At 38.1% G+C, this 141,930-nt stretch overlaps 17 protein-coding genes and 1 pseudogene across 19 annotated transcripts; 10 read left to right on the forward strand and 8 right to left on the reverse strand.

Moving 5' to 3' along the window:
- Window positions 1-11,216: 11,216 nt before the first annotated feature.
- Window positions 11,217-13,705, reverse strand: LOC126793195 (subtilisin-like protease). The gene has a single exon (XM_050519648.1). It carries the CDS (start codon window positions 13,614-13,616, stop codon window positions 11,319-11,321), a length of 2,298 nt encoding a protein of 765 aa, XP_050375605.1. The 5' UTR covers window positions 13,617-13,705; the 3' UTR covers window positions 11,217-11,318.
- Window positions 13,706-14,606: 901 nt separating this feature from the next.
- LOC126795446 (copper chaperone for superoxide dismutase, chloroplastic/cytosolic) lies at window positions 14,607-16,112 on the forward strand. Its single transcript, XM_050522284.1, is given in 5 exon segments — window positions 14,607-14,654; window positions 15,043-15,276; window positions 15,422-15,448; window positions 15,675-15,744; window positions 15,746-16,112. Coding segments are annotated over 5 exon segments (609 nt in total). The 3' UTR covers window positions 15,976-16,112.
- A 442-nt stretch (window positions 16,113-16,554) lies between these two features.
- On the reverse strand, window positions 16,555-18,976 carry LOC126793196 (nudix hydrolase 14, chloroplastic). The gene is made up of 7 exons (XM_050519649.1): window positions 18,733-18,976; window positions 18,498-18,603; window positions 18,315-18,392; window positions 18,084-18,176; window positions 17,831-17,923; window positions 17,062-17,160; window positions 16,555-16,945 (listed from the first exon to the last, which is right to left on the reverse strand). The coding sequence occupies exons 1-7, from the start codon at window positions 18,936-18,938 to the stop codon at window positions 16,703-16,705; spliced, it is 918 nt and encodes a 305-aa protein (XP_050375606.1). The 5' UTR covers window positions 18,939-18,976; the 3' UTR covers window positions 16,555-16,702.
- A 1,652-nt stretch (window positions 18,977-20,628) lies between these two features.
- On the forward strand, window positions 20,629-22,399 carry LOC126794473 (geraniol 8-hydroxylase-like; annotated as a pseudogene).
- Window positions 22,400-24,866: 2,467 nt separating this feature from the next.
- Window positions 24,867-28,666, forward strand: LOC126794542 (cinnamoyl-CoA reductase 1-like). Its single transcript, XM_050521291.1, has 2 exons — window positions 24,867-25,048; window positions 28,310-28,666. The coding sequence occupies exons 1-2, from the start codon at window positions 24,869-24,871 to the stop codon at window positions 28,664-28,666; spliced, it is 537 nt and encodes a 178-aa protein (XP_050377248.1). The 5' UTR covers window positions 24,867-24,868.
- A 5,045-nt stretch (window positions 28,667-33,711) lies between these two features.
- Window positions 33,712-35,264, forward strand: LOC126794139 (probable sugar phosphate/phosphate translocator At1g12500). Its single transcript, XM_050520802.1, has one exon. It carries the CDS (start codon window positions 33,772-33,774, stop codon window positions 34,852-34,854), a length of 1,083 nt encoding a protein of 360 aa, XP_050376759.1. The 5' UTR covers window positions 33,712-33,771; the 3' UTR covers window positions 34,855-35,264.
- A 2,669-nt stretch (window positions 35,265-37,933) lies between these two features.
- On the reverse strand, window positions 37,934-38,529 carry LOC126795447 (blue copper protein 1b-like). Its single transcript, XM_050522286.1, has 2 exons — window positions 38,346-38,529; window positions 37,934-38,241 (listed from the first exon to the last, which is right to left on the reverse strand). Exons 1-2 carry the CDS (start codon window positions 38,506-38,508, stop codon window positions 37,934-37,936), a joined length of 471 nt encoding a protein of 156 aa, XP_050378243.1. The 5' UTR covers window positions 38,509-38,529.
- A 6,493-nt stretch (window positions 38,530-45,022) lies between these two features.
- LOC126795272 (blue copper protein 1b-like) lies at window positions 45,023-45,688 on the reverse strand. Its single transcript, XM_050522115.1, has 2 exons — window positions 45,467-45,688; window positions 45,023-45,349 (listed from the first exon to the last, which is right to left on the reverse strand). Exons 1-2 carry the CDS (start codon window positions 45,627-45,629, stop codon window positions 45,024-45,026), a joined length of 489 nt encoding a protein of 162 aa, XP_050378072.1. The 5' UTR covers window positions 45,630-45,688; the 3' UTR covers window position 45,023.
- Window positions 45,689-58,513: 12,825 nt separating this feature from the next.
- Window positions 58,514-59,066, forward strand: LOC126795448 (blue copper protein 1b-like). The gene is made up of 2 exons (XM_050522287.1): window positions 58,514-58,625; window positions 58,738-59,066. The coding sequence occupies exons 1-2, from the start codon at window positions 58,514-58,516 to the stop codon at window positions 59,064-59,066; spliced, it is 441 nt and encodes a 146-aa protein (XP_050378244.1).
- A 19,715-nt stretch (window positions 59,067-78,781) lies between these two features.
- LOC126795449 (blue copper protein 1b-like) lies at window positions 78,782-79,392 on the forward strand. Its single transcript, XM_050522288.1, has 2 exons — window positions 78,782-78,944; window positions 79,070-79,392. Exons 1-2 carry the CDS (start codon window positions 78,782-78,784, stop codon window positions 79,390-79,392), a joined length of 486 nt encoding a protein of 161 aa, XP_050378245.1.
- Window positions 79,393-81,957: 2,565 nt separating this feature from the next.
- Window positions 81,958-82,676, reverse strand: LOC126795450 (blue copper protein 1b-like). The gene is made up of 2 exons (XM_050522289.1): window positions 82,514-82,676; window positions 81,958-82,427 (listed from the first exon to the last, which is right to left on the reverse strand). Exons 1-2 carry the CDS (start codon window positions 82,674-82,676, stop codon window positions 81,958-81,960), a joined length of 633 nt encoding a protein of 210 aa, XP_050378246.1.
- Window positions 82,677-84,789: 2,113 nt separating this feature from the next.
- On the forward strand, window positions 84,790-87,160 carry LOC126793157 (guard cell S-type anion channel SLAC1). Its single transcript, XM_050519599.1, has 3 exons — window positions 84,790-85,296; window positions 85,763-86,568; window positions 86,787-87,160. Exons 1-3 carry the CDS (start codon window positions 84,790-84,792, stop codon window positions 87,139-87,141), a joined length of 1,668 nt encoding a protein of 555 aa, XP_050375556.1. The 3' UTR covers window positions 87,142-87,160.
- Window positions 87,161-87,195: 35 nt separating this feature from the next.
- Window positions 87,196-92,281, reverse strand: LOC126793158 (protein TPX2). 2 transcript variants are annotated; one of them, XR_007672032.1, is made up of 19 exons: window positions 91,862-92,281; window positions 91,302-91,451; window positions 91,141-91,188; window positions 90,711-90,846; window positions 90,258-90,366; window positions 89,896-89,949; window positions 89,686-89,783; window positions 89,539-89,614; window positions 89,389-89,451; window positions 89,166-89,252; window positions 89,002-89,060; window positions 88,718-88,796; window positions 88,578-88,643; window positions 88,417-88,479; window positions 88,186-88,263; window positions 88,027-88,071; window positions 87,802-87,899; window positions 87,415-87,689; window positions 87,196-87,254 (listed from the first exon to the last, which is right to left on the reverse strand). XR_007672032.1 is itself a non-coding variant. In XM_050519600.1 (18 exons), exons 1-18 carry the CDS (start codon window positions 92,049-92,051, stop codon window positions 87,671-87,673), a joined length of 1,518 nt encoding a protein of 505 aa, XP_050375557.1. In that variant the 5' UTR covers window positions 92,052-92,281; the 3' UTR covers window positions 87,196-87,670. The 2 variants fall into 2 exon arrangements, 1 of the variants encoding a protein (XP_050375557.1); XM_050519600.1 differs by having other exon boundaries at window positions 87,196-87,689.
- A 9,585-nt stretch (window positions 92,282-101,866) lies between these two features.
- LOC126793804 (probable aminotransferase ACS10) lies at window positions 101,867-104,534 on the forward strand. Its single transcript, XM_050520430.1, has 4 exons — window positions 101,867-102,426; window positions 102,531-102,659; window positions 103,427-103,587; window positions 103,664-104,534. Exons 1-4 carry the CDS (start codon window positions 101,989-101,991, stop codon window positions 104,517-104,519), a joined length of 1,584 nt encoding a protein of 527 aa, XP_050376387.1. The 5' UTR covers window positions 101,867-101,988; the 3' UTR covers window positions 104,520-104,534.
- A 223-nt stretch (window positions 104,535-104,757) lies between these two features.
- Window positions 104,758-108,453, reverse strand: LOC126794435 (probable LRR receptor-like serine/threonine-protein kinase At1g12460). The gene is made up of 2 exons (XM_050521149.1): window positions 106,702-108,453; window positions 104,758-106,613 (listed from the first exon to the last, which is right to left on the reverse strand). Exons 1-2 carry the CDS (start codon window positions 107,868-107,870, stop codon window positions 105,134-105,136), a joined length of 2,649 nt encoding a protein of 882 aa, XP_050377106.1. The 5' UTR covers window positions 107,871-108,453; the 3' UTR covers window positions 104,758-105,133.
- Window positions 108,454-111,379: 2,926 nt separating this feature from the next.
- Window positions 111,380-114,030, reverse strand: LOC126794495 (uncharacterized). Its single transcript, XM_050521227.1, has 4 exons — window positions 113,660-114,030; window positions 112,754-112,990; window positions 112,458-112,675; window positions 111,380-111,897 (listed from the first exon to the last, which is right to left on the reverse strand). Exons 1-4 carry the CDS (start codon window positions 113,909-113,911, stop codon window positions 111,717-111,719), a joined length of 888 nt encoding a protein of 295 aa, XP_050377184.1. The 5' UTR covers window positions 113,912-114,030; the 3' UTR covers window positions 111,380-111,716.
- A 16,791-nt stretch (window positions 114,031-130,821) lies between these two features.
- On the forward strand, window positions 130,822-136,522 carry LOC126793984 (probable sodium/metabolite cotransporter BASS6, chloroplastic). Of its 2 annotated transcripts, none has more exons than XM_050520624.1 (10): window positions 130,822-131,000; window positions 131,164-131,243; window positions 131,614-131,744; window positions 132,498-132,691; window positions 132,765-133,017; window positions 133,101-133,354; window positions 133,465-133,547; window positions 134,076-134,940; window positions 135,036-135,106; window positions 135,991-136,522. In XM_050520624.1, exons 1-8 carry the CDS (start codon window positions 130,832-130,834, stop codon window positions 134,136-134,138), a joined length of 1,227 nt encoding a protein of 408 aa, XP_050376581.1. In that variant the 5' UTR covers window positions 130,822-130,831; the 3' UTR covers window positions 134,139-134,940; window positions 135,036-135,106; window positions 135,991-136,522. The 2 variants fall into 2 exon arrangements, with proteins under 2 accessions (XP_050376581.1, XP_050376580.1); XM_050520623.1 differs by lacking the exon at window positions 135,991-136,522 and adding an exon at window positions 135,625-135,685.
- Window positions 134,780-136,095, forward strand: LOC126795451 (uncharacterized). Its single transcript, XM_050522290.1, has 4 exons — window positions 134,780-134,940; window positions 135,028-135,106; window positions 135,625-135,693; window positions 135,991-136,095. The coding sequence occupies exons 1-4, from the start codon at window positions 134,780-134,782 to the stop codon at window positions 136,093-136,095; spliced, it is 414 nt and encodes a 137-aa protein (XP_050378247.1).
- Window positions 136,523-141,930: the final 5,408 nt, after the last annotated feature.

A 141,930-nucleotide genomic window follows, 5' to 3' on the forward strand; every position in this document is an offset into this window, starting at 1 on the left:
TATATGATAGAGGCATAGAGCAATCGGTAAACTTTGTCAATTCTGCTCTTCTTTGGTGCTATATCTGCTTTGATAGTACATTGATGATGTCAAAATGAATAGCCAACAACAAGATGACCTGAAATTGCTGGAGCTTAGCACTGCAAAATCAGCATACAGTACTCGAGTTTGATTATGCTCAACTCTTGCTTGGCTCATTTTAACTCGCACCTCAGAAAGAAGTGGAACTCCAATCAGTCTAATGAGATATCTGGCTCCTTGGGAGATCCTATTCTTTAGGAAGTAAATAAGTCATGCAAAGCTTGGTTCGAACTGTGACAATTCTGAGAGAACACTGAGGGGTAAAATTGTCCTTTTTTCTATAAACTCGATCATCTCCGGCAATTTTTTGAGCTTTTTTATATGTATTTGACAAGTCTTTCAGCAATAATATCTCTGCACTAAAGGAAACGTTAGGAAACGCGACGTAAAAAGTTCAATTTGCGCTCAATATAACCAAACACGATATCAAAAAATTGAAAAAGACAGTTATACCTCTACGTATAAAACTCGCCCATTTACTGATTCACTGGAGGGCTATTTAGTTTGGAACACTATTAATAAATAAATAAAATACATCGTTGGCAAAAGCTTTCAAACATTAACCATTTGGCTGCGTATTTGAAGCAACTGAAACAAGCTTCTTCTACAGTTGAGGAGATTGGTGGCCAAAGCTTCCATCTTTAACAATTTGTATTGACATTGGAGTGATGGGTATGCCCAAAAGTCCTTTCCTTTTTACATCATCGCTCGATTTTTTCAGTCTGACAATTCCCTTTTTACTTGGATGCCTGAGAATTTGGGAAAGCTATGTTCTTTGTCTTGTTTCTAGTTTCACCAGTTTTACTGCTTTGGGTGTCATAATATGATGAGCTTTATTGTACTGTTGTCTTAGATTTTGTTTGTTTGTTTTTGTCAGTATGTTTGAAAGTTTACTGTTTGACTGTGAATCTGTGAAGAAGACTCGACTACAAAAGTTTGTCTTTTTGGAACTGGTAGTTCGATATGGTGAAATTTTATAGGAAAAATGCTACATAAAGACTATTGATTTGAAGGGGTTCAAAGTGTTGAAATATATAATCTGAGTACTACTTAATTTGGAGCTGAATTCTCTGTAAGTTTTCAATAACTTGCTCAAATTAAATTTGGATAAAAATTCAATCAATGTGCCTAAAAGCCATGGAGCTAGTAACAGAATGACGATAGAAACCCATGTTAGATATCCCTGATGGAATGGTCCATCCTTTCCCATGCCATTTTGTGGGATAAACTTGACATGGTATGTGATATTCTGGCCAACATCTGTGAATGTGAGCACTGAAGGACTCTCTTTGGTACCAGAAGATTCAACTTGTAAGTGGAATTAGCTCGACCTACATTTGTCACATGTTTAGTAAGGAATTTGCAAAAAGTAAATTCATTGTTTATGTCACTTCAACCTCATTACCAGCAATAGAAGAGAAAGAAACCTTTCGTTTATATTTAATTCTTTGTTTAATACTTGAATTCAAGTATGATCGATAGGGTAAGAAAGAGACAAAGCTGATGGTTGTTCATGTTCAATTTCATTATGGTCTCTAACTAGCTACATTAATCCTTTGTTATCTCTGTATTGATCTGCTTGATGGTACACAAATTTTATGCCAAAATGAGCATCGAACTATCTGGACCTGTAGTTGGCTAAATTGATAGGTCTAGGAGTTTGATTTCAGTAACTCTGTTTATGCTCTTGATCCCCAGTTTGTTTGGCTAGATGAAAAAGAAAAAATGAGTCAGGCATGTTGAGTTCAAGCTTTAGTGTATTTGGATTTTGGACTGTAAAACTCATCTAAATCTGCTATAAAGATTAAATTATTGTTTACACTTAATAACAAACAAATAAAAATCCAAAACGAGAAGAAACTTTTTAATGAGATAGAATAAACATGTATTGAGTTGGCAGTATTCCATCGATAGATTACAGTAAACATGGAATTATCAGCAGGTGTTGATTTATGAAGACATCATATGCAATGAGTTATCTTATTTGAGGTTGAATGCACGTTGGTGATATATGTGGTAAAAGGAACTTTATGTTATTGAACAAAAGCTATTTAAAAATACTTGTAATCGTTATTTTGAATGCTTTGAGCTTCTTGGATTCAGATTTTATTGTATTAAATCTTAAAACCTAAAACAGTTTTTCTGATTCATTTATTTTTCAAAGATAAGAATCAGATGATAGCTTTTGCTCAAGCCGCATCACCTCCGTGGCTCCGTGCTCCTGATGCATCACAAGCTAAGCTATGTCCAAGTTGTTGTTTCACTGGGTGTTGAATATCACTGATATTTGGCTTCTAACAGAATGCTGATCAGAGATCCAACTCAGATATCCCTGTGATGTTACGCCATCCTTTCCAGCATTATATTGTGCAGTAAACACCACATGGTATGTCATTGTCTGATTAACCTCTGTGAATTTGAGCTTGTCAGGTTGCACACTGATGTCTATCTTATGTGGACTTACAACAGCTAATTCATAAGTTGACTTAGCTGGACCAACATTGGTCACCGTTCTTGTGTAATTTTGATGCTTCCCTGCAGGATCTATAAAGAGAGAAAATGAGGGATAATTTAGCTGTGCTTCTGGTATGGCTCCTACTTCAAGGCATTTCACTGATTTCTAGGTGATTACAGCTATTTGTCTGTCTGTGTAGTTTAAATCACATGTTGGCATAGGCTTATGCCCGCCATAATCAGCGCAACTATCAGCACACTAAGGCTAATAAATAGCCTAGCCTCGCAATACCAGTAGTGAGCCAGCCGCACTAGATGTGCAATGGGCCGCCCCGTGGCCCAAACCAACTACGGACGCGCCCTCACGCGCATTCCAAAGAAGACTCTAGAGAACACCTTAATCAGACCTTGTCCCACACCGGAAGATAAGTAAATGATCTACCTCAACTCAACAATAAAATGTCAAACCCTTGACCTCATAAGGTAAATGCACTTAACTACCCACTGTTACTCTGCATGAATTATTACCAACATGACTTAAGCATCAGAGAGTTGAAGACCACGCCATCGTGGTCTTCACTTTGATGACTCGTGCTACTTGTTACAGGAAATGAACACGGAGCATGCCGTATCGCATCAACAAAGAGTGTAGCGTATTGCATCAATACAATTCACTACGTTAACATTGGCGCCGTCTGTGGGAAACGCAACAAAAAAATTCATGTAAAACATATGCAGCATTTAGCGAAGCAACTGCACTTCGACATGAGCACTCTCAATCCTACCCCCCTCCCATTCCGGCGGACGGTCATGTAGAAGACGTAACGGACCTCAGCCTCAACAATCCCCTACCCTCCACAAACGACCCTATCATTCTCACCCCTACACCCAGAACAGTCGCCAGCACTAGCACGACTCCTGATTCGGCGATCGCCGCAAGAATGGCAAACATGGCCAACGACCTAGCCGAGTGCCAGCAGCGTGAAGCACTTGAACGTGAGAAGGCCGCAGCTTTGCAAGCCGAGCTCGACATGATGCGAGCGCAGCTTGAGCGGACCGAACGCAGTCATCAACACGGCGAATCGCAGCACGCAAACGAAAGGACGGGAACAAGCTAACCTGAGCATAAGCTTGACCCCCTCCGAACTCGCTAGGAAACGGCCACCATCGCCACGGCGTATCTGCAACCGTGAAGAGGGAAGCACGAGCGTAACCTCCCACTCAAGACCCCACACAACTGACCACAGCACGGATCTCACACTGGCTCTGATAGTACAGCGGGTAAGCGCAATGGAGCAGTGGGACGCCAATCTGCGGTGACAGCCAGTGTTCGCAGCCAGACCGGGCCCCTTCATTATGCAAATAATGAATATTGTACGGCTTTCACAATCCAAAAGTTTGAAAATTACGCCATACACGGGCGATGGCGACCCATTCCGGCACATAGATAACTTCAAAAAAGTTATTGCCAGTAGAGAATTCGAAGACGCCACACTCTGCCACCTGTTTAGCGAAACACTAGACGGGGATGCCATGACCTGGTTCTTCGAACAGCCGGCGAACTCCATGGATTCTTTCGGCAGTTGACTACGGCGTTCCTCAATCGGTTCATCCTCATGGCTGGAGCAACACACACAACTGACGGTCTATTCCAAGTAAAGCAAGAAAGCAGGGAAACGCTGGGCGCCTTTGTCATACGATGGCAGACAGCTGCATCCAAATGTCAGAACATGAACAAAACACTCGCCTTGGCCGCATCCAAGGAAGGATTGCGGTCGGAAACTTCATGTTCCATATCAACGTGGACCCTCGAATGCGCGACGCCACCTACAATGAAATTATGACTGAGGCGGTGCGGTACCTCAGACAGAATATGTCACATACGGGGAAAATCGAACTCTGGTACCATCAGACAAAAGCACTGCGCCGCAGTCATCTGTACCTACAAACACAATCCCCTTACAACACGAGCTCTTCCCTGGCATAGAAGACCGCGGCAAAAGAAGGAAAAGAGAGTGGCATCAGTCAAACCGCCATGACGAGCGTAATATGATCGACACAGAGGCCGAGATAAGAGCAGGAGACTTGGTGATGTAGTTCCTGCAAGTATACAGGGTAGATGTAATATAGTATATGGAAGAGAGGGGTTGTCATTCCCACGAGGATATTAGCCTAATTCAAAGTATGAAAACCTAAATTACTCACTACTAAAAACACTTAAATCAAGAAACACGCAAGAACTAAAACAAACAAAGCGACTCTAAATAAAATTGTCCTTATGATTTTTAGATTTTGAGAGACTTGAATATAACAAGAAATTAACTAGAAACAAAGTTACCAAGTGTGAAAACAAACTAAGTCTAAAGATCATAAGTGATTATATGATGATGATGAGCCTAGGGTGTTGGAATCAACCATAAACAATCTTATCTATTGTCTGACATAACTAACGGATTCTTTCGATTCTAAAGATAATAATTCATGTATCTAAGTCCGGGTACGACACTTAGACCAAGTTTTCCTTACGTATGATATTCTCCAGGTACGGCAGAGGTCGTATATCTTAACATGCAATCTATCCAGGTACAGCATAAATTTAACACATAGGACTCATTAAGTTTAGAAAACAAGGGAATCATGCAAACCACTACTCCAGTTACGGCAATAATGTAATTCACAATACTTAATCTCAAGAAGCTAAATAGAATTATATTGCAAGTACGCCTCAAATTCTTCTTCTAATAGCTAGATGCAAAGTCTAAAGGTCGCGAATCAATAGAACTTTAACATAAGCAAAAAATCATGTAGAGATTAAGAATTTATTTAAAAGAAACTAGCAATCCATCAATTGAATATCAAAACATGTAGACAGTCATGCTAGGGCCTCATCCTAGCCCTAGAAAAGGAGTTTACCTACTCATGCTTTTTAGAAAACATAGCAAATATATTAAAAACATAAGAAAACTGAATGAATGAGTAAGGAAGGGTTGTGATGGAAGCAACACTTTTTCTCCCTCTGTTATGGAATGGTCTTCCTCCCCCTCCCTATCCTTGTCACAATCTTATATATATAAGCACATCTTTTCCTTCTTGCACAAGGTTTTGATGATTTTGACTCCAATAGGGTATTGCAGTACGGGTTGGACTCCAAAAAAATATGAATTGGGCTCTTAGATAGTCCTTAATGATGTATTAATTATCCTGGAATTTTGCCGAGTCATCCAGGCCTTCAAAACTCGAGCTAATATAACACATAGCAGATTCGCGCGTAACCTAAACTGCTCGTACTCAAATTGCCATATCTTCCTCTAGGAATATCGGAATCACGAGCCGTAAAGTAGACATCCAGGGCTTTCTTTTGATATAAGACACATCCTCTAGTTCTTTCTGGATCGGTATAGTTTAATCCTCAAAGTTGGCAGTTCTGCAGGGGCTTCTACTGTTTCAGCATCAAGAATTCTTCTTTAATGTCTTTCCTCTGGTTTTGCTCCTTTTTTCTTATATTTGCTCTTCACACCTACATGACATCAAGTTAAGTAAAAGAACCAAAAACATGAAGAACTAGACATAGATATCACGATTACGAGGCCTAAAAGTATAACACATTGTGAACATATCACTTGGCGGCGAACGTCGCGACAACAAAGATCCTCGCCAAGTTAACGCGATGGGTCGCCGCGGTGACCACACACCACCGAGGGAAGAAACCCTAGAAGAATTTTTTCACAAACATCAGGGGACGTTGAGGAAGCCAGCAAGGCCACTACGCCCTCAAATCGAAGCGGAGACTGGTAAGTGGTGCAGGTTTCATGAAAATGGAAGTCACAATACGAATGATTGCAGAACCCTCCGCACACTGAGAGCCAACGGCGATACAGGGGTCCGGGCAACGCAGCCAAGGGCACAACAGAACGTGGTTGCCGCAGTAGAGAACCTATGCCGCATCAACATGATTAAGGGCAGAGCTCCAATGACAAGCATGTCCAACCGTGCAAAAAATCGCTTCACATGCAGCAACTACCGAAGGCAAGTGTACGCTATCACATGGGGAACGCCAAAAGACAGAAAGAATGATAGAAGCAGATCACCTTCACTGAAGAGGAGGAAATCGGCATTTCCTTACCCAATGACGACGCTTTCCTCATTGACGTGGTCTTGGGTGGACAATGGGACGTAGGGAAGATAATGATCGATACGGGATCCGCAGTTAACGTCATATTCAAAGGATGCTACGAGAAGATGGAGCGTAATGGTAAGAAATTAGTGCAGGACCACGAACCGTTGATTAGCTTCTCCGGTGACGTAACCCAACCTCTAGGCTCAGACTACATGACGGTACGCATTGGGACTGCACCGTGCACAGTCTGCGTCGAAGCTGAGTTCATCGTAGTTGACGCCTACAGTTCTTACAACGAGATCCTCGGTTGGCCTACTCTCAACCGAATGCGAGTCTTCATTGCTGGATACATGATGCTTATCAAATTGCCTACTCCAAATGGGACATGACAGGTCCGGGGATCACAGTCTGTAGCGAAAGATTGCCAAGCACACGCAATTAGGTGCATGCGCAACCGACACGAAATCTTGGCGGTACATGCTGCAACAAACTTAACCGACAAGGTCATCAACGCGCGAGACGGCAAAGTAACAAAAGGTAAGAGCAAGCAAAAGACTACACCTTACAAAGGCAAAACTTCGGCGAATCCCTAATCTTCCTTGAAAAGCATCACACCGTTCCCGCATTACCCGGAGTGAAAGATCAAGATCGGCGCTACTCTTAGCCCCACAATGTATAGGGACCTAACAAACTTCTTGGGAGAAAGCATGGAAGTCTTTGTATGGTCCTACGAGGATATGCCTGACATTTCGCCTGACATCATCATGCACGAGCTACACATCAAACATTCCGCATATCCAGTAAAACAAAAGCGCCGTAGCTTCGACGACAAGAAAAGCATGGCAATACGCCAGGAGGTCGACAAATTGAAAGGCATGAAGTTCATTAGGGAAATCCAGTACCCTTAGTGGATTTCAAACTGTGTCATGGTCCGTAAAGCTAACGGCAAATGGCGGATGTGTGTGGATTACAATAACATAAATAAAACATGCCCTAAAGATAGTTTCCCTCTACCCAGAATCGACCAATTAATCGACGCAACAGCAGGTCATGAGTTGCTAAGCATGATGAACGCCTACTCTGGGTACAATCAGATACGCATGAACCCCACGGATCAGGAGGCTACGACATTCGTTACTGACAGAGGCCTTTATTGCTATAATGTCATGCCTTTCGGATTAAAGAACGCATGGGCTACATATGTGCGTTGCGTCACGCAAATGTTAGATAAACACATCGGTCGCGAGATTGAGGTATACGTGGATGACAAACGCCAAGAGCGTCAAAGCCGAGGACCACGTAGCCAACCTCCGAACCATAGTCAACGTGCTCAAAAAATACAAGATGCGATTGAACCCATAAAAGTGTTTTTTTTTTGGCGTGACAACAAGCAAGTTCTTAGGCTACATCGTCAGTCAACGTGGCATAGAGGCAAACCCGAAAAAGGTACAGACGATTCTAGATATGGCGCAGCCGGTATTTAAGAAGGATGTGGAAGCCCTTTAAGGCAAACTCATGGCGTTATCTCGATTCATCTCGAGGCTGACCGACAAATGTGAACCATCTTTTGCATCACTACACACTTTTTGTTCTCCATCTTTTGCATAAGTTTAAAGTGAAAGTAGTAGTGTCAGTTTACAATTTCAAGCTCCTATATATAGAGATCGAGCAAAAGATTTTGGTGGACTTTAAGGATTTGAAAGCTCAGTTGCAGCATTTCTTGTGCAGCCGATGGTGCTTCAAGGTCTTAAAAGCTGGCTTTTGTTGCAACAGTTGAACAGGTTACTAAATGGGAATCAGAATCGAAGTGTGCGAGGTTTGGAATCCATGGATTCTTATCAGACATTAATAAAAAGGTGGCGATGGACTCTGCCAAAATATGCCAAACTAGTTCTTGAATCTTGAGTATGTCTCTTATCTGCTCCTGGGTTTATTGATAATGTCGAAGTTGATAAAAGATCGAGCTTCTCTGCCTTTAACACTTGGTGCACTTCTCTAAATGTTAAGTATCCTTGTCCTTTATTTGTTTTCGGACAACTATTTAGTTTTTATCAATTTTTAAAGTCTAATGGAGTTGGTAACTCCAATGCTACACAGTTTCCAAAGTCCCAATTCTTGTTGCAAACCCAAGAAGTCAGGATAATGAGTTGTGTACAAAGGCAGAAAGAATCCTCTCTAGAAACAAATCCTTCTTTCTTCATTTCTTTCTTCATTTCTTTCAACTTCATCCAGTGTCAGTTTTGCTACAAATGAACTGGCCACATGTTGGTGTGAATCATTTGCGCTGTTATTAGCTGCTCTGAGTCTGCAAGAGGTTTTGGCAAAAACATCTGGTACCAACTCTCTGCATCTTCAATTCCTACCAGGCTATTTACCTAAACTAATTAGGTTTGCATGCTGCTTTTTTCCTCTGCTACTGGTTTAGTGATACCATTTAATAATAATATCCAACAAGCTCGATCCTTTTGTTTAAGTTGCTGGTCATGAACTTGATCCATGACTTCATGTTCAGTTTTTTTTTTCTTTTTCAATTTTAAAGCCGAGTTCCAAAGGAAATCTTTATTGAGCCTAATACCCCGGCAAAGTTTTTTAAAAAAAAATTAGTTGACCATGAGCTTTAAGTTAAGCTTAAGCATATTGACCTGTAAAACTCATCTACAACAGCCAGAAAGGATCAAATTAGCTTTCATCCTAGATAACAGACAGAGGCTAAACCTAGTAGGAATTTCATTTGATAGAATATTTATAAACATGCTACAAGTATCGATCTGTAATCAATTATGTAATTTTGCAGTTAAAGGCACATTGTTGATGATGTTGTATACTTAATGAAGTTAGCTAAATATACTTTGAGTTTTTTTCACCAACAGTCCCTTAATTATGGTGTACCTACCAATGTGATACCTCAACTCTTGATCGTACCAATGTGATACCCAGACTCTAATATTGCTATCATCGAAGTACTTCCGTCAGTTTTTTTCAACTTCTCCGTCATCTTGGTGACGTGGCAAGTACGCGAGGCCCACAAAGAGGGTTAAAAGACAAAATTAACCTCATCTGAGAGGAGCAATGTTTTTTCCGCCCTTTACCTTGAGAAAGACACCCAACAATTCCAATTTTGGCGCCAATTTTCCCTCTCTACTCCTTAATTTGTGTCTCTTATCTAAACTAAAGAACTACCGCCAACCAGTCGACCACAATCTGATAAAACCTAGATCAATCTCATTTTCTATTTGTACCCTAGCACTTGTTAAACTAACAAAATAAATATAGAAATTTATATGGAACATCTCATTTCCACAATCTCATAAGAATATAAAAACGCATAACTTAACGAAATTCAAATACATGTTTAAGTACCATTAGTTGTCACCTTTTATGTTGATCTGCCATGATTTTTGCTTGTAAGAACTAATGGTACTTAAACATGTATTTGAATTTCGTTAAGTTATGCGTTTCTATATTCTTATGAGATTGTGGAAATGAGATGTTCCATATAAATTTCTATATTTATTCTGTTTGTTTAACAAGTGCTAGGGTAAAAATAGAAAATGAGATTGATCTAGGTTTTATCAGATTGTGGTCGACTGGTTGGCGGTAGTTCTTTAGTTTAGATAAGAGACACAAATTAAGGAGTATGGAGAGAAAATTGGTGCCAAAATTGGAATTGTTGGGTGTCTTTCTCAAGGTAAAAGGCGGGAAAAACATTGCTCCTCTCAGATGAGGTTGATTTTGTCTTTTAACCCTCTTTGTGGGCCTCACGTACTTGCCACGTCACCAAGATAACGGAGAAGTTGAAAAAAACTGACGGAAGTACTTCAATGATAGCAATACTAGAGTCTGGGTATCACATTGATACGATTAAGAGTTGAGGTATCACATTGGTAGGTACACCAGAGTTGAGGGACTGTTAGTGAAAAAAACTCATATACTTTTAATGTTTCTCTTTAATATTTTATTTTGAATGTGAATGCTTATTCTTAGCTACTGAATTACATGAGTAACTTGACCATTTAGTGATATTAGGACTTGGTGTTCAAAATTTTTACTGAACTTTCAATAGAGAACTAGTTATGGTCCATTCTCCTTTTATCATAATTTTTTAATCAAATGAAATTTCCGTAATAGTTCTGATTAGTTACATTCTAGCTTTGTGTATTGTAAAAAAATTTCAATTTGCTTTTTCCTGCTGGTAGCAGGAGGAAGATATATGAAGATTTTCTCTCCATATTATGTCCACAGGATTAGATCACGTTTAAGAAATACAGTGGCGGCTAAAGTATGATGTGATTGAATCATTGATGTAAGTTGTCCGCATGATTTTCTATTATGTTTTGATCTCAACCAAGAAATGCATGTGCTGAGGCTTTGATTCATGGTTGCACACAAACATGCAGTGCACAATCATAGTTTCCTGGTTTGTTCATTGCCTACCTTCGCCTTCTTTCTTTTTCTATAATTAGTGAATTTATTGTTATTCTTAAATTGCACTTCAAATTAAGAAAATATAATACTAATACATTTTATTATATTGAAGCCTTGAGAATAATTCTGGTGATTCAGTTGATTACAATGGAAATAAATACAGATGGCATGATAGCTTTGAGCTGTGCTGCTTCACCTTCATGCTTCTGATCCGCATCAGAAGCCAAGCTATTTCAAAGTTTTACTCAAAGTCAAATACCACAGATATTGGGGTGTTAACGGTATGCTGATCAGACACCCAACTCAAATATCCCTGAGAAAATGGCATACCATCACCCCCAGCACCGTCTTGTGCTGCAAATACCACTTGGTATGTCAATTTCTGGTTAACCTCTGTAAATGTAAGTACCTCAGGTAGCACAGTGATGTCCATTTTATGTAGGCTCAGGGGAGCCAATTTGTAACTTGAACTAGCTGGGCCAACATTCGTCAAGGTTCTTGTGTAATTCTGAGGCTTACCACCAGGCAAGATAAAGATAGAAAATGTGGGATAGTTTAGTTGTGCTTCTGGTATTGCTCCTACGTCAGAGCACTTCACTTTTTGTTGGGTGATTGCCCCTATCTGTCTGCTTGTGTAATTCAAACCACACAAGTAAGGAATGTAATCCTGTGGTTGTATGTCGTAGATTAACCCAGGGTCATTTGCTTTTGAAGGGTTGACATGACCTGCACCAATGGCAAAGAGGTCTGCTGCTAAAAGTGTTTGATCAAGAATGGCCGAGCCAGCAAGGTTGTTTACTTCAGCAGTTGTCATCATTGCAGACCTAATAGCAGCTGGTGACCAATCAGGGTGTGAGCTCTTGAGCAACGCTGCAATGCCGCTTAGGTGAGGGCATGACATTGAAGTACCTGAAATAATGTTGAATGTGGCCTTAGAGTCAGTGGCATTATCCACTGAAAATGGCCATGCAGCTAGAATGCTCACACCAGGACCGATAATGTCAGGTTTCAAAATTGCAGGGCTTGCCAAGCTTGGTCCTCTTGATGAGAAAAAAGCAACTTTGGGAGCCAGCTGATCACCAATGACAGTGCCGTTGAATAATATTGTAGCTGTTGGTGTGGAGGTTAAGTTAATGTAGGCTTTGATGCTCGCCCCTGCAGCGTAACTCACATGTGATGCCGGAAGCACATGCGCCTCTGCTAAGGTGGTATAGCCACCTGATTCTGGGTTGACAAGAATCATGGCAACACCACCAGCTCTTTTTACTTCTACCCCTTTTGAAATTCTTTTGACTCCTCCACCCAGCTCACACACCACTACTTTCCCTCCAACATTTGTAAGGGACCCTGCATCACAAAACGCTGATGAATCATTGCTATATGCACCTGCATAAACAAGAGGGAATAGTTTTGAACCGAAATCTTCAGGCTGGAACAGTGATTCCCCTTCATATTCTTGCCCATTTCCAAGCTTTACTGTTGTTCTTATGCTTCTGTCAATGGTGCTTGCACCAACTGTGAGAATCCATGGAGCTTCATTGGATAAAGTCTGATAATCAGGGCCCTCATTTCCAGCTGAACAGCTAACAAAGATTCCCTTCTGCATTGCTCCAAATGCACCGACTGCAATTCCATCAGCATAGAAAAAAGCTGAGCCACCACCGAGTGAGAGGGATAGCACATCAACTCCATCATCAACTGCAGTGTCCATAGCAGCTAAAATGTCTGCTTCAGAACAACCATCATCAGAGCAGACCTTGTACATCGCCAAGTGAGCATGAGGTGCCATGCCAGTTGCTGTGCCATTCGCCATTCCAAACACGCCGGCACCTTTCACAAAATTTCCTGCAGCTGTGCTTGCAGTGTGAGTGCCATGGCCTTCATCGTCAACTGGAGGGGCTCCTGTAGTTTTCCCACCATTGAAACTTCTTGCACCAATGAGCTTGTTGTTACAAACTGTCCCGTTGAAATCACACTTGCCTTTCCATTTAGCAGGAGGAGGGGGTACTCCTTCATCCCCAAATGAAGGATGGTCTGGAAATATTCCAGAATCCAAAAGTCCAATAATCACACCTTCACCATTATTAGACCCTTTACTAAGTCCCACTCCTTGCTGCAGCCCCAAGAAGTTGGGACTGTGAGTTGTGTGCAACTGCAGATTTCGTTCTGGATGAGCGGAGATAAACCCATCTTTCTTCTCCATCTCTTCAACTTCCTCCGCTGTCAGCTTCGCTGCGAAGCCAGTTGCCACATTGCGGTATGCATAAACCATTCGTGGTTTCTCGAGCTGGTCTGAGTTTGCAATACTTTGGGGCATATATGTCTGGTACCAACTCTCCAAATCTTTATGATCAGATTGCTCAAGGAAATTGCCAACTGGCTTTTCTAACCAAACTATATAAGTTTGCAAGCTTTTTGTCTCGGCTAGCGGCTGTGCTACTGCCACTTTCTTATCAGCAACTGCTAGTGACAAGTAAAACATGAAACTAAAGCCAACAATGTACATGATCTGCATCACTACACACTTTTTATTCTCCATCTGGTGACTAAGAAATAGTGGGATTGAGCAAATGCTTCGTTTTTGTTTACCATTTCAGGCTCCTATATATAGATGGTAAGGGACTGGTGAATTTAAGTCTCTGGAATCACATTCGCCGGCTTTTTTCTTGTTTTTTTTGCAGATGATGATGATTCCATGTTAGGAAAGTTACTTTGTTGTGACATAGTTAACAGGTTGCCAAATGGTAATGGGAAACAGAAGGGTATGTAGGACGTTTGAATAGGAAGGCCAGCTGATTCAGACAATTATATCAAACTGGCGATTAGTCTTATGTTATAGTATGTTAATCTTTATGAGGCCGCTCTGTTAGTCTGTTTCCAACTGGCTGTCATTGAGCAATAGTTAAGATCTCCTTCTGGAATCTTGACGTCGTCTCTTGATTTGGTTTCTGCTATGGTGCTGTGTTCATTTATATATATTTTCTTTAGGGTTAATTCATCTTATGGTACCTAAAGTATGGTTATTTGGACAATTTGGTACCTGATATATGAAAACGGACAATTTGGTACCTGAAGTTCTCATTTGTAAGCCATTTTAGTACCTCTATCGATTTTGATCATATTTTTAGGGTTATTTTCGTCATTAGCCATAAACTCATTAAATTCACATTTTTTTCATTTCTTTGATATATTTACTTCACTTAGTATCTACTTCGCATATATCAAAAATAATTTTTTTTAATATACTTATTTTATCCTAATTATTTTCTGCAAATGAAATAAATTGCTTTTATGAAATTATAATTTTTTATTAAAATATATTTTATAATTACTTATAATTAAAATTAATTTACATTGATAGTTACATTGAAAAATTATTTACGTAAATCATCACAGATACTAAGTGGATGAGTTATTAAATTTTTAGTGATAATTTAGATGCAATTTTGAGGTATTATGAAAAAATGAAGTAAAGTAGAGATATGATCACAAAAACACCAACCAAAACCAAAATGCAAAACAAGCTGAAATGGCATTTCTGAGATCAGTTGCCACCAGTGGCGGAACTACGTTGCAGGCTGGTCTGACTATAGCCTACCCGAAAACAGCTTAATATTTAATCAATTACATATTCTAGTCCCACAGAAACTGAAGTCAGTTCAGTTGGCCAAGTTACCCAACTCGTTAGGCTTGTGATCCAAGTTCAAATCTGAACTTATCCTTCTTTTTTTCATTTTCTCTTATTTTTTCTTTTCTTTTATACACACTTTTCTTTACTTACTCTTCTTTTATATCACATATTTTCTCAGTATTCAAAAAAAATCTTATAATATTTTTTACAAATAAAAAATAGATCTCATCTTTTCTCATTTTCTCTTCCTTTTATTTTGGTCATAGCATTTTATAGCATAATTTCTTTAGCTATTTAGTTATCTGTTAAAAAAATTTGATGTCTTCAAAACCAGCCGTACCAATTCGGATTCCTGATTCCGCCCCTGGTTGCCACCACAACTGCCATCGCTGCCTCTCTTTTACCAGCCGCCATTTCCCTCTCCTCATCCTCTTCTTCCCAAAACTTGTCCTTTCTCTTTTCTTCATCTCCAATCTCAAATCCTATGTTCCTCTCTACAAGCCTCACCAATTCTCCCTCAGCTCTACGCATGGACGAACCCACATCCGAACAGAAGCCCTCCTTCCAGGTTTGAATGATATTCTCACACCCTTCTTTGTTTTCTATTCATTCTTTGATGGGTGTGATGACTGTGATCTGAATCGTCAATTTGGTTAAAAATATTTCATTGATGGCTTCTGCTGCAACTCTTGAAGTTCATAACTTTTTTGCAGGGTGATGCTGTATTGCCTGAGCTAATGGTAGGTTCCATCCCCCTCAAAAATTTACTGTCTTTAGGTTTGACTATATCGAATTGCATATGTTTCTATTGAGAAGCTTTGTTTAGGCTATGACTTTCCTGAGCCGGAGTAAATTTGAAGTTTGTATAAAATAGAAAAAAAATTGCCTATGTTGATTTATTATGTAATTTAAGGGGTTGTGCTGAGTTTACTGAAAATCTGAACTGTTGGTTTTGGTTGGTAACAGACAGAGTACATGGTAGATATGAATTGTGAGGGATGTGTTAAGGCTGTCAAGAATAAGATACAAGTTGTTGAGGGTGAGACTTTTGAGCTACTGGATTATACTAGAGAAGCTTAGAGTTTCTGATCTTATTGGGCGATCAGTAGCAGTATATGGAACTGCTGAAGAGTCAGATTCTGGTGTCGCAGCTGCTGTAATTGCAAGAAGTGCTGGAGTAGGTGAGAATTACAAGAAGCTTTGCACTTTTGATGGGACCACAATAAGGGAATCAAGTGACAATGACTTCGTCATGAGCAAGGTCTAATACATAGAGCAACTGTAGTTGGGAGTCGTAGGTTAAGTTAAGGCACCTTGTACAACCAAAAAGGTCATATGTATTTGTCATGCTCGGTAAATCCTTTGTGCAAAGTAAAGAAGACTTATTCATCTAATAAAGGGCATCATTTGTGGACTAGTTTTGATCTGTTGAAGTTTTACTATCTAATAATATTCTTTTCTTTTTTTAAAAGTAAAATACTAAAATACTTTTTTTTTGGGTGAGTCCGGCAGCCTAGGCCACGATACATGTTCCTTTATATTTATCTTTTTTTTTAATAGGATAAATTGTTCTTAATTTATTGAAATCAAACTAATAAAGAACCTAACTTCTTTTGTCTAATACACTCCAATAAAGAGCATAAATAAAAACTCAATCAGGTATATATACACCCACCCATGCAAAACTATTGACCTCCTATCTAATAATATTCTACTTGGACAAGGAATTATTTCACCTGATAAAAGGAATTGTTTGGACGGATCTTCATGTTGTCAAATTGACAAATTCACAGGTAGTCTTTGTTTTCTTCCTTCTTTTTTTAACACTCAAAACTGTTTATTTATCCTGGTACTACCATTTTCTTTATGGGAGGGCTGCGAAGACTTCATGATTTTGGTTTCTCCAGACAAAAGTAAAATTTACAGAAATTAGAAACAGCTCTATACACTTTACTTCATCGACTCAGGTTCTAGTACCAATTTTACTATGATAATTAGCTCTTCATGTTCAGGGGAGGCAAGAGTCCTTCTCTTTTTGCCATTTCATAGAGTGCAACAGCTGTTAAAACCTTTGCATCCGCTGTCATGCGCCATAGCTTTTCATAAGGAAGCATACAGACCTTAATCAGCTCGCCATGTTCACGAAGTCCTGTTTCTTTACCTTGCAGCTGCTCAATAATCTCTTTATCCACCTGTCCTCGATAGAGAAAGAGGCTGAGTTCTTCATCACACCCTCCCTGACAATGAAAAAAAATCAAAATAGTGACTTTTACTTGATAGCTGCAACACAAAAGAGATCATCTGTATTTCATGATTTGACTGTTAATCCAAAAAAGGATTAAGAGCAACTTACAGGAGAAGGAAACACTCTGCATCCAGTAGATTGATCAAGGAAGGCTGTGAGGTCCACCATGTCTTCTTGTTTTAGGCATATGCCAGTTTCCTCTTCCACCTGGAGTGTTGTGATAAGAATAATTCTTATTAGCTTTATGTTAGTGTTGAAAGACTTGCATCTTACACTTAGTACTCGACACTCAATTATCAAAAGAAGCTGAAAACACAACCAAATAAAATTTCAAGATTCTGCAAAGCTGTGTTCAGGATTGATAGTAAATACAAAGACAAGTTGAAACAAAATAAAGGTACGAACAAGATTGAAGCGCTAATGAAATCGTAGGGTACCTTGAAAAGAAATCAGACTGAGGAAAGGACAATACAATAATGAGAAAACAAGTACCAAGTGAAAGATACAATAAATAAATAAACAGGTAAAAAACTCTCCAAGACGCAAGGCAGGAGGTAGGCATAATGTAGATCAATACAAAGTTATGATCTTGTGGTGATGATGGAGTTGGCTATCAACTGAATTTTGACTGACCACCTTCTTTTGTTCCAATTCCAATAATCTTCTCAGTAAACAAAAACTATAGCTTGAGGTTTGGCAAAAATCTAACTTAATATTCAGGTGATTACATGACCTTCTCAAATACAATCAGAAAGGTATACAAGCGTTGACACAGCAATATACATGACTTTATACATATAAAAACATATATATGTCTACATACGTAGAGAGAGAGAGAGAGAGAGAGAGAGAGAGAGAGAGAGAGAGAGAGAGAGACCTCACGGATTGCAGTACCGAGAAAGTCACCCTTGTCATCATCCAACATCCCAGCAGGCAGCTCCAGTATCATCCTTCCAACAGGGACTCTAACCTTTGATTATACAACCATTTTTAATCAGATCAAGTACATGAAAGTATAATGCCGCTATTCCTTTATGTGTGTATTTAATTTGATGCATATATATGAATTTGAATAAATGATATGTCATGAGATCATAACAGATGCTCAGAAGAAACAAATGAAGACACACCTGTTCAGTAAGAACAGCATAAGTCTTGCCCTCCGATTCCAAAAGAATAAGCACGGCTACAGCCGGACCGCGTGCAAACACAATACCTGGAACCTAAGTAAGTTTTAGTTTCACAACAAACAAATCAACTTCTAATGGCCACCATGGAAGCAAAAACAAGAACAAATGCAGCACACTCAATTCAAACTCCATTACATTATATAACAAAAACAGAGGTGTATAACTAGATACCTTCTTTCCTGTCTCTTTATCAATCACATCTGCTTCAAACTTCAGAAACCCTATCCTCTTCCCAAACATATCCACACCCTATCATTATCCAAATAATCAGTTTTAACTTCTAAGCTCTAACAATGTGAAGTATGAACTAAACAAAATCATAATAAAATCAACTACTTTAAAGTACATAATCACCTGAATTAGAACTCGTTTCAGAGACAAAGAACCATCACATAGAATCCCAGTTTTACTCTCCATGTTCTTCAGCCACTGCTTAAACAGAGACGAATCAATAGCACTCCTGCCACAATTTACCAATCATAATGAGTAACTTGGTTTCAATCCACATCAAAAGTTTCGACCTTCTTTTATGGGGTCGATAAAGTTTCGACCTTTATTGAAGAACAAGAACGGAAAAGGCGTGACTTGCCTGAACTGGGAGGAGGAGATGTTGGGGGCGGCGACGATCTGGACGGGCTCGGCGGCGAGTTGACTCGGGAGGGTGAGGGAGTGAGTTAACGGTGGAGATTCGGATGACATTTTGCAGGAGAAGGATCGAAGGGTGAGGAGTGTTTTGGGGAGTGTCAGGGGGTTTTTGGTTCTCAGAGACATGGAAGCTTGAACGAGGCGCGTCATATGACACGTCGTGCTTAGAGCAAATGATTGAAAAATTATAATACGATCTTCGTTATGAGTTTGGTCTCTGCTTGAATCTTTTGTTTTTGTTTTTGCTTTGAAATGTTTTATAATCATTGACTTGTAATGTGACAATGACAAATGTGGTGAGAATAAGAAATTGTGACATCAAGCTTCTCTCCAGTCACTTCCGATCCATCTCCTTCCATCATATCCTTCGTGAAGCTCATGCAGCCACTAATCTTGGTCACAACCTGCCAGTTGACTCTTGGTCTCCTTTCCGACTACGGTCTCTCGTGCTCTCCGTTTTGATGTTTCCGGTTTAGGCTGCTTGAGAGGTTTTAGTTTGTAGTTGTTGTTTTCTTTCTATTGTGTTTCGAAAAAAAAAGATTGAAGGGATCGTGGCAGGTTTTTTTCACGTGAGTCGGATTACTAATTTATATATTCAGATTCCGAGTGCAGATCGAGTGATGGATGTAACCCTCTGGTATAAACTTACAATCGAGAAGGTTTTAATACATAATTTTTTACGAATGAATTATATTGTTTTGGTCTTTGTCTCTTTTTTAAAATAAGAATTTTTTGTCTCTTTAACCGAAGAGATATTTTAAAAAAAAAATTGTCTCGACTACTGCCGCCCACATCTATACGAAAGCGTCCAAATCCCTCACCATTGTTTGAGCAAGAAACGAGTGATCAGAAAGAAATGAAAGGATAACATAACAAACAAGGATAACAAAAGGAAAAATGGATGTGTCTGCAAAAAAAAAAAACTTGCGTACAAACTAGTATGTACGCGTGCGTTCAAACTCTCATTTAATTGCACACTTTGGGAATATAAATACATGATTTTAACTGTTCAAAAGTTTAGTTTATTACTAAAGATTATTTATGTAAAAGATCAACATAAACAAAAATCGTTTGCTTTGTCGATTGCATCAAACCAATTAACGGTTATGGTGAAAGTTAGTAGTCTCATGATAAACCGTCAATTTATTTGATGCAATCGACAAAGCAAACGATTTTTGTTTATGTTGATCTTTTACAGAAATGATCTTTAGTAATAAACTAAAGGGAAAAACTTGCGTACAAACTAGTATGTATGTGTGCGTCCGAACTTTCATTTATTTGTACACTTTGGAAATATAAATATATAATTTTAACCATTCAAAAGTTTAGTTTATTACTAAAGATCATTTCTATCAAATATCAACATAAACAAAAATCATTTGCTTTGTCGATTGCATCAAACAAATGAACGGTTATGGTGAAAGTTAGTAGTCTCATGATCAACCGTCAATTTGTTTGATGCAATCGACTATGAAGACGATTTTTGTTTATATCAATTTTTTGCAAACATGATCTTTAGTAATAAACTAAACTTTTGAACGGTTAAAATCATGTATTTATATTCTCAAAGTGTGCAAATAAATGAAAGTTCGGACGCACGTGTATATACTAGTTTGTACGCAAGTTTTTCTCTAAACTAAATTTTTGAACGGTTAAAATCATGTATTTATATTCTCAAAGTGTGCAAATAAATGAGAGTTTGGACGCACGCGTACATATTAGTTTGAACGCAAGTTTTTTCCGTCTGCAAGTAACCAGGGAGCTTTCCCCTTTTCATTCATTTGCTGAGACGATCGAGAGATTATTTTTTTTCTTTGTCTGAAGGATCAAACAGAGAGAGATGAACATCTGGAGTGGCATCGCTTCCTTATCCTCACCTGGACATTGGTCCGAACCCTCCTCTACTCCATTTCAACAGCCAAAAACAGCTCCAAAAAGCTTCCACCAGGTCCAAAACCTCTTCCCATCCTTAGAAACCTTCTCCAACTTGGTGACAAACCTCACAAATCTCTTGCCAAACTTGCCCAACTCCATGGCCCTTTGATGTCCTTAAAACTTGGACAAGTAACCTCCGTAGTTGTTTCTTCATCAGCCATGGCCAAACAAGTCATGCAAACCCATGATCAGTTCTTCTCCAATCGAACCATCCCTGATTCCCTTCGAGCCCTCGACCACCACACTGTTGGCCTGCCATGGATCCGAGTCTCACCCCTTTGGAGAAACCTTAGAAAAATTTGCAACACTCATCTATTTGCCAACAAGATGCTTGATGCCAACCAAAATTTGAGGCACAAGAAAGTGCAGCAACTCCTTGAATCAGTGCATCAATGCAGCCTCAGGGGTGAAGCAGTCGACTTTGGTACCGCAGCTTTTACCACAACACTTAATTTGCAATTTTTTCGATTGATTTAGCAGACCCGAGTTCTAAAATGGCCAAGGAGTTCAAGGAGATGGTGCATAATATAATGATGGAGCTGGAAAACCAAACTTGGCGGACTGTTTTCCTCTGCTTAGGAAGATTGATCCTAATGGCAGAAGGAGGAGAATGACAAAGTACTTTAGAAGTATAATAGATATGGTTGAAAAAATAGTTCAGCAAAGGTTGGAGCTGAGAAAATCGACTGAATCTGCAACAAAGAACGATCTTTTGGATACCCTTCTCACTATTACAGAGGAAAACAGTGAGGATCTCAACAAAAGTCAACTTTATCATTTAATACTGGTCAGTTTGTTTACCTTCTTCATTTTTTTAAAGGTTCCTGATAATATATATCTGTGTGTGTGTGTGTGAAAGAGCTCAAATTCATTGTAACCAATATATATAAAAAAAACCCTCAAATTCATGGCAACGATATTACATTAGTTCCTAATGCAATGCATTTTTGGTCTAGTCCAGCTCAAAATAATGCTTATTGGTTATGCATGACGTACTGCATGTGGTTGGACAGGTTCTTTTTATTGCAGGGTCAGACACAACTTCATGCACATTTCAATGGGCAATGGCAGAGCTCTTGCACAACCCCGAAGTTCTATCAAAAGAACGATTAGTGCTCAACGAAGTGATTGGCAAAGGAAATCCAGTTGAGGAATCAGACATTACTAGACTACCTTACCTGCAAGCCATTATCAAAGAAACGTTCCGTTTGCACCCTGTAGTACCGTTGTTACTTCCTCGAAAAGCTGAATCAGATGTAGAGCTTGAAGGCATTACAGTCCCAAAAGGTGCACAAGTGCTTGTTAATGCATGGGCCATCGGCAGAGATCCAAGTTTATGGGATGATCCAAACTCATTCAAGCCAGAGAGATTCTTGGGGTCTGAACTGGATGTTAGAGGCCGGAATTTTGAGCTGATTCCGTTTGGTGCTGGACGGAGAATATGTCCTGGATTGCCATTGGTGATGAGAATGTTGCACTTGATGTTGGGTTCTGTTATTCATTCCTTTGTTTGGAAGCTTGAAGATGGAGTTACACCAGAGGACATGAACATGGATGATAAGTTTGGACTCACTCTAGAGTTGGCGAAATCCTTGAGAGCTATTCCTATCCCTGTGTGAAATTGTTTGCACGAGTATTCTGTTCTGTATCAGTAGAAAAGCGTGCTAACAAAAACTAAATAACAGACTCCAGAGTACGCAAGCGGATCAGTGAAAATAAATTGTATGTGTCGAAGGCTTCAACAAAGGTCAGGTTAGGATTTGTATGTGTCGAAGACCTGTATATATACCATGCAAATAAATTGTTTATGAGGTACTATAGGGGCTAATATATTCAGTTACGCATTCAATTTCATTTTTATTTTTGAACTAAACACTCAATGTTCTATTTCATTTCATAATGCATTCAATTTGTCAATTGCAAAAACTATGGCTTCATCATCTAGTCGAGCAATCAGGATCTTGTACGTTAGGACAACAATATTAATGTACGTTATCTATATGGGTTTTTATATATTCTTTTATCGTTTTTCACACAGTGTCTTATAGGTATCCTACGTCCAAATACTAATATGTATCAGATGATCAAGTTAGAAATCTTTCTCCTTCCTAGGCTGGCCGGCCACCAAGCACATAATGCAAGTTCCCTTAAACCGGCATCGAGATTTAACCCTGTGTATGAGGGGCCCCACCTAACTTCTTACCAGTTCAACCATATGCGGTAGTTATATTGTACATGTATTGCAGTTGGAAATGGAATTTATGCGTAGCTCGCTATTCTGTTAGTTATATTTTTCTGGACGTATATCATATTAATTTTATGGAACCCCAATTAACGACACGATAGTTATAGGCTCACATTCATAGCTCATTACAATTTAATCAGCCCGCATAAAGCAAATATAATACAAATTAGTGAAATTACAAAGTCTTAATGCCTAAGACGCACTAGCTAGCATCGAGAGCAAATTTGCTCCCCACCTTATTTCCCCACTTTCATTCTCACATAGTTATTTATGTGACACGTGTCCCCTCTAACCTAACCACACTAACTATGGTTACTCTTATTTATTTTCTGATTTTACCTAATTTTTTTCTTTCTTTTTTCTATTATTTCTTATCTTTTTCTTTTAACAAAACATTAAATCCTAAATTCTATATTAGGCATTGATTGACTACACCAATAAAAATTATACTAGGATTTAATGTTTTGTTAAAAGAAAAAAATATATATATATAAAAAGGAAAAAATTAGGTAAAATCAGAAAATAAATAAGAGTAACTATAGTTAGTGTGGTTAGGTTAGAGGGGACACGTGTCGCATAAATAACTATGTGAAGATGAAAGTGTGGAGCAAATTTGCTCTCGCTAGCATCTATATTTTTACATGTAGATAACAATTAATTGTGGCGACGCTTTCTCTTCGGGCTCGATCGGTTTGCTCACCAACACATCATCTCAAATCAAAAGAGAGTTTTTTTGGTGGCGGTTGTTTTGAACTTTTGATATTTTCATTTCTCTGAGTCTTCACTCACACGGTCACACACTCACACCTGCCCAAGTTTGGAATGAGTGTGGCTCTAGCTAATACACCGTAGTGTGAACCCAATAACGAATTACACTGTTTTTCTCCAGATTAAGATACCAGTTAAGAAGTAGGTAAAGAATTAACTATAAAGGACATCTTAAATAAGGATATTAAGTCACATTTCCGGCTGCGATGGTGTTTTCCTCACAGCATTCCCTGTAATTGATGATGTCCGGGCTTTATTTCCAATTGATATATTTCTTGCTTACGTACCTGCATATCCATTCTAGTTGGTGGATAAATGTTATTAGCCATATCGATCTCTTAATCAAACAAAACCCTCTAAAACAAAATATGCAACATGTATGTTCGTAGTAGTCGACCATCTTTATACATGCAACACTTGCTTCTGTTGATGGCCGTCAATGTGCGATACTACCGTGCAACAATGAAAAGCTATTTCCAAAGATTTTATGCTTTTAAGCCTCTTATCGGATTTGTCAAACCACAACTATGGTCATGAGCCATTTTTTTTCTTACAACCATTTATACTTACAAATGTATATAATATATGAAGTATTATTTTCAATATTTTCTGTTATTTTGAAGCAATTTTTTATAGAACAAAATATTGGTTACTCCTCTAATTTTTAGTAACTCGACAATTTTGTCATTTATGTTTCAATTTCAACTGATCACTCTTATATTTTCAAATTTTAAATAATTTGATCATTCCGTTAAGTCTATGTCCAATTGTATCGTTAAGTTGTTAACTTGGCAAACATCACATAAGAGTGACAAAACCACTTAATTGTATAATTGGACGGAAACTTAACGAAATGACCAAATTGTTTAATATTTGAAAGTATAAAGAGTGATCAGTTGAAATTATGAATGACTAAATTGTCGAGTTACTAAAAATCAGATGAGTGACCATTATTTTGTCCCTTTTTATATTACTATTTTCTAAATTCTTTTCTTCAATTCTTCTTGCATTTTCCAACAGTTTGGGTTTCCAGTAATAATTAATAAGATCATGAGATGAACAAGGAAAATTCATCGTTGTGATTAGAACATCTTACAGTAATATTAGTTGTATCTTGTATGTACAGAAAGAAATGTTGGTGCCGGCGCGGAATGGAACAAAGAATGTGATCGTTGCCACTGCTGAAGCCAAGGTTAAACGCGTAGTCTTCACATCTTCAATCGGTGCCGTCTACATGGACCCCAATAGAGATCCCGATGTGGTTGTGGATGAGTCCTGTTGGAGTGACCTAGAGTTTTGCAAGAACACCAAGGTATATTATAACTTTTGATCTTAATTAGGATTTAGGAGGTATTTAATTAAGAAGGATTTGTAAGTATTTTCACAAGAACTAAATCACTACTAGCAAAAATTGGTCTCACACTGATTTTACTCACACTGACCACTATAAATCAGTGACATATACTAATTCACACTGACATCCGTGTGAGATAAATTCATATGAGCTCATCCGATATTTATACCTTACAATAACTACCAAAATCAGTGTCTATAAAAATACATACTGACATCCGTGTGAAATATCGATTCCACATACATATTTCAGTGAGTATTGATTATTAGCTTATTTTCAATTTATTATTTTCTTTTATTATATTTATATTATGTCACTGTTGTCAGTGCCTATATAACGCACACATTTATCTGTGTGTAATGAAAAATTACACATAGATTTCGGTATGTAATATAGCTTATTTTTTACAGAAATCAGTGGGTAATATTGAAAACCCCCACCTCGCTCTCTTCAATCTCACTCTCCCAGATCCCTCTCCTCCACAACCAAAGCCTCCTTCTTCTACTCTAAACCCTTCTCCTCAAAATTCTCCGACACCCCTCTTTCCCTCAAACACCGCACCCACCTCAAACCCCTAAACTTCTCTACCACCGCCGCAAAGCCCATCTCTGCCGACGACAACGTCCTGACCGTCACCATCTTGGAACTGACCAAGTCGTCTAAGAAGGCCGTCATGCTCTTCGCCGTCCCCGGCACCTTCACACCCACCTGTTCGCATAAACACGTTCCTGGAGAGCCAAGGCCAAGGGGGTCGAAGCTCCGACTCTGACCCGCTACCACATCATGCAATCCTGACCCATTCCCTACCCGCCGCCACCACTACTCAACCCCCACTGGTCTCTACAGTTTCCACCAAAGGCTTCCAACGCTTCGTCGACGACGCCCTCGAAAGGTCTCTACATCTCTACAAACTAAGCTTATCAGCTGCGATTTCAATTGATATTTTAATACTTTACAAGATTTACTTTTACCGATCGCTTTGTAAGAGTGAATGAGCTAATTGCATTGTGTCAATTATTCAATTAGCGGACCATGATCCTCAAATCAACCAATCTGATAATTCTATATTTATTCCCTTTTCTGTAATTTCCAGTTGCTCTAAGTTTTCAGATACTTATCATGTCTTTGCATGTTCACTTGAAAGTACCAATTCTTAAGAGAACTACTATGAATATATTTTTCATAAGTTATAATGATGCTTCTGTAAGCTACTATATAAGTGAACTGTTATGTGTTGTAGTTGGAACTTGAAAACCTTTTCTTTATGTACACCAATTCTGAAGATTATGCAAAGATCAGGAGGAAAGTGGCAGCCCTCTACAAAGAGCATGAGAAAGAACTTGTAGAGGTAGTGCGATCATTTTTTCAAAAGATTTTACATGATGATTTAGAATGATTATTGATTACTATTTTCGAGTGTTATAGAAATTCTCAAGTTGAGCTTTCTAGCATTATGTTACTATTGATGTTTTTCTGGGTTTTTAAACTGGCTCAGAATATGATATGTCACTCTTCTAGTCCTTGTTCAGACCATGATCCTCAAATCGTCATATATACTTGATGTATAGTAGTAGTTACTAGTCCTTGTTTGTTTTATTTTTAATTATGTCATTTACTACGTCTAGGACTTATTCAGGCTGACCATGCTTGATGTTTACTTGCAGCATCTTTAAATCTGTTCTCAAATCTAAAGGTTCAATCAATGAGGTTAATCAATTGCACAAGTTTGTTCTGCTATTTTTCTTTGGCTAAAATATAGATGAGGTCGCTTCATGGTAATTTATATTTCTTTCTTTGACTTATAACTTATATTTATTATTACCAGCTTCGTATTGTTATCGCACCAAAGCCATGCCTTGGCACAAGGCCTCTCTGCACCCCACAGCAGGTATATCCTTGCTCTTGCCATGAGATGGGGAACTCTTTCCTGTTTATTTAGTACCTCATCGGGCTTATCTATTATCAAATTCACTACAGATTTGCTGCCATGTTCTTGGGTTGGTTCATTGATTCTGGACCCCTATTCCTCAAACTGTGAGTTTATTGACTTCAATTACTCTTAAAAGATAGTATGTAATGCATTATCAGAAGAAAGCTGGTAAAATTTACATAATTTGGCTGTGTTTTCTGATAGATGAAAGACTGTATTGCTACTCCCAAACCTAATGGTTATCCGAGTCTCCAGACAACTGTAATTCCTTTCTTGTATGAGAGCATGTTGCGGCTTGAAGTGCATGCGCAACCCCAGACGGCAATGGCGGGTATTGGCCTATAATGTATCAAATGGATGATGATTCGCAACCTTGGTGAAAGATGGTTAGTCTCCCCTCATATAGCTGACCTTATTGCTTTATATGGTCCTTTTTTGTTAATCTTAATGGACTAATTCTTGGACGAGGATTATGTTGTTCAAAGGGGGAAATCTTAGTGATGATCCATCTTGAACAACAATACAAACCAGCCTTGTGCCTTTTGTAATCTAAAAATGAATCTAGTTTGAAAATATGTATTTTGGTAGAAATATGAACTACAAACATTTGGTTTGAATGTTAAATGTAATATTTTGGATGGAGTTATGGATTTGTTTGTTTTGTTGTTAAAATCTTGAATATGTATATATATGGCCAATATTGATTTTTTTTAAATCTATTATAACTACTCACACTGATATCAGTGTGGATAATAGTATCACACACAGATATCAGTGAGGATTGAAGGTGTCACACACTGATATCAATGTAGATAATAGTATCATGCACTGAAAACTTGCTGGACAAATTGAGTATGATTGTGGATATTCATGGGGCCCACGTCAACAATTCACACGAACTATAAAATCCGTGTGTGATAACTATTAGCCCCCCCTCCAAAGCATACCGATATATAATCCGTATGCGCACCGTAGCTAATAGCTTTCACATACTGATATCTGTGTGAAATACCTTCAATTCACACTGATTTAAATCAGTGTGAGATCTCTTTTTGCTAGTAGTGAATATCATGTTTCAAGCATCTGAAATTTTAAACTGTTAGATCTACTTATTCATGATTCTTTTGAGTTGTTATAGGTTTTTATTTGATTTAGTCGTTAGGAAATTTCGAACATACACTACGAATGATGATATATACTTTGCATAATTGCATGTATTGAACGACCGGAACTTTCGAAACCCTATAAACACGTTGAATACTGTACAAGTTGTACAACTGAACTTTCAGAACTGGTATTGCCATGGGAAAACCGTGGCGGAGCAAGCAGCATGGGATGAGGCCAAAGAGAGAGGAATGGACTTGGTTGTGGTGAACCCAGTTCTTGTGCTTGAACCGCTGCTTCAACCAACCATCAACGCCAGCACTGTCCACATCCTCAAGTACTTGAATGGCTCAGCCAAGACTTATGTCAATTCAGCTCAGGCATATGTGCATGTTATGGATGCGGCATTAGCACACATACTGGTGTATGAAACTGCCTCTGCTTCTGGCTGTTATCTTTGCGGCGAGAGCTCCCTTCACCGTCGCGATGTCGTTGAAATCCTTGCCGAGTCCTTCCCTGAATATCCAGTACCCACCAAGTAAGTAGTACGTATAGCACTTCATCATCATCATCATCATGAGACTTTCCTTCACCTATCCTAAGCAGATGGCCGATTATTTTAAGGTCGAGTACCTGAGGAAACGTTCTGTTCTGTTGTTCTGAACACCACTAAAATCGACAGACTTCATCACAAAATGAATCATTTTGGGTCAGCAATATATATCACAAATGATGATATTATTCTTTTTTGTTATAGATCCAGTATGTTAGTTTCATGATGTGAATGACGCGCATTCCACCAGAAACGAAATGGCTAATGTTGATCGATTTCGATCAAGGAGTAGTTTAATTAGCTTATTATACATGGGGATCACCAAAATTTTAAAGGATTATTATGCATGAAGACTATATCTAATTATATATATTTATATCGTGATGCCTGCCCAAATTTCCTATAATGAATTTTTGACCAATCAGTGAATCTAGCTAGCTTGGATATATAAATTACCTAGCTTTTAAATATCATAATATTATGGTGAGACTATATGTACGTCTATATGTTAATGGATTGCAATTGCTGATCGATCGAGTGTGTGATATTCTACTTTTGCAGGATGAAAGATGATGTGATATTGATTCAAAAGTTTTATCTTTGAGAACTGAATTGCAAGCACTTTATGACACATATAAGTAGGGGTGGGCACGGGACGGGATGAGACGGGACGGAGCTCATCCCACGTCTCGTCCCACTCTTTTGAATCGGGACGGGACGAGGGTTTTTAAGAATGCATCTCACTCGGGATTAATCCCGGTTGGGACGGGACAGGATCGGGACGGGACGGGACAAATCCCACCTTCCTATAAAGTTAAATAAAAACCTATATTTTTACTTTTTCATTAACAAAATAACATTTAATAATGAAATTTTAACCAAAAAAATACATATTATGTTCAAAATATTATAATTTACTATTATTATTTGAATTGATATAATTTTGGAATTATTAAGAACATAAATTAGTTTCATTTTGATACAAATATATAAGAATTTTTAAGTTTTCATTAAAGGTGGGACGGGACGGGACGAAGCGGGATATAAATTATTCGTCCCACGTCCCATCCCACTATTATGAAACGGGACGAACGTTTTTAGACCTCCGTCCCGTCCCGTCCCTACGAATTTCGGGACGGGATCGGGACGAGATCGGGATTTCCGTTTTTTATGCCCACCCCTACATATAAGAGGAATTCTACCACTGATTTGACCTCTAAGCAACCTAAAAATTTAACTTTAACCCCGAATATAGCTCGTGGTTCTTTAACATTGCCTGTTGTTGGTAATTTTTCCATGGAAAGTTTGAAAAGAGCAAAGGTGTCATCTTCACTTACTTCCTCTGCTAGTTCTTCTGATTTGCAGATTTATCTTGATTTACCAACTATTGAGGTTGATGATGATAGCCAATTTAGTGTCCTGGCTTGGTGGAAAACAAATCAACAATTATACCCTGTTGTTTCTGTCATGGCAAGAGATTTACTAACTATCTCAGCTTCTACCGTTGCATCTGAATCATGTTTTAGTGCAGGAGAGAGAATTGTATCTTAGAGAAGGGCTTGCTTGAGTCCAAATACGATAGAAGCATTGATTTGCTTAAAAGATTGGGCTTTAGCCATGATAAGGAAACAAGAGGAAATGGTTGAAATGGAGTTAGTTGAAGAAAGGAGGCTTATTAGAGTAGCAAGACCAGATTGGATGGGAAACAGTGAGGATGAAACTGATATTGTTATTGATGATGAAGAGGTACATTGTTCTGCTGAGCAATACATGTTTAATCGGTTGAGTTGAGCAATACATGTTTAATGGGTCTTTAATTGCTGTTTAAATATGTAGGCCTCCGGACATGCTCAATCTCATGAGCTTTCAAGCAATGTCTAGTCTTAGGTTTGCTCAACTGCTCGTATGCAGGTAAATTGATATCGTGATGTAATGATTATGTATGTTCCATTTCATATTGAATCATTTTTCATATTGAATCATTTGAATGGTTGGTGTTAGGTCTGCTCAATTGCTCATATGAAGGTCAATTGATGTATGGACGAGCATTGGCTGGAAGTTGTTTGGAATTGACATGGAAGAGAAAATTTGGAAATTGTTTGTATTAAAACTTTATTAATATGCTGGAAACTTCTTAGTTGCTATTTGAAAGGAATTTGGACTTAGATTTTGTATTAATTCCCTCATTTCCTAATCTTTTGTATTAATTGACATTTTATTTTAATAGATTGAAACAGACGTAGGGATGAGCCTTCCAACTTGGTTGGGTTCCAAACTCTTATATAAGAATATATTTTTTTCTAATACAAGCCCACAAGGCCCGGCCCATAAAAGCCGCAAGGCCCGTTTTAGGTGGGCGGGCTTGGATCTTTATATTTCTGAAAATACCCGGTCCGGGCCCGTCACTCATAGGCCGGGCCGGGCCGAGCTCGGCTCGTTGATGAGGCCTAAATTTAGACACCTAAATGTGGTCATTTTTCAAAATTTCTCCTTTTTATTGGATTGAGAAACTATTATATACCAGCCACATATCTCATGTGGCGTACCCTCTTAATGTTATTAATGTTATTATCCATTTTTTATTATGATTGTTTTTAATTAGTTCTTATATGTAAAAAAAATTTTTTCATTTTCACCGCGTATATGTTAATTTATCATGACATAATATGAGCCACACATGGCAGTACCACGTGGTGTGACAGGTACACATAATAATTACTCGGATTGAGAAATTATTATATATATCTAATACATATATTAGATTATTCAGTACACCTCTTTAGATTATAGAAAGTATAGACCTTGAATTGGAAAAAATACAGTTTTACCCTTAACAAATTTCTTGTTTACGATTGGTTTCGGCTTTGTTACCATTTTCAACTTGATTAGTTGTCTCCGGTTGGAATGGACTTCACTGCTTGCATTTAATATTAAATATTTGATGTCTTCATTAACTTGCGCTCTCCAAGAGTAATTCTCAGTTCATAACTTCATATCCAATTTCTCATTGTGAAATGTGAATCTTGTGAAGGGTCAGGGCCGGTCCAGTGTCAAAAGCAGCCTAGTGCCAAATTTTTCTGGCGGCCTTGACATATATTATGTTTCTAAATTATCCACAAACAACAAATTAGTGTTTAATCTAAATTAATTCATATTGTTCTAATTCTTAAAGTAAAACCTAAGGAGTACACGATTGAAAACAAATAAGATTGCCTTTGAAAATTGAGATCTGGATCAATTTGAAATGATAATTTTGATCGGTCTTTGAGAAAGGTTAGAGGCTTATAGTTGGGGATTATGATTGATTGATTACTCTCCAAACCAACAAGGCAAAACAATCTCTAGATTTGCCGAAGTAATAAAACGATGGACTAGCTAAATAGCCTATTGTAAAACCTAAAAAAATTTGAACAAAAAACGCAGAAAAAAGGAACAGATATCATGATAGTAGCTAATTTTTAGGTTAAAAAAATAAAATAAAAATAAACAGAAGAATTCAACAAGTAATTTTTAGATATCATGAAAGCCAGACTTCTTTTATTTAATTAACATGATTTAATATGTATATATAAATATTATATATATATGTCTTGTTTTTCAGCATAGAGAAAACTCCCTACTCCCTACTACATATATATTGTAAAAACAAAATCTGGCGGCCTCCTCCATTCGGCGACCCTGTGCCGCCGCACAACTGGCACATGCAAAAGGCCGGCCCTGAGCCGGGTGAAAGTGTTCATGCCAAGATCAAAAGCAAGGCCCTGTCCATCCCAAATTTACAATGACCCAGCTGATTACAGTTGAATGAGCCTTGATTGAGGCAAATGACACCATTAGTAATCCACTATATAAAGTAGGGGTGAGCATAAAAAACGGAAATTCCGATCCCGTCCCGTTTCATAATAGTGGGACGGGACGTGAGACAAATAATTTCTATCCCGCTTCGTCCCATCCCGTCCCACCTTTAATGAAAACTTAAAAATTCTTATATATTTGTATCAAAATGAAACTAATTTATGTTCTTAATAACTCCAATTTATATCAACTCAAATAGTAATGGTAAATTATAATATTTTGAACATAATATGCATTTTTTTGTTAAATTTTCATTATTGAATGTTACTTTGTTAATGAAAAAGTAAAAATATAAGTTTTTATTTAACTTCATAGGAAGGTAGGATTTGTCCCGTCCCGTCCCAACCGGGATTAATCCCGAGTCCCGTCCCGTCCCAACCGGGATTAATCCCGAGTGAGATGCATTATTAAAAATCCTCGTTCCGTCCCGATTTAAAAGAGTGGGATGAGCCACATCTCGTCCCGTGCCCACCCCTAACATTATAAAGTTCCATTCTCAAGTTGGGGAGATGAGAATTAGCTTTGTATCTTCTTTTATCAGTGGACTAACTTTCATTTATACTCCTTGATCAATTATTAACTATTAATAAAGTATAAAGTTCAAATCACCGAAGTAACTCAAAAACAAAAGTACATTTTACGGCGAAAAACTTGTGTCTCCAAGCTTCTATTTACCTTCTATTACCTTTTTTTCTCCCTTGCTATTTGTTCAAGTACAATTGTCTTGACTGCTAGTCATTCCTAGTCCTTTGATCACCCTTGACCATAGCAGGTAAGTCTTACAGTTTTTACCATATTGTAACTTCTCGGTAAAGAAGTGGCTGCCTACAATGTACGGCAGTTCCCCTAGTAAAACAGTAAAAAAGACCGGGGTCACTGGTCAGAGCCGCTTCACCAAACTAACCAGTGGGAGAAAACTACAGTACACCAACGAGAAAACAAACACCGACACTCCAACTCACCACCCATATATATATATATATATAAAGCACGCTTCCCAATGATTCCATTAATTCCTTTCCATCTTTATTCCCTCCAATTTCCCCCATCCGACGGCTCCACCCCCTCCTCCTCCCTCCCCAAATCTCAACCTCCGCCGTCCGATCAGATCCACCCCCACCCCCACTCTTCCATTACCCACAAAACTCCTCATCCACTTGTTCAGATCTGAGACCACCCCAAGGGCCTCAGACTCTAGAGACTCTAGAGGTAAATTATTATTCCCGTTCTGCCCCTGAAATGGTGGAAGCCCAGACATGGGCGACGCGTCGTATGAGCAACCCCCGCCTCCTCGACGCCTCCTCCACCCCCGCCGCCGCCGACCTCGCCGTGGACATCCCCGCCACTCCCCCCGGCGACGTCCGCAACGGCACTAGCTACAGCACCTCCTCCCTCCTCTCGCCGGCGCTGTCGACGGCGGCGATCATCGCCTCCTGGTACCTCTCCAACATCGGCGTCCTCCTCCTCAACAAGTACCTCCTCAGCTACCACGGCTACCGCTACCCTATCTTCCTCACCATGCTCCACATGCTCTCCTGCGCCGCCTACAGCTACGTCGCCATCCACTTTCTCGAGCTCGTGCCACGTCAGCACATCGTCTCCCGCCGCCAGTTCTTCAAGATCCTCGCCCTCTCCGCCATCTTCTGCTTCTCCGTCGTCTGCGGCAACACCTCCCTCCGCTACCTCCCCGTGTCCTTCAACCAGGCCATCGGCGCCACCACCCCCTTCTTCACCGCCATCTTCGCCTGCCTCATCACCTGTAAGAAAGAGTCCGCCGAGGTCTACGCCGCCCTCCTCCCCGTGGTTTTCGGCATCGTTCTCGCCAGCAACAGCGAGCCGCTATTCCACCTCTTCGGCTTCCTCGTCTGCGTGGGCTCCACCGCCGGCCGGGCGTTGAAGTCCGTCGTGCAGGGGATTCTGCTGACCAACGACTCGGAGAAGCTCCACTCCATGAACCTCCTGCTCTACATGGCGCCGATGGCGGCCTGCATTCTGCTGCCGTTCACTCTCTACATCGAGGGCAACGTGGCGGCGATCACGGTGGAGAAGGCCAAAGTAGACCCCTACATTGTGTTCTTGTTATCAGGGAACGCCACCGTGGCGTACTTGGTGAATTTGACCAACTTCCTGGTGACCAAGCACACGAGCGCGCTGACGCTTCAGGTGCTGGGGAATGCCAAGGCGGCCGTGGCGGCAGTAGTGTCGGTTTTGATTTTCCGGAACCCGGTGACCCTGATGGGGATGACGGGGTTTGCGGTGACCATTATGGGGGTGGTGCTTTACAGTGAGGCGAAGAAGAGGTCGAAAGTTACCACACATTGATACAGGAAAGAAATAAGGATTTTTCACACACATTCATTTGACTCGACCATCAACAATTCGGGTACGAATTTGTTTTTTTCTTCTTTTTTTTTAATTTCCAAATTGTTGTTCGTTCCGAGATTAATTTGATTTAAGGGATCAAAACTCAAAAGGAAGAGAAATTGGATCACAAAGTAAGATGGGAATGGGGTGTATAGGATATGGTGGAGAAAGAGAAAGAAAAGATATGCTCTTTGTCTGCTTTTTTTCTTTCTTTTCTTTAATTGTTTGTTGATAGGGTATAGCAGAGAATATGTAAGTTTTCTCTTTCACTTTACCCTGTGTGTAACGTTATGAAATATCCCGCAATTAAACACATACAACTCTGATATCAATTTTAGTTCATTGGGGAGGAAAAATTTCTCTTCCAATTCAATCGTTATGGTATTCTATTCTGCCGTCAGGACTGCAATTCTGGTTGATGTGCATTTGCTTGTCCTTTTCGTTATATATGTGTGTGTGCATAGTTTGTATTGCTTCATATTATTACATCATGGTTTTGTGACTATTTGAATTGGTTTATCGGCACCTCTAGAAGCCTTCACCTTGCAGACAAAAGTAAATTAGAATACAAGTGACTGCTATTCATTCATTTTGGGTTCTTAGGACATGAGTGACTAAGTGTAACTAGGAATATATTACTTTTATTAGACAACGTCTAGACTGTTCAATAACTTGTGCTGTTAGGAAACAGACCAGCAATGAATACCTCAGTTGTGTTCGTATATAAGGCAAGATATAGAGCAGTTGAGAATTCTAAACTTGCAACCTTTCCCTCTACGTGGAGAATCGGGATTGATGGTCTGAGAGTATTAGATAGATATAAGGCAAGTGTTTAGACGAGCAGTAACAGTTTTGTATAGCAGATCACTGATTTGGGCGTGATTTGTATTATAGGGTATCATCACATCCGGACTATTTTAAATTTTATGTTTAGAGTAAGTATAGTAGGCCTTTCACCTTGTTCACATTTTTGAAAGTGTCTTTACCCAAATTGCTTATCTGATGTGACTAAATAATTATGTTTTGCTCAATTACTGCTATCCAATAATGCTCCGCTGATGGAATTAGTGTCGCTGTTTACTTATAGAATTTGTTGCTAGTTTTTTTGTTCTCTCCTGTTTTCCTGAATTTTTTTTTTTGGCTTAGGATAATAGGAGTAGATCACATAGTTTAGCTAATAAGTCTAAAGTGAAATTGCTCGATGACTTCTAGCTTGTTGAAGGGCTCAGAGGTCGATTTTAGAATCATTTTTTGGCGAAAATTGAATGAATTCACAATCCAGTTTCTCAGCCCATGTGAAAGAAATTCAGTACAAAAGGTTTACTTTTGGTTGGATTAGGCTTTTAAATTTCTAATCAAAATTAAGGAAGAGGATTATATGCACCTTGGAGTGCAGGCACCGGCCATTAAAATAATACCTAATACCCAATTAGAATGATTTAATCCTTCAGCTTCTCATGACACTTATGCCGAGAGTAGCACTGTTAGCATATTTAAAACCTAAAATAAAGCTAGCCTACACAGTAGAAATAAATGGATGGGTAAATATTCAAACTGGCCTGCAATTAGAGATCGTCGAAATTGGGTGGTAGAGCTAGCACTGGATTAGATTTTGAAGACACAATTAGAGATCGTCGAAATTGGGTGGTAGAGCTAGCACTGGATTAGATTTTGAAGACAAGGGGGAGGTGGGTTCGGGTTCGAGGGGAGGGAGGAGGAGAGGTTGTGGTTGCGCAATGGGCTGTTTTCTCGGGTTGAGTTTCGGGTTGGGTAGAAGGGGGTTATTAAAGGAGGGGACTTTGAGGTAGAAATCAATGGTGGGGAGGATTCAGATTGGGGTTAGGTTTCTATTTTTGAGGTCTTGCCGCATTGCTTATCCGGCAGATTGGGGAGTGGAATTTGGTTGTGGATGATGGTTGGTGGGGTTTATAGGTCGGCGACATCGAGTCGACGACGGTAGCATGGGTTGGACGGATCTTGTTTTGGGTGGATGGGGAGATTAACTGAGTTTGAAAGCAAATCACATCACATACTTAGGCACGTGCTCCTGGTTGTGATCCAGAGCTCTGAATAGGCTCCCTCAAAATTAATTGAGTTCATGGATTGCCACGAAAATTATTAGATTTGGAAGATGTAGTGGAGAAACACCATAGATTTTTTTTATTGCAAACATGTATATATTATTGAAATACTTTTCATGTGGGTTTCAACTTCAATAATGAGTTCGTTTTTCGAATCGTAAAAGAAATTATGAGTTTATATTCGAGATGTGGATTGTGAGTTCCCTGCTGTTCTTGATAGATATAGCTTTCTTGTCCTGTTATACAGCCAGCCACAATTAATCTGGCCCCTCGTTAACTACTTGGTGCTATAAATTATCCCACCCAAGAATTCAAAACCTTCTTCTAATGAATACCCTTTGGTACACCCTAGTTGGGAGGATATAAATGTCTAGATGTCAGTCACAATAAGCATGTGCTATGTTTTATTCCTTGCCTTTGTTCAGATTATCTGGTCTTTTTTTCTCTGGGTAGTGCCCATCGGCTTCATTCTAATTTGCACTAGGTTTGGTTGGTGGTGGTTGAAGCTGCTTCTATCTACTGCTGTTATCCTTGTGCAACTCAAAGGATGAGTTTCAAGTCTGAGATTGAGCTCTAGTATACAACTAAGGTATAGAAACACATGAGCCAAATCTGGGTCGATGTTCTATGACTCCAGTTCTATCATGTTTTCGGCTTATATCTAAAGTGGTGATCGATCCTCAGTTATGGGTGTTACAGTTTTGACGTCTCCCTTTATGTGAAGTGTCATTAGACCAACAACCAATCCTAGATATGTGCCTGTCTACACCCGAGCCTTGCAGTATAGTTTCATATATGCTGTATACATATCAAATTATAAAAAATGTAGAGATCAATTCCAATATTCTGTCTGTAGTACGGAAAAACTGCTGACGCTTATTCTTAGCTAGAAAAAATAAAAATAAAGCTCTTGAACAATATCTGAAAGCCGCCGATACTTTGCTGCATTAGCACTTCTAGTAGCTGCATTCTGCAGTGGGGCTAGGGCTAGGAGCGGCGGATGAGGCAGAGAGGGGACTGGGGCTGGGAGCAGGGAGGGGGCCTGGGATGGGAGCAATTGATGGCTTGACCGTGATGAGGAGCTTCTGCCCAGCAGCACAATGCTTAGCAACACCGCAAATGTACCATTTTCTTCCTGGGGTTGCTAGGTTGATGACGTCATTTCCACTTGTTAATGGCGCAGTGCCGACTGGAGCTGCACACTGTTGAAACCCGGTGCCGTTCACTTTAAGCACGTTGTGGACGCCTTTGGGGTACTTGAATACTGCACAAGATATACGAGCAAGAGAACCGACTTTAGTTCCGGAAACAAAACAAAGATTAGAAGATGATGCATTGGTGCGAGTTTATGCTTGTTAATGTGCATACCAAGGTTATCACCAACAACGAACATCTTTCCCTGAGCCCAGACTTGGTAATCGAAGCCAGTAGTCCAACCTTCATCGTCACCAACAATGTAATTTGTTGCCAGAATCGAAGGGGCAAAAACGGCTAAGATGGCAAGGATGACGAAGAACCGAGAAGGGGCCATTGCGCTAGTAGAGTTAATTGGGGTCTTCTACAAAGTTGGTTGTTCTGCTTGATCGGTTTGATTGTCCAAATGAATTGAACAGCTTGCCATTTATAGGGTGGTTTTGTTGAGCCAGGCATGGCAAAAGTTAGGGTAACATAGGGTGTACACGGACGGCATTGCCTTGCCGAATGACATGAATGGACTGAAGAGTTGAATCCAACACTATGAACAATCAAGGCAGATCACAAGAAAGTTTAGTTTTGTTGGAGTATGCGTGACCAAGTTTAGTTTTCTTTGGCCTGCCTTACGATTTTACTGTTGGAAAAAATAATATATGTTGTGCATAAGTACATTGACACTACCACAAAGAAAATTAGATGAGGATAATGTCAGCAGCTGGTTAAAGTGGTGGTTTTATTTGGTCTGATTGCTCTGCAACTTGAAGTCGGAGAGGCATAGAGATATCTGTTCGAGGTTTTGAATTTTTGAATTTTAATTTATTATACAATAAACAAAACACTTATATGTATGAGAGTATGAGACTTATAAAAGATTTACGTAGATGCGTGATGTGTGGGCATGTAGCACAGATGAGCCTCATTCATGCTCAAATTAGTGAAACGACTATTGTCAATCATACTGACGGAGCAGTTTTCTACTTTGGTATTAAAGGGATAGATGAACTCTAGAAACTCGTAAAAATATGTGTGGTGAAAAGTTTTAATCAAATTTACCCAAAAAAAACAAAACAACGAAATTTTTATATTTGGAAATGATATCTAGCTAATAATACGAACATAATGTGAGGTCATTTTCAAGATTGTATTAAGACAGATTGGGTCACCTAGCTCATATAATGTCAATAAGATGTCACGTTGTGTTGAATTTGTTCGTGACAATATATTCATTATATTGAATGAGTCGAAGTATGTAAATAATTCGACATAGAGAATGAAACTGAACTCCAACTTGTTTGTTAAACGAGTTACCGAACCCAACCCACTCAACTTATTTACTAAAATGTTGTTTCATATACTGTAAGTAAGTAAATAATTACTTACCTGTGATTCTACAGTAATCTCAACAAGGTTATAACTTATAATATTGATTATTGAATCACATTTTGTGTATAATTTACGGTAGAAGTAAAAAACACACCATATATAAGTACATAACCACTTCAAAATAATTAATCTATACATGAGTTAAGAAGTAAATAAATTAAGAACCGTTGGGGACTTGACCGTACGTACACTAAATCACTTTGTTTGTTAGCGTGCAACTGAGGTTGTTCATATTTCTAATCATTCTCAATTAGTTCATATGGTTTGTTTATTCACGTTATCATTTTAAATTTCAGATATTCACCAATTATTAGTAATTCAATGTCGTGAACTTTTACAAAATTAAAATGATGCATAGTCAAAATAATAGATCAGATACTCAAGCGACTGAGACCAGAAAAGTGTCCATAAAGTTTTATTTTGACTCAAAAATATATATATAATGATCAGATAAATAACTAAAATTCTATAACGAGTTTATTGTAAGTTGAACTCACGATCTCTTACTTAATAAATGAAGACTATGTCACTAGACCAAATTACATTGGGCAACCTCCTAGGTAGCACATATACGTCCCTCAGCTACCGTATCGCGTGTCCGACACAGACACTCCCGAACACATCTGAATATGCCAGGACACGAGTATCGGAAATGGACACGGCCCGAACACGCTAGTATCTGCATCTGACACGCTCCATCTCGGCCCGAACACGCGATCTGCATCTGACACGCTCCATTTTTTGGTTCAACAGAACTTGAAATGACCGAGAGAAAGGCTCCATTAGAAGAAGAAACTTTGTTGTAACATACAAAATTCTCTAGTGGATATTTGGAGGAATAAACATTATAACCTTGCAGTTTTAAGTGGAGCTTGCCTAATCCGACTTGGATATCTTCTCTCAGTGGGATTGGCTTGATCTTTATCATCAACAACTTCTTCTGAGTGAATAACACCATCATCAGCAGTCTCATGTGGACTTTCAGGAGTTGAAAAAACATTTTCAGACTCAGCTGCAACATTGTCTAGATCTTCTGAGCCATCAGGAAAATTTCCAGAATTACTTTCATCATATTCATCTTGTTTAGTGTTAGCTGCACCTGTATGGACCAACTGAGATGAATACTTGCTTCCACTTCTTCCACATTGATTGGTAATAAAAGAAAATCAAGGAAGTACTCCCCCTGAGGAGATGAAACTGGTGCACCGTAAAATGGAATGTTTTCAATGAATCTGACATCTCTTGAGACTACCAGTTTCTTGGTGTGAGGGTTATAGACTTTGTAACCCTTTTGATTGAAGAGTAACCAAGAAAGATACATTTAACAGCTTTTGGATTAAGTTTATCCCTGTGAATAGATTGGACATGAACATAGCATATGCATCCAAATATTCTGAGATGAGAGATATTGTTTTTTCTGCCTTTGAGTCCATTTCAAAATCCTACTTTTCAGTCTGTTAATGAGATATGCAGTTGTCTGAACCCCTTGAGACCAAATCTCTTTGGAAAACATTCATTTGAAACATGATTAACCTTGTTTTTTCAAGAAGATCATGATTTTTACGTTCAACAATACCATTCTGCTGTAGTGTTCCTACACAGTTTGTCTAATGTATGATTCCATTTGTACTTAAAAATTGTGACATGATTTTGGACATATATTTAGAGCCATTGTCTGATCTGAGGATTTGAAGTTTAGATGAAGACATGGTTGTAACAAGGTTATAAAAATCTTTGAAGACAGACATGAGATCACTTTTGAATGTTAACAAGTATAACCAAGTTACTCGAGAGAAGTCATCAACAAAAGTCACAAAATATTTATAACCATCGAATGAAACAAGAGGAGCAGGTCCCTAAATGTCAAAGTGAACAATTTTGAAAGGTTTAGTAGCCCTGGATATAGATGAACTAAAAGGTAACCTAGATGACTTGACTAGATGACAAACTTCACACTCAAGTTGCTCTTTACATAAAGTTGGAAAAACATAAGACAAACCACGGTATGACGGATGTGCAAGACGTTGATGCCAAAGTTGGTGTTCTTGAGCTAGGCTAAGATTAGCTTGAGAGATTCTGGGGATCCTAAACTCCTTTGAGAGATAGTACCTCAGGAATTTGAACACTTCCGGTGATAAATCCAAGCTTGGATCTACCACCGAAAGCAAGAGTCATAGATCTAGACCAAGAAAGATAATTAAGCTCATTAAGGAGCATAGAAGACGGGCACTGATTTGAGTTTGGATCAACATCTGGGATTTGTGAGATTCGGAAAGAAGAAATTGTTGAGCTACCACTGGAATCTCATAGATCAGCCATGACTAAAAAGAGCTCAAAGAGACAGGCTTATAAACAGTCATGCTTTGATACCATAAAGATATTTTAAATGAAAATAGATTTGTATATTGTGTATTAAACCATATACAAGAGACCTATATATAGGAAATGCACAAACCACTTTTTCCACTGACTCTAAAGACCCATACCAGGCCATCTATCCGACTTATCACCATGCTTACCACCATTGTATTATACAACAATCCCTATAATCAAGCTTGAATACATCAATAACATCACCATACTCAATTAACTAAACTGGTGGTAATCACCACACAACCAAATACCAATTAGGTATGGTGGCAAGTACCACCAACTCTCAATAAGTTCAGCTTGTTGCATGCCCATCCATGAAGCCACGAAGGTTCGTCGCACAGGGCCGAGTGTCCCAACAGACGGCACTGCATGCCGAATGCACACGAATACTTGAAAGGATTTTCGTATCTGACGAAGTCTGCATTTAGGAATTTAATTAATTTGTTGGAACTATGGGAAATATTGATTCCTTTGTAAGAGTACTAGTGATGTCTAAGCAAAGTCATTTAGTTCATAAATTAAATCTTTTATCACATATATGAATTTTTTTTCTATTTTTTTTTTTGGGTAAGACTGCAGTATGAATATTATCTCTAGACTCTAGCTATTCCACTCATCGTACCTTAAAGCCCACCCCAGCCAATATATATGCTACTCAAGTACTGATAATTATTTTTTAGTAAAACGACAGACCTTTATTAATTAAAACAAAATCAAATAATACAAAGTTCAGCTGTAACTACAGCTTGAAGAAAAAAAGGAGTAGAAAAGAAAAAATTCCTCCCGATCTAAACCAGAAGCATAAGCTGCCATAAGATGAGCAGCTTGATTCCCTTGCCGGTTAACATAACACGTCTTCCAACCCTCTAGTTGTCTAAGTTTCGAGATCACATCCTAGCTCCCTAGATGACTAGTATTAGCAGACTCAGTTTGATCCAGTTGGTGTTGAACAACCTGCGCATCCATCTCAGAAGTAAACCCCTACTCAAGTGGTGATAATTAATCAAACTTATAGCATTTTACGTTGTTCGTAAACATCAAACCAAAGAAACAGGTCATGAAAAGCTTATGAATTTCATATCATTTATTTATATTACCAGTTAATCTAAGAAATAAAATCATTAGTAATTCAAGAAAACAAGTCCTTTCTTAGATAGTTAATTAAGCATGAATGCATGTGCATGATTAGGATTGATCTCTTAAAGTTTTAGAGTAAAGGTGGCAAATGGGCCGAAAAGCCCAAGTTTACGGGCCCGACCCGTTAAAAGTCGGACCGAGCCCGTTATTGTAATGGGCTGGGCCAGGCCGGATATTTTAACACATGGGCTCGGTCCGAGCCTGTTTTGAGCCCGGACACGATAAATTAATGGGCCGGTCCGTTAAACACATAATTTTATATTATTTATATAAATATTTAAACAATTATCATTATTAGACTTGAATATTATAATTTTTAAATTAAAATGTCTTGATTATTTCATTATTTTAACTATAATATTTCACAAATATTATTAAAATAGTGAATAAAACATCATTGTTTTGACATATAACATTTTAAAAATACAATTATATAATATGCTGTAGTATTTTATTTATTTTACTATTCTAAATAGTTACATAAAACAAATATTCTAATTACATAATATTTGTTATTGTACTTGTGTCTTATAATGCTAATGGGCCGGGCCGACCCGCTTTTTGGCCCGGCACGGGCCCGGCCTGACATAGACACGGACCATGGGTCGGGCCGGGCTTGATGTTTAAGCAAATAGGCCGACCCGAATATGGCACAAACACGATTCTAGCCCGCATAAAATGGACCGGGCCGGCCCGGTTCAGCCCGTTTGACACCTCTATTTTAGAGTTGTCAAGTCACCAATAAGCATAAATGCATATGCATGGTACGTGGATTGTAAAATTTCTTTAAATTGATCGAGATATATCACTATATATATATATATATAGTCTCGATCCAGAGTGAAGTTTTAATTTTGACACACTTTTCGGTCAATTTGTTTTCACTATAAGCGATTTAATATTCAGGTATGTTATTCAAGATCATCTCTATAAAATTTCATCCAATTTGACAATAGTTTGAGCTTTCAAAATTGAGATTTACACTAACGGTTCACGATGAACAGTTTTAATTCATTCATTAATTTAATCTAATTTCAATGTCTTAACGAGGTCCGAATTAGATGAGATTTTGTAGAGATTATCTTGAATCGCTTATGGTGGAAAAAAATTGACCGAAAAGTGTGCCAAAATTAGAACTTCACTATGTTATTTCAGAATGAAACTTCACTCTGGAAATGGACTATATATATATATATATATATATATATATATATATAATTGAAGCACCTTTATTATTAGTAAGTACGTCCGATCATGGTGATATCTTCATTAATCTTCGCACAAGAACCTGTCCGTTATATATAGAATCACTCATTAATTATATTTGTATCGTAAAATGATTTATCATACTTACTAGTGTATAAAAAGAATTACAGTACTAATTATCCCGTAATTAATTAAGCCATGACCGTTTTAAGAATTGCAATAACTATAGCTATAAGTTGATCTATAACAATCCATCCTCGATCCGTTCTTATGATGCTCTATGAATGAATACTAGTTGCAGCTAGTTTCACCATCGATCGCGATCCAGGGGTGAGGCTAGGGCTAGAAGTGAAAGCTCATGATCAAGTGCTTAGTGATCATGTTTAATAAAATTTCTTCATGGTCAAGAACTCAAGGAAAGACGTACAAACTCATATGTTCATAAATATATATGTGACATCACCGAGGAATTAGGATATCACATCTAGGACGAACCGATGGACTTAAACAGTCAAAAGTTCCTACGAGTTTTTTAGTGAAGTGGTCTGAGCAATTTGATTTGAATTAATACATAACAGACCCTGTGAATGAAGGCAAAGTAAACAAAATCAAGCAATGTGCAATTTATATAATAATAAATTAAATGGAAAAACTTATACGTACATTCTCATTTCAAACTTCACTTAATACAAGTAAATTAATGAAATACTTAAACCAATAAGTTATGACACTACCTAGTACTAAAGTTCGATTTCAAGCCATGAGTATCCCCATTATGGTACCAATAGCAACGATGATCCACCCATATCTTGCTCCGGTTACACTCGTTGTTGCTGCAGAGGTAGTGGGGCTTGGACTGGGAGCATACGAAGTTGGCATAACAGTTATAAATAGCTTCTGAGGTCCAACTTCACAGTGTCTAGCAACACCACAAATGTACCATTTTCTTCCTGGAGTTGCTAGGTTTATCACATCCTGTCCACTTGTTAATGCCACAGTGCCTGCAGGAGCTGCACATTCTTGAAACCCAGTTCCGTTCACCCTAAGCACATTGTGAGCTCCTTCTGGGTAGTTAAATACTTCATGTCATAGCATAAAATAACAAAATTAGTATTCAGATATCAAAGATTAAAGGAAAGAAGAAACTGAATAAAAGAAAATTACAGAGAGCGCGGAGAGCTTGATAATTTACATACCGAGGTTATCACCAACATAGAAGAGCTTTCCCTGAGCCCAAGCTTGGTAGTCAACAGTATTGGTCCAACCTTTGTCATCACCAACTATAAAATCTGTGGCCAAAATTGAAGGGGTAGCAATTGCTAGAATGGCAAGAATTATGAAGAACTGGGAAGAGGCCATATTGATTGCTAAGCTTCTTTCTGTATATGAAGGTGCGGAAGAAGTTTGTTCCTGTTGAGACTGATTATGAGCTCAATTGATTTGCTTGGTGTAATGAGGTCCAGCATGCTACCAATTTATATTGTGGTTTGGTTCTAGACTTCTAGCATAGGCCCAGGGCGGCAGTACTGCAATGACAATGCCCAAATGGCATGAAAAGATTTGAGAATGTTAAATTAAAACAAGGTCTTAGTCTTAACTCTTAACCTTATTATAATATACATTGATTAGTACATTAATATTCTGTTGTAGCCAGAAATGGAGTTTCTTCTAACGTTAAAAGACAATGTGTTTGGTTTTTCCTTTCAGTTTGACCAGTTCAATGAATTCATCATACTCGTTATTCCTGCCTCTACCCATATATTGAATTAGTCCTACATTATCAAATTTCTTGTTGCATTAGTAGCTATGCGGCGATACTCTTCACAATATTCTGATCGAACTACTAAGGCAGAAAACACACGTCTCATCCAGTTCATTCTCTTTTACCTAGCTAATCCGGCCAAGCTAGTGTGCAAATGATCGACTTACATGTTATACTTTGGGGCGAATACCTTTTTATCTAATACTATTGAAAAATAGTACGTACGGTAGCTAGTGGTAAATGACATAGTACGTTTACCAGACAAGCTGCAAATTGGAATTCAAATATCTTCTCAATTAGCTAGCTAGCTAGCTAGAGTAATTTTAACTAGAGGATTAATAATATATAAACTAAGTTCAAAAACATATTACTTAAACTTTACTTTCCAATGTCTTTCTTGAATAGATTTATAGTGAATAAAACTTACTTGGTACATAGGAAACTTGAAGATCCCTGGGAGTGAACAAACAACACTTATGCAACACAAATAGAATATAGGTTTGTAATTCACAGTGTAAGAATTTTATTCACAGTGCAAAAACCTCTTTGAGGAAAAACGGCATTGTGATTCAATTAACTGAATTTAATCTCAAGGTTTTAGAATCAACCAATTTGATCTCTTAACTCAAACAAAAGAGTTCATCAACCAGCAATGTATCACTGCTGCTGTTCTAGACATCTTAGTTCTATATCACAACTAAGTCTAAGAATAACCTACTCTAACACAGCAGGTTTTAGAACAACTCTATATCATAGTTGCAACCTCTTTTGGAGAGCAAGAACTCTTTGTCACAGTCTTGGCCTCCACACAGATTTTCCTTTCATGATGTTGACTGATGATCAATTATTTCGTTCTATGTACTCAGCTGACGTGTTCTTCACAAATCATGCATACCAAAATGCAAGAGGATTTTGTTTTTACACACTCGGATGTACACGCCACCTGCACCAAGAATACTAATCACATATTTATAAGCATGGTCATTAAAAAAAAAACATTAGCAGCTATTCACTTCAAGGGAGACATATGTATCTGTTACTGAGGTTGAGGCAGAATAGCAGGGAACATGTTTCCAGAAAAGAAGAATTTTTTTTTGCAGAAGTGGAAGAACATGGAGCATGTTTTCAGAAAGTAAAATTCTATTATCACACCGATCCTTCCTCGAAGGTTAAACTCCCCCATAATTAATGACTTCCCAGTATAAACATTTTAACCAAGAATGGACACTGTTAGATAGAGACAGAAAGATCTCACAGTGTTTGAGTTTTGCACATTTCTTGAGTTGACTAGGAAAGCCAATATCTTCATTCTCCCCCATTGGCATTCATATTCAACTTTATTGAAGCATAACTTGCAAAACTCAACTGAACACAACCCAACCATATATGCATATATAAAAATAATGAAGTTGGAGAATATAGGGATCAGTTTCCATCCTTTCCCTTCTCTAAATAACAGAACGAAATTTAAATGCTTAGACCAAGGTATTTTGTGCTTATGCACTTACAAAAAAACAAGAAAATAAACTAAACCGTACTAATAAGCAAGGATGTTTAAAATATAATTTAAACCAAACTAAATCCCCAAGCATCCCACTGTAATGCTTCAAATTCTCCCCCATTGAATATGACTGCCTATGAGTTCCAGCCTGGCCAGGCTTTGGATGGAGCAACATGAGATTTGGCAGCAGCCTCCCATGGATCAATGGCTGAGGCAGTAGGAGCAGTTGTTAAATGATCTGCAGAGGTAGAGGGATCCACGGCCCCTGGAGGAAACACCAAACGAAGAAGAGCTTGAATCGTTGCTCCTGCAGTTGCACCTAAACTTGGGTGAAGGTATCGAGACGTTCCAAGATAGAAGTGACAGAGGTGCGCATGTTTTCCTCCAAAATCATGAGATATGTCCCAAAAGCTTCCATGGTGTTTTCCTCAAGAGGGACTTGAGGGCGCCAGGGTTCTCCTTCAAATCGGCAGGGAGGGATCATACCAATGTACCCCTCCATGTTTGGAGGAGGAGGAACACGAGGCTATACAGGAGGAATCTGGATGCCAGGAGGAAAGATGGGGATATGATATGTCCCATCATGGTGGAGAGGAGGAACAGAGACGCTTAGAGCAGCTAGATGATTCATCAGGAGACAGTCGAGTATTTTTCAGTTTTCTCATTCTTGTAAAACCTACTCGAACAAAACCAAGACCTATAAGGGAGTTAGGGTTAGTAAATACAAATGAAAGAGATAGAGTCCATTTTTTAATTGAGCAGGAGAGTAACTGTAGCGACAAAGTGGGGTGTGGACTGAGAATTGAAAACATCAAGAGCATTAGTCCACCAGCTGTACCCTGTACCATTTAAGGCAATCAAACGTACCAGTACAACAAACTTTTGAAAAACGAAGAGTCCTTGATAAAAACAAGATACCACTCATAACTAAACCATTTTTTCAAGTTGGATACTTAAGAATAGCAACTGAACCTTTATCAAGATACTGGATGGATATGATGAGATAAATGCAGGTCAATTAAGAGGCATGTGAAAGATCACTGGCAAAGCACATTAACAAGAGATGGACATACAAATATTTCCCCTACCATAGAGTCTTTCGATTTAATCGAAGATATGGATTTTATCAACTGAACCAGTCAAAGCATCACTATGATTTCAAGAGCATCAGTAGAGCAAAAACTGTCAATCTGATAATATGGAGAGTAAATCAAGTTGAGTAGTTAACATAAAGTAGCTTCTTAATATACACAACACTCCCCCTTATTCCATCCTATAACAATCTTTTATGGTCTGATTTCACAACCTTTGTAGCAAGCGAAGGGAACACTCCTAAGTCAGATGACTTTAGGGTGCTAGGTATAACAAGGACACCATGAATCCTGAGACTCAAGTTGGAAAACTTTACCTACATCCTCCAATGGACCAAGTCATTCATGTTTCTATTCCACCATCCTGATTAGGGCTTAACCAAGACAATGGTTACTTTGGGAATAACGTGGCCGTATGTCAGTATCAATTTTTTTTATTTGTTGCCCTTGTATCGCCTGTGTATTATTTTTGAATGACCAGCCTTTTCTTTTCTCCACAAAAATCACATTGTAGTTCATCCTACTGATACACAAGATACAAGAGAGATGCACCAATGGTGCAGTCCAAAATAAAAAAAAAATTATTTCTAGAGAAAAAATGGTAGAGAAAAAAATGATCCAAGTACCAAGTCAAGCTAAGTTCCAGTAATTATGCATTACATATAATCGTTTAATGGAACATGAAGTGCAATTATGTGATGGAAAAAATATTAGTCAAGGTTCAGTGCAAATGCCAAGAGCATTTCTTAAGTATTTAAAATGAGCTGTATCAAGTGGTTTAGTTAAAATATCAGCAACTTGTTTTTCTATTTCAACGAAGCACAGTTCAAGGATATCCTTTTCAACTAAGTCTCAAATATAGTGATACCTGAGATCGATGTGTTTGGTTCGAGAGTGTTGTACTTGATTTTTGGCAATGCTGATGGCACTTGTGTTGTCGTAGAATATTGTTAACTTCCCTTGCTGCAAACCATAGTCTTTGAGCATTTGCTTCATCCACACAATTTGTGTGCAACAACTACCAGCTGTAACATATTCAGATTCAGTTGTAGACAGTGAAATACAATTTTGTTTTTTACTATGCCAAGCCACAAGATTGGTTTCCAAGAAGAAACAACCACCCGAGTTGCTTTTTCCATCCTTCATACTTCCTCCCAAGTCTGCATCAGAATATCTTGCAATCTCTGCATTAGATTCACGAGTGTAAAATATGCCATAATTTGTTATACCTGATACATATCGAATTACCCTTTTTACAGCTTCACGATGTGACTCTTTGGAGTTGGCTTGAAACCTTGCGCACACACCAACACTAAATGAGATGTCTGGTCTGCTGGCAGTGAGATAGAGCAAGCTTCCTATTATGCTCCGATAGAGAGTCTGATCTATTGACTTTCCTTCTTTATCTTCATGTAACTTGGCAGTAGTGCTCATTGGATTATTAACCACCTTCTTACTGGTCAAACCGAATTTTTTAACTAAATTTTCTACATAATTTGTTTGAGAAAGAAACATCCCAGAGTTCATTTGTTTCACTTGTAAACCAAGAAATAAGGTTAGTTCACCGAGATTGCTCATCTCAAATTCACTAGTCATGACAGAAGCAAATTCTGTGACTAGTTTGTTTGAGGTGGAGCCAAAAACAATGTCATCTACATAAACTTGTGCCACAATAAATTCTTTTTTTAAGATTTTAACAAACAAGGTTTTTTCAATTGAGCCTCTGACATAATCTTGATTAATTAAATGACGAGAAACGATCATACCATGCCCTTGGAGCCTGCTTGAGTCCATAAAGTGCTTTGTGTAGTTTGTAGACATAATCAGGATGGTGAGGATCAACGAAGCCTTTAGGTTGTTTCACGAATACTTCTTTATCAATGAATCCATTCAGAATTGTTGTCTTGACATCCATCTAGTAGAGCTTGAACTTTAAATAACATGCAACAGCCATCAACAACCTAATAGACTCCATTCTAGCAACATGAGCAAATGTTTCTTCATAGTCTAATCCTTCTTTCTGTGAATATCCATGTGCTACAAGTCTAGCTTTGTTTCTTATTACTGTTCCATGCTTATCTGATTTGTTTCTGAAAATCTATTTTGTTCCAATCACATTTAGATCTCCAGGTCTAGGTACAAGTTCCCATACCTGATTTTTAGCAAATTGATTGAGCTCCTCTTGCATGGCTAAAATCCAGTCTGTGTCCAACAAGGCTTCTTTGACAGTTGTAGGCTTTATTAATGATATAAAACCAAGGCACTTGATTATGCTTGAATCCTTGACATGACTGCTAATAAAGTAGGTTAGAGCCTTCTCTATTTGATCACTTTAAGTGATTTTATTCTTATTTCTTGTCTGAATTCCTTCATCCAGTTTGCCTATCACATCATCTTTGTTGTGATCTTTTTGCACTTGTTTGAACCCAGTTATGTTCTGTGTAACTTGTTTGAGATTCTCATCTTCTTCATCATCCCTTAATTTACTGTCATACATTATTTTGTGCATCCTTTCCTTTCGAGTCACTCATGCCTTCATCAACATGTCTATAAAACAGATCGTCAACTGACACATTAACAGTAACTATGACCCTTTTTGAAATTTTATTGTATATTCTATATGCTGCACTATTTAGATCATAACCAACAAAGATACCTGGATCAGTTCTAGATGCAAACTTGTTTAGGGTCTCACCTTCTCTAAGAATGTAGCTTGGACTTCCAAATACATGAAAATGACCAACACTTGGTTTTTTATCTTTCCAGATTTCATATGTAGTCTGATCACTTCCAGCTCTAATGAAAACTCTATTAGACACATAGCAGGCAGTGTTCATAGCTTCAGCCCAAAAATTTTCACTGAGTGTAGCATTACTCTTCCCATGCCAAGTAATGACCTGCTTTTCCTTTCTACAATTCCATTTTGCTGAGGATTTCTTGGAGCTGAAAATTCATGAAAAACTCCATTCTCATGGCTAAGTTAGTAAAAGACACATTCTTATATTCAGTTCCATTATCTGACCGAATTTCGGCCAACTTCAAATTTGAATGTTGTTTTTGTCTGGTTAATTGTCTACTTAACCCAAGAAAGGAATCAAATTATCAGTTTTGTCAACAAGAAAATCAACCCAGGTAAATATTGAAAAATGATCAACAACCACTAGAATGTAGAATTTACCTGACATGCTTGGTGATTGAGTGGGTCCCATTAGGTCCAAATGCAGTAGTTCCAAGCAGTAACTGGTTGCAGTTGAGTTTACAACCTTGTGTGATGCCTTAGTTTGTTTACCAGATTTGCAGTGACCACACATTTTATGAGTTCTTCCACTTAATTTTGGCATTCCTCTAAGACACTGCTGGTTCGATAATTTTTGAAGATCCTCGTAATTTACATGACCTAGTCTCCTGTGCCACAACTCAAAAGTTTCATCAGTAGTAATAGTTTTAAGATATTTGTTAGAGAATAAAACAGATGAATCTGTTGAAGCATGATAACAATTGCCTTTTGATCTTTTACCTCCTAAAACAATATTACCTTGATCATTGAACACAATGCATTTTTTCTTATTGAACCACACATCTTCAAAGTCATCAGTTAATTGACTTACACTTACCAAGTTTGTAGCCAGTCCTGCCACATATAATATATTCTCAAGTTTTCCCAGATTTTTTGATTCAACAGTTCCCTTACCTAGAATAGTTGCTTTTCTTGCATCTCTAAATGTGACTGTTCAAGTAACTCCTTCCTCCTCAATATCAGTAAAGTAAGTTTTGTTTCCACACATATGTCTTGAGCATCCACTATCAATGTACCAAACATTTTCACTTCTGGAGTTTACAACAGTTAGAGCAACAAGACATGTGGCCTCAATATGCTTCTCAGTAGGATCAACAGTTGCTAACAAACAGTTTCCTTTGAAGACCTCCTTTTTCTTCCAAGTCTTAGCTCCAATGTGATTTCTTATCCTCACATTTTTCTCAATAAACTCATTAGATTCAGGAATACCATTACATTTATTTCCAAAATTTTCAGTCTGAAAAATACTTTATCAAACATATCCCCATCTCTTATGAATTGTCTATCATGTTTTTTACATTGTTCTGAAAGATCACTGAGTGAGCGATTATTTGTTTCCATGGATTTAGAAAAATCAATTTCTAGTTGATTTAATTCCTTTTCCATGGACTCCAATTTTTTGTTAGCATCGATTCTATTGAACAAGAGTTAAACGTTTTTTAGAGTACCTGAATTTTCTCACCTTTTGGTTGTGTGTTTGCTATCATTACTTAATTTGTGAGTATCTTCATTTTTGCTTTCAGAAACAAATTTGAGAACAGATGAACTCTCTCCAACATAACCTAGTCCAAAACTTTTCTTAAATTGTCTCCCGGCTCCAAACATTTTGACAGCAAGATGAGAGCTGTGCTGAAATTGCTTAAATTTATCATTTGCTTTAGTAACCTAATTCTGCAAAAGTTCTTTCTCAAGGGTGAGTTCAATAATAATATTTTGTTGACTATTTACTTGTTTTGATGAATTATCTAATTTATCCATTAATGATTTTCTCTCAAGTTTCCACTCGTCCCCAGTGAGTGTACATGACAATTCTTTCAACTTTTCTTCGAGATCCCTTTTTTTAAGTTCCCACTGACTTTGTTGTTCATGATTGGCAAGTTTCTGTTCATTTCCTGTTCTTTGAATGGAAGATACTTGTAATTCAAGATCAATGTTTCTAGTATGCATTGTTTCTGCAATGTCACATAGTTTTATATATCTTTCATTCATGTCAGAATAATCATAATCGCTGTTTATCTCAAAATTGCCAAGAACTTCTGATTCAGAGTCAGATCTGACTCGGATTGATCAAAACTCAGAGAGGCTACAAGAGCCATATGGACTTAGGGGAATACTCCTCATCTTCACTTTCAACATCACTCCAAGAAGTAGTTAGATCTTTCTTGTTTTCACCACTGTTTTTCCTGTTACCACAGTCAACTGAAATGTGGCCTAAACCACCACATTCATAACATATAGGTTTAAAATTATGATTTCTCCTGAAATTAGTCCTACTTTCTTTTAAGTATTTTCTAGTTTCAGAAAACCTTTTTTTTATACTCATAATTCCCTTTGGAAGTATTGATAGAGCGTTAATTAAAACGTCTATAATAAACCCTGTAAAACATTATCGTTCGTATAGAATAAGCAGGGATCGTTCGGTCCGGGGAATTGAAGGGCACTCTAAACTTTTAGTGTTAACAAATAATGAGGGTTTGAGATTGATTATTAACTACTAAAATAAAACCTAAATTATTATTTACATGATCGACTTCTCTTTAACAAACTTAAACCAAATTTACCATTACACCACATAATTACAAGTTCGAACCTATCATGCATTCTAATTCGATCAATTACATTATTTTTAGACACCAATACAATTAGAGCCTTAGGGGATCATCTAATCATGCAAGATTTCAATTAACATTTAGATAGACTTAGTGCCTAATCTAAATTTGCATGCAATCGAATTCAATAACACTAAGAATAGAAATCAAACAAGATTACATTTAAGCATCAAATCTTTGTTGGAGACATGTTTCATGTGTGGCGTCACTCACTATCGTTTCACTTGCCAATTTTTAGAATTTTTACCACTTTTAATCAACACAAACCGAACCTACTTAGGGCATGATTCGATTTGTGTCAATATGGTTGATGAATCTAGCACTCAAACACAATCTTAGGGACTGCATCCAAGCACTAAATTCATATGCACATATCTGAAAATTATCTAAAAGTATGAGAAAGATGATTAGAACACAACAATAGAAATACAAACTTCAATAATTATAAGAACATAAATTCGGTATAGTCTTAAACAAATATCAAATACAATCTAAAAATTCTAAAACAAATACAAAACCAATATTTCCACATAAACAACAACTTACAATTTTCATAGACAAAGATTATAGATTAACACAAATAGACGAAGCCATGTAGATGAGTTGCGAGAATCACACGTTGTATGAACCTTAGAAGTACGACTGCAATAAGTGAAACTCGGTGGAGATGATGATGGTTTTGGGGTGGACGACTTGGCTAATTTGTGAGGAAGTTTATGGTGGTGTTTTGGTAAAGTTTTGGCTCTTGAATGCTAATGAGAAGTGATCTTATTTGAGAGATGAAGTCATGTATATATAAAGGAAAGAATGAGGGTAGTTGCATCTTTCCTTATATTATAATACCATGCTTTAATCCCTTAAAATATGGCAAATTTTATTCCCTAAATCATGTCATGTTTTAATCCCTTATATCATGTCATGCTTTAATCCCTTAAATCATGCCATGTTTTATTTCCTAAAACATGTCATGTTTTAATCCTTTAAATCATGTCATGTTTTATTCCCTAAACATATGCCATGCTTTAATCCCTAAAACATGTCATGCTTTAATCCCTTAAATCATGTCATGTTTTATTCCCTAAAACATAAAACATGCCATGTTTTAGGCCTTTAATGATCATCTTCTATTTAATTGTTGCATGACTTGGCTCCATCTTTTTTTTTAATTATCTCTTCAATCCAATCTGAAAATAAGAAAATAAAATCATAAGTAAGAGATAATTAGTTTCAAAACCTAACAAGGATTCCTAGTCAAACTAGGACTCTAGATCAATTATGCATTTTTAACTCATGTAAGCACAAAAATGCATTCAATACCGCTCAAGACTCTTACTACGACTCAATGACTCAATAGTACAACAATAAAGATTAAGAAAAGTACAAATTGAGGTAAAAACATGTTAAGAACGTTGCACAAAGTGCTCCTATCAAGTACTAGGATTATTATTTCTATATTTTAGAATTTTCTTAAATTCTTTGGTTAATAACCCTAACTCGGAAAGTTCATCACTTACCTCTCTCTTCTTGGTTGCTTTCAGTGCTAGATTTTTTGACTTCCTTTGATCAGTTTTGTCATCTTCATTTAACTCAGCTTCATAAGTTTTCAGACTTCCAATAAGCTCAGTTAAGGAATAGGTCTCGAGATCTCTTGATTCTGAAATAGCTTCTTATTTCATTGCAAATTTTTTCAGTAGAGATCTCAAGATCTTCATCACAATATCATCTTGAGAGATTGTCTTTTTTTTTTCATTTATGCTCCTTATGCTGCTGGTAATAGAGATCACTCTCTTGTAGAATTGATCAATAATTTCATCCTTGTTCATCTGTAAGTTTTCAAATTCATATAACAATAATTGCAACTTATGAAGTTTAACCTTTTTGTTACCTTCATAGGTGAGTCCAAGAGTATCCCAGATTTCTTTTGAATTTGCACAATGCTTGATCAGTGCTCGATCGTCTTCTGATAAAGCAATAAATAATGCATGTTTTGCTTTATTGTCAGCTTCACTGTAAGAAAGTTCTGAAGCAGTCCATCTGTCAAATTTCTTTTCATTTGCTTCTTCATCTTTGGGAGGTGTCCATCCATGCAGTATACACTGCCATGCCTTAGAGTCTTGCGCAGAAATGAATGATTGCATCATGCCTTTCCAATCATCAAATCCTTCACCTTTAAGAAGAGGCGGCATATTGATTGATGTTCGCTCCACTAGTCCCTGGATCTCACTAAGTATGTCTAGTGGACCAGCTCTGATACCAATTGAAGATACATGGGAGTGAACAAACAACACTTATGCAGCACAAATAGAATATAAGCTTGTAATTCACAGTATAAGAATTTTATTTACAGTGCAAAAACCTCTTTGAGGAAAAAAGGCACTGTGATTCAATTAACTGAATTTAATCTCAAGGTTTTACAATCAACCAATTTGATCTATTAACTCAAATAGAAAAGTTCATGAAGCAGTAATGTATCATTGCTGCTGTTCTAGACATCTTAGTTCTATATCACAACTAAGTCTAAGAACAACCTAGTCTAACACAGCAGGTTTTATAACAACTCTATATCACAGATGCAACCTCTTTTGGAGAGCAAGAACTCTTTGTCACAGTCTTGGTCTCCACACAGGTTTTCCTTTCATGATGTTAACTGATGATCAATTATTTCGTGCTATGTACTCAGCTGATGTGTTTTTCACAAATCACACATGCATACCAAAATGCAAGATGATTTTGTTTTTACACACTCAAATGTACACGCCACCTGCAACAAGAATACCAATCACAGATTTATAAGCATGATCATTTTAAAAAAAACATTAGCAGCTATTTACTTCAAGGGAGACATATGTTTTTAAAAAAGAAGAAAAAGTTTTTGTAGAAGTGGAAGAACATGGAGCATGTTTTCAGAAAGTAAAATTCTATTATCACACCGATCCTTCCTTGAAGGTTAAACTCCCCCATAATTAATGACTTCCAAGTATAAACATTTTAACCAAGAATGGACACTATTAGATAGAGACAGAAAGATCTTACAGTGTTTGAGTTTTGCACATTTCCTGAGTTAACTAGGAAAGCCAATATCTTCAAAACTAGGGCAAGTAAATGCATGTATGTAGTTTAATACGATAAAGCCTAGGGGTGGCAAAAATGAGCCAAACAAAACCGAACCAAGCCTTACCAACCGAACCAAGTAAGTTAGTTACCAAATATTCGATTACCGAAACTTTGGTACGGTAGTACCGAACCGACTTCTCTAAGTTGGGATAGTAATGGTAATAGTTTTGGCGAAAGTTGCTATCACCGTACCAACCGAGTTTTTTATTTTTAATTATTTATTTTTAATTTATTATTACTTATATTTTTCTTAGTCATTGATATATCCCAAATTAGGGCTCGTCAACGAGCCGGGCTTGCGGACTTGTATTTAAAAAACATAATACTCTTATTTAAGGGTTTGAAACAATAAAAGAATTATTAAAAAACATTCTTAAAAAAAAGTCACAAATAAATTCTAGTTTTGAAATATTGTCGATCGACACTGATAGATGTGATTTTGTCCGTAAAAATTATGTTTGTTTTGAACATGGTTTGACCGTCTGTACCTACGGTTAACCAAAAAAGATGTGTTTTGACATACAAAAACATTATTGACTGGGGCTTTGCCAAATGGATTTCCTTGTTGCGACCAAACATGATTAGTGACAAAAATTAGAAATTAAGTGATTTCAAATATGTAAACATCTTTCGACATTCGAATCTTGGTAATGTGTCATCCCTTAGGGCATATTAGTGGTGTTTTTGGTTTACCGAAATTCCGACGATCAAATGAGGTCCGAATCGGATGGAATTTTAAAATGGTCACTAAATATATATACCGATCACATCGAATGATGTTGATCGATTCCGAGAAGTTTCCTTCATATAGTCGCTTCATAATGCGATGGTTCTATTATAAACCTAATATAAATGTTATGATACATTAGTGAACACTTTGGCGATTGACAACTCCAGTTCGAAATATGGTTAATCGACACTAGCAGATGTGGTCGGTATATATATTTAGGGAACCAATGTCTAAAGCTCCAGCTCAGACCAAACTAATGTCTAGCACAAGAGGAGATTGAAGTCATCGATGTTGCTATTCTGTATCAGTCCTTGAATTTGTTAATTTGTTCATGTTATAATGTTGGAGTGTTGGACAATACTATCTAATCGCATTTTTATTTGAGGGATATTGTTGTATTAAGGAGCTCGGTCCAAAATTCAACTATGAACTATGAAGTTTATTTAAATTTCTTTTGTCAGCAAATAAATTGGTTTGGGCCTTAAACTTAATTGGGCCGATATCATATCTTGGTAGAGGCCCATTACCAACCGAACCAACCGAAAATATCGGTATACCGAAGACTTGGTATAAAGGCTTAAGTGGTCGGTAATGGTGCAATTTTTCTCATTACCAATTATAATTGGTTGGTAGATGGTAATGACAATTTTCGCAACAGATTTTCTTGTCGGTGACAACAGAGGTTGGACCATTAATGTTGACTACCAAGCTTGGGCTCAGGGGAAGCAGTTATACGTTGGCGACAACCTTGGTACATAATTACTTATGCATGAACTCTTTCTCTTTCTTAATCTTAATCTTATCTTTATTTGAATCTTTCGTCCGTACGTAAACTTATTCAAGTTCATGTGACTGTTTTTTAGTTTTCAACTATCCAGAAGGAGTTCACAATGTGCTGAAGGTGAACGGAACTGGTTTCCAAGAATGTGCAGCTCCTGCAGGCACTGTGGCATTAACAAGTGGGAAAGACGTGATAAACCTAGAAACTCCGGGGAGGAAATGGTATATCTGTGGTGTGTCGAAGCACTGTGAAGTCGGACCCCAGAAGCTTTTCATAACTGTGATGCCATCTTCCTTTGCTCCAAGCCCTAGCCCTACTACGTCCTCTGCAGCAAGTACAAGTATAATTGGAGCCAGATATGGGTGGATCGTCCTCACTTTTGGCACCATTCTTCGGATGCTCGTGGCTTAATATATATTTGAAATTAGAATTCTAATTCTTTTGTTTATAGCATTTAATTAAGGATCCTGCTAAATGTACATAGAAAATTTCAAAGTATACCCAACATGTATAAAATTGTCATTGTTCCGGGAGAATTATTATTCTACCCTTATGTGTGTCTTAGCCTTATTAGGTTTCATATTAGAGATAAATTTGCATCTCTATAATAGATTAGGACTCCGAATCCTGCGGAATTCAAGTGATGTAATGCCTATATATATGCCCCCATATCATTCAATAATACACAATTTTTCATCCTTAAACACGTTATCACGCATTTTTTCCTAAACCCCTGAACTTTTAGAGCCCTGGAATTTTTTTTTCTCTTCACCGCCGGCCGCCTTCGTCTCCGCGCCTCCGGCATCTTACCGTCGGCGCTCCCCGTCGGCCGCTGCTACAGACCCCCTGCAGAATTTGCCGACCCCTGCAGCCCCCCTGCAGCCACTGCAACCTACTGCCCTGCTGCCACGCAGCCCCTGCACGTAGCCTCCGCAACCCCTGCACGATATCCCTGTACGCAGTCTCCGCAGCCCCTGCACGTAGCCCCGCAGCCCCGCAGGGTCTCCTCCGCAAAAACATCTTTTTGCCCTGCAAGTCCCCGCATCAACGCATTCAAAATTGCTTCCCCCGCATATTCACGCAAGAAACGCAAACTTCATAAGCAAAGTCTTCGCTCAAGAGAAGCTACTCCCGTCTTCTATGAACCTTCAAAGGTAAATTTTTCATAAACGTTCCCGCTTTTGAACATATATATATATAAATTATCGGGCGCTATTAGCCTTCTTCATGTCTCTTTTCCGGCCTTCTTATAACGCCGATAAGACCAAAGAGAGATATGATTCCCCTCTTGGTCGACGTTTTTCGTGTGACGGTCCTGTGGGAGTCACGTTATTATTTAAAGGGAAGAAATCGATTTCGTGTGGTTGTATGAGTAAACCGTTGTTTTGGGTGCGATCATGAGAATCGCCGATATGCATCGATTATTTTGTGACCATATACATCACAACCCTTCTAATTCCGGTTAGATACTTGAATATTTCGATTATTCGAAACCAATACAACCCTCGTTTCTCATGGGTACGTCGCCATCGTGACTGTTATTTGAATGTTTGAGTTTTCTTAAACTCATGTCTATAAACGATAATCCTAAGGTCTACGTACTCATTTATTTGAGTTAAATCATTACTCTGATGCAGCACTATTTGCTCACAAAAGATCCCAAAAATAACACATTCTATGGGACACACTTAAAGTGATTCAATAAACGTCTATGACGTTGTATTACCAGAGTTGACCTTGAACCATACTCCATATCCGAAAAACACATGTCATTTTTGGCACCTGTATCTTTTTCCTGAGAAAGTTTTGGAGATGGAAACGTAACATCCTTCCATTCTCAAGTAAGCACATTTTTTAGCCTCAGGCTACGGCTCCGCCCGATCCGATATGCAAGATTTTGTTGTTACAAACTTTTGATTAGTCAATATATTTTGACTATGTATTCTGCTTACTATTTTTCAAGTATGACATTGGCATTTCCATGATTCTTGCTCGACTTTAGCTTAAGTTGTCTATTGGAATTGGAAGCTTGTTTGTGTTGTATTAAATATTGGTATATTCAATAACATTTCTCGTATTCCTTATTTACAAGATGATCTCGTGAGAATTTTATTTGCCTTGACTTAGCATGAATGGCCAACGTTTGCAACTCACGTGGTTTTTAAATTGGACGCTTTTGGGTTACATGAGACCCCAATAGTACTACATTGTGATTTTGGACCTTGAAATTTGGAAAACGGATCTTGGAACGTTAAAATTGACATCGTTTTGCCCGGTTACTGTTTCGGCATTTCCGAAACGTTTTCCCGCATTTTACCGGCGTTTTGGCTGCCTTTCCGCCACTTGCCAGCATTTCTGGCGCCACCATCCGGTTCCGGCGATTTTTCGACGATTTGTTCGTCGTTTCTCGTCATTTTTCCGGCATATTTCCCGCAGTTTTTACTGCCACGTTTTCCAGTCCAAATTTCACCCGATTTTGAGTTATTTTGACATGGTTTTCCGGTTAATTTTCCGGTTTTTTCCAAATCGTTTCATAGCTCAAACGATTTTATTATTATTGGTGACCACCCGCACCAAATGGATGGTTTTCCACGCTAATTGTTTGGTATTCAACTGCTCCAATACCATGTTTTTCCTACTCTTAAGTTGAAGAATGTAGTTCTATTGCCATGTGATACACTCGATGTGATTGCACATTTATTTCAATCCCCCCTCTTACAATATCCTACGGCGTATTGTCTAGAGAAGTTCACTGCGTCGTTGACTCTTTTAATTTTATTCTGAGCATGTCCCGCCGTAAAATCGAGTCTCTTACTAATTGCGCAACCACCCACACTGTCCTACAGCGCAGTTAGTTGTTTTACGGATCTGATGCGGAGATTATGTTTTATATCTTCGTTTCTTGCTAAGTTTTCAAAGGCCCTACATGCCAATGATGAATTTTCATCTTGATATTTGTGTTAAGAATAGAGAGGAATAAATCTGTCAGATTTCATTGACAGTAGCTTTTTCAAGCTTAGACAGTAGCTCTGTTAGCCTATGAACATAGCTTTGCTTGCCTGCAGCAGTAGCTTTATGTAACTCAAGATTCTTTGAATCATGGGTTCGGTTTTGCTATGTCCTCGGTTTTGACATGATCATTTTTTGGTCATTTTGAACGAGATATGATGATTCGAGTTCTTTGAAATTCACAAGATCATCTATTTTTTATGTTCACAAAGCGATTAGAGGATCACCTCACCCGTGCTCCACACGGTGAGGCTGAGCCTGCCCCTCTCGGCGGCTCCATGGCATTCAGGTCGTCTTGTGATGCCTCCCGTATTTTTTAATGCCTCCATAACAATCTCTGATGCCCATCGCTCATTTTGCAAAGCTTGTTCTTTTGCTAGATTTCAAGGAAGTCCTTATTTGCTAAGTCTCTAACCGAGAACATTCAATTATTACAAAGTATTTAAGGTGACATTAGTGGACCCTATCCAACCGAATGCGGATATTTTTCGGTATTTTTATGGTATAGGTTAAGAGCATCGACGCGTTGGTCACACGTCGCTTTGCTTTCCACAAGGAACGCTGCATTTGCTATTTGCTATGATCATCATACTAAAGGCTCACCATCCTTCCCATCCTCTCAAATCTATTTGATTGGATACCGTTGGAGAGTTCACCTCCATGACTTTGATGATTTCGTTTTGCATATCTACTGGGATCGTCGTTGAACATATTATTCCTCATGTTCATTCATTGCATGATCCAGTAGAGCTCGGACTTGGTTATGGGTACTAACCTGCCGATTTTTGCATGGGGTTATGTTATGATGTTGTATGCAGCGACACTTATTCGTTTTAGACCCACAACTTATCAAACGTTTAGTGCGTACCAGATGGTTACTGGATACGATCCCAACGTTCTTTTCATTAAACGCATATTTGGTTAAAGTTGTTTATGTGCCTCTATTGTAGTTATGTCAATGGGCTACTTGAAACGATTAAGTATTCTGGTTGGTTATGATTTATGAATCACCAACACTTGTCCGCTATTTCCAATCTACAACCGTTGATCTCTATCCTGCGATATTAGCAGACGGTCAATTTGATGAGACATACTTCCCATCGTTAGGGGGAGATATGGAATGCTCTGATTCTGGTTTTAACGCCAGGAATTGACGTGGTATGACACTATGTCTCATTATGATCCCGCACTACTTAAAGTGAGCAAATGTGCAACGCATTATCTACCTCCAGAAAGTCAAAGATTCGATGCTCAATGACTTTACCGATATTGCGAAGGTGACGAGATCACACATAAATGTTGTGATGTGCCGGTAAGGTTGGAACTCTCAGAATATCAGAGAATTTCATATGACCTGGTTCCAGCACCATTGGCACCATTCCTGACAGTGGGAAGGAAGCTGGCGATGGCACCATCGTACGATGTGGTGTTGTCAGTGATTACACCAAAAAACAAGGGCGGCAAACGCAAAGATGGACTAGTAAGGGTCATAGATTCGGTCTTGGCTCCTACCTAGATAAGGGGAAGACCATTATTCTTTGGAATCAAAACCAGATAGAAGTGAAGTGCGTAGGCACAAGTATTTCACCCATCATCAAGAGATATTCTCTAAACATATGTATCAACTAAGTTTCTGTGGGACGCTACAGACTCCTTTTGTTGATGTTAGAGAAAAATAGAAATCTCACGAATTGATCGTATACAGCACGCGCGTGTGTTTAATGGATTGATCTCCCATGATTAATGATGTATTCGCTTATGCTCTTATTCTGTTGTAAAGCATAAACGATGAGCAACTTGACCGAAGTGGAAAGAATCAATACAGGCTGAACTAGACTTGTTATGTTGGTCGTTGTTCGTAAGTGTAATGAGAAAGATGAAGTCATGTGATATATGCAGGACTTACGGCGCAAAGATTGTCTCATTATCCTAATATTGACTATGATGAGTTATATTCTCTCGTTATGGACATAATTGCTTTCCGCTACTTGATCAGTAGTAGTGTCCATGAAAACTGATTTGCAGCATATGACAGTGGTCATAGAATATATGTAAAGGGATCTTGGCGCAGATATGAGAGTGCCTGAGGGACTTTAAATGCCTCCAGATCACGGAGAACTTATGTAATCAGATTGCGACGTTCGAGAGAACATAGTACAATCGGTTGCAAGAACTCATACCCATATGTGTTCATATGAAAGATAATTCTTGATTCTCTATTTCTTCTAAGTAAAGATGATGAAGAGATTCAATGAGCTATAGATTCATAAATGTAAGTGTCATTGGAACACTATTGCTTTCATTATGACGTGATTAACTCTGCGCTTATGCATCGTCATTGGACTTGCATTGCTCGTTTGACATGGGTTTAGTTCTACACTTAGTGAACCACACAAATCCTATCCACACTAACGCCGCCAGCAGCTCCAGCAACATCAACGTACGCCTTGATATAGCAGTCGACACTGGTAGCGTAAAGGATACGTATGGTTCCGCTTCAGACCAAAATCAGTTCTTCATTGGTCGATTCCCCCATTCTTTTTGCGAAAGACACATTGAATGTGACAAATCAGAATCTGTCCAGTTTCGTAGGTCAACTTCAACGAGACCTACAAGCCAACTCGCTCGATGAAATATGGTGAAATTGGTACCGTTGGAAAGGTCTATGTGTCTACTTTTCAGAGACACAAACCATTTGTTCGTAGCTATCATATTGACTGAGTTATGGCCATTTTAGAAAAATAGGACAGTTTTGTCCGCAAATTTGCAAGTCAGTCAACTTCGACAGAGTACTGTAAACTACTCCGATCGAACTAGGTTATGAACCTTATGTCACTTGAAAGCCACGTGTATCTACTTTCCAGAACATTTTACGGTTCGCTGATACCTATTTTAACGAAGAAGTTATGGCCGTTTAAGTAAATAAATGTCATTCTATCTGAGAATCTGATTTTCATTACAAACTCTTATTTTGAGTTGTTATACAATCTTGTTTCCTAAGATCTAAGTTTTGCTAAGTATAGCATGTATGATCTAAGGATGTGTGGCTAGATTAATAATTTAATCATTGGCCCAATACTACGTTTGAGAAGCATGTAATGGACGTTGTATACGTTGTTCTTTGTACTCCATGATTATAACACTAATCATTAGGAGTTGTTTCGTAGACTTCAGGGGGAGTCTACCTCACATGATGCTATCAAATGTAGACGGTGCGTTGTGCACTTTTTCCCTTCGATCAAGTTTTTGTTTTTACCCAAGAGGTTTTTATTTTGCTTGACAAGGTTCTTACCGAGGCAACGATGTGTGCACCATGCAACCTAGGCATGCGACACAAGGGGGAGTGTTCCGGGAGAATTATTATTCTACCCTTGTATGTGTCTTAGCCTTATTAAGTTTCCTATTAGATATAAATTTGCATCTCTGTAATAGATTAGGACTCCGAATCCTGCGGGATTCAGGTAATGTAATGCATATATATATATGCCCACATATCATTCAATAATACACAATTTTTCATCCTGAAACAGTCATCTATTTTTCACAATTACCCTTAATGAATATAGAAATATATAAACTTTAAACAAAGGTTTGAAAAAGTGTTAGGCGGTATGCAGGCGGACAGCTACCTCCTTGCGCATAGACGGTTAGGCGGCTCCTATACGGATTCGAATTATTAAATATTTATTTATTTTTATGCATGTATTTAAACTATTTATATGATTTAAAATATATAATGATGTTTAATATTAAATTTTTAAATTTTTTAAAATCAAAATAACTTAAATCTAAAGTCCATACAAAAATATTATAACATAAAGTAAATTATAAAACAAATGTAGGACTAAATCTCAAGTCTTTCTTCTCCAAATCATTCTCTAACTCTTTTGGTATTAGACTCAAACTCAATATCTATTTCTTCTTCCAAATCTTATGTGTTATCATCCGAAATAAAATATGCTTCATGAATTTTTTTTTATTTCCATTGCGATTTAGTTTTTTTCTTTTTTAAAAGTCCACTGATTTTGATCACCACGGACCACCGAGAACCGCTTAGGAATGTTGTAGACCGCCTAGGTGGTTGTCAAATCTCTTGAACACCACGAATGACCGAATACACAAAAAGCGTGGCGGTGACCCGCCTTTAAACACCTAGGCGGTTTACGCGGCCACTTTTTAGAACATTGTTCTAAACACATACCGAACATCAATTCGGGTGTCACTTCCTCTTTGACTCCATCTCAATCTCATAAGTGTAGTCTTCAATCATTACTCCATACTTGATAAATTTTTTTTGTTCAAATTCATTCAATTCCGAAATCTCTGATCTGTGGTATAGTTAATGAAAATACGCAATGACTTTTTCGGGGAGTTTCAAAGGGAATTCCTTTCACAGCCACAGATTCTCCACCATCTCTGTTAATTTCATACCCAATATTTCTTCAATAAATCTTTCATGTATAAAATTTATATATAATAAGAACCCTAAATGGAACTCATTGACATCAGGGCCATGAGGGGGGGGGGGGAAGTGAATAAATCGATAAGAATTTATTCGTGAATGGATCAGAATCATCACATCAAATGAATAGAATTAATGGAAAGGGATCTCGGCTGGAAATATGTGATATAGAGTTTGTAGGGAAGAAGGGTAAGGTTGGAAATAAATTATAAAATAATGAATGTTGGGTATAATTAGAAGTTTACTATATACATTTAGTAGCACCCTTTAATTAATTCTTTTCTCAGTTTCCTAGTGTTAAAGTTTATGTATTAAGCGTGTGTTTATGAATTGATCGATCGGATGATACTTCAATTTAGGTTCAAATATTTAACAGATTATAAAACACGAATATAATATGACACCCACTTACACCAGCCCTGCAATTGGGACTTTCTTTTTTTAACCATTATGCAATACGCAACGGATTCGATTAGAATATGCGCGACATTGAGACCACTACTTTCTTAAAACCTCAAATTCTTTTTTTACTATTAATAAAGGAGAAGCAGGAAGCTCTTTGAAATAGAGAGGCTAACCAAATTATTAGAACAATAAATAAATATATATATATATATATATCCATTCATTTAACCATGGAGTACGTGACCCCAAATAACTACTGTTAGGGCGCCTTATTGAGACGAAGAATTTGACGCCTCAATCTTATATAGCATGTCATTTTACATTGTCACGTTATTAATTGAAACACACACCATTTCATTGTTAAAGGAAAAGATAATCTTATCTTTATTTGTAATAATCTGAATTTTCAAGTTTAATTTCTAATAACTTCACGTAAATCATTATGCTTGGTAATTCGAGTTCTACACCTTTTCGTCGAGGTCTATACGAAATGAAAGTGATTTCGGAAATTTAAGGTTGAAAAACGTTATGTTTTCAGTGGCTTAAGAGTTGACTTTTATTCTGTCCCTCATCTCTGAAAACTTCCTTCACGAAACTTGTAGAGCTCGTCAATACGAGTTCGTGGACACATGGCACACCTTAATCGGGCGTCCTATGTGAAAGTTGTTAGCAACAGAATTTTGGTTTCCGATTTTGGACGGTTATAAAAGGATTTTTTTGGAAACTTAAAATCAGAAAAACCAAAAGGAAACCCGATCCGGCATAACCCCCATTTTCGCCAAAACCACCTCTGAGCTCCTCTCCGGCGATCTCTCTCCTCCGGCCGTCCTGTTCGACACCAGCGGTGTCGTTGGAACCGCACGGCTGAGCTGCGTCGACCGGTGGTAGTGGCGACCCACCCCGTGCTGCGTCTCAGCCACAACCAAAAGGGCACAACAGTGGCACTGTTGAGCGTGACGTTGTCGGCGAGGTTAGGGCATGAGACGACCGTCGCAGGTCCACCCTCCTTCTTCTGGGCGCGAGTCCACCGGCGGAGAAGCTCGAATCGAGCTGATTCACCCCTGATCTCCAATCTCTGATTTTGGTTGCTTGCGACGGCGTTTTCAGCGGTCTCCGACCGAATTGGAGCTAACTGCAGGTACTGTTACGATCTACTCTTTGTGATCTATGTTTTTTATGTTGAAAGTTTTGTGATTCGATGAAGTTTTGGGTGGAAGAATTTGTAGTGCGCGTGTTGCCGCCTAGGGAGGCGTGTGGGAGGACGTTGGGCGGCGGTGAGTAGGTATTAGGCCTTGGACAGTTGTAGAAAGAGAATTCGTTGGTTTTGGTGGCCGCAAGTAAGGTCACTGCGACTGTGTGGGTGGCGCGTGAGCACCACGCGCGGCTTTCGTAGGGTTGTGCGTGAGCCCCACACGCGGCCGTCTGTTTGGCGCATGAACAATGGTATCAGAGCGTAGGTTGCGTATTTGGTGATTTATCAATATCATCCAAGAGCGATGGCCCGACTGCAGCGGATCCCTATCACATAATCTACGGTATTGATATGTTACTGGGTATGCCTCAGTGTTAGGAGCCTCACCTTAAGGTTTTGTCCTCTAAATAGAAGTGTTGTGATGATACATCAATTATTCTTCTCCCCTCTAAATATCTTGGTTAATATATGTTTGATCTATTTTATTTGGGTCCAAGATTATACATGTATTGACTAAGTGTTTAAAAGTTTCAAGGTGATGAATTTAGAGAAATGGTGGGCTAGAGGCCGAGGCCGAGCTAGGGGTGGAGGCCGAGTCCGCAATGTGGAAAACCTTTATGAGGAGGAGGCACCACCTGTCGAGCAGGTATACTCAGAGGTTGTCGTTAGAGACGAGGTTCGTGTACTTAAGCTGATCAAGGACATCAGTAGTCTGTCAGCGCCATCATTTCATTGGGGTTTGGATCATATGTTGGGGGATCATTGGATCGAGAGTATGGAGACCTAATTTGAGATGGTGATGTGCTCAGAGATTGAGAACAGGATGATAGACACATTCTTCTTAAAAGACGATGTTATGGATTGGTGGAAGAGTACACGACAGACTGTAGATGTGTCCACTCTGACTTGGGAGGGTTTTGTGGAACTCTTTCGAAAGAAGTACTTTCCATCTACGGTGAAGGAGAAATTTGAGCTTGAGTTCCTTGCTCTGTGCATGGAGATATGACCGTCAGGGAGTATGACTCCCATTTTGCACAGTTGTATCGATTTGTTAGGCCGATGGATATGACCTCCTTGGCTCAGAATTTCCTACGGGTAATTAGGCAAGAGTACAAGACCATCATAGCAGCACTTTTTCTGACTACAAAGGAGTTGATGTATGAGAGTACCTTGAATTTGGAACAAGTGAATAAGACTCGAGGAGGCGATGTCGAGTCTAGAGATGCTCGTGGAAAAGGGAAGGCAATCACTTCAGGTGGTGGGTCTGCGGGATCGAAAGGTGGATCTTGGAAGAAGCTGAGGACCTATCACTTGACTCCAGCTAAGGTGGCAACTCCACCTGTTAGGGTTGCACCTGTCAGACAGTTGTCATTAGTGAGGTGTTTTGCTTGCTGCGAAATCGGTCATTATGCATCAGTTTGCCCGAAACAGAGGAAGTAGGGATGTTACAAGTGTGGACAGGCGAGACATATAGCTAAAAATTGCACCTGACCTTAGCAGGGTAGACAAGAACATCAACAAAGGCAATTACATACGGGCCAAGCCAAAGTGTTTGCAGTGGGTCAACAGGACACAGGAGTGAAATGTACCTTATCTATTTTTTACTACCTTGCTAGAGTACTGTTTGATACGAGAGCATCACATTATTTGCTAGTTTGGTAGTGGAGGTGTTAGGTTTGATCCCTACATCTCTTGGAAGTTCTTTATGTGTCACTTCACCTCTTGGAGTGTCTCTTGAGCTTGAGACAAACTGCAAGGCTTGTCCTATTGTGATCGGAGGTAGAGAATTCTCTACTTTCTTGATAGTGATTCCGGACTAAACCTATGACGTGATCTTAAGACTTGATTGGTTGAGGCCACATCATGCTTTGATTGATTTCTTTGACATGGTAGTGTTTTTCCATGTTCCCGGAGAGCCAGTTTTTCGTTATCGTTGCCTCAAGTCAGATAATGGCATGAGAACAGGAGTCTTGGCACATGTGGAGTCTGTGGTTAAGGAAGTAGTTATTGCAGACATTGTTGTGGTGTCCGAGTATAGTGAGGTGTTTCAGGAGATACCGGGTTTACCTCCTCGAAGAGTTGTTGATTTCTGCATTGATGTTGTACCCGGTACAACATCTGTGTCGAAGGCACCTTATAGGATATGGCAGAACGAACTTAAGGAGTTGAAGGTGCATATATAAGGGTTATTGCACCAAGGGTTCATTAGACCTAGTGTCTCACCTTGGGGTGTGCCGGTGTTGTTCGTGAAAAAGAATTATGGTTCACTACGGTTGTCTGTGAACTATAGGGAATTGAACAAGATGACCATCAAGAATGGGTATTCCTTACCTAAGATTGATGACTTGTTCGATCAGCTTAGAGGGGCTACGGTATTCTCTAAGATTGATCTGAGATCCGGTTACCATCAACTCAGGGTGAAGGAGGAGGATATCCCTAAGACAGCTTTCAGGACCATGTATGGACACTATGAGTTTGTTGTCATACCCTTTGGTCTGACAAATGCTCATGTTGTTTTTATAAGTTTGATGAACCAAATATTTAGCCAATACTTGGATGATTTTGTAGTAGTGTTCGTGATATCCTGATATACTCCAAGTCATAAGAAGAGCATGTGATGCATTTGAAAATTGTGTTGTAAACTCTAAATGAAGTTGTATGCCAAGCTTGAGCAGTGTGAGTTTTGGAAGGAAAAAGTTAAGTTCCTTGGTCATATGGTCTCGGAGGATGACGTGTTAGTAGATCTATCAAAGGTGGAGGCAGTGAAGAGTTGGAGTCGTCTAAAGACTCCTATAGAGATTCGTAGTTTCCTTAGGTTGGTAGGTTACTACCAGAGATTCATTGAAGGATTTTCTAGTATTTTTTCTCCTTTGACCAAGTTTACCAAGAAGGATATTCAATTTGCGTGGACATGAACATGTGAGGAGGCCTTCAACAAACTAAAGACTAGATTGACTACGGCTCCAATGTTGACAATTCCCACTAGTGGGGGTGGTTATGTTATTTATAGCGATGCATCGCATCAAGGCTTAGGTTTAGTGTTGATACAGCATGGAGGTGTGGTTGCTTATGACTCTAGACAGTTGAAAGCTCATGAGAAAAACTACCCCACTCATGATCTAGAGCTCGCTGTAGTTGTTTTTGCCTTAAATATTTGGAGGCATTACTTGTATGGTGAGAAATTTCAACTCTTTTCTGATCATAAGAGTTTGAAGTATATGTTCTCACAGAAGGAGTTGAACATGAGGCAGAGGATCTGGATGGAACTTTGGATTATGACTTCACTTTGGAGTATCATCTTGGAAAGACAAATGTGGTTGCCTATGCCTTGAGTAGGAAACCGAGGGGTATGATAGCTTCTCTCATGGTTCAGAAATGACTTATGCTTGAGACTGCGTCTGAGTTTGATTTGTGCAATCAAGAGGATAACCAATACAGCCTACACTAATTTCAAGGATTATTCAGAGTCAGGCAGAAGATAGATTCTCACGAGCTAGGTTGGCAGATTTCATTGTAGATTCGCTTGATGAATGCCCATCTGAGTTGATAATTGGATCCGATGGAGGTTTGGGATAAGATTGTGTGTTCCAAATTGTGCAGATCTCAAAGAGGAGGTCATTCGTGTAGCACATCGATCTCATTATATATTGCACCTAGGGAGCACCAAGATGTATAAAGACCTCCGTAGGCAATTCTGGTGGAATGGGATGAAGAAAGACGTGGTTGAGTTCGTATCAAAGTGCCTTACTTGTCAGCAAGTGAATGCAGAGCATCATCGACCCGTTGGCATGTTGAAGCCATTGCCTATTCCTCTTTGGAAGTGAGTACAAATTTATATAGACTTTGTGACAGGATTGCCCAAGTCTAGAAAGGGTCACGATGCAGTACGAGTGATTGTGGATCGATTGACGAAATCGGCACACTTTCTTCTGGTATCGATGAAGTACTCAGTGGATGTGTTAGAGAAGTTATATGTGGACGAGATAGTTAGACTTCATGGTGCACCTGTTTCTATTGTTTCTGATCGAGATGCACGTTTCACTTCGAAATTTTTGGGTGGTTTACAGAAGACTTTAGGTACTACCTTACATATGAGTACATCATCTCATCCTCAAAGTGATCGGCAGACAGAACAGGTGAATCAGGTGATGGGGGATATGTTGAGATCTTGTGTTCTTGATTTTAAGGGAAGTTGGGAAGATCACCTGAGGTTGATTGAGTTTGCCTACAACAATAGTTACCATTCTAACATCGGCATGGCACCTTATGAGGCTCTTTACGGTAGACCATGTAGATCACCTATCTTTTGGGCCGAAGTTGGTGATGAAAGGCTAATGGGTCCTGGGGTCGTTCAGGAAACTTCGGAGAAGATCTAGATTATTCGAGATATGATCCGAACAATCCAGAGTAGACAGAAAAGCTATGCAGACTTAAAGAGGAGACATGCCGAGTTTGAGATTTGTGATCATGTGTTCCTAAAGGTCTCTCCTATGAAGAGTGTGGTGAGATTTGGCAAGAATAAAAAGTCAGCTCCGAGGTATGTTGGGCATTTCGAGATTCTTGAGAAGTTGAAGATTTGGCCTATCGGCTAGCTTTACCTACGAGCATGTCTGGTGCTCACAACGTCTTCCACATTTCCATGTTGAAGAAGTATGTATCAGATGAGTCACATGTGATTGATCACATCTCCATTAAGGTGAGGGAGAATGCCACCTTTGTTATCGAGCCGGTTCGTATTTTGGATAGGTCGACAAAGAAGCTTCGTAGGAAAGAGGTGGAGTTGGTTAAGGTTTTGTGGAGTCACCATGATGAGAGTGATGCCTCTTGGAAGCTAGAGTCGGATATGAGGACAAGGTATCCGCTGTTGTTTGTCGAGTAGAGTGCTTGAATTTCGGGACGAACTTCCTTTAACGGGGTGGAATGTAATCACCCGAATTTTCGCGTTTAATTTCTGATAATTTCATGTAAATTATTATGCTTGGTAATTCGAGTAAAATCACATTCTACACCTTCTCGTCGAGGTTTTTACGAAATGAAAGTGATTTCAGAAATTTAAGGTTGAAAAACATTATGTTTTCAGTGGCTCAAGAGTTGGTTTTTATTCTGTCGCTCATCTTTGAAAACTTCCTTCACGAAAGTTGTAGAGCTCATCAATATGAGTTTGTGGACACCGGTGTCGTCGAAACCGCACGGCCGAGCTGCGTCGACCGGTGGTAGTGGCGACCCACCCCGCGGTGCGTCTCAGCCGCAACCGAAAGGGCACAGTAGTGGCACCGTTGAGCACGACGTTGCCAGCGAGGTTAGGGCACGAGGCGACCGTCGCAGGTCTACCCTCCTTCTTTTGGGCGCGAGTCCACCGGCAGAGAAGCTCAAATCGAGCTGATTCACCCCCGATCTCCAAGGAAGTTGGGCGGCGGTGAGTAGGTATTAGGCCTAGGACGGTTGTAGGAAGAGAATTAGTTGGTTTTGGTGGCCGCAAGCGAGGTCACGCGCGGCTGTTTGGGTGGCGCGTGAACCCCACGCGTGGCCGTCTGTGGCGTCGCGTGAACAATATTTCGTGAATAGTGTTTGTGTGAAACACTGTTTTAACTGTTATTAATATTCACCTATTGTTTTGCGGGTTATTTTCTAAGTACGTTATGCTACTAGGTGACCGACGAAACGAGTTAGTGAATCTCTCTTGGTGTCGTAAAAGTTACACGCAGGAAATAATGTGAGTAAATCTCACTATAACAAGTCTACCATTGGCGGTGACTAGTATTTATGATTTCTTTAAATGTTAGAACTGTTCTGTCAATATAATATAGTGAGTTGTGTATGAGTACAAAAAAAGTAAATACAATACATACATATGGTTTGCTATATTATATAACGTTATGGTTTTATTTAAATTATGAAAATTTTATTGTTTGCGATTAACTGTGGCGGATGGGACCGGAAAGGCAGATAATGTACCTTCCGGTATAATGCATTATTGGTGTCACTTGTTATTTATTGTTGTAGAAGAGTCGCTTGGTTTTAGTACATAAACATGCGTGAATTGTTATATTGTACGTGGTTTTAACATTGAGTCTTGTTAAAACGTTTTCTGGTCTTCGGACGGTGATGACATTTAAATCGGGAACCAAGCCTTGGCCGGGTGTTGGTTACAATCAGTTAGAGTTCTAGTTTGTCTGTCTTGTATTGCATGAGGGGTAACCAGGTGGGCTGCCAAGTCTCATAAGTACACATGTTTTAAAAATGTTATTTGTTACATTTCATTTGTATGTGATGTATGTTAAAATGTCGGTTTACTCATACGGGCTGAAAATCTTACCGGGTTTGTGTTTACAATCCCGGTACACCGAATCGATGGTGAAGGGATAGTTCTGCAAGTGGGAATTAGCAGGCTCATAAAGCTTACTCTGAGTATTACTAAGGGTTTCCTTCTTCTGTTTGTGGTGAGGATCGAGTGAATATTACATCTCCAATTGTTTTAATAATTGAGTGTATAAATTGGTTATGTATTATTCAAATCGACTGAGTCGTGCTTTTAATTCAGTTTCGATACACTATTGTTGTAAGATGATTTCAATATATTTGAGATTATTTTAGAGTTTTCATGATTTCGAATTCGAATTTTAATCATTCGAAATTTCAGAATCGTGACATTACTAAACCAATATTTATTTTAAAAAGTTACCTTACACGTGATTCTAATCTTATGGTAATTTATCAAATTATATAAGACATGTATAATAACAAATGTTTTTATTTCATAGTACTCTAATCTTATTTAATACATGTGTTACGATGTTAAAAAAAAGTTTCCATTTTAATTTGTGATACTAAATAAGTCAAGAATTCTTTCAAATTTAATTCATGATTTTTCAATTTATAAATGTTATTTACATGTATGAATTAAAATTTTAACTCTATCGAACTATAAAAAGAAAGAAAAACAAAGAAAAAAACTCCACCGAATATTGTTTTGGTCTTTTGGAATACTCTTTTGGATATATATATATATATATATATATATATGTTATTCATATGAACTCGCATACCCAAACAAATATTCTAAAAAATATTGAGTTTTCACTATGTGTCGGGGCGTAAATCGATGTATGATGATCATAAAGCTGTATAAAAAAATAATGTATGAAAACGATGAAAAAGAAAATTAAAAAAATTTATAGGTCCCTTAGATTAATAAAGATAAGATTATTTTTTTCTTTTAATAATAATATAATATTATTATTTTAATTAGTGCCATGACAAGATAATGTGTCATGTCATATAGGATTGAGGCGCTAAAACATTTTCCTAACTAGAATTAAAATTTCACTTGAAGTACTATCACTGTATCAGGAGTTCAGAACATCATAAGTAATGGCCAACATGTCGTTTTATGAGACTTGCTGGTCATACACTCATACAATATCGATCATGATGAAAGAGCAAGCATTTGCATAATTAGATCCAAAGTTTTTCGAATTATACACAAAAATTGAATTTTACATGGATGATCCTTCAGGGGTGACTTGAAAGAGGAACAAGTTCGCACTATGAACATTTCTTTATCTCGTGATCGGTCTGACATATGTATATTGTGTTTTCAATTTCATATATAGTGATTCTAGTTACACTTCCATAATTTTTATCTAAACATCCATCATCATTTTTTCCCTGAATTTTCCAAAATTACCTCTTCAATTTCTATCAACACCTGCTTTTATTTTCTTTTTCTTTTTTCATTCTCATGTTCTTATGTTTCCAATCTAAAAAGGAATTGATTCCATTTTTATTTTCATCTTTTTATGTTTTAACATGAGATTTAATCACTTCAAATTAAAAACGATCTCAATTAATATAGATTGGTTTCATAAAATTGATCATCAATAAGATTTTTAACATAATAGAAAAATTAGAATTAAGATTTTTCAACATGACACTCTACAACTCTAATATAGTAAAGGTTAAATTGAAATTTATTTAACTCCCAGACTATATTATGTTTCAATAGAAAATGGAGGTATGTTGTAAATTGAAGAGGTGAAACCATAAATACAAGAGTTTTAAAAAAAAAATTAAGGTGAGAGTTTATAGAATGGGTCAAATATGATTTAAACAAGGCAAAATTGTCAAAATGCACCTCAAACTTTGTTAAAATTGTCAATTTGCACCCCGAACTTGCATTTGAGTCAATTTACCTCCTAAACTTGGTAAAAATTGCTAATTTGCACCCCATTCGTTAAATTTAATTATTTCTATTCAATTTTGCATCACATATCATGCATATGAGGGGTAATTTTGTCATTTTCTATTTATATTTTTCTTAAATATAAATATAAATATTCTTTAAAAGGATGATTATTTTTTTAATCAAATTATTTATTTACATCTTTTTTCTACATACTTAAATATATTTAACATATTTTCGAATTATATATTTAACATACACACTCATTCAAATACAGTGTGTTGTGTATATATATATATATATATATCCAGAGTGAAATTTCACTCTGAAATTACAGAGTGAAGTTCCAATTTTGGCACACTTTTCGGTCAAATTTTTTCTCCATAAGTGATTCAATATTTAGGTATGCTATTTAAGATCATCTCTACAAAATTTCATTTAATTTGGACATCGTTAAGGTATTGAAATTAGATTAAATCAATGGATGAATTAAAACTGTTCAACATGAACCTTCGTGTAAATCTCAATTTTGAAAGCTCAAACCATTGTCAAATTAGATGAAACTTTGTAGAGATGATCTTGAATAACATACTTAAATATTGAATCACTTTTGGTGAAAACTTTGACTGAAAAGTGTGTCAAAATTGGAACTTCACTCTGTAATTTCATAGTGAAGCTTCACTCTGGATAGGGACTATATATATATATATATATTATATGTACACATTTATTTTAAATTTTCTATGTATTTATTTATATTTTTTAATATATTTTAACATACTATAGCAGTGGTATCACGTAAAATAATAAATATATAAATCAATAACATGTTTCGAAAAAAATAAAAAAATATAATAGCAAGTGTCCTCTTAATTAATTTTATTAATTTATTTCATTATTAAATATGAATAAATATATAATGACAATATTGTCCCTCAAATGCATAACATGTGACTTAAAATTGAATGGAAAACATTAAATTTAATGGATGAAGGCAAATCGGTAATTTTTACTAAGTTTATGAGGTAAATTGACTCAAACGCAAGTTTGGGGTGCAAACTGACAATTATGGCCAAATTTGAGATGTAAATTGGTATTTTTGCTTTTAAATAATTAATGAAGTATAAATAGCAAATATGAAGGTGTATCTAGAATTACTATTTCATATATAGTAGGATCGACTGAGAACAACGGTGAAGGAAATATAGAGTGATCGAAGATTCCTCTGTTGTTTTTATAAGAAATGCGAAACTTTATACTTTACTATGTGAAGCAACAAAGACAAATGTCCGATAGACATGAGTCCTCAAAGTGGTCTATATTAATTTCTTTTTATTTTTAGAAAGAAAGTACGTGGTCAATATTTCATAAAGTAGGATCACTAGGATGTGTAGTAATTAAAATGTTAATTTACCGTGGTTTTAACCAAAAATTTAAATATACGACATGCACCATATATGCTATTAAAATCTCACTTTATGATACTAATTACGGAATATTGTTCAACGCGTCTACAAATTGGATGTGGGAATTGATATTATACGTACTATGCAGGAATGCAGGCCACCAGTACAAATTGGAAAACGAAAACCGATTTCTGCGTACGTAATTAGCTACCTCTAAAGGGATTTGTCTACCATACGAGCATGGTTATCTATTAAGAATGAAATACCTAAAATAGAAGACGGAAATAATGAGAGATTTCAATTACATTAAAACATTTTTAGTTACGATGAATGTTATTTATTTATCATAAGGAATTCGAATAAAAACTACTTCAATTACTAAAAAATCATTAATCATTTTAACCTAAATATAATATACTTTCAAATAAATTATTGGATTACGTTTTTGAATTTAAGAATGTTTATTTTCTTATAGTACTATTTATATGGAGGAAACACTAACTAAAGATATACACCATGATGTATACAATTTAAATTAAACTATTTAAAATTTTGGGCAACAAAAGTTAATATATGATTGAGTAATTTTGGGTTATTGAAATTACGTGAGAATATTTTAAGCATAAACAGTTGATTCTTGATATTTCAATCCCAAACCCACCTCCTCCCTTGGATTTTCAAATCCGGGTTGTTAAGAATTTAAATGAGTATGTGGGACTCACATTTATCTCACGTGGTGTATTCCCTTAATGTTATTGGTCCATTTTTTATTGTGATTGTTTCTAATTGGTTTTTATATGTAAATAATCTTTTGTCATTTTCATCGTGTGCATATTAATTTTATCATAGTGTAATATGATTGGTTGAGTACACCACATGGCAGTGTCACGTGATGTGGTAGGTACACAAAATAATTACTCTGAATTTTCTAAACCCGGAATCATTCCCTCTCTATGTCATTCCAACCTCTTTAAGTAAACGTGCCCTACATCCGATGCATACTATACATTCTACATCCGACGGTTGACAACAAATATTATTTTTCTGACCTTACTCATAAAACAATATGGACCGTCGGATATGAGATGTATAAAATGCATCAATATATACTAGAATTTTCTGCTTCTAAAGAAATCACAATCATGTAATGGAATGCATTTATATTCTTATATAATTCTGTAATCTACTACATTAATTCAACTTTATAATCTTGTCGTGCCATTCGGCAAACTAAGCAAATGCCGTCCTGGCATGCGGCAGCATACTATTGACTCTAGAGTCTAGCCGTACTAATCAACCCATTGAACCCAAGATCATCCACAATTACAACCCCTATAAATGGGCGCGGAACTCATTTTTCACTACAGAAATAACAGAATCGACTGATCCCATCAAGCTCACCATCGATCATCTCAAATTAAAGAGCCAAATTCATTTGCAAAGAAAGCAAAAAGCTGAGCACTAGTAAAAATGGCCTCTTCCCAGCTCTACATTGTTTTTGCAATCCTTGCCATTGTGTCCCCTGCAATTTTGGCGACAGATTTTATTGTTGGTGATGACAAAGGTTGGACCATAAATGTTGATTACCAAGCTTGGACTCAGGGAAAGATCTTTTATGTTGGTGATAACCTCGGTAGGTTAACATATATCAAGCTCTCTACACTGTTGTATAATTTTCCTGTAATTAATTTCTTCTTTCCTTTAATATCTGAATAGTGAATACTTATTCTGTGCTTTTCTGCTATATATGGCATGCAGTATTTAACTACCCAGAAGGAGTTCACAATGTGCTTAGGGTTAACGGAACTGGGTTTCAAGGATGTGCAGCCCCTGCAGGAACTGTGGCATTTACAAGTGGACAAGATGTGATAAACCTAGCAACCCCAGGAAAGAAATGGTATATTTGTGGTGTTTCCAAGCACTGTGAAGTTGGACCCCAGAAACTTTTCATTACTGTAATGCCAGCTTCCTATGCTCCTAGTCCAAGCCCCACTACCTCGGCGGCAACTACAACTGCTGTTGATGGAACAAGATTTGGGTGGATGATCATTGTTGTTGGCATTCTTGGCATGCTCATCTAGGCTTGAGAATGAACTAGTGCTTTATTCTTCATGCCAGTTCCTATTTTATTTTCTTCTATTTGATTAATTCTTTCATGTTATCAAGTGTGATCGATGAGTTTCGGAATGCGAATGAGAGTGTTGATTTTTGAAGCATTCATGTACATGAACTTGCATGCCAGTTTATTGTTTTATTCGTCATACTAAGCAGCTTGGATAGAAGAAGTGCAACGATAATCATCTGATTAATAGAGATATAGCTACATGCACCTTTACTATTTAGGGTCTTATTTGGAGAATTGGAGTTTGTACCGACTTTTAAATTGGAGGTATTAAACGAGAAAATAATGCGATTTTCATCAACCATTTGCTAACAATCCGAAAATAACGATACATATGCATAGAGATGTACAAATTTGGCAACAACAGGTACTTCTCACTAAAAAATAAAAAAAACCTATTCTCTCTCTAAGGTTGTGAGAGCCGTCAAAACTTTGTTGTACCCCTCTCGTCCAGCGGTGCTCCGCGGGGTTGGGCTTGCCTCGTCGTCTTCGTGAGCATGTTGGACAGGTGTTGATGTTGTGGTGAAACGTTGACTTCTAGATCCACAGATTCCGACGCCCAATTCCCAATTGTCCTACTTGGCATCAAAGCCTTTGTGTGGTTGCGAGTTTGTTTAGTGTTTCCTGGTGCGGCGGGCGAAGATGCTCAGATCGATTTCAATTGACGTCGGCGTTGTGCCCGTGTCTTGATGTCAGCAGTGCTTTTGGGGCATGGGGGTTCTCTCCTTTGACTATCCCTTTGCTTGTTGAGTTTTTTTTTTTTGTCTTTTCAAGCGGGGGTAAGCGTCAGTTGATCTCCTGTAGTTGGCGGTGTCTTCGTGGCAGTCGTGGTGGCATGGTGTGGTGGTGGCTCGCAGCTCTAAGAGGTGGAGATGGTAATTTGGCTGGATTGGCGTTTGGGCTTAGGATTTGGTTTTTAGTGGGTTGTAAATCTGTAATAAGTTAGACATGTTTTGACGATATGTTGGGCTAGTTCTAACATTATGTCAGGCTTGTCCCGATTTTAGTTTGTTTAGTCTAGTTTTGGTCATTAGTTTTCTTTTGGTTTGATTAAGTATCGCTTGATCCATGCTCGTCATGGTTTTAGTTTTTCTTTTCTTTTCCTTGAATAGTGCGGAAGTAGATTTAATGGTAAGCATATCCTATGTATCACTATGGTATGTGTATTATGAAGCATTGCCTACCCCTCATTGTGGTAGCGGGTGGATATGTAATGACCTCCCTATCTTGAGTTTGCCCTCTATAAATGAATTATATCTTTAAAAAAATGACAACAACACTTTCAAACGAGGAATTGAGGATGCACTCTAGTCAATTATGTTTGTCATCACTAGCGTGCTTCCAAAACCATCCAAGAATAACATCATTATCTGTATTTTATCATTACATGTTATCGTTGCAAAAAATCTCAATTATCTATGGTACGAGGATGTATATCACATAGCTATTTATAATTAATTGCATAAATTTACAACATCGGCAACAATTTAGTCGAACTAAATTATGACATTAATTAACAACAAATTTATCACATTCAGTTTACATATATACATATAATTGAACAAAATTACCATAGTTACAACAATTTGTTCAAAAACTTGTAAATTATTGTAAGTGAAGTAATTATCTATAGTACAAATACAAATACCTAAATAATGACTCGTTTTACCACAATGACGATAAATTTATTGTCATATCTATAAATGTAGGTATCATGTACAAGTGAGTGCCTAAGAAAATTCCAAATTTATTGCGAATGAAAAGTAAAAACTTGTCGAGAAAGTTCAAAGCTAATACCAATTTTGGTTGTTGCTATTTGTACCTAGTAAATATCAAGTGTACCGGCATTATTTTTATGACATCTTTACCCCTATTTGAATATGAAAAAATTAAAGATAATTGAAAATTAAGTTCATGCCTTGGAGGAGGTCATTTGCTATCCTCGATGGTCGATCGTGGTTTCTGAATCAAAATTTACTGGGTTCCAATTAGTATGACTACATGAAAGCACAGTTATATGAATACGTATCAAATAATGATAAAGGTTTCCTAATATAGCTAGTGTAATTAACGAGATAGAAGTATGATTGTGGGTTCCCATTGGGAATCTGGGACCTTCTGGGAAGTATCCAGACTTGATATACATAAGGATCGTGGTCGCGCGATGGGTTGTTTTGGAGGACTTCCACTCTCTCACACACCCTTGCTCATTCTTATTTTCTTTCTTTGTCAAAATACCCTTCATGTTGTTATTTTGCTGGATATTGGAATTTATAGGTTTTTTGTTTTTCAGTTGGATGCAAAATCTTAAAAATAATCGAAGTAAAAATCTAAAGAAGATTGGTTGATCTCTATTGTTTGGCACGATTGCATTTGAATCACAACGTTTGGTATCCTTGTTTAATTACATTGATAATAGTTTATTTATATTTTCTCATAAATGGGCAAAATGGGAAAATGTGTGCCAAAAATTATGATGGGTATACTTAAAATTTACTGGTACAATTTGAAGCAACTTACCAATTTATGCCATGAAAAACCCTATAATGCTGCTTATAATCACCATCCATACATAGCTTTGTCCGATAGTTACTGCATTACTAGGGGCTGGGGCAGGTGCTGTGTGCTGACTTTCGCTTGAACCATCTGCGCCGGATTTAGTTGCTGTTGAGTCACTTGAGCCGGATTTAGTTGCCGTTGAGTCACTTGAGCCGGACTCAGTCGGGCTTGAGGCACCTTTGCTGGATTCAGTAGGGCTTGAAGCACTAGGACCAGTGGAAGATGAAGATGATCCCACATCTATAGCAATCTTCTGCTTCCCCATCGCACAATGTTTACCAATACCACAAATGAAATATCTCTTTCCTGGGGCGTCAAGCTTTACAACATCATTTCCAGTTGTTAATGCCTTAGCGGTAGGAGAAGGATTACATTGTTGATACTCATCCTCCTTCACTTCAATCACATTGTGCGCTCCTTCTTTATATTTAAAAACTGCACATAGGATGGGAGCAAGTCACAACTTAATCCTTGTATAAATTTACAGATGAACAAAGAAATTTGAAGATAATTTTACTTACCAAGTGTGTCCCCAACAGCAAATTGTTTTCCCTTAGCCCAAGAATCATAGTCAATTCCGATTGTCCACCCGTCTGTGTCACCAACAACATACTCCTTGGCCAAAACCAAAGGGACAAAAATTGCTATAATTGCAAAGATAATAGAGAGCTGGGAAGAGGCCATTGATTTAGTTCAATTTGTTTGGTTTGCTGCAAATATGGTCTCTTTAATGATAGCTTGAAAGTTTTGACTCATTAATTTATAGGGGAATTAGAGGCCAACTTTCCTAACTAGTTAGGCTGTTTATTTAGTTATCTATATTTACTCAATTTTTGTTTCGGCCTAAAATAGCAAGTAATGAGTGATTTCAAATTTTCAATATGATACCCCACCATCAGACTTCCATTCAGGTATTGTTTACTTAATTTTTGTTAGCAATTTTTGGCTGTTGTGTATATCCTTTCTATTTTCATCATCGGCCAAAAAATGTTCGATATATAGACAGTTCTAGGCCCGCACCTTAGGTGAAGCCTATGAGGCAACAGCCTCAGGCACCAAATCTTGAAAGGCACCATTTTGATCGTCAACTTCTAAGAGTTCCTCTTAGATTAGCTTTGTCTCTCACTGTGGCCAGTGGCAGATTCAGGACTAGATCATTGGGGATACTTGAATTTAATTATAAAAAGATATTGGAGATTTTCAACGGAACCATAAAATTTTACTAATTGAAATCAAAATAGACGGGATATTTCATTGAAAGCATGAAGCAAATTTTTCGAACATTTTAGTTTTGACTCAAATTTGTTATTTTAGTCTAATATACACATATAACCATTGAAAAAGAATATTCATATATATCAGATAAAACGGCGTACATAATCAAAATCTAACACAAATACACATTTGAATAAATAAGCAACGTACTAGCGAGTAATTAACCTAATTAGCATTCTAGAATAAGAGATACTTGACTGAGGACACGCTATTGAGGAAAAACTATAAAGTTTAAAAGAGAAACAAATGAGTAGCGTTAGTTAGTTAAAGATGTTTGGCTTAGGAGAATCTCAAAATCAAAAGATTTAAAACCTAGTTTTTATTTTATTGTCTTGAGCTTGGGGATGCTTGAGTCACCCCAAAAATAGGCTATATCCGCCCCTGACTGTGGCACTCCTCCATCCTTGACTCTCTTGATCTCAAGCTTTAGATAATAAACAAAATGCATAATACAAATAAAAACTTTGAAGCTTGATGTTTCCAAAACACATACAAGCTTGATGTTTCCAAAACACATACAACCGGAGCATGATTTTGGGTATCACTAATTATGATTCATTGTAGATATATTATGGGCAACGAATCTAGGCATTCTTTTAATTGATTGATATGATTTCGGTGAGTAAGTAGGTGATGATTACTCTTCATTGCTTAGTGCCTCAGTTCCAATTTAAATTTTATATGATATGGAATATATCGTTTTGCCATAGAATTTCTATTCATCTACTAAAAAACATAACTTTTAGAAAAGTGGAGGAGAGTGAAGACAAGAAGAAAGAAATGTGTATTTTCGGTGGTATATTTGAAATATAAAAATGCATCATCCTTAGATTTCGTCTCATAAGTCTTCAAATCTCAGGTCCGGCCCTAGACAGTTCTAAGTGACTGATGCTTTAGCATGCGTGTGCATGGATAGAAACATAATACAACAGGAGAGATGTCAAATGTTCCAGTATGCTAAAATCTAAAATACTGTATATACAATAACCCTAAACCCAGCAGGAAAATCCTACCTTAGGTTTTCATATATGATGTAATTTCATTTTTTATTTAGCATATATATCCAATTTACTAATGTAAACTGAGACCTTATAGCTCATGCTACAACATTCATCTTTTCAAGAACAAAAAATGTAATGACATACTTAGCTTCTTGGTTTTAGGCCACGCGAAATTATTGTAACCACTTAATTATCTGTATATTTCATAGTACTTAATGGCCTCAATCTCTAAATAAAGTATCTAAAGCTACTTCTCTCACGGGATATACCTTAACAAAGCCACCTTTTCTGAAGAAAGTATTGGCTCCCATTGCATATCCCAAGTTCCCAACCAACACCATGGTGCTTGACAATTTGTCACACCACGTACCTCTAGTTTTTCAACTTTCTGTGAACTCACCTCAGAAAGCACACAAGGAACAAGCATATATACATGAAAGTGATGAAACAAAATATCATATATATCAAGCACATATGAGACTTGGAAAGACTAGCCATATAACTACGTGCATTGAACCAAAATGGACGAACGAGAAATTTCTCCATATTTTGATACTCATCTTATTGACATCCATGAAGTCTTACCAGAAGAGGAAGAAGAAGGAGATGTAATTACCAAAGAGGAAAATGGAAATGCAGAGAAACGCTTCATCAATAAACCCACTAAAGTTAGAAAGATGAAGAGACAGGTTTCTCTAGAGACTGGTTTTTCAGTGCTACGGAAGGAGTCGAAGAAGGCTAAAGATGAGAACGGTAGTGGTGTTAATCTTCCCAGAAGTGGAAGAAGTTTTGGAGGTTTCGATAACAGGTTTGGCATGGAAGGAAGGAAAGCCGACTTCAGCATTTTCAAGACCAAATCATCAACCCTCAGTAAACAAAACTCTTTGTTGCCATCAAGAAAGGAAAGATCAGAAACGGAGTCTCATCAGAAGACTGATAGAGAAGTACTCGATGACTCTGTTGATACAAGTGTTCCTGCTGGCAGATACTTTGCTGCACTTAGAGGACCTGAACTTGACGAAGTCAAGGTTAGTACGTAACTTAGTATCGTCTTCATATATTTCAAATAAATTTTCCTGTTATATATATTGTCGTGGTGTTAATGGGATTTCACCTTTTGATTTATGTTCAAATTTTAATCATCGATACTATCCGAATTAAGAATCAATGGTACTCATAATTCATATTAACGGTTTAATCTAATAATGTTAGCTTGACATGTATAATGTATTACTGGCCTACTGTGTGGGAACTAGGTAACTAGTTGTATAAAAATGTTGTCTAACATGGTGTTTACTGGCTTAATTACTGTTTAGAGCCTTGGGGTAGAAGTTTTGGAGCTCTTGATTGCTTGCAGGCTTGCAGCGTACACATTAGACTCTAATCTCTATAAGATATACGTACATCGATCTGTGAGCATCAACAACATGTACCAAAATGAATGTAAAACCTTAACCAAAATTTTTATGTACAATGACGATGAGGATTTTGCAGGATGATGAGGATATTCTCCTACCAAAAGATGAGCAATGGCCCTTTCTCCTCAGATTTCCAATTGGATGCTTCGGTATTTGTCTTGGTCTCAGCAGCCAAGCAGTTTTATGGCGTACTCTCGCGACAAGCCCAGCCACCGAGTTCTTGCACATCCCACTCTTCATAAACCTAGCTCTCTGGCTATTGGCAGTAGCAGTCCTATTTTGTGTCTCCTTCACCTATATTCTCAAAATCATCTTCTACTTTGAAGCAATCAAAAGAGAGTATTTCCACCCTGTGAGAGTCAACTTCTTCTTTGCTCCCTGGGTTGTATGCATGTTCTTAGCCCTTGCTGCACCACCAACTTTGTTCCCTAATAAACTCCAACCTGCAATATGGTGCGCCTTCATGCTACCCTACTTCCTTCTGGAACTCAAGATCTATGGGCAGTGGCTTTCGGGTGGGAAGAGGCGTCTTTGTAAGGTGGCCAACCCCTCTTCTCATCTCTCAGTGGTTGGAAACTTCGTTGGGGCAATTTTGGCTGCCAAGGTTGGGTGGAAGGAGCCTGCGAAGTTCTTGTGGGCAGTAGGCTCTGCACATTACTTTGTAGTTTTTGTTACCTTGTATCAGAGATTGCCAACAAGTGAAGCATTGCCCCGGGAGCTTCATCCAGTGTATTCCATGTTCATTGCTGCCCCATCGGCTGCAAGTATTGCTTGGCAGAACATTTATGGTGACTTCGATGAAGTGTCAAGAACTTGCTACTTCATTGCACTATTTTTGTATGTTTCACTGGTTGTGAGGATCAAGTTCTTCACTGGGTTTAGGTAAGCTGCCACTCCTTTAGTTGAACTAAGAAGATGAACTATTGTCATGAAAAAAAATCCATGTCATTTCGCCAGACTGAAGCAATATAACACTTTCAGATCGTAAGATAAGTGCACCACTTGCTAGCTACTCCTTTGGTTGTCCAGATTCGTAGACCAGTAACATGTAAGATTCTTATTTTATGTCCTGATTAACAAAACCGCTCGTACTGGTGCAGATTTTCGGTGGCTTGGTGGGCATACACTTTCCCAACGACAACATTCTCAGTTGCCACCATTAAGTATGCAGAAGAAGTACCGTCAGTTCTAACCAAGGGCCTCGCGGTTACTCTTTCCTTCATTTCATCAACAACAGTGTCTGTACTAATTGTATCCACTCTTCTGCATGCCTTTGTTTGGCGCACATTGTTTCCGAATGATCTTGCCATAGCCATAACAAAGAGAAGACTTGGCAAGGAGAAGAAACCCTTCAAAAAAGTCAATGATATCAAGCGCTGGACAAAGCAGGCTCTAACCAAGAACAATTTAGCAGCAAAGGTTTTCGATGGAGGGAAAGAAGACAGCTATCCATAGAAGCAGGCAAGGGAACACTCCCAGAAATGCTACGATAGTACTTGAAGACCAATAAAAATGAATCATATATTTGAACTATTAATGATACGCTAGAGGGAATGAGCCACAGAAACCTGGTCCTTGTCAGATTAGATTTTCCAAGGCCGTATTAGTACTTTAAATGGCAATTACATATAAGAAAATGCTGTAACAAACTGTCCACAACATCAATCTATTGAGTGAGCACATGATTGCATTGTGTATATTTTTAACCTTGGGACTAATCGCAATTACCTGTGTCGAATACTATCAAAAAGGTGGCCTAAGCAGCTAGCTGTACAACGCCGGCCTTTAGAGAATTTTATTGGATAACCGCTAAAATCTACAAATTGGTGAGGGCAAAGCTGGTTTGGCGTGTCTGGAACTGTTAACATGGCTTCCATCTTCCCCAATAGGATTTCAGTTTTTTGAAGCATTGTTCCGCAATCACCATAGCGATCCAATTCAGATTCATATCCATGTCAAGAACTTTGTGATCTTTTTTTTACCTCTAGCGGACTCCCAAACTCCTGCAGCAATTACAGGGGAAGACAGTTGAATCAGAAATATAAAAAAAAAAACATATGTTTATGTATATGTAGACCTTAAAATAACCAGCAATTGTTCATGCAGCTGTCATACCTCATCCTTGTTTTGTTATCAACATCACCGATAGGCCTGGCACCCCCAAATAGAGCCTGCTTTCCATAGGACAGAGAAGATTTCTCCTTGACTATTATCTAGTGAAATTACATAGAGAGCATATGAGAGAAGAGAAGCACTACTCGCCCGGACAGACAGTATCCAGAAGAAAAGAGACAAAATAATTTCTCAAAGTGTGTCCATCAGTTCTTCAAGGTGTCTTACCTTATGTTCTGGTTGGATATTATTCGCTCTATTTTCTTTTGAGTCCTTATGCCAACAAAAAGAACAAACTAACTCAATATCTTGGGAAAGTAAAATATGAAAAGTCCGCGATAAATATGATGTTCATTGAATTATAAAGGTGAGGGGAACAAGGATAACCTTCATTGATACAGATGTTGGCAAGGGTAATTTCAATCGAGATCCATTATTCGGCTGGAGCTCAGATGTTAAAGAGAGCTAGCAATCAAAGGAAGAATAAATAAGAATGGCAGGTAAATGAATTTTTCACAACAATTATGATGGCTACAATAGAAAAATGGTACAATGACAGAAAAAAAATGGTACAATTACACACAGCAGAACTCCATAAATTTGTCAATGTGAATCTACCTTACTGAAAAGATCAGTTGGCGGAATCTGCTGAGTTCTCCTCTCTGTCTGAAATTTAAATTCCTATAAAGAACAAAGCATGCTTTAGATGAGATTATTCTGCCAACTAGAAGTATAATGATTTATAATCAATAAAATTGAGGATAATGTATATATCCTACCATTGGTACAGTGGTTTCTCTTTTTCTATTCCAGAAAACACCGATGTCGCCTTTGCTAGAAAATATCTGCAATCAAAAGGACATATATCTGTCATCTTTGGGCATCAATTTCACGTAAAAACTTACAGAAATAAATTTACCTTTTTATTAAGAGGACGAGCTTTAAATTTTGGCATTACATCACTTCCATCCTGCTTAGGACCGTCCCATTTACTTGGCCTAAAAATAGTATATGAATCCAGTTATGTTAGAAATATATATTGGCAAAATGTAAAGTGAGCATTCCTATTTATCATCATAATATAAGGCCTCAAGCTCTTTTTTCTATTACCCAGTTATGTTAGAAATATATATTGGCAAAATGTAAAGTGAGCATTCCTATTTATCATCATAATATAAGGCCTCAAGCTCTTTTTTCTATTACCTTCTAGGTTCCCCGTTTCCATTTCTTGCAATGGTGGAAGCAATAGGTTTGTCCACCACCTGTGAAACGTAGAACACTAATCACACCTCCACTAAAAGATAGAGGGCAGGAGGTTTGACACTTGACATTACAGACTACTTTGCAATTGATTTAGTGAAAATTACCTTCTCTTTCCCATTGAAAAGATGTGAAGATGATGGAACAGTAGATGTATTTAGCCTAGCTCTTTCCATTGTCTTCAGGTGAAATTCCTAGAGGCAACATAACAAGGGTCTATGAGACGAAGTCGTTAAAAGACACTTTTTGATAAAGACTTGTAGCTTCATTTTGAGGATGCAGATGATAACAGTTTATTAATAACAAACATATTATAAATACCCGACTTACATGAAATTCTGGCAACTTCGGAGTGCTCCTCTTTGAGAGTGGCAGTGAGGGAGCCTCAAAAATCTGCAGTGTAGAATACATAAACATTAGGGAAGAGCATCACAGAGCAAACCAATTCAAACTCATGGTTAACCAGGTTTAAGTACCAACTTTTTTGTTTAAAGGACGAGCTTTGAATTTTCGAGGAGCTGGTGGCACTTGTTCTAACACTGATCCATTCGTAGGCCTGAAATGTATATATTATAGCTTCATTCGATACTGCTACCGAAACAAAGTCATCCTCATAGAATAACTCACCTTATTCTTTGTGCCCTATTTGTCGTTTCAAAGTCAGGCTCTATTGGAATAGTAAGTTTCAACTTGGCATGAGTAGAGGTCTTATCAAAAGTTTCAACCTGCAGACAGCCCATATGTGTAAATTCAGGAGTTGCACATATTGATAAATCAATTAAAAGAACTGAAAATATAGGTGTAGCAAATACAAGCATCATGCAGTAAGTTTCATACCTTTTTAGGTGTCTTGTGGATGAAATTAGTTTGCTGCATTGAATCAGTAGTAACCTGACATGAAAAAAATATTTGAGCATGGCCCCCATCTTATGATTAAAAAAAATTGCATAAGCCCATAATAATTGTCAGCACAAGAAGCCTGATCTGATCATAGGCACCTCTAATTCACAGAGGTCGCTCTTTTATTCGGAAAAAAAAAATACCCTCTTTAAATTTAAATGCACATTACATATAAAATTTAAAAACACAACTATCATCCAGTAAATTCTGGTCCAAGACCGAGTGAACAGACAATATTCTACCCTAAAAAGCACTTATTGAAATTACTTAAAATGCATGCAGCTATATAGCTGCTGTACCTTATGCAAGTGACCTCCCTCTAACTTCTGCCTTTTGGTAGATTGAGTTTCAACTCCAGAAGAACTACAGAAGCTCTTCTCACTGTTTTGAACATGTAGTGTCTGAAATCTAACCAAAAAGGTAAACAACACCAAAAGGAATGACATGGGATTAGTGATGGTTCTAAGGGTAGTTGGACTTCCATGCTTAGTTACTAATTGTTTTACACTGCCCACAGATGAAGGAAAAGCAGGCATGGTTCATCATATTGCAGTTAAATTGGAAAATAAATGCCCTAATCTCTGAGACAAGTGATACTCGGACAATTAAAACGGTTCACTTAAGCTAAGGAACAAGGAACAGAATAATTGTGGTATGAAATTTAAGAGTGGTTGTGACAGGACCATGAACCTTTACTTACAAACACAAATATCGAAAAACATAAATAAGAAGCAGAAGATTCTGATAAGCACCTGGAACCACCAATCTGAGGGGGCCGATTGTGCTTAGCAAGTTGACTTGCTGTAGGCTTCATCAAAGTTGATTTCCTGGGGAATGATGGTCTCACTGAAGAGTGGGGCTGACCTTTTGAATGATTGAATGGCAACCCTGCAGAATGAAAACCTAAAGTAACTACACTTGTACATCATGTTGAAAGAATCATAATTTAAATTCATGAGTAACAAGTAACAAGGCATAATATACTAATGCAAAACTTGAAATTTTCAGCCGAGAAAATATAACCAAACAAATCGAATATGTAGAAAGATTTAGGTTTACAAAGTAAGAACATATGGTTGATAGCGTGCTGTTAATTCAAATCAATTTAAAAGTTAAAACCATCTGGCAAATCCATTTTATCTCAAACAGTAATATCCAAGGTATCAAACTGATCATCTGTACCTGCTCCATGTGGTTGATTTAGAACTCTCTGTAAATTCCCAAAGATCCCTACATCAGACAGAACATTTCAAAACTCGCAATTCACAACTAAATAAAGATGCTCGAATAATATTTCTCTAAATTGAGGTGGTTTTAGCAAACGAGCTCATTCACATTTCTACCTCTGCTATTTACATCCATCGCACAAGACTCTCGGCCGGCGCCGATATTACAGGCAATGCCATTTGTATTCTCCACATCTTTCGATTTCGGAGATGTGTTGACATTTCCCAGGAGAATGTCACCTCCTAGCATCAACTTTGTCACCACAGCTGCAATCCACCAACAAGAACCTTTCAGATCAATTTTCATACAAAGAATCACATCCGAAACCTCATAATATTGCTTAAATTGCATAAAATATGTAAAAGTTAATGCTTACATTGAGAAAAATGCAACACAAACTTCATTAAAATTCCCAAATTTTGAAAATCTTAGGAAATATATCCTATAATAACTGTTACAGTGATACAAATGCAGCATTAAACTCAAAGAATTTGTATTTGAATTTTTAAACAAAGAAAAAACGCTAGGGTTTATGAATGATCGGAAAATCTAAAAATCGATAAAAACCGAGCTCACTGTAGCTCAGCACAATCAAAACTCAAACCGTTAGAAAATCAAACAGCTCCTGAAAACGGCGTCGTTTCAGCCACACAGTGATAAAGAAAGAGAGGCTTACGCGACGGAGGATAACTCTTGGCCGATTCGAACCAGAGCTCGGCACGGCGAGCCTCCACCGGCGTCTCCTCCCGGCTGAAATTAAAGAACCTCGCCGCGTCAAACTCGTAGTCAATGTCCACTTCGTGCGCCACAAACACTTGCTCCTCCTCCACCTCCACCTCCACCTCCATATCTTCCTCCATTTCCATCCTCACTTTCTCTCTCTCCCTCTCTCTAGAAATCAAGCTCCAAAAACCATCGGAGAATCCAAGACCCGCTAGAAAGTAGAAACAAAGCCACGGAGCTCCGTTTTAGAGTCTTGATTCCTCCGAGTAGTAACCGAAATTGGATTACAAGTGCTGGAACGATAAGCACTTTAAAGCGGGGGAGCGAGAAGCAGAGAGGAGCGTTGGGACTTTGGACCGGACAAGACTCGCAATTTTTGCCAGGTTTTCCTTTTTGGACTTTTGCGTCAGATTTTGAATTCTTATGGACCTTGGGGGGTAAAAACATAAATATTTTATCTGGATTTTGTTACTGCCGAAACTACCCTCCTTCTTTTGGGGAAATGGGGGGGTGGTTTTGAAATTCGAAAGGGGTGAAGTGTCATTTCGGGGAGGGGGTCATGGGACTGCGGGCTCTGTTTCGGTTAGCGAGTATCGTGTCTGATGTACTACGACTGTAAAATTCCGGCGCGTGTTCGATTTGTTGCCCTTGGGTGTTTGGGTAATTACGAGATTTGACACTAACGGTTGGGTTTTTGCGGGCCCTGGTTGTGGGGGAGTTTTGAAATATGGGGGATGTTGACGAATGGGCGTGCGCGGGGAGGAGGGGGTGCCCTCGAAGTAGGTGATATTTGCAATTTTAACTCCCTTGCAACTTATTTCTTTTGAATTAGAGGAAGGGAAGTATTTTCAATGCATAACATTCATCTCCACGTACAAATGTAAATGACTTGTATGGCATTATATATACATATATCTCGTGAACTCTGAGTTTAAATTATTTTTAATGATTAAAATTATTTTACGGTTCTAAATTTATCATCTTCATCAGCAATTTAAATTATTTACAGACGAAAGCCGGTCTTAATTTCAAAATAAACACGATAATTATTCATTTATAACACGAAGCTATTGATACAATGTAAAATGAAACCAACAACTTAAACTCTCGCAAGTCGCAACTGTGCAGTTTGCCTTTTTTTAATGTATTGTTTCACAATCCCGCAATGTAAATTTCTATCGCAGTACTTACTACTTACTAATCACACCCTAGTAAATAGGTATCGTAGGCAAGCCTTGATTGGTACTTGGCAAAATTAGAAGGAGGAGTCTTGTGCAGTTGTATTATTGTGATGGGATATTGTTTAGACTAGTCACTGGATCACTGGATCTAGATTAAAATTACTTTGAAATTATTAGTGCGAAAGAGCAGTACGTATAAGTGTAATTGACAATAATGTTGATTGTGATAGTTTGCCTTTCGCAAGAATGGCATTAAGTCTCCTTGTCAAAAAGGACATCATAAATGTGGACCTTTTGGGGCTTCTGAAGTGTTCATGCAATCTCAGTCATCTAGTAGGTCCAATATCCCACTACAACTTTTGTTACTAGTTTTGGCTCTTTGAAGAAATTGTGGTAGAGATGTTGAGTAACAAACTAACAATGCAAATTGCAAAACATTTTCCCTCTGATGAAATAATTTGTGACACGTAGTGTTACCACGTGTCTTAACTCATTTAGGCTTAATTTTGTGAAGTAAATGGCTTTAGCCTTTAGATTAGCTCAAGTGATGAGAGAGTTTTGAGAAATTAAGAGTTCCTCCACATTGTCTTAAAGATGAGGCCACGAGGGTACTTTTTTCTCACTTGAAAAAAAAACAGAATCAATGGATTTGTAATTGTATTTTGATTTGTATTCATTATCCAAGACATGAATAAACGTTAATTTGAAATGTCAGGTCCACTATAGATCCTCAAGGTTACAAGGTATGTAATGATGTGGGGGTTTCTCCTTGTCAGTATGTTAATTTCTTTAGGGTAAATTGTGATTAAATGAGAAGAGTACTGGGTAGCTTCAAATACCAGACAGTACAGAATGTATAAATGACCATTTATTGTAACATGTACAGTATCTTCCAGGCCATATATTTCAATGTGGTATATGTATGTGCACTCGCATTGGATGCCTTCCCCACCTATCAACCTGTACATTCATATTAAGACTATGGCCCTCAAGACTATCCGATAATTTATCAGCATCAATCAACTCAAAAGATGAACAATATCTCTTTGGATATTTGAGGCCATTCTTTCTCAACCAAAATTGTAATCAAACGCTCTTACTGAAACTTGGCTCATTATTTTAAATTTCACCAATGAGTGTGGTAGTGTTTCAAATTCCTCTAATGCATTGTCTGAGAGTATATTTTCTATTATATAGCTTGCTAGTTTTTCTGATGTTTATAAGTTTTTCTTTATGAGGATTTATGTAATGTTTTTATTGTACCGGGGTTTAGATCTCGTGTCTTCTCCAAAGTATTTTTTTTATGTTCCGTTTAGTTAAATAATTTCGTGTTAGGGGGTTATTCCCCAACCCTCTTTCAAAAAAAAATTGAGGCCGGCCAAAAGTTAGTTTCTTAACCTCCACAAGTCCACAGTTATGATTAGAGAGGGATTTCACAGACACTCAACTCCTCAAAGATCAGCCCTTCCTATCCTCAAAAGGCCCAGAGAGCTCAAACATAGACGAACGTATTATTTACTCATTGCAACTGACTGAACTGAGAGTACTTATGATCTAGGCGAGCTATATAATATATAGTAAAACCTCAAATTTCGCTACAAGTGCCAATTCTCTGTACTCATTTGACCTAAGAAAAAAAAGCATGTCTTTTACTCATACGGTGAAAACCTCCATGGCTAGCTCCGTACTACAAAACTATTGAGCTTCATAATGAAACACACTCGAATGCTTCTACGCATGATACGTTGGAAACCTGCATATATACTGCAATATTGTCAAGCTTCATAATGATCAGTCCACGACTTTCAAATTCATGTCTATGTGAGATGTGAAATGATTCACGAGGGGAAGAGCTTTATCCCCACAACGCAAAATTAATATGCAGACCTGGCTGATTCTGCAGCATCATATGCATAGAAGCATCTCCGGTTCGCCTAATCTCCGATCAATGTCATTTCCGAGATAGGTGAAGGCCGATGACGACATTGATGACTTGAAGGGCGGCGGTGACATTGATCGGAGGTTCAGGTGGGCATGGGTTTTCTGGGGAAGCAGAGCTTAAAAGGAAAAATAATAAAAAGGAAAAGGAAATACTCGGATAAGGGCCGAGGGCCCAAATGTGTAACTGTGAGCCTGGGCCCAAAACTAGAGCTAGTTGTTGTCTTGGGGACCGAACAGCACAAAACATCTTCACAGAATAATTACTAATGTATGAAATGCCAGCTGGGAAAACCAATGTGTTGTATGAAATGCCAAACTTGAATGCCTTCAGTTGGGATTGTTCATCTAGTAGGTGAGATAAACCTGCTAGGCTAGGCATCGATCGATCACACATTCACACTAAGTTGTTCTAGTTGAAGTAAGATTTGGTAAACTGATCATGAGCTCATTTTTACGTCTTCAAGCTAGCTGTACACTGATGACTACGTTGTTTTCTTTTTCTTTTTCTTTTTTGCCTTTAATAATTAGACTGCATCTGTGCTTCTTGAAAATAATTAACAGGAAGGCTCGATCTGCTGCTGATAATAGGTAACTCCTCCCCCAACTCAATGTTTATGAGGTTCTGTAATCCTAAGACTGCAATCCAGAGACTCATTCGATTGAAAATTCGATCATCGTCCGAATTAGTAGGAATGACCTCGCTCCTTGGCTCAAAGCGTACGTCTTTCATATATATCTAGAATTTCTAATTGCATTAACGTTGGTTGGTTCATTTCTTAATTAATGCAAATTAAAAGCCTAGACCAAGTCCCATGCATGTACACTACAACAATGATACCCTTTACCGACCACAGATTTGCAACCAAAACCTTTTTTGGTCGGTAATAATGGTGTTTCCGACCGTATACATTTCTCCATCGGAAATACAATTTTTGGTCGAATTTTATTTCCGATGAGTTGACCATTCGTATTTGGACTCCTTTGCTTAAGGGTACTCATTGTTTAATTATGTCTATTGTTGTTTCTCCTTAGTTCTCATGGTGTGATTGATTTTACTTGGGAGGAATGACTTTCCTTGGAACAAATGTAAACAGACGAGGGCTAGCTAGAAATTCTCAAATATGATTGTCTCCATTGATATTCTGGAGGAGGTTTAACACTTCTGATATATTGGAAACCATGATATGCTGCTATATCTGCTTTTTGTGGAATTGTTTTGGACTTGTGTTCTTCTGCTAAGTTTACAAAAAGCTTCCATTACCTAAGCATATGAGACTGAGTGACTGACTACATACCGATTTTTAGGAGTTTAGATTTTTCGTACTTTAAGTTACCATGCGCAATACTTTTGCTGATAGAGCTATTTCGCCATTTTTTTTATTCTTTCTTGGCTACTGAGAATGTGTTTTAGGTGATAGGCTGCTAATAATTGTTCCACTGATAATCTAATATAATCACTTTCTGTTTTGTGAATTGATGATATTAACCATGGGATGAGTTATCTAGATACAAACAACTATGTTGCTATAAATCCTATAATAGGTGTTCCTCTTCCTTACCTTCTGTGAGGTTGACCAGATATGTATGTATGATTAGATGATTTCAACTTTGCCGTGTTTCTATGGAGAACATGAGTTCATGGGAATTGTCTTTTGTTGGCAATATGATATTTGTGGTATAATTTGTAGTCATTAACATAAATATTTAAGGTGCAGGATTGTAATCAATTGATCATTGTACCGTACATAACTACTGCAACAGTTGGTGTCTATTCCATCATAACCCTGTTTGGTACGTACCCAAAGGTAATTAGCAGACTTAAAGCATATATATCTCTACTATATTCACCATGCATTGTTGCCTTTGGATATATGGCGCAACCTTATCCAAAGAAAAAAACCTATGCCCCCTTAATCTACTTGGATTCCATGTAATATTTGGTCATGTTTTGGTATAGTTACTGAAGCTTATCATGGTTGCTCATTACATTTCTCAGATTCCTATGCTTTTGGATCTCTACTTGGGGGTTTTTAGGGCATTTTTCTCAATAAGCTGTGTATACACTTTGTTTTGTGCTCTTTCAGTTTTACTATTAGATATTTAATGTTTTGTAATTTTTCTTGCATTTTATTTATTTATAATTAAAGAAGCAAAGGAAATGAGCTTTTCAATCGTTGTAGTCTGTGCATGGATGATTTCCACTCTCTACATATTTCAGTAAAGGCTACTCGAGTGATATTTTACTCATTTGTGTTCACTATTTCTACTGTAATGGATGTTAAGGATCATACCTTATATTATTTTTACTAGTAAAGATGTTATGGATAATTTGTTATGAATGCAATTTCATTTCTCTAAATCTTCACTGTGCATTTATTTGTTTCTTTACTTTGTTTGAAATAAAGTGAGATCAATATAATAATTAAAAATAATTGTAATTGGAAATATAAAATCCCCACAGATTAATAGAGTTATGACAACATCGGTCAATAAAATTGTGGTCGGAAATAATCAGTGTAAAAAAGGAATTTCCGATGAAACACTGGGTCGGAATTAAATGGTCAGAAATAAATTTTCCGACAATGGTATGATCGGAAATATTTTGTCAGAAATGAAATTAGTCCCGACCATTTTCTGACGAAGGTTATTTAGTCAGAAAGAGTGATATTTACAACGGAGTTTCCGACGGTAACTTTGATCGTAAATGATTATTATTTCCGACTAAAATGGTCGGAAAAGAGCATTTGTGACCGGGGTATTAACGACTGAGCCCGACCAAATTTATTTGGTCTGAAAGAGTATTAACGACCAAATGAGGGTTTTTTCGACTATTTTCAGGATCAGAAATCATATTTTGTATTGTAGTGGTATGGAACTAGTGGTGTGGATCTGAAGGTGACCAAAAAAATCAGTTCATCAGTAGGCCAGTTTTCTGAGACAAGTAGCAATCTGATTGATGCATATACAGCCGATATAAAGCGGGCAGCATTGACTCGAGGCCAACCTGTGAGAATTTGAGACCCATATTTGTTTTAGCTTCAACCAGCTGACTAAACCCACAAAACCAAGCTCTCTTTGTTTTTACGTGTTACAAGGTAAGTGACCAGCTAGGTTTTGCACTCCAGGCCTCAAACATCAACATCGATCGATGTCACCCACTGGAACCTAAGCTATATATCCATGCATGGAGCTCTCTCTCTCTCTCTCTCTCTCTCTCTCTCTCTCTCTGTTTATGTATATACATAAAATCACATACATAATCAATATCTATAGAATTTACATGAAAGACAAGAAATGAAGAAATATACTTGGCCCCCATGATTGGAAAAGAATCTTGAGGTAGCAGAGAGCAGCGTTGAATGAGTAGAGCGTGACTACAGCAAGAAATGTGTGTAGAAAATGAGGGGAGGTCGACGTTTAAGTGGTTTAACAGTTGAAAGAGTACGTTAACTCAAAGTAGCTAGGGATTCACAGCAAAACCAAAACATTTAACAGTAATATTTAAGCAATTCATTTGCCGTGAAAAGAAACTTTTGATTGATCACAAGTTCACAACTTAATTACTGCATGGTCTACTTTCTGTTGTGTATGGCTTGAATTGCAAAGCTAATGCATGATGGCGCGGGTACAAAATCTGAGGGTCATGTTCACGCATCTTGTATTTAATCTCTGGTCTGTTTAACCTGCACAAAAATCAGGGTTAAGGTCAAGGCCAGCAGTGTGTCGGCGTATGACTCTCAGATGCTTAAATTAGATTCTACGATGGAACTCAAGTTTGTAGATTAAAGACTTAGGAATACGTTACCATTTTTAGAAGATTTCTAGTTGTTTTATAGGTACATTAGGGAAAGTACTGCTTCTTATTTCCCAATGTTGAAAAGTGTGCCCGTACATTGTGTTTTTACTTCTTTGGTGAGCTACTCTAGGCGGTGCTAATGGTACAGCCTGAGTCGGTGCTAATGACCTGAATTGTTGAGCCAGTGCCCTGCACTCCTGGGCCAGCTCAACCAGGCCCTGGCTGCCGGAACAAGGGGAAATATTGCCGGGAATTACCCCTACCGAGAGGAGGTGTTAACACATGAGATGTTAATGTTTTAATAGATATGTATGGGATCACGAGTCACCTTGAGAATCATTCGCACGTGTGAGATTGTGTGACCTAATTGTGTTCTCCAAGATATACCGCGACGTTGATGCAATCAACCTTGTGCAAATAGCCATTCTTTGAAACTAATTGGATCGGATTGCTTACAGTCTTACGCACTTTGCCTACGTTGACCGGAATTGCCAATTTTACACTCAATGCCAAAATAAACTCTTGAATATGTAAATTTTAATCAAATAAGGGATGATTATGATTAAACACTCAAATCTCAATATGATAGAACAGTACACAATCGATTATTTAGTTAATTGATCAATCATAATCCCATTAATTCCATCGAGATCTACCTCATGCCTATAGTTATTATGAATTAGTTTATGTATGATTGAGTACTTGAACCCAACAAATGTCATGAAACTTCGTAAGAGAAGTCAATTTCGAAGTACGTACTAGGGCTGGGCATAAAGCGATTGTATGGATAAACCAACCGAACCGAACTAAATATATGGTTTGGCGACCGAATCGATTTTAAATGAATTGGAAAATGGATTCAAGAAGTCAAAGACCGAAATAAATTGGTTTGAAAATAGTTTCATAGGTTGAACCGACCGTTTATAAACCGAACCGACCGAATTAATTTGTATGTATTATTAATAATAATAAATTCGTTATAAGTTAATAAATATATTGTTTGCACATAAAATAACAAGAATTAAGTTTGGCGCAGTAATTCCTTGCCATTCTCTACACCTAAGAGGTAGGGGTTTCGACTCTCACCTCATACAAATTTTAAATTTTTTGCAATTGGGTCGAATTATCAGCCCATTTACAATGAATTCGGTTAAAACCATAACCGAACCCGACCCGATTCAAAATTCGGTCAAACCGAAATTGTCGCCCAACTTATTCAAATACGGGTTCGGCATTTGTTTTAGCCCAACCGATTAGGTCGGTTTTGAAAATAATTTGGGCCAAAAACCGACCCGAACCGACTTTGCCCAATCCTAATACGTACTAGGGTGAAATTTTGTATCTTTCTTCCTCGATCAAAAATGAAAATGGTCCAGACTAGTTATACTTGTAAAGGAAGAGAACAAAAGCTAAAAGCTTGTAAAAGTGACAATTCGATAATGGTAGCACAATCTCTTTATGCAGCCAGCCAGGGCATAATATTTTTTTGGACGAGGCATAATAGGAGAGGCAAAAATGCTCATAATTCATTGATGGATTTTGGCTTAGGAGACTGTGGTGTATATTGGACAGGAGAAGGGACAAAAAATGCAAAGCTTGTTTTCTAGTGGGAGTAAACTGGGCAAGAAGGAAAGAAAGACTAAATTATGAGCATCCTCTTTTTGAGCCTCAATTATTGGGTCTGTAGGTTCCACTAGCTTTGCTTGTTTGGAGATTCCTAACCTCTTTGGGATTTCAAATGCAGGGAGAACCGTAGAATATCATGCTCATGAATATGATTTAATTATAGTGTGTGTGAATTACTATATAACCCTAATGAAGAACAAAATGTGCATAGAATATAGCCCAAGAAACCAACCATTTATTGTTTAGAGAAAAGAATGCTGTCAATTTGATGAAATAGATCGATGTCTGGATCAGCAATGAGTATGTTAACCACGTGATATTCATATTAAGACTGCCCAATAAGGTTCCTCTTCAATAATGATTTGATTATTTACCAACTCACCATACTTTCAACTTGTTATCGATTAGAGAGTTGAAGACTAAAAAGGTGAATGCATTTTTTCTCAAGTCTTAATAATGAAGCTACTCAAACAAACCACTCTCTTTAACTATAATTATATAAAACACGAAATAACAAATAGGTCATCAAACAGAATTATCAAACCCGGCATTCCACCATGCGAGAATCGGATCCAAAACAACATTTCTAAAACCAAAATCACACATATATCATTCGGCCAGAAAAAAAAAATACATGGTATCCCCAAATCACCCACCCCTCCCCATTCAATATTTGCCTCCCACATCTAAACCAGATCCCCCAAATCAAAATTACAAATAACTCCCTTGTTCTCGAGAGCGGCTCTGAGTGCAAAGAATCGTGCTTGTTTCCTGTCCAGCGGCGAGCCATATCGTCGTCATCAGACGGGCTTTGTTGACCTGGTATGAGTTTGGTGTGCGCCGATCTACTCAGTTGAGATTGGACTGAGATCGTTGTGGCAGCTGTGAGAGAGAGGAGAAGCGGATCAGTCGGGTTTTGGCTTGTGCTTTGCAGGGCAGATCGTCAGGAGATGATTGTGTGGCTAGTGCGAAGGTGGTCCGGTGGTGATGAGCCAGTGTTGTCTAGGTTTGATCAAAGGAGAAGTAACAACGCTTGTCACTGGAGCGGCAAAGGTGGCATGACTTTGATGGCAGCGCTCTGGTGTAAGTGGAGGGGCAAACGCAAGGGGTGATATTCCCATGGTGGATGTCGAGAGGCTGGAGCAAGACTGGTTAGTGCTTTATTCAGTATTTGTTTGTAGAGATCTTTAATATTATGTCAGATCTTTGTAATCAGGGGTTTAGGCTTCACTTTCTCCATTGTATTCGACGGTTTTATTAATGAAGGTTTGAGAGCAGCCGCACTAGCTCTTACATAAAAAAAACAAAAAAAAACCCAAAACCCCCCAAAATAAAGGGCTATATCAGTAAACTCAGCCATCAAAATCCCAACGAAACGGCGCGCCCGTATCAAACACCCAAAAACTTAAAAATCTCGAAATACACTCCAAAACATTTCGCTGCTCACACGCTCACTTTCATCATCCTCTCCCCTCCCTTTCTCCTTCTTCATCGTACTCTCCGACGACAACCCGACCCGGCCCGGATGTCTCCACCATGACCCGGACCCAACCCCGCTACACCGAAGACCGGAGACCCACCACCACCACCGCCATGAGAGTAATCGTCCCTCTACAAGGCGTCGTTCAAGGCAGGGGAGGCCTTGTTCTCGGCTCCATAATCCCCTGCGCGCTTTTCTACTTTCTCCAGCTCTACCTCAAACGACACCGTTCCAGCTCCAACCCGCCGACCCCGCCGACTTCTCCGGACCCGGACTCGGAGCCTGTGGAAGTTACCGTTCTGCCCCGGTCGCTGTCCCGGTCGCATCTCTCGCCGAGGAACCCGGGGCCGGTTTACGTCTCCGGTCGGGCGAACTCGGTGCTGAGAGGCGGCGAGCCGCCGTATTATGTCGGGTTGAGGAAGGTGGCGGAGGATCCGTATGACGAGGTGGGTAACCCGGGTGGGGTTATTCAGATGGGTTTGGATGAAAACAACGTGGGTCAAGTTGGGTTTGGCTTGTTTTGCTCAAAGTCTCCACCTTTATTTATTTTTATTTGAAGTAAAAAAATTGATGTTTTTGGGTGTTGAGTTTTGTGTAGTTGGCTTTGGACTTGGTTGGAGATTGGCTAATGGAGAATGCAAAGGAAGCAATAGTGGGTGGTGAGGAGCTTGGTATTAGTGGGATTGCTTGTTACCAGCCTTTTGATGGCTTGTTGGAGCTGAAACTGGTACTTCTTTTTTGTTCTTAAAAGCATTGCTCATTTGCTTGTGTGTTCTTCAGTGTTGGTTTGAATTCATGTGAAAAAGTTTGTTCCTTTATTATGTTTAGTATGGGAACTTTCGAAGTTTGTTGTTTTTCGGAGCGCATATGATTTGAGTTTTTGTCTGTGTTTTTGTTGAGATTTGATTTTGGTGGATTACCTAAATAAGGAATTAGGACCTAGTGACTTTCTTTAGGTGGAGTTAACTAACTATGGCTGTGTTGGCAAAATGTCATTTGAATACTGGATTTTCAATGACCGGAAGCGTTGAGCTCTTGGTGCATTATGGACCTAACTGTCAAGTTATGTCTAACTTTAGATGTAATTGGTTAATATTTGGGCTTCATATAAATGGAAAAGTTTTGGACATGTGTGATATCGAGTGGCTGTTTGGAATGGTTTAATGTGAATGGAATATAATTAATATTGAAGTTCATTGAAGATTATTTTTGTCATTTACTAGAAATAGTGGTATTTTTTATTTATTACCAAGTGATTGTTCGAGAGTGAGTCCATCCACTTAGTAACAGTATTCTACCTCTGGAATATTTAGGGTTTAAACTTGAGGCAATGTGCAGGTTGAGTTCTGTGTTTATATCCATAAGTTAAAGTTTTGATACTTCATAGACATTGCAATTGGGTACAATACAGAACAGAGTGTTGCTTTCTTCTTTGTTAAATATATTCTTTTTGTACCGCATTGGGTATTTTCTCTAATATTTCTAGACCAACAGGTTGTGGCAGGATTCATGTCTAAAGCCATTGGAAATTCAGTTACCTACAACCCCTCACAAATTGTATTGGCAGCTGGTGCAACCCCTGCGATTGAGATTCTAAGCTTCTGCCTAGCAGACAGTGGAAATGCATTTCTTGTTCCGGCACCATATTACCCTGGGTAATAATTATCAACTGATATACGTTTTTGAAGAGTTTTCATAGGTAGCTGATGTAACTTTAACCTTTTTATGTAGTTTGGATAGAGATGTGAAGTGGCGAACTGGAGTGGAGATAATACCAGTTCCATGCCGCAGTGCTGACAAATTCAATATAAGTATATCTGCACTTGATCGAGCATTCAACCAGGCAAAGAAACGTGGAATAAAAGTTCGAGGGATTATAATATCAAACCCTTCAAATCCTGGTGGCAGTTTACTTACTCGTGAATTACTTTTCAACCTTCTGGACTTTGCTCGAGAGAAGAACATACATATAATCTCAAATGAATTGTTTGCTGGTTCCACATATGGAAATGAAGAGATTGTTAGCATGGCAGAGATCGTTGATTTGGAAGATCTAGACCAGAACAGAGTGCATATAGTGTATGGTCTATCTAAAGATCTTTCACTTCCAAGTTTCAGGGTGGGTGTCATCTACTCCTTCAACAAGAATGTATTGACTGCTGCCAAAAGGTTAACAAGGTTCTCTTCTATCTCCGCCCCGTCCCAACGGTTGCTTATTTCTATGCTTTCGGACACCAAATTTGTTCACAAGTTCATTGAGATTAACAGAGAAAGGCTCCGAGGAATGTACCTTAAATTTGTAGCAGGATTGAAGCAATTGGGGATCGAGTGCACGAAGAGCAATGGGGGTTTCTACTGTTGGGCTGACTTAAGTGGGTTAATCCGCTCTTACAGTGAGAAAGGGGAGCTTGAGCTCTGGGATAGGTTGTTGAATGTAGGTAAGGTCAATGTAACTCCTGGATCTTCTTGTCATTGTATTGAACCGGGATGGTTCCGGTTTTGTTTTACGACATTGACTGAAAAAGATATTCCTGTTGCTATGGAACGAATTCGGAGTATTTCCGAAACATGTAAATCACACAGTTGAAATGTTCGTTCATTCATTCATTCATTCTATACACGTTCAGGTTGCGCCCAACTTTTAAAGGAACTAGCTTTTGTAGCTTAAAAAACCAGTTGTTTGCAGTGGAAGTTCACTATCAAGCTTAGTCTTGTACCGATCTGAAGCAAAAGCCTTTAATTTCTGCCATAAAGCTATATCTCATGGCTGCTGACAACGATGGAATTGTATATTCATTATATGATTAGAACAAATTAACAGAAAAAAAAAAAGATTCAGTCCAAAAGAAACATGACACGAAGAAAAGAGCACCTGGTTAAATGTTACCTGCCAGGTTGCAATAGTCATGTTCTTATTTGCAGTCGAGTCAGTTGACTGTCATATTAAACATGGTCAAAGGGATGTTTTTATTTGCAGGAAGAGTGGAAGACTATGAAAACATTTTATTAGGGTAAAATCTCGAATGATTACAAAAGAATTCTATTCTTTTTCCTATATGTAAAAACCTTATACTCCCCCAACTGATCCGAGTTCCCTTCCATCTAACTCTAGCTCTGTGACTTTACTCTGGTATAAAATGAATTAATGATCTGAGGCTGAATTGACTTAATTGAGAACATAGTTTTGCAGCTTCAACTTGACTATGATTCTGACCCATTTCTGATGGACTCAAGAAACTGAACAACTTCAGCCATGCTTGGTCTTCTTGAAGGGAGCTCAGATGTACAAATCAATCCCAACTTCATAACCTGAATCAGATCATTCTCTACAAAACCCCTCAAGCTTCTATCAAAGCAATTTGAAGCAAAGCCACCCTCCAATAAGCCCCTAACATATTCACATAATACCACAACCTGATTTTCTGTACTCTCCACTGGTTTTCTTCCTGTCACCAACTCCAAAAGAATTACTCCAAAGCTATACACATCACATTTCTCACTTAGTCTTAAACTCTGAGCCAACTCTGGTGCAACATACCCTACAGCATTGTGGTATTTGGTTAAACCATGATTATCCAAAATGGGAAGCAACTTTCCTAGTCCATAATCAGACAACTTGGCCTCATAGTTTTCATCTAAGAGTATGTTGGTGGATTTGATGTTGAGATGGAGAAGAGGAGGTCTACAGTCATGGTGAAGGTAGGCAATAGCTTTTGCTGTTCCAAGAGCAATCTTATATCTCCGAGACCAATAGAGTTCACTATTCCCAATGCTAGAGCTTGTTCCAGGGTAATGAAGACCATGTAGATTGTCATACAGGTTTCCATTTGGGACAAACTCTGATAGCATTAACTGCATTGTTGAGGACCAGTAGTAACCTTGAAACGCTACTAAATTGGAATGCCGAAGGTTCCCCAGTCGTCCAATTTCTTGCTCAAATTCCTCTTGGTTTCTGACCCTTCCTAGAGTCTCAAGCTTCTTCACTGCAATTGAGATGCCACCTTCGAAAGTAGTTCTGTAGACAGTACCAAGGGATCCACCACCTATTATACATTCTTTGTCAAGCAAAGCTTTTGTGCCTGATTCCCAGTCTTCATATCTTGAGGGCAAACTTTTGCTGAAGAGAACCAACTTCCCAATAATGACATTTGAATCAGTTGAACCAAGTGGTGTGCTCTCAACGACCATTGTCACATCATCTATCTTCTTTCTGCGAGCTATGATGTTCATTATGAATACAAGACAAACTCCAGCAAGAATCAGTGCAGCAGCAACAATTGCAATGATGGCAGACAACCTAAGAGCCTTGGGTTTCTTTGAAGTAGAAATTCCAGTACCATTACCATTTAAGCAAGGCTGGTCCAGGGGGGCACCACACAGATAGGGATTGTTAATGAAAGCCAAGGGGCCATAATCTTGGACTTCTTTGGGGATAATGCCTGATAGATCATTGGAGGAGAGGTTTAAATAGGTCAATTTTGATAGATTTCTGAGAGAAGAAGGAATCAAGCCAGTAAGAAAATTTTGTGACAAATCCAGGAATTGTAATCTGGACAGGTTTCCAAGCTCTTGTGGGATGCTTCCATTGAGCTGATTTTTATGCAGGTCAAGGATTTCTAGGTAAGTCATGTTGTAAAGCTTCTGAGGTATCTCTCCTTGTAAAGCATTACCAGAGACATCCCTGCAGCAACAATAAAAGCAAGATACATAGCTTAGACACAAAGATACCTGGATTAAATGTAAAATCATGTTGTAGTACTTGGACTTACAGCTCTCGAAGAAACATGCAATTGCTTATATCATTGGGAATTTCACCAACAAGGTTGAGATTGTGCAAATCCAAAACCTGAAGCAGCTGAATGTTTGTCAACGTCTTTGGAATCATTCCACTTAGTGAATTATTGCATAACTGAATCACCAAAAGCCTATCCAGGTCCCCAAGCACCTCCGGGATGCTCCCAGTCAGTCTGTTAAATCCCAACTCTAAAACCTTGAGACTTTTACATTTTGCAATGCTCAAAGGAACCACTCCTTCCAAATTATTCCACGAAGCATCCAAATACTCCATTGTCTCACTACAAGATGTGATCTCAGGAATCTTCCCATTAAACTGATTATGAGACACATTGAAATATGAAAGATTGCTTAATCCAACAATCTCAAATGGCGCTTCACCAGTAAACAAATTGCTACCAAGATCCAGTAGTTTCAAGCTCTTACAAGCTGAAAGCTGCTGCACAACAGTCCCTGATAACACATTGCTTCTCACTGATACAAAATCTAATCTTGGAATATCACATATTCTCAAAGGAACCCCACCACTGAGGTTGTTGGAAGAGAAGTCAAACCCTTCAAGATTCAAGCAATTAACCAATGATTCTGGAATTTTACCCTGAAGACTGTTATGTGACAAAGAAATGAACTTGGTTTTGTTACAGCTCTTAAATAAAGCTGTTGGAATCTCCCCAGTAAAACCATTCCTTGACAAATCCAGAAGCCTAATGTTTGGCAAATCACCTATAAACTCAGGTATCAACCCAGATAACGCATTTGAGCTAACATTAATTTTCCACAAGGTTTGAATATCAGCATACTCTTGTGGTAAATTTCCCACAAACCTGTTCCCAAACAATGTCAAAACCCTCAATGACTTCAACTCGGCTAAAGCAGGGGGCAACACTCCCGCTATACTAGTATTCCAGAGAACTATCTTATCTACAAACCCATCAGTGTTACAGAACACACCACTAAAATCCTGGCAAGGATTTCCACCAACAATCCATGACCCTAAGCTATTGTGAGGATCATTAGTTACATTTCCTTTAAAATGAAGCAGAATCTCTTTCTCAGTTACTGATTGAATAGCAATGATTCCAATATAGAAACAAAGAAAGCACAAAAGAGCATGAGAAAGACAAAAAGTATGAAGCTTTCTCATGCTAAACAGAGTTAATGCTGATTAAAAGGGTACCCGTTTGGCATTATGGTAGTTGGACCTAATTGAGATAAGATCCAAGTCCTCCTGCTACTCTGCTTCCATTGATCCCAGAATCTCCATCAGGATCATGACCAAACAGCAGCATTTTCACTTCTGGGTCTCTCACCGGAATTGCAGAAACCTCATAGAAATACACCACATTTGAACAGAGAATCTGGATTTTGCTTCTGGGTTCCTCAGGAACTAATCAGAACAGTTAAAGATCATAGCTTTATGAAGGTGTGTGTTCCTGGGTTGAACCCAAGTACCAAAAGTTTGAGTTTTCAGATTGAAACAAAGCTAGAGAGAGAATAGAGAAGAATAGTGGAAGGCAGTGAGGTGTGGGCTATACAAAAATGAAGGTCAGGAAATGGTAACCACTCTCTCTGGCCTGGCCTGGCTTGGCTTGGCTTGGCTGTAAAGGAAGGTGAGAGAGAGAGAGAGAGAGCCCCAAAAATAGTGCAACTGGTTATAATAGTACTCTGAGAACTGCTTAGTTTTGCCTCCACTAAGCTGAAATCGGATGCAAACACCACGTGCATGCTATTTGTCTCTCACTCACTCACTCACTCACTCACAGACTCACTCACTCACTCTCTCTCTCTCTCTCTCTCATATAAAAACACAATGATAGATGATAATGGTGAATTAGCAAAGAGAGAAGAGAGAAAGAACAGTGTATGATGTTGGGTGTGTGTTTCTCTTTCACAGCATTCATTCTTCCCCACCAACTATGCCACCACTTCCCATCAGCACCATAATCACTGGACCAAGAAAATTTAATAAAAGATGCAAAGAAGAAGAAGAAGGAGAAGCAGAAGAGGTCTTTTCAATTTGTCTGTACAGACTGTACTGTTCTGTTTTTGATGACCAGAGACCAATCCCTTTCTGCTTTTGCATTCAACCGTTTCGATTAATACTTTGGAGTCTTTTGACCATATCATTAGTTGTCCCGGATTCCTTTTTCTTCTTTGTGCTTAAATATGTAGACAGTTGTGCATTTTCCATTAACAATTTTAACATAAGATGTAGTTGAATAGATGGTATGTATCATCTCAGTTTTAGCCTTTTACAGATGCAATTTCACTTGTTTTTTCTCGGCGAGTTAGATAGAATCGTATCTCTGATCAAATTCTGACGAACTGTCATATTGTTCATGATAAGAGCTTAGTGTAATGTAGTTGCTCATTCATATAGTTGTATAGTTGAAAACAAAGTGATGAGGCAAGAGCTTTAGAAATATCGGACAAGTGACAACTGACAAACATGTGAAAATGATCCCAAATATCACTACTTTGTAGCATATGCTCACACTAATAATACACAAGAAGCTTGAATTAAACAAAAGAGGCCAGGAATAGAAAAGTCGTCCTTAACGTTGCAATTGCATGCCCATGTTCCAGCTGGTAATGGCGATCGTCTGCATTAACTTAAAGGTCCATTACCATCTACCCCCATCTCAGATCATACCACGTGGACAACTTCGTCACCTTCCAATTTATCATCTGCTTGGTTGGACCGTTGGAGTCCATTTTAGAATCCAAGTTTGTCTCATGCATTTGACAAATAATGAGAAAGGAAGAATCTTCCCAGCAAAACTAGGCAGCCCCCAGAACCCAAATTTTGCTTTCAAGAAGAAAATTAGTTCAAGAAATTTAATTCCACCGATATAATGATTGCAACAATTGGTACTTGGTCCCAAATAGACATCAAGATGATAAGATATACCTACAATGTCTCTATGGTTTACTACCCACATTATATCATGTTTCATTATCCAGTATTTTCAACTGTACGTGTAACACTGGGATTCTTATAACACAAGGGTTTAGGAACGTGTTTAGTACGACTTCATTGTGAACAAACTAACACAATCAGACTTCATCAAGGAAATTTCCTCGCCCACTAATTCAACTTCATGCCCGACTTCATTGTAAAATGTGGATTCATTCTGTACCTTCTGGCTATATCTGTTTTCAGTTTTCCACTATTCACAATCTTTATTTTCACACGTTCACTTGCTGCGACATTGAATCAGATTCTCTCTTTTCTTCTTTGGGGTAGTTTGGATTCTGGTATTGTTTTATAATGAGACAATAGCTCGGACAAGGTGTACGATCTAAACAAAGCTTGCTTCTAATCAAGGTTCTTAGATTTTGATAAAGTCTCGTTGCAATGTTTCTGTTCATGCAAGAAACAAAAGAAAGAAGTTTCAGTTGCCACCTCAACAAAGATTTTAGTAATTTATGAATTGTTAACAAGTTAGCTGAGTTGTCTAATATAATAATTCAATTGCCACCATTTATTTCCGTCACAGGTTAGAAAATGAGACGTACACACATCACTACTATAGTTTGTTTCAACCATCTGAATAAGTCATGTACAACATTCGGGTTTATATTAGAATGACATGATTTGCTGACGATGTTAATCTTATGATAATGTAGTTTGCAACTTGCAAGCATGAAAGTGCTGAAATCATAAAACATTGAACTCAAGATGAGAAACCTGCAGTATACATTATGTGTGTTTTATGGTCTGTACACCTCTGTGTTTATTAGATGTTTTTACTTATATGATTTAGCATTATTATTATATTAGACAACTCAGACACTTACGAATCTCATATCCGTTTTATTAGTATATATATACTATTAAACTTCTGGTAATGCCATACATATGCTTCTGTTTTGTTCTTCAATCAGTAAAGGTTCGAATACATTTGTTAAAAGATTAATTAAAAAACAAACCATGAATAGTTTTGGAGGACCGAGAATCGGAATCTGTAACCATCTAGTTGTCAGAACATGTTCATATTTGTTTTAATGATTTATCAAGTGTTAATTAATCGAATTTTGGTCAGCAAAGCGTGATTAGCCCGAAAAGATAAGTATATAACAGAAAGAAAACATCTGCAGAAGTAAAGTTTGCAATAACATCTGTAAACAGAAAGCATCTATATTGTTTCCTTTTATAAATAAAACTCGGATAATGAGAGGAAATAGAAGATGAAGTATAATGTTGTTTTGTGTATGTTCAATAAAATTATGAGAAATTTATTGGCATTACTCTGGAGAGTGCTGAAAGATCATGTATTAAGGTATTACTAGAGTAACAGAAGCTCATCTTTTAAGTTTTGTATAGAGAATGGTATCTCAAACCTTTTCTTCAGTTGAATGAACAACCATAGAGAACAAAGGATGTCACTATTAGAGATTCCACAGCATCAACAGATTGAGACACCACTTCGGGTTTTGTTCTTGACACTGACCAAAAAGAGGAAAATAAAAGAAAAGGAAAGAAATAAAAACCTCACAGTTTACAATATTATGACCACAAGGGACCTTGTTTTTTCGACTCGAAAAGAAAAGGAGGGAGAACAGAAGGGAAGGTGCAGGTACACATTCATCATGTAGACAGATCAGAGCTTTAAAGAATCTGCAGTACAATAACCATCCACATTTGATATATAAAGAGTCATTTGTATATACAATCAAGAATTTTGCAGAATCCAATTCAATCCTTGAGAGTCACTTCAATCATATACAATAGATAATTAAGAGGGAGGACTTGATAGAGCAAAAGAAAATCAACACTTGTTTTTAAGGGGTGATACTAGTGGCAATCATGTTCTATGGATGTCAAGGCCGCTTCTCCGTCATCGTCCGCAATGTTTATGCAGCATCAATTTACACTACATTGACAACATCAACAGATGAAGTCGTTTAATAAAAGAAACTTCATCTAGAGAGCCCCCATGTCACCTGTGCGGCAGAGTATTTCTGCAACCAAAACTAGAACCAGAACTTATTGCAACAGTGGCTCATCTTCCTTATGCAATTCTTTGAGCTGCTTTTTTGCATACACTGTGAAGAAAATTGTGGTAGCCACAGCCAAAGCAAAGCCAACAACAGTGAAGATTATTTGTGGGGCGGAGAGGCCATGGTGCTCATGTGAAGCATCTGCCAATGTCCGTATTAAGATCCCACTGCAATCAACAGAATAGGATTTTCTAAGTGAACATTATGTGGGGTAATGAATCAAACCTTAGAACATTACAGAAGCATTCCGGTCCATACTTGATCTAAAATGAAAACTGGAAAGTCTTTGACCACCAATCATTTTGTATACACTCACAGGCCATATGCAAAGACACCAACCTATTAAATTATATATGATAAGACACTAGAGATGAAAATTTGCAATGGGGTGGAATACAGCCATTAAAACTTGGTATAACTTTGAAACTTCCGAATCAACTTTGACATGCAAATGTATGCAGTTCTGTCTCTCCAAACATTACTACAATCGAACATAAACGAAGACTAAGCATTCTCCAATGCACTAGTAGTACTCAAAGTTAAGAAAACTCCTAGTTTTTAGGTCCACATGAATTTCCAAACACAAAAACATGTAGATAAACAATCGTCCATTCCAATGTAAATATAAATATAACTATATACATTTGTTCACAATATATATTAAATGAGGCATGTATATGATCACCATGCAGTGAAATAAATTTTAATGTGAATGAGATATACGTACGTGTAAATGGCAACAAATGTTTCCGGAACCATTCCTGCCAGGGATCCAAAGAGGTATGGACCATACTTGACATTGGTTGCCACAGCACAGTAATTATATATAATATACGGAAATGGAGAAATCCTGATTAATGCTACAGCTCGAAACTGATGGAACCAGTTTCCTTCGCCAGCTGATCTTAGAATGGAAGCTCTCTTTGGATATTTTTCTAACCATCCCTGCATAACAATAAAAAAGAGTTGAATTATAGGAAGTGCACACATAACTGAGACGAAAGAAGTATGGCTGTGACAAACCTGAATCTTATGGTAGAATAGAAAGCTAATGAAATATGGAAGTGATATTCCAATAGCTGCAGCTGATATAATGAGAAGAAATCCATAGCCATAACCAAAAGTCATTCCAGCCACCCACATAGAAGGTGAAGATGGTAAGAGGATCGTCGGAAACAATGCCACGGAAGCAAAGACTAAAATAGCAAGCACTGGAGGACTGAATGTTTTTGTTTCCCAGTTAATCATCGGAATAACCTCCTGCAAATAATTTCATCATTAATCAGACAAAAGACTTAATATGGGAGCATATTGCAGCCAATCCTAGGGTGGTAAGTTGTAACAAAGCTAGTCAAGAAATCATGATATGAAAAAGAAACAGCAATCAGATATGACACCATTTAGGACTTATCCTAAATGCTTCTGTTGTATTCCTAAACTCCCACAGTTTTCAATTAGATCAACACGTGTTTTGGAGGAAACAATCCACAATCATCTGGTGATTATTAGAACCACCCAAATCCTACAATAGTACTTCTTAAACTCAGCTGAAATTAGTAGAATACAAACAAATTTCAGGTGAAACTCAAAAGGAAAGCAGAATTGTGTCATTAACTCAGCTTCAAAAGTAAAAAAAAAAAAAAAAAAACGCCACAGAATCACTCCAGCCTCAACATTTCAAGCACCAAAGTATATTTTCAAACCAAGTTCATCAACCATTTCCTCCTTAATGCACACTCAAATTAACAAATGCCTGAAACACAAGAAAGTCAAAAATAAAGCCATTCATACTGCCCAAAAACGCAAACAACAACTCCACATACACAATCAACACAACCCTCCTACAAAACCACATATCCTCTACAAATCAAGATGAAACCTTTCAACGAAATCCAAATCAAACACATAACAAAGCTCAAAACTTTATACCTTATCCATCAGAAACGGCCCAACCCACTTGATAAAAACCCCAGCCAACAACCCCAGGCACATAAACAGCAACACCAACCTCACCCAATACCAAAAGCACCCAATCCAACTTCCCTCCACCTCAGCCTCCTCAGGGCAGTGCCTCAGCTTCACATAGTCCCCCCTCGCCTTCTGATCATCCTCACCGCCCGCAATTCCGATGATCATCTCCCCCACCACCTCTCTCCGATCACCATTCTCCTCATATGTCATCGAAACACCCCCAAAATTCCAATCGAAGCCCCAATTCGACAAGCGCGGTTGATTTTGGCGCGAAACTAGAAACCCTAGGAGAGAGAAAATGCGCCCCCCAAATGTTAGGGTTTGGTGGATTCTGCGTATCAGAGAGTCTGAGAGGCCATCAAGACTGGTAGATGTGCAGAAACAGAGAAATCTAGAGAGATCAGCTGATCAGGGGCTAGAGTAACAGAGACGGAGATATTTAATATTTGGGGGGTTAAAACGGCAGCGTTTTAGGAGCTACGTGGCGTGAGGTGATAGGGGTTTTGGAGAGAGGTGGAGTAACGGTTAGATTATGCTTTGGGGGGGGGGGGGGGGGGGGGTTGTCGTTACTTCGCCATCACGGCGTGTATGTGGGGAATCAGAATTGCTGGGCCGACTAGGGATGGGGCTGACCCGATTGGAATTTAATCATGTATTGTATGATGTGACAATTGTTTCAGCGCAAACCAAGTGTTTCTTAGGAAAAATATAAACTATAGACTTATAGTGTCCGTTAAACTTAGTTGTTTCTAGGTTCGGAGAGGATGACTTTTATTTTTAGTTTTTATAAATAGGATATCTTTGTACTCTTATTAAATAAAATTATATTGACTTCATACTCCAAAAACAAAATTTGGTTTGGTTTTGCTCCCGATAATATAAGGGCTATCATTCTAAGTGACTGTAATTAATGAAGTTGATTTTCAAAAAAGAAATTGATTCAGATTTATTATAGATATGAAGTTGTCCATAGAATGGTATTATGATGATTTCAACAAACTACATCTACAACGCTGGATATAATTAAATAAATTATTATTTCTCAACTTATTATTATTTTTTAAAAGGGGTTTGAAACTCAGCATAGTTAGGAGATTCATTCCTACCACCAGTTCCATTTATTATAATAGTAGGTAAATTTTGCTACGTAAGGACATATAACTTAAACCATGCAAAAATATCATTCTAGAGAACATCCTGAATGAAAGCATGAGTCTTCATTAACCAAACATTATCAATATGAGACATACGAGCAAGATGCGTTAACCTATCAGTTACACTGTTTGTTTCACGATAGATATGTCTGACTCTGACAAATTGAAAAGCCAACAATCATTAAAAACCTGACTTACCTCCGAATAGTCTTACGTCTCCATGTTCAGAGTAGCAATTAAAATGACCGAATCACGTACTTTCAATGTCAATATCCAACTATACTTGGCAAATCCCAAAAAGTAAACTACCTTTGTACGTCTCCACTTTCATATTTAGAACTGAGTGCGTATGCCTAACTAATTTAGCTAAAGCAGTGAAACCCAAGCCATCAGCACTCTAACCACTACTCCAACACCTCATTTCTGTTAGAAAAAATGGTTGGAAAACCCATTTAAAACCAAATTTTAATTGATTAATTAAATTAAGTTAAACTTATAATTAATCAAAGATGAACATAGATTTGAGTTCTCCATAATGAGGGCTACAAGATCATATGTTTGTTTGTGTAATTTGGTTTGTGGGTGAATAAGAAATTGTCACTCAAAGATGGCTACTTAGAATGAGGGAAAGGTATTTGTCCCACATTGGAAAAGAGAAGTGTTGAAAAGACTTTATATTGAATCCATTGTGTATGGATTGTAAAGTGTGTAAGCCCCCTTATACTCTCTCGCGCACGCGCAGGGGGGGTGCAAATCCTAGGTCGCAAGGGAAACTCGTGTATGCCCGTGCGACCTGCGGACACGAATGCAACACCGAATTGAGGGTCGAACGCAGATTCTTTTTGCATTCCCGAAAATTCGGTTTTGACTTTTCAAATTCTCTTGACTGTTCAAATTCTTCTTTTGTAACAACTGAGTTATTGTGTGTTATGGAGAATTATAACAGAATTGAAATCAATGTTTGTAACATATGTAACTCATATATGTTATGATTTTTTGATTTCTATAACCGCCATCTTATTTATTGCTGATTGCAAATCCTCACAGTATAAATAGCCACCATCCTTTCATTGTAAGATCATCCCATTCGAAACACATTTCTCTCCCACTCTCAAAGTTCTTAGTTCTTCTCTGGTGATAGATAGAGGTACCTTACGAGTTCGTTGAGGGTTCTAGTTAGTAGTGCAACTTTCTAGAATTGTTTAGTCGTTATATCCTGGGAGACAAGCGCCAAGCATCCTTGCACCGGTAGAGGAGGCGTAAACGTCTTAAGGACAGTGTGGTATCACACACGTCTCGACTAGTTCTTCCATCACAAATCGTTCGGTATTTTTTGTTGAAATTTTTTTCGTGTTCTTTATTTCTGATTTATAATTATTTATAATTCAGCTTATTAAATTATATATGCAATATATCACTGTTTCTTACAACAATCTTAAGACGTTTAATTTTGATATTGCTTATATAATTTGTATTCGATATTTATCTGAATTTTTTCAAGTAAACTTACACCTTGTGTGTGTGTTTCAGTTTCTTAAAATGACTAACGGAGAAAATTCTGGAAATGGCAAGGGACCTTTGGTGCCAACTGTGCCTACTGCTCCCGTTGTACCTGTCTCAGTATCCCATGGGGAAAAACCTGAGAAGTTCAACGGTTTGCATTTCAAGAGGTGGCAAAAAAAAGATGATGTTTTATCTGACCACTCTGAATCTTGCAAGATTTTTGACGGAGAATGCTCCTGAGTTAAAGGGAGATGACCATGGCGATCAAGCAAAGATTGCTGTTGTGAATGCATGGAATAATTCTGACTACTTATGTAGGAATTATATCATGAATGGTCTAGCCGACTCATTGTACAATGTGTACATTAGCATGGGAACGGCAAAGGAGCTATGGGAATCCTTGGAGAAAAAATATAAAACCGAGGATGCCGGCGCCAAGAAGTTTATCGTGGGCCGCTTCCTTGATTTATAAAATGGTGGATTCCAAAACTGTAATGAGTCAATTCTCTGAGATTCAGCTAATCCTGCATGAGATTCACGCTGAAGGAATGCAACTAGGTGAAAGTTTTCAAGTGGCATGTGCTATTGAAAAGTTACCGCCTGCTTGGAAAGACTTCAAGAATTATTTGAAGCACAAGCGAAAAGAAATGACCATGGAGGATCTAGAGGTTAGACTTCGCATTGAGGAAGACAACCGAGGATCCGAAAAGAAAGCATGGATCAATGATGTCTCTGCCAAGGCAAACATGATGGAACATGGTTCCAAAAACAAGAAATGCAAGTATCATGGGTCCAAGCTGGGGCCGAAAGGAGGCATCTCCAAGAAGCCAAGGTTTGAAGGCAAATGCTACAACTGTGACAAGACTGGTCACAAGTCTGTGGACTGCAACAAACCAAAGAGGAACAAAAAGAGAGAGGCAAACCTGATTGAAACCGTCACTCAGGAGGTTGCAGACATGAACCTCTGTTGGATGATATCAGATGATAGCATGGAAAAAGTCAGTGATTATGACTGGGGACTAAATGACTTAGAGCTATGGTATGACCAAGCCAAGTTTTTGGATTGATCTGTAGAACAGAACTGAAATTATCGAATAAATTGATGTATGTTCTTAAGGGTTTTATGAGTATAAAACTCCGTGTTGACAAATGTGTTTTGTCTGAAATTGACATAGAGCCATGGGTGGTGGATTGTTTATTGTCAAAAACTAGTTATTACACCTATATGAGTCTTCCTAATTTATGATAGTGAAGAATATAATATATGTCAATTAACATGCACAAGTATGAACTTGTGTAGAGACAAAACTGATTAGATCATCTTCCAAAGTGTTGAAAGAAACAATGAACCCCTTGATCTGATTCATATAAATGTGTGTGATTTAAAATCAACGGTATCTAGAGGGAATAATAAATACTTTATTACCTTCATAGATGATAACACGAAATATTGCTATGTGTATTTGCTAAAATGCAAAAGTGAGGCCATAAAATAAGGTTGAGAACCAACTCAACAAGAAAATTAAGGCACTAAGAAGTGACCGAGAGGGTGAGTATAAATCGCCATTTGCTGAGACTTGTGCTCAGAATGGGATTATACATCAAAGGACTGCTCCATACTCACCACAATCCAATGGTGTAGCAGAACGCAAAAATCGTACTCTAAAGGATATGATGAATGCTATGCTACTCAGTTCTGGGATGCCACCCAACATGTGGGGAAACGCGATTCTCACGGCAAATTACCTTTTAAATAAGGTGCCCAAAAAGAAAGAAGAGAAAACTCCATATGAGTTATGGAAAGGGAGAAAACCATCCTACAAATATTTAAAAGTTTGGGGATGTTTGGCCAAAGTGGAAATTCCTAAGCCTAAAAAGGTGAAGAATGGGCCTAAAACGGTTGATTGCATCTTTATTGGATATGCACATAACAGTTCGGCTTATCGATTCCTAGTCCACGATTCGAATATTCCTGAAATCCATAAGGATACGATAATGGAATCGAGAAATGCATCTTTCTTTGAAAATGTATTTCCACGGAAGTCTAGAGAGGAATTTAATTCTTCTAAACGGGCACGTGAAGACAACCGAGCCGAAACGGATGATGCTCAAGATCAAGAATCTGAGTTGGAGTCCGAATTTGAGTCTGAGGTTGAACCTAGACGAAGTAAAAGGGCAAGGACCGCAAAAGTCCTATGGACCTGACTTCCTGTCATATATGGTTGAAGGTGATCCCCGTACCTTCAAAGAGGCAGTTAGCTCTACTGATGGTCCTCTGTGGAAATAAGCAATCAAAAGTGAGGTTGACTCCATCATGCAAAATCACACTTGGGAATTAGTGGATTTGCCACCTGGGTGTAAGCCTTTGACTTCCAAGTGGATTTTCAAAAAAAGAAACTAAAAGCTGATGGGTCAATAGACAAGTACAAGGCCAGACTTGTTATTAAAGGCTATAGGCAAAAGGAGGGTTTGGATTATTTTGATACTTATTCTCCTGTGACGAGAATAACCTCCATACGGATGGTACTTGCAATTGCAGCGTTGTGCAAACTTGAAGTACACCAAATGGATGTAAAGACGGCTTTCCTAAATGGAGATGTAGAAGAAGAAATCTACATGGAACAACCAGAAGGTTTTTCTGCTCCTTCTCAGAGTAAGAAGGTGTGCAGATTGGTTAAGTCATTATATGGCTTAAAACAAGCACCAAAACAATGGCATGAGAAATTTGATAGTGCCATGATCACCAGTGGATTTAGAATAAATGAAGGTGATTAGTGTGTATATATCAAAGACACTGAAAATGGATATATCATTTTATGTCTGTATGTGGATGATATGCTTATCGTTGGGAGCAACGATAAGATGATCAAGTCTACTAAAGACATGTTGAATTCTAAGTTTGACATGAAAGACTTGGGACTTACTGATGTCATTTTAGGAATTAAAATTACGAGAACATCAGAAGGGCTAGTGTTGAGTCAAACACACTATGTGGACAATATTCTTGGGAAATTTGACAAGGAAGGTTCTGGAATTGTCAGAACTCTTGTAGATTTGAATCTACATTTGTCCAAGAATAAAGGTGAAAGTGTTTCTCAATTAGAGTATTCAAGAATAATTGGGAGTCTAATGTACTTAACAAGTTGTACAAGACCAGATCTAGCTTATGCGGTTCATAAGCTAAGTAGGTACACGAGTAATCCTGGAGCTATGCATTGGCAAGCGATTGGAAGAGTACTCAAATACCTAAGGTATACTCGTACCTACGGGTTGCACTACACATCATACCCAGCTGTTATAGAAGGGTTCACTGATGCGAACTGGATATCTGACATGAAAGACTCAAAGTCTACTAGCGGATATGTATTTACGCTAGGAGGTGCAGCCGTTCCTGGAAGTCCTCAAAACAAACAGTTATAACTAGATCCACAATGGAGTCTGAGTTTGTAGCACTAGACAAATGTGGGGAGGAAGCAGAATGGCTACGCCAGTTCATAGAGGACATTCCTAGATGGACAAAACCTGTGCCTGCGATTGGTATACATTGTGATAGTCAATCTGCAATTAGCAGGGCACAGAGTAAGATGTATAATGGTAAGTCTAGACACATTCGTCGAAGACATAATACCATTAGACAACTACTCTAAAATAGAGTTATCTCTATAGACTATGTAAAGTCTAAGGATAATATTGATGATCCTTTAACTAAAGGGTTAAACAGAGAGTTAGTTGAAAAATCATCGAAGGGAATGGGACTAAAGCCCATTGGAAATTAAAAAATCACTACAGTGGATACCCAACCTAGCTGACTGGAGATCCCAAGATCTAGGTTCAAAAGGGAAAACCAAACTGTAGAGATTAGTTCGGATCATTGTGGGGAGTTCCCCAAGTCCATTCTTATGATAAAAACCAGTGATACCCGTGAATGATGAGGTTAAGTTAAAACTTTTAATGATTCTTATGTGTCGAGAAATCGAGCAGAGTAATGCGGGTTACTCTTAATTAAGAGATCACATATGCAAAAGAGAAGTGGGGCCGCTTCTAGGGGAGTTAATGAGGGCATAACTCTTATCAAACTACTTGCAGAACCAGGCGTGTGTTCCATGGCCAAAATGGGCACAAAAATGAGAACCGAAGTGTACCACGGAGACTCCTGTGTAAAGTATGTTATCATTTACACAAATGACGAATAGTTCAAAGACCTCGCGTCTACTATTTAGTTAGTAAAGTAAGCATACTTTTATAAGGGAAGGTTCAAAGGGTCAAACCTACCTATCCTATGCAGGTTTCAACCGTAGAAATCTATCACCAAATTCTATCGAGTCTTTGGTGGCCAATTTCATTCATGTGGGGAATTGTTAGAAAAAATGGTTGGAAAAACCATTTAAAACCAAATTTTAATTGATTAATTAAATTAAGTTAAACTTATAATTAATCAAAGATGAACATAGATGTGAGTTCTCCATAATGAGGGCTACAAGATCATATGTTTGTTTGTGTAATTTGGTTTGTGGGTGAATAAGAAATTGTCACTCAAAGATGGCTACTTAGAATGAGGGAAAGGTATTTGTCCCACATTGGAAAAGAGAAGTGTTGAAAAGACTTTATATTGAATCCATTGTGTATGGATTGTAAAGTGTGTAAGCCCCCTTATACCCTCTCGCGCACGCGCAGGGGGGGTGCAAATCCTAGGTCATAAGGGAAACTCGTGTATGCCCGTGCGACATGCGGACACGAATGCAACACCGAATTGAGGGTCGGAACACAGATTCTTTTTGCATTTCCGAAAATTCGGTTTTGACTTTTCAAATTATCTTGATTGTTCAAATTCTTCTTTTGTAACAACTGAGTTATTGTGTGTTATGGAGAATTATAACAGAATTGAAATCAATGTTTGTAACATATGTAACTCATATATGTTATGATTTTTTGATTTCTATAACCGTCATCTTATTTATTGCTGATTGCAAATCCTCACAGTATAAATAAACACCATCCTTTCATTGTAAGATCATCCCATTCGAAACACATTTCTCTCATACTCTCAAAGTTCTTAGTTCTTCTCTGGTGATAGATAGATGTACCTTACGAGTTCGTTGAGGGTTCTAGTTAGTAGTGCAACTTTCTAGAATTGTTTAGTCGTTATATCCTGGGAGACAAGCGCCAAGCATCCTTGCACCGGTAGAGGAGGCGTAAACGTCTTAAGGACAGTGTGGTATCACACACGTCTCGACTAGTTATTCCATCACAAATCGTTCGGTATTTTTTGTTGAAATTTTTTTCGTGTTCTTTATTTCTGATTTATAATTATTTATAATTCAACTTATTAAATTATATATGTAATATATCACTGTTTCTTACAACAATTTCCACACGAGCTATTGAAAGCTCATGTACATTAATTTTCAATTGACCGCGTGGAGAGCATTCCCATTTCGTTAACGGCCTCTTCTTCTTCTGAACCGCTTTTGGATGGAACTTCTGAAACTCCTCGATGTGCCTACCAACCCACTGTACCTACCAACCCACTGTACCGTATTCATAGGTCTAACACAACCGTCATTCCACATATCAGTGTTCTGTTTCGTCCAAATTCCCCACAACCGTCAACTTAATATAACACGTTATATAATGCTATCTCAATCACTCTACATTATATAACACGTTTTCATTGTATAAAAATTAATTAATTAATGATTATGCTCACATCTCTCACACTACAACAAGTTAGATATTTGCAATATATATGCAATCTCTCTTGCCTACTTCAAACTGGTAAGTAGCAAACTAGCAAGTAGCGTGCCTTAGGTAGTACTGGTTCATCGTTCCATGTTAGACAAGGTAGATTTTATGTCCACAATAGGGTAAAATGAATTTTGCACTGCACTAAATTATCAGTCATATTGTGATCATTAATGAGGAAGGGTTTCATCTATGGATTCGCATCGCTCATTTGGCTTTGAGACAAAGCTTAGTAGTAAAGCAGAGAATCATACTGAGTCGATCAGCAGAATATAGAAAAGAACAATACTAATTGAACAATTAGATCGATCCACAAACAAAATAAAATAAGATACTTTTTTTTCAGTGAAGAGCTAGCTTCTTAATTGGATGATGTAAGAAATAATTTTGGCAATTTGTGAGTCAGAAAATGTCCAGGATTTTTAAAAGCTTGTTCGTGTTCAGCTAGTTCATGATCGAGTATTGGAAGTTTATCGAAAAAAAATTAAAGGTCGTTATGGCTATTATCTACGGACTTGATGTTTGCTTGAAAGGAAACAAAGATTAATAAGACAGTCAAAGATTGATACTCAACCAGAAAAAAAGAAAAGAAAAAAAGATTGAGTACAGCTTAATTAATTAACCAAACAACACAAATTAACTAGACTGAAGAAATGTCTGCCTACGACTCTACGAGCCTCCGGTTGATCGATATGGCGAAGAATCCGGCCAGCTCCATTCGCAACAGCGTCTTTTTTTTTTTGGGTCTGAATTCGCAACAGCGTCGTCGATGCAATAATCTCATCAAGAATAGACGTATATAAATATAATTATGTTTACAAACATTTATATAAATTAATATCATTTTAGGGTTTAAAACTTCGTCTAATTAGTTCTTCTGTTTCTTGTTATTTCTTTCGGCAACTTGAATCTGCAGGAAGGACATGTATGATTACAAAGTTTTAACCATTGCACAATGCAATCTTCATGAAATATATGAGAGCAAGGCATGCGACTGACTTTACAAGCAGTCATCTCCTCCCTACAAATCTGACACTCCGAACTCGCATCTCCATTTTCCAACCCAAACTTCTCCAATGCCTCTATCGATGCCTTGCTTGCCGGCCTCGGCCTCATCACTGCTTGATAAAATGACTCCCTAATAGCATCTGATTCCAGCAATCTCACAATATCCATGACCCTATCTCGAGAAATTTTATAGGCACGCATTTCTTCTGCAATTCTTTTTTCCTTGTCAAAGCAAATTCTACGTAACATGTCAGCAGCCCTCTGATCATGATCATGATTTTGCAGGCGACCATCTCCGTTCGTAGAGTAGTTTTGACATCTGATATGTATTCGGCTAACTCTCTCTCTCTTTCTCGGTTAACCTTTGCTTCATATTCTTCATGGGGTACTGTATATTGCTTATCAACTTCCACAATTAAGTCCGCCTTGCGTCCTGCAACAACCGTGTCGTGAATGACTTCAATTATTTGTCTGACCATGTCATCGGCGTTGTTTAGTTGCTCTATAGTTTTATGGGATAACCACGAGGATTCCATATAAGCCTATCTAATTTGAAGGGAACGTTTATGACAGATATCATCCCGGAGATTCTATCCCGCGATTCAGGTGACTTGTGGATATCATTGGTCAATGAGATCGACGCATATACATCTTCATAGGTGTGACTTGATCTGCAGCGTTCGATCAGCCTCCTACCTGTTATCATGAGTCAACATACACCAACCGGATCTCACCAACCAAATCATGCTAAGTGAGTCATAAAAAGCATTCTTAGACACTCATTTTGTGAGTATATCTGTAAGTTGCTCTTCCGAATGAACAAAAGGAAAGCTAATGATCTTAGCATCTAGTTTCTCCTTTATAAAGTGACGATCAACCTCCGTGTTCTGTTTTTCTGGGCATTTTTTTCCGTCTTTTCCGGCCGGCTACCTCCCTCGTGCTCGCTGTTGCCTCCTCCCATCCGGCGCTCCCTCACCGCTGTCCCCCGGCGCTCCCCGACGTCGCCCTTCACCTGAGCCAAGCCCGACGTCGTCGACACTCTTCCAGCGCTCCTACTGATTCCCCTCGGCCCGACGCCGTCCGCTCCGCACTCAAGCTGACGTCGTCCTCTCGTCGCCGCTACGCCGCTGTTGCTGTCTCCGCGCCCCCCGCCCCGACGTCGCTCGCCGCTCCTTAGTCGCCGCTCTTCACCGGACGTCGTTGTCCTCTCCAATCGCAGAAAGTGTCCCCAAAATCAACCCTAAATCGACCTCTCCCGACCCGGTTCGATTAAAGCCCGGCCCGAACTCGACCCGGCCCAGCTCAGAAACGGTGCGGCCCGACCCACTTGATCCGACCCGGATTCAACCCGGGTTCGATCCGACCCGGCTTCGAATCCGACCCGCACAAGATCTGGCCCGGCCCAGAATTAATATCTCTTTAACGTCAGTGTAGGTGCACTGACAGTGAATGTGCACCGAAGACAGGTTCTTATCTGTTTGTTGGTGTTTCCGCTGCATAATTCATGATTCTGTTTTTCCATTTCCTTTTCATTGGTATCTGGAGACGAAGCTGATGTTCTGAAATTTGAAGTATCTGTCAAGAGTTCTGACAGTGGGTCCTTTGGGGGTACTAAACTCAATGAGACCAATTTCCGTAAATGGAAGCGACTTATGGCGGCTCATCTTCGCGGTATGCACAAGATGTGACATGTAACCGGAGTCACTCAGGCTCCTAGTAAAGATGATATTATTGCCTACACTAAATAGGACGATGATGATGGCCTTGTGATGTTTGTCTTGTGGAAAGCTATGAATGACGAGATAATTGATCTGGTGGAGGCATGTGACACTGCGCAAGCAATATGGCTGACACTTGAAGGCTTATACACTAATGACTCTGATTTCATACAAGTTCATGAGTTAATGTGCACCGCTTTGGCGATGCAACAAGATGGGCAACCGGTGGCGCAATATTTCACCAAACTAAGAAATATTTGGGCTGAGATTGATGTGAAACGTCCTTGCATGATCAAACATCAGGAGGATATTGTTTGGTACCAACGTGAGAAGGAGCTTCAGCGAGTTCACCATTTTCTGAAAGGTCTTGATACTAAACATAACAGTGCGAAATGGGAATTACTCCGCCAGACCAAACCCCCTAACTTAATTACAGCTTTCACATATATCCGTAAGGATGAATCTCACCAGGAAAGCCTTCATCAGACACAAGTTGAAGTTTCCAGCCTTACTATTCATGCTAGATCTTCAGCAGCACCCCTTCAGCAGGCCACTTCATCTTCACTTCATCACCGAGGACCACCACCAGGTTTCGGGAATCAGCCCCGCCGTCCTTGCTCTTATTTCTATGATACAAACCATGCTCGTGCAACCTGTTGGAAGTTGTATCCACACCTTAGGCCCCAAAGGCCTAATTATCGTCCTAAGGCAAAAGCAACTATTCAACTGGTCTAAGAACCAGATATTTATGGTGTGGTTGGACATGATCATCATACAGCAGGAGGAGCAACACCCATATCATCAATAGCTGGTCGTGGTAAGATGGCTTTACATATTTCTCACTTTGATGGTTTTGATACATGGATTATTGATTCTATGACTTATGACAAATCTTATTTTACTATATTATCTCCTCCACCAGTACCATATGTTACTAATGCTAATGGTGAGGCATTCCCCGTATTAGGGAAAGGATCAGTTCATATTACTCCTACAATAAAGCTTCACAATGTGTTATATGTACCTGCTTTATCTCATCATTTGATATATGTCCCACAAATGAACATTGAAGCTAAGTGCTCTGTGACATTTTTTTCCATGTATGTGATATTTCAGGATCTTCTCACCGGGGAGTTAATTGGTCGGGGGTATCTACGGGGCAGGTTGTTTCATCTGGATCAGACATATGCGGGGGGAAAACCAGGGGCACAGTCCCGGATCGCTTTGCTCTCCACTTCTGATAAGCTAAGTGAAGTTTAGTTATGGCATCGTCGCTTGGGGAATCCTTCATTTAGTATTATGAAAAAATCCATGCCTACTTTGTTTATTAGTGTGGATGAGTCAGTTTTTCGTTGTGAAACATGTGTTTTGGGCAAAAGTCATCGGTCTACTTATTCCCCTAGTACTTCTAATAAAAGTATTCTTCCTTTTCAATTAATTCATTCTGATGTTTGGGGACCCTCCAAAGAGTCTACTGTGTCGGGAATGCGGTATTATGTGTCATTTATTGATGATTGCACACGTCTTTCATGGATTGTTCTTCTGAAAACCAAAAAAGAAGTTTTTCCAGCTTTTCAAGCCTTCTATAACACTGTCCAAACACAATATAATGCCACAATTAAAATTCTTCGTTCTGATAATGGGGGGGGGGGGGAATATGTGAATCATGTCTTTCAGGAGTTCTTTAACACACACGGAATTGTTCATCAAACAACGTGTCCTTACACACTTGAGCAGAATGGAGTTTCCGAAAGGAAAAATCGTCATTTACTTGATATGGCTCGGTGTATTCTCTTTAGTGCCCATATGCCTAAATACCTTTGGGGTGATGTTGTCATAACTTCCGCTCACCTCATTAATCGTCTTCCATCTCGTGTCCTTGAAGGAGGAGTTCCATATGAGGTGCTTGCTTCCCATGTTTCCTTACCCTCTTTTCATAATCATCCAGCCCGTGTTTTCGGTTTTGTTGCTTTTGTCCATCTTCCAAAACATCAGAGGTCTAAGTTGGATGCCCGAGCGGTTAAATGTGTGTTCGTTGGATACAGAGGACATCAGAAAGGGTACAGGTGCTATCATCCACCTACCATATAGTATTATGTCACTATGGATGTTACTTTCTTTGAGGACATGATCTATTTTACGTCTTCTGATACTGCTCTTCACGGGGAGATTTCATATTTTGAAGAACTGTATCATGGAAAGGGGGAGACAAGTCAGCCATGAGATATGGTGCCAGGTTCGGTTGGGATTACTGATGTGTCAGCTACACATGCACCACCAGATGATTCTGGTATAATCACTCCAGAGATTCAGGTATCGGAAGCTGACAGCACAACTGCCTCTCCTGCCTCCCCTACTGTTTTTTATACCCCTGACCAACGTTCCCCTGGTACAGAAGATCACTCATCTGAGGTTAGTCATTCTATTGGGACTAATACTAGTGAAGCTAATAGTAGACAATATGTCTTGCCAAATAGGTCTACTCGGGGTCAGCCAACAAAAAAATATGAACCTACCCTTCAGGCTAAAGCTAAGTATCATGTGGCAAATTTTATGTCTACCAAAAGATTGTCTAAGTCATATGAATCATTTGTGAATCAAATTTCTGCTGTATCAATACCTAACAAAGTGCAGGATGCATTGGGAGATCCAAAATGGAGGAAAGCGATGGAGGAAGAGATGGAAGCATTACATAGGAACAATACGTGGGAGCTTGTATCTCCACCACATGGCAAGAAGGCAGTGGGATGTCGTTGGGTGTTTACAGTAAAACATAATCCAGATGGGTCAGTGAGCCGGTATAAAGAACGCCTAGTAGCAAAAGGGTTCACCCAAATATATGGCATAGACTATGATGAGACTTTTGCACCTGTTGCAAAGATGAACACTATTCGGGTATTGCTCTCTTTTGCTGCTACCTTAAACTGGCCACTTAGACAATTTGATGTTAAGAATGCATTCCTTCATGGAGAACTTACAGAGGAAGTGTATATGGATCTTCCTTATGGATATGTGGCAGCTTCTCCAGATAACTGTGTATGCAGATTGAGAAAGTCTTTGTATGGTCTTAAACAGTCTCCTCGTGCTTGGTTTGGAAGATTTTCACAATTCATGAGGAAAATTGGCTACAGACAGAGTAATTCAGACTACACATTATTTCTCAGACACCAACAAGGAAAGGTAACAACCCTAATTATATATGTTGACGATATGGTAGTTACTGGTAATGATACTATTGAGGTGGATAGATTACAAAAACAGCTAGCCACATAATTCGAGATGAAGGACCTATGTACACTCAAGTACTTCTTGGGCATTGAGGTAGCCCAGGGAAGTGATTGTATCTATCTGTGTCAGAGGAAGTACATCCTTGATCTACTAACAGAGACATGTATGTTGGATTGCACTCCAATTGATACTCCTATTGAGCAGAACCATCGGTTAGCAGAGCACCCAAATCAGGTACCTACTGACAAAACTCGTTATCAAAGGCTAGTTGGACGCCTGATTTATTTGTCACATACCAGACCAGATCTTGCGTATGCAGTAAGTGTAGTAAGTCAGTTCATGCATAATCCCAGTATGGATCACATGGATGCTGTTGTGAGGATTTTGAGGTATTTGAAGTCAGCTCCAGGGAGAGGAGTAATGTTTTCTAATCACAACAATACCATTGAGGTTTGTGGTTTCACAGATGCAGACTGGGTTGGAAATATTACAGATCGGAGGTCCACATCAGGGTACTTTATTTTTATTGGGGGTAATCTTGTTACTTGGAAGAGTAAGAAACAAAAGGTGGTAGCTCGATCTAGTGCTGAAGCAGAATACAGAGGTATGGCTCAGGGAGTATGCGAGTTGTTATGGCTTAGAAATTTGCTATAAGATTTGGGTGTTAAGCCTAAGAATGTTATGCAGTTGTACTGTGACAACAAGACAACTGTTGATATTTCACAAAATCATGTACAACATGATCGTACAAAGCATGTGGAGGTTGATCGTCACTTTATAAAGGAGAAGCTAGATGCTAAGATCATTAGATTTTTTTTTGTTCCTTCGAAAGAGCAACTTGCAGATATACTCACAAAAAGAGTGTCTAAGAAGGCTTTTTATGACTCAATTAGCAAGTTGGACATGGTCGATATGTATGCACCAACTTGAGGGGGAGTGTTAGCATGAGTCAACATACACCAACCGGATCTCACCAACCAAATCTATAGCCGTAGTAATTGACAAATCAATCTTTGGTTTCATACTTGATAATTGGTAGTCTAGATTCCTATAAATACCTTGTAATTATTCATATCAATTAAGCAAGAACATATACCTTTCTTCTCTAGCTTCAGGTTTCTCTGACTTGTATCCAGGGCCGGAACTAAGATTTGAGGGGCCTGAGACGGTAAATGAAAATGGTGTCCTCTACTTTATGGAAATCGACCTTGACCTGGAGACATGGAGCTACTCAATTTGAAGAGACGACTTAAAGAGTTAGAGGATAGAGTGAGAGGGAGTGCGGCTGAGGGAGAGAAAGCAAAAGAGACAAAAAAACCCTTAAAATTACATGATATGATGAATTATTAATTCGACCATTCAATTCTTGCATAACGTAGAATATCTCAATAACCATAGGATTTCCCATGTTCGATTGACGATGAATCTAAAAAGATCAGCTGTGTATTTAGTATTTCCTTTTCCTATTTGATTTTTTGGTACCCTCTTTGAGCTTTGGTGCCTGAGGCGACGACATGTTCGGCCTACCCTCAGGTACGGGCTTGCTTGTATCTCTCAGTGACTTTCCAGATAATCGAGACATGAGGACGACTTGGTGGTGGGTTTTCATTGGGGAAGCCTTTACTATAGCCCATCGATCACATATATGCTATAGTTGCCATCGTTGTTGTAGGAAGAGGTCACATTTCCGATCGGTAGTTACTAGTTAACTGTTGTGATCAAGAGCTTAGTGATGTACGTACGTAGGTATTGCATTTCATCCATGACGTAACAGGATTAAGATTAGTTGATTTCCTTTTTGCTTGTGGAATAACGGAGTGTATATATGTAATTCAAAATGCAATGCAGCTCAGCTATAGAGAAAGTCAATTCAGTCTCAAAAAACCATAAATCATTTGGAGTGAGCAATAGTAAGCAATTACAAAGATACTCAAGGGAAACATTCCTAAACTATGTAGGATTAGGCCTTAGATCATAATATAACAAGTTTCCAGTACATCTCATTTGTGGATTTCATTCATTGAAGCATTTTCATCATAAAATTCACATTTAAGTTCCCTATTTCTTCTTCTTCTTTTAATAAAAAACAACAACTAATAAGGACGCTATAAGGAGTTTGTTAAACATAAACTGATATATATGTTGGACAAACAACTACACAAAATTTTGAAGTAATACACACAAAAAAATCACAAATACTATTATATATGGAAGGAAGGAAATATGACTAAATGGTAAAGATCATTATAAGTCACCTTCTAACTTCTAAACCACTAGCCATGTGTACTTGACAATGTCGTGTGATAGTCGAGACTCAGAAGATTGAAAAGAGTGAGAATTTATTTTTTTCAGTTTTACTATATTAGTTTCAGGACTTTAGGAGCGTAGTTAGTAGTTGTAATACGCTAGACTTTTCTTTTTCTTTTTGAAAAGAATGATGCGTTAGGGTCTAGACATTGCAACAAAATCTATTAACAGTGTGAAGAGGGAGACTGGTCAATTGAAATGAGCTTTGGTTGAAGCACTACGAAATTTGTTAATTTGTACAAATATAATGAATAACGCAATTATTAATCCTAAAATATAAAAAATCGATTTTAAACCAAAGTTGATACGGACCCCCAACCCTTTACATACATACAAGTCCCTCTAGAAGAAGTCTCAGCAATCTCAGCACCCAGTAGTTTGGACTGTCCTTTCCTTCCAAACAGTCCAATACGAACTCAATATTTCTATTCAACCCCCCTCTGTCTTCCTGTCCCTTCTTCTTCTTCAAAATGGCTTTGCATACTCCTCCCACCTCTCACCTCCACTTCCAGATTCGCCGTCAAAACCTCTCCCGCATCCGTTATCGACTCCCCTATTCGCCGCCGCCAAATCTCACCTTCAGCGTCCCTCCCTCGCACTCCCTCCGCGTTTCTCTTCGTCATCACTCCATTACTCCATGTTGGTTTCTTCTATCACTCCTCTATGCAAATGCTCTGCTTCAATCACTATTATATACGATTCTGACACTGACAGTTTTGTTTGTTTTTGGTATCCACTCTTATTTGTTTTGAATGATTACTGAATTGTGTTCATCTGGATTGACCATGTGTTTTGTGTCTAGTATGCAGATGTGCATCAGTTACGTCTTCGGATTCTTTCGATTCGGATTCGGATCAAGACTATGCTTCTCAACCACATCAGGTACTCTGCTTTTTCTTTGATGTAAAATGTGTTCCTCAATTGTGTACATAATAACAAGGTGATATGGTTTATATTCAGAACTGTAAATTGGAATTCAGCTAGAGGTTCTAAGATTTCTTGGATGAAGAAAAATAGAGTAATCCAATTAGCAATTTTAACTTGTTCAGTAAACTGGTTTTAAAGTATTGGAGATGAGTTTGTCATATTTTTTGTTTGACTTCCGTCCAAAAAGAGCAAGATATTTCTTATTGTCTGTTCTTTTGGAATTAGGAAATGACTGTTCTTTTGTATACATAGTTTGTGTTTACTTTGACAAGGCATTTGCAAAATGATGTTGGGCCATATTGATTGTAGCTATCATATTTTTCAGATCCCTCAACAAAATAAGGTTGCTTTTTTGGAGCTCCTGAAGAAATCAAGTTCGTTTTTGCCTCATGTAACCATCGCCAGTACGCTGTTGGCTCTTGTCTTTCCACCCTCTTTCACATGGTTTACAAACAGGTTCTTGAGCCTTGTTTAGCTGAATTGGTTGATCACACTTAAAACAATTCCTTTTTTTCGATCAAGACTTCAAAAAATTTCCTTGCAGTACGTGTTCCAAATGAGCAACTTCTGTGGAACAATCATTATTAATACCACTATGGACCTATGGTTATTTACTTGCTTCTATATCAGGCACAATTCATTGGATAATGCATGTGTACTTGCAATATATTGTATTTGAAAGCTAAAGGACTAGATCACAGGATAACCACAGTCCATCCAATAAATGTTTCGATCTGGCCTCTTCAACCTTTGTGTCAAAATTGTGCAAACTAATCCTTCTGTCTGTCAGTTCTCATCTTCTCATTGACTCACCAAGTGGTCTATTCATCTCTCCATTAGTCTCAGACCATGATTGGTTTCTTAGTTTACTGGTGGGCATTTATGGAAGATTCATTTGATTTAACAGAAAGTGGAAGAAGGGCTCACGTTGACATAATTCTGAACCTGGGTTGGGAATTTCAAACTAAAAACACAAAAACCAAATGAAAAAAAGAAATCAAGTTGAAGGCCGAAAGTTTACTTTGGTGTAGATTTTATTTCCATCTTGATGAAGTATTCTGGTTTTTGGCCTAGATTTCATTTCCATCATGAAGAAGATATGAAGTACTTCGGTTCAGCTATTGTAGGATGACTTTAGCTTTGACTAGTAAATGCATGTTTGTATTGTGAATTACTTATATATATGTTTCTCTTGTATTGTGCTTTTAGGTACTATGCACCGGCATTGGGTTTCTTGATGTTTGCAGTTGGGGTTAATTCCAGTGAAAAGGATTTTCTTGAAGCTTTCAAGAGACCAGCGGCTATAATTGCTGGTTATATTGGCCAATTTGTTGTCAAGCCTCTTCTTGGATATGTTTTTGGCATTATCTCAGTATCATTATTTGGTCTTCCAACTCCAGTAGGTGAGCTTCAGCCTTCCTAGGTGTCAAAATTCTGGTGTTCGCACACTAATTGTTCGTAAATATGTTGAATCAGGTGCGGGGATTATGTTGGTATCTTGTGTTAGTGGCGCCCAGCTCTCAAACTATGCTACTTTTCTTACCGACCCGCCAATGGCTCCTCTAAGCATTGTCATGACATCGTTGTCTACTGCTACTGCTGTATTTGTTACACCGTTCTTATCGCTTCTGCTCATTGGAAAGAGACTGCCAGTTGATGTAAAGGGAATGATATCCAGCATACTGCAGATTGTAGTTACACCAATTGTTACAGGCTTGCTTTTGAATAGGTAATATTCCAACACATGAAAGTACTTTTTTATATACAATATACTTTAAAAGTTGCTGACATATGCATGATTTTTGTGTTCAGGTTTCTTCCCCAAATATGTAATGCTATTCGCCCATTTCTGCCTCCGCTATCAGTATTAGTAACAGCGTGTTGTGTTGGAGCACCACTTGCCATTAACATCGAGTCTGTTCTGTCTCCTTTTGGATTAACCATTTTGTTGATTGTTACCACATTTCATTTGATGGCATTTATAGCTGGGTATTTTCTTACCGGCATAGCTTTTTATGGGGCACCTGATGTTAAACCATTACAAAGAACACTATCCTACGAGACAGGTATACCTTCTACTCTTGTATGAAATTTCTGGTCAGCAAATTTAGGATCGTGGCATTAATTAATCATTCACCTTTTCTTACTGGTTCTGAAGTAAATTCACCTCTTGCAGGAATGCAAAGCAGTCTTCTGGCCCTTGCACTTGCTAATAGATTTTTCCAAGATCCACTTGTGGGAGTTCCTCCAGCAATATCTGTGAGTCAATGCTTTAGCTTATAGAACAGTTTTATTCTCATTTTACATAAATTCCATACAGAAGGGATTCTTCTGCAAGCGCTACCTTGGCTTCAGCACTAAGTTTTAACCACCACTTTTTCCTCACAAAATTAACATAATTCTTTTTGTTTTTGTTTTTTCACTTGTATCGTTTCGGCTTAATCCTCCATGATCAGTGGTAGTCTTCTAGAGCTGTATAGGCGTCAACACATTACTCCAAAAGGAGTTTTGTAATTTCCAAAGCAGTGGAAGGTGTCTACATAGACCATAATGTGGTAGATTGACAGCATATGTTTTATAAGCATTCTTTACTCTTAACATGTTTTAGACTTGGAAATCAACTTGTCCAGCTATTGTTCTCTGGTTCTTAACATGATTTAGATTATGGCTCATTTAGTAGTTCTACTTTACAGCCCTGAATTGCATTTTAAACACAATCTTTTTCTTTTGGGATATGAATTCATTTGTCACTCACATTCATCTCACTTCTTTTTCTGTGATCTACAGACTGTGATCATGTCTTTGATGGGTTTCTCCCTTGTCATGGTTTGGACCAAAAGAAAAGAATAAATTCAGGTAGATCTCAAAGTGGATGTCTTGCATACGACTCGGAGTATGAATTGATAAAGATTTTGGAGTACAACAACTTCAAATTCTACCTTCTCCTTTATGCCTCATTTTTACTGATGAGAGTTTTCTTTCAATAGATTGTACTCTGTATCAACTCATTTTGTATACAGCCTAGTGTCTCTTAAGTTTGACTGAATATATATAGAGACGTCAAAGTGTCTTTCATAAGAACGGGTTTCCTAAGCCTAGATCTAAATAGATGGCGGAATTGGAATTGGAATTGGAATTGGAATGGGAATGGGTACCAACCCAAAAGAGCCCAAAGGAAACAGAAACAGAACAAAGTCAACAAACAAAGAGCTTTAGAAGAAACTATCCATCCAGGACTCAAAGGCTTAAGCACGAACAAACTACCTTATCCAATACAAACAAGTCCTCAAATCTCTGACCGAAGTTCTAGTTATTCTCACTCCCACAGCTTCAAAGCTTACACTGAAAATCTTTAAACAAAACCCTGAACCCAGAAGGCTATGAACTCCTTGCTTCATCTCCCTAAACCCCATTTCCCTCCAACCTTCCCTACACACCCAAAGCGCCGAACCCAACTCTCAAAGTCCCTTAGTCTCAATGACCCCAAAACCATGGCGGGTCTACTCGGGGCGGGTCTGACGCTGACCCTGACCGTTATGGCACCCGCCTCAGCCGCTGAGTTACCGTTACTGGATTCTCTGCAGCTCAGTGAACCTGCCAATGCCCTCTCCCTGCCTACCTGGGCCATACACGTGTCCAGTGTCGTTGAGTGGTGAGCCATTCTCTCTCGTTCTACTGGGCAATGCAACTTACAGTTTTGGTTGCTGAATTTGAATGCATGTTTTTTTATGGTTGCAAGGATTACAGCAATGGTGTTGGTGTGGCAGTATGGTGAAAAGTCCGGGTTCGAATCGTGGAAAGGGCTGGCTTGGGGTATGGTGAGTTATAATCTCTTCAGTGTTTACAAATTGTTGCAAGTTGGAGACTTGGAGTGAGTGCTATAGTTGAAGACATGAGCATTACATAACTTACACGACATGATTGTGATTTACTTTTCTTAGTAACCAAATCAGTGTTTGACCAATCAAGTGATCGATCTTTCTGAATTGTCTAGACAACAATGTCCCAATAGAGTAGAAATACATAGCTATTTGATGCACAAAATCTCTACCTATTGTTGATGAAGCTAGTCAAAATGATCAGGGATTCAGGGATCAGGGATAAGGGTTTAGTGAACATGGATTTTAACATGCGGGTTGATCTTATGGAATTTCGCTTTAGATTGTAGATTTTGAGAGAGCCATAAGTTGCAACCGAGTCTTAAAGAATTGCCCTTTTAGAAAAGATGGGTTGGTGGAGGAACTTTACGTGGAGCTTGCTTTCTGGTTCTATTACTATTTCAAAGTGTACTGTTGTCTCAATTAAAGTTAGGATGATTGAATTCGGGTTGGTGCAGGTTCCCCTTCTTGGTGGAGCGTTCTGTGCATGCACTTGGCATTTCTTTTATAACTCCGAGTCTCTTGATGTAAGAAGACAGTCGTTTTCCATGTTTCTGAATAAGATTTGTAAAAGGAAATGAAATAGTTGAAAGTTGAAACATAAAATAAGATATGACTCATGACTTATGAGACAATATCTAAGACTTACGGATACTGATCATGAACTATGATGATATCTAAGACATTATCATGAAATACTGATCATAATCATAAGCTGCAACAACTGAAAAGTGAAAACTAAGACTATGGATGCCTGAACTAAGATGGAAATGAGTTTTGAGATTATATTTACTTTGACTTTATGCTGCGTCCATGAGTTGTAGGTATTGGTGGCTCTTCAAGCAGCCCTGACTGTTATAGGCAACACCACAATGTGTTTTGCTGCATATCGTATTTACAGATCAACTGAAGAACGCTCCAAGCTTTGAAGTTGCTACAGAACAGACAAATCTCTTCCAGTTCTAGCTTCAGTCAGGTGCCTAAGGAAAGAAAGCAATTTGTTCATCAGGGTAGCAAGGTTTACATTTTGAAGAAGAAGAAGTACAGGTTTATAAAATCAACCATAGTAGTCGGTGCGCTTGAGGCAAGAACCAGGATTTTCACAGTAACAAACACTGAATATAATATCGATTTGACTTCATTTCATCATTTGCACGTGAAGATGGCATTCCTTTGTACTGATGAAAAACTGTTGGAGTCTCTTGTTCAGGTGTCACCGTGTTGTGGCCACAATTCTTCGCATGAGAATGAGAATTATGATCTAGCTAGGCTTTATTCATTGTGGTGTTGTAATTGTTTTTTATGGTCTTCTCTCAATGTAGTTCTTTCGTGTAGTGTTGAAACTTAAAATTGATTAATGAGTACTGTCCTCTCTTCTGGAAACACAAAAAAATCTAAAAAGGAGATATAGAACGATTGCAACAGAAGTTCCTGTGTATGGTAACTACGACGACATCATACATCTACCGTCTGCTATCAATTACTGATCAATAATTCATGCAACTGAAACATTTTTCTTTTGTACTAATCTGTACTGCCGTGTTTGGTTAGCTTGGTAGAGTGCAGGGCTGCAGGTGCTAGTTCACATCAACGTATTGGCATTATTGCTTCCAAATCCAAGTGAGGCTAAAGTGCAGAAGCCTACTATGTGTAATGTCAATAAAGGAATGAATGGTCGCATATGTATAGACAGGTCACGAGAATTGCTTCTTCGTCAACTGTAGAGTGTGGAGCAACATTGACGCATTGCTAACAATCCATGTGAATTTTCTGGGGGTGCAACTGTATAAGCCTTTAAACTCATGACCTCTCTCATTAGTCTTGGTCAAGCACAGAGGTGTGCTTATAAGGCCTGCGGCGTTGGTGGAGCAGCTAAGCTTTAGCCAGCAGGGTCCTCCTTTGATTGGTGAAATTTTGCATCAAACTAGGAATGCTTTTCTGAGTTTTCTCCCTTTTCCTCAAGGCCACAGACCCTTTTAGAGCTAAAAAGATGTAAAACCTATCACTTTATGCCAAGAATCACCCAATGTGAACTTCATGTGTACCATGACTACCATCCATGAAGCATTGATCATCTCCTTGTGCCATTATTTAGTGATGTATTGGTCCTTCGATAGTGACCATGATTGAATATGAAGTTGTATGCCAAGAATGTTTATCATATTTAACACTCATTTACGTGTAATGACCCCATACAATAAAAGAGTTGGCGAAATGTCTAGTCTCATTTTCCCGTAAGCTTACAAAATACAAACTACGTGGTTTTGGTACCATATTCCATACGTCGTGCTACAGCAACTATATGTTTATCTATCTATTTCTACTAAAAGAATTATATTCTGTCGGTCCCAATAAATAGCTAGGTTGTTATTGGGATTCTATAGAATTTTCCTAGTAGTTATATGAACTTATTATGTTCATATCTCTCTGTTGGTATCATTATTGCTGATATAGCTAATTTTCAGATACAGATTGATGCATGATGCAGCCTGGCGTTTCTGCTGCATGCCACCACAAAGTGTGTGCTTTCACTTTCTAAGGAGCTTTATTGCTCTGCAAATCTTATCTTCTTTTTTATCCAAAGCACTTAAGCTCAGTCAATGGAGGGCCACGAGCAATAGACGTGTAAACTACTCGAATGGTGGAGGAAAGTTCAAGTGTTAAATCACACACACTCATTCTTCGCTTCAAACTTTTATTAGGTAGGTTGAGGCTGAGATAGCAACTTCCTTCCACTACTTTGAAACCGCTGATTGAAGAATAAGGTTTCCATTCCCAAACAACTACAGAATGATGAAGCTGACCCTCTCCTTTGTCACCGCACATTTAACTCCGGTTAGGTATCGACTGATGCTCCCAATTATAACTAGTACAGTGAAGTTTATCATTTACACTAATGTAGTAATGTTTATTGTTCTTGGCAACATGTTTTACCGTATTTTCATACATTAGTTCTTACTCTAATTATACAATCCATACCAGAATGAACAAGTATCAGGTCAATCAAATAAGAAGAAATTACTATGTTTATCTTCTTCATGTTAGATCAATTTTGGACATATCACATATTATATGATTATCATGTTTAATGTCATAATCTATTTCTACATGGAAACAAAGATAGTATCAAATCTAGTTCCTAATGATTTCGTGTATTATATCATTATGGTAAGGAATCCTAATTTAAGTCTAGAAGCAAGACTACAAATTAGTATTGAATCAGGAATCTAAATAAGATGACTTAACTTACAAGATGTCTTTAATGGAAGGACTCTTAAGGGTTAAAGATTCTCTATATATAGATGGTAAACGTCCCTGTTATCACTATGAGTTATTTGCATAAGTTGATGTCCATTGAGAAAGCAAAGAGTAGTGACTAACAAAAGACTTTGCCTATCACCTTGTGACTTTGGATTAAGGCACAATGGATCACGGTGTCGTCATTCATGAAGATGGTAAGTTAATCTCATTCACTAAGTTAACGATTAGTTGTTATGCATATGATCTTTGGTTTTGTACTCATATCATGTAATTTAATTTACATATGGTATCAGAGCACTTATGAGCACAAAAATTTTCAGTTTTGCATAACTAAAAATCGGTTTTAGATTTTAACAAAAAAAAAAGGAGATGGTCGCGAACGTTACTTGATGGTCGCGAGCGTCACTGAGGATCGCGAGCGTGACTGCTGGTCGCGAGCGTTACTGCTGGTCGCGAGCGTTACTGCTGGTCGCGAACGTTACTACTGAGGAATTTTGCTTTACGGGTCGAACCGGTTGCAAACACGCGGATCCGGTCTCAACCCAATCCAAACTCAAGAACAACAACTCAAGAAATTTTTTAGCCGTTGTGTTTTTCAAAACGTTGAGTTCTGGATTTGGGAAGACGAATGGATCAGAAGCGATTGAGACCTTTACGTCTCTTACGGGATTCATAACCCAAATTGCTACGGATTAAGAAGACCAAAGAAAATTGCTGCTGATTCAAAAATTTGTTCTATGCTTCCGCTACAAAAACTGCAGCAAATTTGGGGAAAAAGCAAAACAGGTTGTTTCTTAAAGGTTTTCCAATTTCAATTCAAGCAGATTATATGAAGTATATATATATATATATATGTATACATAAGAACCCTAGAGCACACCCAGCGTGCATATAAGAGTAGCTTAGAGACTTGGATTGTAGTTGACGTGTGGTTCCTGTATGACTGGGAAATTTAATTTTCTATGCAAATATATACTCTATGGTTGAATTGAATGAATTGAATGATTGCATTCTATGTGTGTGCTGTAATTGATGGACAATGTATGCAGAAGTTTAAAATCTCCCAATTTTATACATTGTAAAAGGTTTACAAGGCACATAGCTTAGTTTTCTTATAAAGATTATCTGGATAGAAAACAAAGTTATAAGCTCAAAATTGGTTTGTGGTTTCCTGTTGGTATAATTGAACATATTGCACAAAGAATTCTTCTTTGATATCTGCAGAGAATTTTCAAGATAACAAACTGAAAAGTTGTGTTCTGTGTTTTTAAATTCATATTTTATTCTTCCAAAGAAGTGGTTAAAATATGATTTTAGAATACAGACAACAATAAGCATATTTGATGAAATTAAATTTGAATACTTGGAATTAGATCTTCTGTCTAAAGATGTTGATTTGATTCTTTGGATATCATGTTTTTATCTTGTGTGGCTTATTGAAAAGAATTACAGAATGTTAAGTAATTGCTCAAAAGTATTGCTTAATGTTGATTAAAGTTATGGATTGAATTACATGCAAGTATATGACTGTGTTGTTTTATGGTATTTTTGTTTTTGTTTTATGCTTGTCTTGATTGGCATTGTATGATAAAACAGAAAACACTGAAAGCTAAGAACTCATAAAATTTTCTTTTGCTCTTTAGGTAGCACCTACCTCACCTTCAATAGTGTTTTAATGCTTACTAGGTCAAACTTTAGAGCTTGGAAGGATTCTGTAGAAACCTATATCACCATGAATGATAAGATAGGCTATTGTTTTCAAGAGGATAGACTGAAACCCCAACAGAAGATGATAAAACCACAGTCAAAGCTAACTATAAGAAGTGGATGCATTCAAACATGATGGCTAAGAATGTTATTAGGCAGTCTATGTCTAAAAGCATTAGAGGATGCGTGGCTGAGCCGGAATTTGCTACTGATTTTCTGGAGGCCGTGTCAGCTAAGTTCAAGGAGAGTGAGAAAGCTGAGATAGCTAGGCTAAACAAGGAATATCATAGCCTGCAATACTCAGGAACTGGAGGAGTCAGGGAGCATTTATTAAAGTTGATTAATATCAACAATAGGCTTAAAGAGATGATGGTGGGAGTACATGACACCTTGCTGGTGCATCATGCACTAGACACACTCCCAAGCAGTTTTGACCATCTCAGGACTAGATATAATGCTCAAAAGGAAAACTGGACTCTAGATGAACTAATAGCCATTTGTTCTGATGAGGAGGAGAGGATTAAGAAGCAAACCCCAACTATTTACCTACTTGAAAAGCCTAAGAAAAGGAAGTCACATCCACAGAACAAGCTTAAGCCTAACAAGATCATCTCTAAGATATCAGCAACCACAGGGCCAAAGGATAACAAACCATTCAGATTCAAGTGCTACTTTTGTAAGAAAGTAGGACACATGAAAAAGGATTGTACTGGCTATAAGGCTTGGCTAGCTAAAAAGGGGGTTCAAAACGACCAGGACTCCAAGAAGAGAGGATGTTAGCTTGCGTGTTGGAAACGGGATGAAGGTGGCAGTAAAAGCTGCAGGATGTCTTAGGCTTGATTTAGGATCTGGAAAATTTCTAGTTTTGAATAACGTTTATTATGTACCTTCCATGAGAAGGAATTTAGTTTCAGTTTCTCAATTGGTTAAATCTGGATGTAGTTTTTTGATTGACAATAAAGGAATTCTTATTTTTCGAATTAAAGAGCAAATTGGTTCTGGTGTGATATTAGATGATCATATAAAGTTAAATTGTTCAATATCTCAACAAGATATTTCTTTTGTTGAAACAGATAACACTAAAAGTACTAGCACCTTAACTGGTGTTAAGAGAACCAGGAACAATGAAAAATCTGTATATTTATGGCATAGAAGATTAGGTCATGTATCCAAAGAGAGACTGAAACTATTAGTAAAGAACAACATTTTAAATGAGTTAGACTTTTCAGACCTTCATGATTGTATTGAATGTTTTAAGGGTAAGATGACAAACAAACGGAAAAAGACTGCAGTAAGAAGTAAAGAGTTGTTGGAACTCATACACACTGATATCTATGGTCCATTTAAACACCAAATTATATGTGGAAACGTGTATTTCATTACATTCATTGATGATTTCTCTAGATACGGTTATGTTTCTCTACTCTCAGAAAAATCACAGGCACTTAAAGCCTTTCAAATCTATAAGGCTGAGGTAGAGAATCAACTAGAGAGAAAGATCAAAACAGTAAGATCAGATATAGGTGGGGAATTTTATGGAAAATATACAGAAAAAGGTCAACAAAATGGTCCTTTTACCTTGTATCTGCAAGAGCATGGAATTAAAGCTCAATATACAACACCCTATAATCCCCAACAAAATGGTGTTGCAGAGAGAAAGAATAGAACCCTTCTAAATATGGTTAGGTGTATGATGTGTACCACTGGGTTGCCAAAATTCTTATGGGGAGAGGCTTTAAAAACTGCAAATTATATTTGTAACAGAACACCAAGTAAAGCCATAGAGAAAACTTCTT

Source organism: Argentina anserina, chromosome 5, assembly GCF_933775445.1.
Source record: "Argentina anserina chromosome 5, drPotAnse1.1, whole genome shotgun sequence".
Lineage (NCBI taxonomy): Eukaryota > Viridiplantae > Streptophyta > Magnoliopsida > Rosales > Rosaceae > Argentina > Argentina anserina.

Excerpts from the sequence above, each read along its gene's own strand:
- LOC126793195 (XM_050519648.1), bottom strand. The coding sequence starts at position 13,616 with ATGGAGAATAAAAAGTGTGTAGTGATGCAGATCATGTACATTGTTGGC.
- LOC126793196 (XM_050519649.1), bottom strand. The coding sequence starts at position 18,938 with ATGACGCGCCTCGTTCAAGCTTCCATGTCTCTGAGAACCAAAAACCCC. Across the intron at positions 18,177-18,314 it reads ATAAAGAGACAGGAAAGAAG|GTTCCAGGTATTGTGTTTGC; the intron begins GTATCTAGTTAT and ends AAACTTACTTAG. Across the intron at positions 16,946-17,061 it reads GCAGAGTGTTTCCTTCTCCT|GGAGGGTGTGATGAAGAACT; the intron begins GTAAGTTGCTCT and ends TTTCATTGTCAG.
- LOC126794542 (XM_050521291.1), top strand. The coding sequence starts at position 24,869 with ATGTTGGTGCCGGCGCGGAATGGAACAAAGAATGTGATCGTTGCCACT. Across the intron at positions 25,049-28,309 it reads AGTTTTGCAAGAACACCAAG|AACTGGTATTGCCATGGGAA; the intron begins GTATATTATAAC and ends CTGAACTTTCAG.
- LOC126794139 (XM_050520802.1), top strand. The coding sequence starts at position 33,772 with ATGGTGGAAGCCCAGACATGGGCGACGCGTCGTATGAGCAACCCCCGC.
- LOC126795447 (XM_050522286.1), bottom strand. The coding sequence starts at position 38,508 with ATGGCCCCTTCTCGGTTCTTCGTCATCCTTGCCATCTTAGCCGTTTTT. Across the intron at positions 38,242-38,345 it reads CGTTGTTGGTGATAACCTTG|TATTCAAGTACCCCAAAGGC; the intron begins GTATGCACATTA and ends TATCTTGTGCAG.
- LOC126795272 (XM_050522115.1), bottom strand. The coding sequence starts at position 45,629 with ATGGCCTCTTCCCAGTTCTTCATAATTCTTGCCATTCTAGCAATTGCT. Across the intron at positions 45,350-45,466 it reads CTATGTTGGTGATAACCTCG|TATTTAACTACCCAGAAGGA; the intron begins GTATGTAAATTA and ends TATGACATGAAG.
- LOC126795448 (XM_050522287.1), top strand. The coding sequence starts at position 58,514 with ATGACAATTTTCGCAACAGATTTTCTTGTCGGTGACAACAGAGGTTGG. Across the intron at positions 58,626-58,737 it reads ATACGTTGGCGACAACCTTG|TTTTCAACTATCCAGAAGGA; the intron begins GTACATAATTAC and ends ACTGTTTTTTAG.
- LOC126795449 (XM_050522288.1), top strand. The coding sequence starts at position 78,782 with ATGGCCTCTTCCCAGCTCTACATTGTTTTTGCAATCCTTGCCATTGTG. Across the intron at positions 78,945-79,069 it reads TTATGTTGGTGATAACCTCG|TATTTAACTACCCAGAAGGA; the intron begins GTAGGTTAACAT and ends TATGGCATGCAG.
- LOC126795450 (XM_050522289.1), bottom strand. The coding sequence starts at position 82,676 with ATGGCCTCTTCCCAGCTCTCTATTATCTTTGCAATTATAGCAATTTTT. Across the intron at positions 82,428-82,513 it reads TGCTGTTGGGGACACACTTG|TTTTTAAATATAAAGAAGGA; the intron begins GTAAGTAAAATT and ends TCCTATGTGCAG.
- LOC126793157 (XM_050519599.1), top strand. The coding sequence starts at position 84,790 with ATGGACGAACGAGAAATTTCTCCATATTTTGATACTCATCTTATTGAC. Across the intron at positions 85,297-85,762 it reads CTGAACTTGACGAAGTCAAG|GATGATGAGGATATTCTCCT; the intron begins GTTAGTACGTAA and ends AGGATTTTGCAG. Across the intron at positions 86,569-86,786 it reads AAGTTCTTCACTGGGTTTAG|ATTTTCGGTGGCTTGGTGGG; the intron begins GTAAGCTGCCAC and ends GTACTGGTGCAG.
- LOC126793158 (XM_050519600.1), bottom strand. The coding sequence starts at position 92,051 with ATGGAAATGGAGGAAGATATGGAGGTGGAGGTGGAGGTGGAGGAGGAG. Across the intron at positions 90,847-91,140 it reads AAATCAACCACATGGAGCAG|GGTTGCCATTCAATCATTCA; the intron begins GTACAGATGATC and ends TTCATTCTGCAG. Across the intron at positions 88,480-88,577 it reads GAGAAACCACTGTACCAATG|GAATTTAAATTTCAGACAGA; the intron begins GTAGGATATATA and ends TGTTCTTTATAG.
- LOC126793804 (XM_050520430.1), top strand. The coding sequence starts at position 101,989 with ATGACCCGGACCCAACCCCGCTACACCGAAGACCGGAGACCCACCACC. Across the intron at positions 102,660-103,426 it reads GCTTGTTGGAGCTGAAACTG|GTTGTGGCAGGATTCATGTC; the intron begins GTACTTCTTTTT and ends CTAGACCAACAG. Across the intron at positions 103,588-103,663 it reads CCGGCACCATATTACCCTGG|TTTGGATAGAGATGTGAAGT; the intron begins GTAATAATTATC and ends CTTTTTATGTAG.
- LOC126794435 (XM_050521149.1), bottom strand. The coding sequence starts at position 107,870 with ATGAGAAAGCTTCATACTTTTTGTCTTTCTCATGCTCTTTTGTGCTTT. Across the intron at positions 106,614-106,701 it reads TGCATGTTTCTTCGAGAGCT|GGATGTCTCTGGTAATGCTT; the intron begins GTAAGTCCAAGT and ends TTGTTGCTGCAG.
- LOC126794495 (XM_050521227.1), bottom strand. The coding sequence starts at position 113,911 with ATGACATATGAGGAGAATGGTGATCGGAGAGAGGTGGTGGGGGAGATG. Across the intron at positions 112,676-112,753 it reads TATTCTACCATAAGATTCAG|GGATGGTTAGAAAAATATCC; the intron begins GTTTGTCACAGC and ends ATTGTTATGCAG. Across the intron at positions 111,898-112,457 it reads ACATTTGTTGCCATTTACAC|TGGGATCTTAATACGGACAT; the intron begins GTACGTATATCT and ends TGTTGATTGCAG.
- LOC126793984 (XM_050520624.1), top strand. The coding sequence starts at position 130,832 with ATGGCTTTGCATACTCCTCCCACCTCTCACCTCCACTTCCAGATTCGC. Across the intron at positions 133,355-133,464 it reads AACACTATCCTACGAGACAG|GAATGCAAAGCAGTCTTCTG; the intron begins GTATACCTTCTA and ends CACCTCTTGCAG. Across the intron at positions 133,548-134,075 it reads GAGTTCCTCCAGCAATATCT|ACTGTGATCATGTCTTTGAT; the intron begins GTGAGTCAATGC and ends TGTGATCTACAG.
- LOC126795451 (XM_050522290.1), top strand. The coding sequence starts at position 134,780 with ATGGCGGGTCTACTCGGGGCGGGTCTGACGCTGACCCTGACCGTTATG. Across the intron at positions 135,107-135,624 it reads AAGGGCTGGCTTGGGGTATG|GTTCCCCTTCTTGGTGGAGC; the intron begins GTGAGTTATAAT and ends GGGTTGGTGCAG. Across the intron at positions 135,694-135,990 it reads ATAACTCCGAGTCTCTTGAT|GTATTGGTGGCTCTTCAAGC; the intron begins GTAAGAAGACAG and ends CATGAGTTGTAG.